At 42.7% G+C, this 142,809-nt stretch overlaps 7 protein-coding genes and 1 long non-coding RNA gene across 19 annotated transcripts; 4 read left to right on the top strand and 4 right to left on the bottom strand.

The window, feature by feature from the left end:
- Positions 1–26,632: 26,632 nt before the first annotated feature.
- On the top strand, positions 26,633–56,852 carry dmxl2 (Dmx-like 2). Of its 6 annotated transcripts, none has more exons than XM_053864943.1 (56): positions 26,633–27,025; positions 33,545–33,670; positions 33,882–33,953; positions 34,050–34,125; positions 34,251–34,395; positions 34,707–34,773; positions 34,857–35,029; positions 35,197–35,377; positions 35,471–35,651; positions 35,745–35,963; positions 36,038–36,309; positions 36,840–37,109; positions 37,176–37,405; positions 37,486–37,688; positions 37,808–37,929; positions 38,072–38,161; positions 38,265–38,373; positions 38,461–38,580; positions 38,664–38,891; positions 39,030–39,316; positions 39,813–39,979; positions 40,054–40,693; positions 40,771–41,100; positions 41,204–41,323; positions 41,566–41,701; positions 42,103–42,213; positions 42,341–42,510; positions 43,137–43,234; positions 43,292–43,457; positions 43,553–43,817; positions 43,903–44,105; positions 44,200–44,577; positions 44,676–44,858; positions 44,937–45,233; positions 45,306–45,497; positions 45,643–45,719; positions 45,896–46,026; positions 46,351–46,596; positions 47,278–47,346; positions 47,911–47,937; positions 48,229–48,419; positions 48,502–48,635; positions 48,712–48,797; positions 48,871–49,072; positions 49,499–49,616; positions 50,426–50,476; positions 51,091–51,177; positions 51,253–51,374; positions 51,446–51,584; positions 52,252–52,312; positions 52,395–52,522; positions 52,593–52,670; positions 52,745–52,836; positions 52,914–52,966; positions 53,164–53,381; positions 54,826–56,852. In XM_053864943.1, the coding sequence occupies exons 1-56, from the start codon at positions 26,939–26,941 to the stop codon at positions 55,033–55,035; spliced, it is 9,234 nt and encodes a 3,077-aa protein (XP_053720918.1). In that variant the 5' UTR covers positions 26,633–26,938; the 3' UTR covers positions 55,036–56,852. The 6 variants fall into 6 exon arrangements, with proteins under 6 accessions (XP_053720918.1, XP_053720917.1, XP_053720922.1 ...); XM_053864942.1 differs by having other exon boundaries at positions 34,047–34,125; positions 54,826–56,851; XM_053864947.1 differs by lacking the exons at positions 47,278–47,346; positions 47,911–47,937 and adding an exon at positions 46,816–46,989 and having other exon boundaries at positions 34,047–34,125.
- Positions 56,361–60,015, bottom strand: gldn (gliomedin). Its single transcript, XM_053864949.1, has 10 exons — positions 59,391–60,015; positions 59,267–59,318; positions 59,174–59,191; positions 58,974–59,072; positions 58,814–58,894; positions 58,636–58,752; positions 58,474–58,548; positions 58,273–58,398; positions 58,067–58,217; positions 56,361–57,999 (listed from the first exon to the last, which is right to left on the bottom strand). Exons 1-10 carry the CDS (start codon positions 59,922–59,924, stop codon positions 57,534–57,536), a joined length of 1,719 nt encoding a protein of 572 aa, XP_053720924.1. The 5' UTR covers positions 59,925–60,015; the 3' UTR covers positions 56,361–57,533.
- Positions 60,016–61,027: 1,012 nt separating this feature from the next.
- On the bottom strand, positions 61,028–91,863 carry LOC128758709 (uncharacterized). Of its 5 annotated transcripts, XR_008414540.1 has the most exons (6): positions 91,814–91,863; positions 90,874–90,933; positions 66,632–76,403; positions 66,402–66,552; positions 65,210–65,333; positions 61,028–62,239 (listed from the first exon to the last, which is right to left on the bottom strand). It is a non-coding gene; the product is annotated as an uncharacterized LOC128758709 (long non-coding RNA). The 5 variants fall into 5 exon arrangements; XR_008414539.1 differs by having other exon boundaries at positions 61,028–65,333; XR_008414537.1 differs by lacking the exons at positions 61,028–62,239; positions 65,210–65,333 and having other exon boundaries at positions 65,344–66,552; positions 66,632–66,782; positions 66,934–76,403.
- On the top strand, positions 72,882–90,809 carry tnfaip8l3 (tumor necrosis factor, alpha-induced protein 8-like 3). Its single transcript, XM_053864950.1, has 2 exons — positions 72,882–73,295; positions 89,787–90,809. The coding sequence occupies exons 1-2, from the start codon at positions 73,250–73,252 to the stop codon at positions 90,347–90,349; spliced, it is 609 nt and encodes a 202-aa protein (XP_053720925.1). The 5' UTR covers positions 72,882–73,249; the 3' UTR covers positions 90,350–90,809.
- A 2,841-nt stretch (positions 91,864–94,704) lies between the features above and the next one.
- Positions 94,705–109,691, top strand: scg3 (secretogranin III). Of its 2 annotated transcripts, none has more exons than XM_053865152.1 (12): positions 94,705–95,078; positions 96,927–96,979; positions 97,062–97,104; positions 97,283–97,504; positions 98,885–99,027; positions 99,236–99,382; positions 99,450–99,684; positions 100,026–100,142; positions 102,633–102,716; positions 103,496–103,606; positions 104,375–104,464; positions 108,447–109,691. In XM_053865152.1, exons 1-12 carry the CDS (start codon positions 94,976–94,978, stop codon positions 108,563–108,565), a joined length of 1,467 nt encoding a protein of 488 aa, XP_053721127.1. In that variant the 5' UTR covers positions 94,705–94,975; the 3' UTR covers positions 108,566–109,691. The 2 variants fall into 2 exon arrangements, with proteins under 2 accessions (XP_053721127.1, XP_053721126.1); XM_053865151.1 differs by having other exon boundaries at positions 94,706–95,078; positions 97,283–97,516.
- On the bottom strand, positions 109,290–114,313 carry lysmd2 (LysM, putative peptidoglycan-binding, domain containing 2). Its single transcript, XM_053865153.1, has 3 exons — positions 113,862–114,313; positions 112,638–112,978; positions 109,290–109,868 (listed from the first exon to the last, which is right to left on the bottom strand). Exons 1-3 carry the CDS (start codon positions 114,105–114,107, stop codon positions 109,820–109,822), a joined length of 636 nt encoding a protein of 211 aa, XP_053721128.1. The 5' UTR covers positions 114,108–114,313; the 3' UTR covers positions 109,290–109,819.
- A 4,366-nt stretch (positions 114,314–118,679) lies between these two features.
- tmod2 (tropomodulin 2) lies at positions 118,680–129,986 on the bottom strand. 2 transcript variants are annotated; one of them, XM_053866380.1, is made up of 11 exons: positions 129,854–129,899; positions 129,070–129,161; positions 125,388–125,589; positions 124,623–124,779; positions 122,882–123,004; positions 122,695–122,769; positions 122,494–122,624; positions 122,277–122,384; positions 122,045–122,188; positions 120,895–121,039; positions 118,680–120,454 (listed from the first exon to the last, which is right to left on the bottom strand). In XM_053866380.1, exons 3-11 carry the CDS (start codon positions 125,508–125,510, stop codon positions 120,423–120,425), a joined length of 1,038 nt encoding a protein of 345 aa, XP_053722355.1. In that variant the 5' UTR covers positions 125,511–125,589; positions 129,070–129,161; positions 129,854–129,899; the 3' UTR covers positions 118,680–120,422. The 2 variants fall into 2 exon arrangements, with proteins under 2 accessions (XP_053722355.1, XP_053722354.1); XM_053866379.1 differs by lacking the exon at positions 129,070–129,161 and having other exon boundaries at positions 129,854–129,986.
- Positions 129,987–131,547: 1,561 nt separating this feature from the next.
- On the top strand, positions 131,548–136,866 carry leo1 (LEO1 homolog, Paf1/RNA polymerase II complex component). The gene is made up of 14 exons (XM_053865566.1): positions 131,548–131,640; positions 132,279–132,451; positions 132,793–133,076; positions 133,177–133,385; positions 133,501–133,605; positions 133,680–133,774; positions 133,905–134,053; positions 134,268–134,352; positions 134,414–134,508; positions 134,582–134,716; positions 135,262–135,397; positions 135,904–136,096; positions 136,178–136,275; positions 136,548–136,866. Exons 1-14 carry the CDS (start codon positions 131,583–131,585, stop codon positions 136,710–136,712), a joined length of 1,980 nt encoding a protein of 659 aa, XP_053721541.1. The 5' UTR covers positions 131,548–131,582; the 3' UTR covers positions 136,713–136,866.
- The last annotated feature ends 5,943 nt before the right edge of the window (positions 136,867–142,809 follow it).

Below are 142,809 nucleotides of genomic sequence, written 5' to 3'. Positions count from 1 at the left end.
GCCTGTTACCCTCCAATGATCAAAAGAAGCTTCTCACATCCATCTGGCAATCTCTAAAGATATTCTAATCCATATCAAATACTCTGTAAAAAATGTTTGATTCTCACTCTCTGGATCACATGTTACACAACGTGATTGAAGAAGCAAGAAAGTGTCGGGACGATTAAAGCACGGGTCAGAGCGGAAACACAGTTACAAAACGATGTGCATGCATTTGTTACATGATTCCACGAATCCAAGAATATGCATGAACGGGATGTTTAATAACTGTTTAGAAATAACAATAAAAGTGCTGCTTGCTAGAAGGTTATTTCAATACACAAGGCGATATGTTCTTGCTGTAAAATACAACGCTCTGAACCTGACCAACCCTATGATAAGTTCATTTTTCACAGATCAGTCTGATTCCTAAGAAAAAGAAAGGTGAACCATCCAGCAAGACCAAAGAGAGATCAGCAGCTTTTGAGAGATCTGTGCTTTTCCACATGATGTCTTCCACCTGTCATACAAATAAAGGATGTTGTCTTCAGTCTTGTGGTACTCAAGACTGGACTCATTCTTAAGACCACATGGTCAAGTCTTTTGTCTGCTCTTAGACTCTGTTTCTTCTTGTTCTACACGTGGGCTAGTGGGCACTGAAGGCCCCTGCAAAGATCTCTTTCACTCATCATGTGGCCTCTATGAGTGAAAAATGAAAATTAAAATGTTTTACATATACACTTAGATCGTCGATAAAATCACTTGGACAGACCAAGTGAGGCGACACATTATATAAGTGTTTTGTGTTTAACACTGGATAAATAAAAGCAAAAGCCACACAGTTACATGAGCAGGAGAAAACGTTTAATCCACATTCATTCTGATTTACAGCAGATCCACAATATGTTTACATCTGGTCATGCACAGTGAGAGTTGATGTGGGTGATGCTGCAGACTGGAGCGTCTCTCCCAACGATGAATAATACATAACACAAGTTTAGTTTAGATCAGTACAACGTAAAACGCAGAGCGAACTCATTTTAAATTGTGTAGATCGTGGATCTAATGATGATCCAAGTCTGCCTCTCATACATATTGTTTATGTTTCAAAGTTAAACGTGATTCAAAATCTTCGAACAATATTTCGAAATTTCTGTGGTGATCTGCTTTTATTTTGGCACCTGCACTTCCGCTCTCCACTCTTCTGTTTTCTTGAGCTTCACATATGGCACACAGATGGGACTAATCTCGAATCACCTGTGGAGGCGAAGGCCCTTATATTCCACCAAGTTCTCGTCTCACGCGCAAGGTCGTCAAGTTTTCTCACTGGTAAAGAACGCACTTGTACTCTCTTGCTGTTTTGGATTCTTGGATGTTTTTGCGTTTGTATTTTTCTGCCTTGGTGACTGAGCCTTTTAGTTGGATTTTTGATTTCCACATTTCTACTCCCTTGGCTGCTTGTTTGTTTTCTCCCTGGTTTGGTTGGACAACTGAGACATCTGGATTATATCAGACTATTGTTGGACTCCTATGAATAATTGTGTTTTTGTTTGTATTAAATTCTTGAATTGTCATGCCTCGTCGTTGGTCCTTCAATATTTTGCTCTTGGGTTCCACCCTGCTCAGAAACCCTCACAATTTCTTTTACTCTTTCGACACATTTCCTGTATGAACGATCACCTCAACTGCAAAAAATAGAACTAAATCGGTTCGGTCGCGCCACAGCTCAATATGTGTCAGTTGTTTGCATTTTGCATTCATTGTATTTGTAAAACGCGCTTGGTTTGAGTTTACAGACAGGATTGGAATCGGAATTAGCGACACAAAGAGTCTGGCAGAGGGGCGCACTGGAGTCAACCTATCCGACACTTCCGTTATTGAAGTCAAGCAATCCAAAGCTAAATTTTGAGTGCACGTGCAGACAGGTCATTACGGTAGCAGCCAACCTAAACCTTGGCCCCTGCAGTAGAATTTGTTCAGTACCGTGTTGGAGCATTTCAATGGACAGATATGCACAGTTCTTGTTATCCACTCACCATACTGCCTTCCTCTCCAATGAGAAGAGAGCCAGAGGGTGAAGCTACTCACAAGTGAGGCGCGTTGTAGTGAAGAAAGTTAAGGAGTCGGATGGTTCAGTTTGTGTCTATGCGGAGGTGAAGTCCTCACCTGAAAGTCCTTCTGACACTACTTGATGCGATTGGAAGAAAGACCTTCTAATGGCTTTGTCTGAAACTATTCATGGGCTGTTTAATCAAGCTATTTATGGGGGATAATATATTCTTTCCTACAGGCAGGTTCTGGATTATTCTTTGATGTTCACATGCAAAATACCTGGTTGTTCTGGGAAATACAGCGAGCCACAATCAACCATCAGCCGGTGACAACGGCGTGAGTGCTGGGTAATTCAGTGGCCCAGAGGATCAGGCCAGCTGTCTCCACAATATCACTGCAGGCGAAATGATGATGAAAAAAGTCCAGATTAGAAGCACCACTTCTCCCTGTGGATCTTATAGCCTTGTGTTCGAAAAACAATGTGCTGCCGAATCGCATTAAAATGCAAGTCAAATGTTGGGATTGAAATATGATTTCCGACTCATATTCCTCCGCCGCAGTTAAACTGACATAATAGATGAGTTGGGGAAACAATCCGGATGTGTGGTTGATTTTCATTCCACTTTTAAAAGCTTAAATTGAAGCAAACAAATCAGCAACGCAAAAGAAAGAATGGGAACTTAAATAATGTCAGCGATCTCGCTTTTGATTTGAGTTGCGCAGGTTTCCATATTCCTTTTGATCCATCATTATCATTCCACTGAAGCAGGTTTGTACAAGTTCCTTTTGATTACTTGTTTTTTTCTCCAAGAGTAATTTCAACCAGGGAATAGAAACCTCTGCAAACAGATCCTCCCACATGTCTCTCGGAAGAAAAAGAGACAACACAGATGAAGGTATTTCTTAACACTTAAGACTGATCTCTTTTATTATGAAGGCAGAACACAGTAAAAAAGTTTGGTTCGACACATGCTTCAATTTTATCAAACTTACGGGATATCTTTGAACAATTTAAAAGTTACAGTTAAGTTCTTCAGAAAATAAAGAACAATTTTTATTTTCTCTTGACTTCCTAAACCAGATGGGTGCAATGTAAAAGTATAGTAAGTGTGAGTTCACCAGAAGTCCAGCAGAACATTAACCAGCTTTCAATCTATTTTCCTGCAATACATAATCATAAAAACTCTATTGACAAATACACAAAAAATATACAAATCATTGAATTTTCCTGTAGATGTACACATGCTCAATCAATAAGCAATTTGTAATTCATTCTGCATAGGGCTGTCAATAGATTAAAAATGTTAATCTCATTCACAATAAAGCTGAGTTAGCTCATGATAAACGCTCCATTAACCACACATTTTCCGTCCAAGAATGCCCAATACTTCATTCCTCATGCAAACGTTTGTGTACTACAACAACGCAGCATAACAGATACTGTCAGGAACATTCTTCAGAATAACTTCAGAGACACTAGAAAAGCTAAAAACATGCTAAAGGCATAACATTGTAAATATTAAAGGTCAATCTTATGTTGATAAAATCCTTTACAGTGCATCACTTCTTCCTCCATTAATGAAACGGGTACGATGTTTTTCCAAAGCAAGGAGGAGTGTGGCATTTATAACTGCGTGTTTCCATCATGATCGCAGTTTAACAGACGGACTTCAACAAACAAGAGCAGGCGACTTTACAATGGCCTACAATGCATTAGTTTTTCCACTGGGACATCACCCTTCCAACCCGTATTGCTACCTGGGTGAAATGATGTGGATGGCATCTTGGCTTCTGGAAACATGAAGAGTATCGTAGCTGTTACACGCTCTTTGAACTGCGTGGTACACAAGAGTTGATGGCAATATATGCCCTCATCACCACACAGAAGAACAATTGCTCTTCACTTATGTCATTTTATTAATGTTCATGCACTTCAACTTGTCCAGCTTGGTCAACGTTTCTTTGAGCTCAATTTCTTTGAACATTGTTCATTGAATAAATCCATTATTGTAGAGGTTTTACTTTTCAGGGATATTTTTTCTGTTTCAGTCAGATATTGTATTGTTGATGACATTTCTTGAAATCTATCAGAAAACGCAGATATGGTGATGTTATTGTTATTCTGGGCCAGTTATTGCCGCAGTATCAAATCGTGAGCTACCCATATTGTACTAACTGACAGCCCTAAGCTCCATCATATCTCCATGCAGAGAAGCAGCTACTCTGTGCGTCTCCTGGATGCCTGAGCCTCTCTCCATCTCTGAGAGAGAGTCCTGACACCTCATTGAGAAAACTCTTGCTAGCCACTTCTGGAATCTGCAATCTCGTTCTTTCAGTCACGGTCTAAAGTTTATGAGCTTTTATTGTTGTTGTTGTTCAGCTCCCGACTGAGTCCTCCTGACTCATGACTGCACACAAAAGGAAGAACAGCATCTGCGAGCCTGAGTGATCCACAGATGCTCATCATGATGGCTGCGAAAAGCTACGGACCCCAAAAGTCCCTTTGTATTTCGTTTTTCTCTACAGCATTGTTCACTCTCTGACCAATATGTTGAATCAAAACTTCATATGTATTTTTGTCTTTAACGTTTTGCCCTTGTGTTATTTATTTTCCCAACAGGCGAGCATTGATTTTACACAACAAAGACACATTTTCTGTGTGGAACCAGACTGTTGATATGTTAAGTGAAAGCATTATCATACACCCCTCACCAAGGTGCAACAAATTGCAAAATGTATTTCAATGCAGCACATATTGGACAATGTATTTCACTTAGACGAACGGAGTCCAATTATCCTCAAACCAGGTGCAGCATCTTTGGCAAGAGAATGCTCAGATCCCAAACATGAATTATTGACTCACACTGTTGTCTGATTCAGCCAGACAGGTGTAGTTTGTCTTCAGGCAACAGCACCATGCATCTCAAGCTTTTTTAGAATGCCGAACCAAACAGTATCAGGTTTAAGTGGGTACAGATGTGCAACAAAGCCCTCGTACATTTGCCAACAGAGAGAGAGGGCATTTCAGCGGCGCAGGGCACTGACACCTACGTCAGAAACCACTGCAGAGTGCAAGGAGTGTCTTCTTGAAAGAGTGGGCACATCCTGGCTACAGGCCTGACTTAAGTTATCTGTAATAGTACACAATAATCTACAGCAGTGTTTCACTTGAATTTTCATCATTAAGCAAGAGGCAGGTGACTTTGATAGTTGGGTTACTCTTATACCACATAGTTCAGTTGTCCAAACACCTTTTATGTATGAAATTGTACCCATTGGTTTGTTACAGTCTGATCACATGCCTCCACACATTCTGTACGTTGGTTTTGTTGTTTACCAATATCTCCACCAGGGGAGCAGCCCACAGTCAAAAGTGTATGACAAAGGAAACGAAACAGAGGCAGCGTTGTAGGAGGTCGGCTAAATATATCGCAAGTGGAAGATGAACTATTTCGGCCATTGTTATGTCTTCTTTCTGTATCATTAGAGCTACATTACAGGTAGTAACAGCAACACTGTTTCCGGTGGTACTGCTCCGTCCATACTCATAAGCTTTGTGGAAACGTGCAGAAAGACGGATGAAATTAGCGCAGAGCCCGGACACAGAGCTCCGTCCGTATCCGGATCTGTACATACAGTAACGTTGAGCATAAATGAGCCTTAAGACTTAGTAGCCTTGTACCTGTAATGTTTGGAATGCTTTCACAAATAGCTGAACCTTGTGAATGAATCCTGAAAGATATATTCAGGCTGCCGCTTGTTAATAACATCATGCTGTTCATCATGCTGATCCTCATGATGCAATGACAATATAGTGTATTTTCCTGGACTTAGCTGAGCAGATTGATATCAAAAGTGGAGCAACAGTCACCATGCCGAAAGACGAACGACAAAAAGTGAGTATCGGCACCACTGGGTTCAGATTGTGTAAGTCGTTTTACTGCCTACTTCTATACTTACTTGGCATAAACTCATAAGCAGATTGCAATAATAAAGCGACCCCACTAGACCACTGGCTCACACCAGGTCAGCCTATGATCCGCTTTTCCTTGTTCTCAGCACTGAAGCAGTTAAGCACTGAAAAGACGCCGGCATCTCCTCCTTTTTCTCACTGTCCATGTTTTGTGAGGTCTGGAAACTGTCAACATGTAGCTGTTTTCATCAGCTTTTCCCATTTCCAGTTTCCCTGCTGATAAAACAATAAAAATGCCACAAAATGTTAAGTGCAATTTATACAGTGAGCGTACATCAAAATGTTTTTATTTTTTTGTTGTTTGTTGTTGTTGTTGTTGTTTTTGTTTGTTTTTAGTATCCTATCCATCTTACAGACCGTACCGCAGCACTCTTGCGTATGCCCTAAAGTGTGGCACTGCAGGGCCCTTATATTCTGGGATCTGTATTTATTGGTTCTGCTGTTTTCTTTTATATGAGTTTAGAGTAGAAATGGGAATCGATTCTGATTCTAAACCTAAAAAGTCAGTTTTGTTTTTGTTTTTTTAAATCACCTTCATTACATTTCTCAGGCAGAAACAGCAGACCACAAATCTGCACTATCAATCCTCCCTGTCACTCTTCTTTCTTGTCTCCCTGTAGCACCACAGAATTTGAGGAATAGGCCCCACTACTTTCTAAGTATCGCCAATATTCATCACCATTTTCCTTGAAGTGCCTGTTACACACCGCGTGTTCCGAGATGCAAAACCTCTTTATGAACTGAACGGCCAGTGTCTTACTGTACAGCAGCTTATTTAAGATGTACAACTGTAATGTGACCTTTTCTTACATGCTTTCAACAGGAAAAGGCTTCCAAGAAAAAGATGGATTCTCATTTCACTTCACTCTCAATGGCCCCTATTAATGTTTTGTAGCAGCAGGTACTGCAGTAAAAGTATAAAATAGCACAATTTGATGGCTCCCTTGATTGCAATCTTTCCCCGCCGTGTGTCATGATGGTGTTTCCTAATGATGTTTGGCTGTTTGGAAACCTCCCATTTAGCCTGCAAATAATGGAGAGCTAAAATTAAACCACTCCCTCGTCGGCCCCATTTTCAAGACATTCTCTTTGATAAATAATTCAGTTTGCTGCTCACTCTGTGACATTTGTTATTTATGATATAAAATGAGGGTCTTAATAGTGTTCCATCCACTTGACAGGTTTGCGCAACTTTTTGATCCTGATTTAAAGTGCAATTGGATTATTAAGGTTAATAAAATAAAATAAAAAACATCAACAAAGTGGGTTTGTTTTCAGCTAAAAGAAATATGGAGTTGCTCATTTGTGTCACTTTCAGCACCATTGTCTGCGTGAAAATGGCTGACCCAAGTAGAGTGCATGAGAGATACAGTACATGAATATTTCACATCGATGACTCTTATTTTCCACATGGCCAGCTGTATGGAGACGAGGCGGAGAATAAAGTGTAATTTGCTGCTCTCATGTAGGCGCACTTGGTGCATCTGGAGGGAAAATGTCTTAAAGCTTTTGACTTTGCATTTGTTCTGTCGCACGCCGAGCGAGTCGCTGCAGAAGCAGGGATAATCTGCCCGACAGACAGAAGATTCAGTAAACTGTAACAGATTAAAAGCAATTAATAAAAGCAGCAATGCAAAACAGTATGTGCTACTGAGAATAATTACATAGTAGAGTGCTGAGGCAAATACAGCTTTTAAACCGTGATAAGGGTTTTTAGTTCCGGCAACATTGGCACCAGAAAGAGGTCTTCAGACAAGTCTTCCCCGGTATGAATCCCACTAAAGATGACTGTCCCACCGCTGTTGGTAAGTGGCCACTTTTTATTTGGCGGCTCCTAACTGTGACTTTCCTGTCCTCGTATGCTCTCAGTGTATCAGATTAAAAATATCTGCCGGGCTGTTTGTTGATTCATCAGCAGAAAGGAAATGGGTTCAGGGAGCAAACGAGAATGGAGGTTTTAAAAGGGTTGGCTGGCGGGTGTGTGCAGGAAGGTAAAATGGACCTCTGTTTTCAGTGCTAATAATAAACAGCAATTCATTTCAGCGCCTCTGTTTAAATGGCAGAGATGGTTTGAGATTAGCTGTTCAGATGGAGGATCAGAGGCTGTGTTTCGACCACTTCTTATTCACAGAGGAGGACAGAGCCTAGAGTCAAACCTCTGTTTGTTTCAGCTGCACCCTGGTACCCATTTTGGGTAATACGGTGAACCCATTGACAGGGCTGCCTTTCGTCATTGGTTCTGTCCATGCTTTTTTTATGGATGAATTACAAGATTCTGTCAGGGTGGAGGGGGTTATAGGTATGGTTTCCTCCAACACATTTTCTTCTTGATCTTGCAGTCACTTTTTCAGATGATGTTGTCAGTGGAGCAAGTGTGATGCACCAGATCGAGGATCAAGTATCTTGGAGTGAGTTTACAGGTTACTGTACTATCGTGTTGAAGAGAGAGCTAAGTCAAAAGCAGGAAACATCTGGGCCTCTGTGCTCATACTGCTGCCCCCTCAATCCAACATAAACTTCAACAAAGTGCTAGATTCGATGTTTGTTTCTGAGAGGGAGAAGATCCAGTCCCACTCAGCGTTGTTTAAAAAACAATAATGCAGATGAATACAGAGTCATTTATTTAGCTAATGCACACTCTACTCTGTGAGTCTGTGTAAGTGTTCACTCATATGGAGAGTTCATTTTCCACTCTATTAAAAGCGCCATAAGATAAGCTTTCAAATATGATGGCACAGCCCGGCGGAAATTAATAGAAGAACGCTTGACGAGCAAATTTGACCCTCGCTTTCTGACTCCTGCTTTCAAACGTATGGAGTGCAACTTTTGATTGCAAAAAGTTATTTTATCCCCAACTATGAAAGTGCCTCCCCTGAGATAATCCATGTGCATTTGGAGAATGTTCGGCTTCTTGACTATGGACTCACGGTTTAGCAGGAACTAGTGTTATATACAGTTTTATATATATATATATATATATATATATATATATATATATATATATATATATATATATATATATATATATATATATTTTTTTTTTTTTTTTTTTTTTTTTTTTTTTTTTTTTGGATCAAGGTTTAGTTCTACACTGAGTGACAACCGATGTTTGACATTATTTTGCACCTGCTATGAATGCAAGCAGGCTATTAATGCTAGAATGAGTCTATCCTGTGCTGCACACACAAAAAGCCAAGACCTCATAACAACATGAGAGGCTGAAAAACTTGGAGTTTAACATAAATGAAACTACTGATGTGATGTAGATTATTTATTTTTATTTTTTTGTTTTTAAATCATCCTCTTACAGCGGTCAACTACAGGACTATCTTCCTCAGTCTAAGTGTCTAACCGGTCCTCAAAGGGCCACAATGGGTGCTGGTTTTTGTTCCAACCGATCACGAGGACACCTTCTCACCAGTCAGCTTCGCATCAAATCGGCTGTTTGTTTCAGCTGACATCTCATTGGGTCACCTATACGTGCTTGCAGGGTTGGAAGGAAAACCCACGGCTCTTTTGTGGATCATTCTGACAGCCCTGGTCTAAGGGATTATGTAAATAGGTTCCTGATTCCAGCACCTCAGTACAGACACATGCTGTGTTTACAATGGAAGCCTGTTACTGTCCAGTAGACAGAGGTGTGAATAAGTAACTGACAATGTCTATAGTGGGTGTGAGAGCTTCCTCATAAAGTTTTTGGAGTAGTCAAGATTTTATCTGTCCTGGTTCTGAATGCAAATGAGGCTGGACGTCCTCCATTCCAAAGATGGCCTGTCACCAGCTCCTTGTTCTTCCTGATGTTTTTCTCCTCACATGACTTGGCTGACCTCCCCTCTCCTCCTCTGTACCTCAATTTGTCCTGAGCAACCATGCGTTCAAGAATGAATAGTTAGCGGTCAGACGTCTGTCCACATCACTGTTGTAAGTCAAAGGATCTAGTATTGAACTCTAATTAAGTTTGTGTTCAAAAAGAATTCAGATTTATTTCAGCTGGCAACTTTAATTTCCTTTGCTTCTGTTTGATGCAATGAGGTTTCACTGAGTACGAAGAGTTTAAGACAAATAAAAGATGAAAGCTCAATAGCAAACTGGAATGTGATTTATGAATAAATGAGACAAAATGTATGTATCATTTATACAAACAGGAAAACAGAAGCTGGAGCCACTTTGAAGTTGGATATGTCAAAATTCAATTCACTGTGCCAAAAAGGGGCAAAGAGGAATAAACCCTTATTAGTCTCATTGGTGAGATTTATTTTTCTAAATGTTGAAAGAGAAGTGATGAAAGAAGATTCTGCAGCTATTCATCAAAGCGTCCAGTCATCAACATGGGAAAATAAATGGAAGTTGGAGCACATCGAAAATAATTCGCACAGGTGTCAGTCTTGGTAAAAGTTTAGTACATCAACAAAAGAGGCTGAAAACTTGATAATGTACATAAATGAATGTGCCAATTCTTTTTATCCATTTCATTTATCTTTTGCTCGAACAAGATGGAAGAGGCTGGAGCCTATCCCAGCTACCTGGGGCGTGACCAAGGGGATACCCTAGACTGACAGCCACAGACTCACACCTGCTCACATCTGCTCCATTACTATAATAAACATATCGTTAAAAAAAATGAACACAGAGGAGCATGTCCTTTCCTGCAACTACACTCTCCTTATAAGTGTCCAACACTGTTTCTTGGAACAAAGAAAAATTTAACTCCCCTATTTATTAGCTGAGATTGCTAAAACATCAATGTTATTACTATATAATATAAGCACATATTTCCAGCCTGATTATTGATGCAGAAAAAAAGACCAAAAGAGGAACGTAAGTGCTTCAGGGTCAAACACAAAACTCTTAAGATTTGTTTCTCTACAATAACTCAGGAAACCTGCGGGCTTAATATGCTGGATATTGAACCCTAAATCTGCATTTCATGTATAATTTAAAGCTGTACAAATGTGTGTATGTGTGTGCGCATGGGAGTGTATGAAAGGTGGGGAAAATGCTTGACAGAGTAGTGCACCAAACAAAATGTAATTTATGTTTTGATTTGTACGATCTGTCGGCTGTGCAGATGAAAAATGCAAATTATTCCAGGTTTGCATCCATCACTTCATTTTTGCCAAAAGGGCAGCCCTTGGAATCGATTTGAAAGAGAAGGAGAAGCTCCAAGAGGGCAGTCGACTATTCTCTTGATCACACACTCCCCCTCTTTCTTCCACAGTATCTGCTGCCAATTTTTTTAAATCTAAAGTGAAGGAATGAACAAACAAGCATCTTTGAAAGCAAAATAAAGAAGGGTCAGTGTGAAGTGTTTCGGAAAGATCCTGTTGAGGCGGCATGTCAGGCCCCCACGAGTCGCCTTGTTACGCAATCCCAATTAGCTCGACAATTCTCCTGTTTTTCTCCGCTTACATCATCTACAAAAATGTCTGTCGTAACCGCGGCTCTCAAAATACTGTTTAACATCTTCAAATGAAAGTACATCAAAGACATGGCTGTGATAGAAGCAGAGTAGAACCCACAATCTGTGGACCCCATGGCCTTTATTCAGATGTAACTTTCATTTAAACACAATGTGCTTGGAGCAGCGGGCCTGTTGGCTGACACACACTCGGGACTGCTGCGCTATGCCATTAATTCAACAGTGCCTCTGCAGCATTCCTTTAATCTAAGCTGGATTGCAAAAGCATCAAATTGATAGCCCATTTGAAAGAGCTGTTCGTAAACAGCTGGTGTGAAATTTTGACACCGGGGAGAGAATAAAATCATGTGGCTCTGGTCTAACTAAACATGAAGAACTTCTGTCCGCCATGACTGCTCTGCTCTGTTTTATGCCACTTTATCTTCACCATAAAGGGTCAGATGTTTTTCACACCAGCATCTTCAACTGCAATTGATATTGCAGTCCTCCTGTTTGGTCCAAAGAATCCCTTCCTTCATCCAAAGTGCTTGCAGAGTCACAGGTTTAGTCGGTGCTGGAGGAAAACTGCTCGCAGTGTTTGCATTGAGAGAGTATTTTGGTTGCCAGGTCTAATCTGTGGGAGAGTTGATGTGAGGAATCACAATACCATCCACTGTGATTTGTATTTCAGACGCCTGTCTCAGCCAAAATGCGAGGAGGATTTATTTCTTCTTCTTTTTTTTTTTTTGCATGAGACATTTTAACTGTTTGGTCGATGGCATTGTGCACTAACAAAGAAAACAGGTGTCTGACCGATTGGTTTCCCCTAGTGCTGTACCTTTTGAGTTCCTGTGCTGAGTCTGCTTATCCCACACAGTAACACGTCTCAGTGAGGCTTGTTGGGTTTCTTTCTGAAACTTTAATCACGTGTATTATTAATTAATCCTGCTCAGTTTTCAACCGTTATCGATTTGTCCGTGTTTGTCTTTACGCAGGATGAAAAGCCAAATGGCTCTGTCATGTTCCTTTTCCACAGAGAAATACAACACAAACTCAGCAGTGAGAGCGGATGTTTGACGATGGATTAATTTGTAATGCCCTTGTTCAGAGGCATATTTTCTCAGAAATGCTTTCAAGCTCTAAACCAAACGTTTGAGTTTCATTAACAGAAATTGCTTCTGTGAAGAGCCTTTTACGTTCATCAGAATCACAGGATGTGCTGGCTATATTTAGCATCTCCTGTAGTTGAGTGGACAGATATCAACTAGCTTCCTGACCATCGAATGTAGCCACCTCTTCCAAATATACAGAGTAGTGATTTTACTGCATTTAGCCCACAGTTGTTCCCATTTAATTGTGTCGATCGACATTATCAGACCGCTTTTGTTGTGTGGCTGGAGAGACAACAAAGTCACCTTCAACTCTGAAACATAATGACTGGCTTTTTTTTTGTTTGTTGAAAGTGGTTCTGGTCGGGTTGTGGGCGCAGTAACATATTTCAGGAGCAGCAGATAACTGGATTGGGAGGACCCTGCGGAGCATTTCACATGGGAAGAGAAAGAGCTAAGAGGCTTTTATTTTAATTTAAACTGCAAGTGCAGCACTACTGTAGCTATCAGGGCTGCAGGTTTAACTGTGATTAAGTGAAAGTGCGCTACGGAAATACAGAAAGGAGTTTAGAGCCTGGATTTGGGTTGTTTAAAACTTGACCGGGTAACTTTAAGTAACTATTTAAAATATGTTTGAAGAGAAATTAATATATTATATTCATATTCCACTACAATATAAATATATTATATGAATATTTGTTCAGCAATGCATTTCAGATATCATAAGAGAAACTTGAAACGCAAAACAAATGAGCATTTCTCACTGGTCAGTTTCATAGCACTGCACTTGGCAAGCTGCTGTATGAGAGAGGAGAGTCAGAATTGAAGGACCACCATGTCAAGTAAGTAGTCAGTCAACTTCAGAGAAAGGAGCTGAGCAAGAGAGGGATTCGTTCATTCATGTACATTTCCTGCCCTCAATAGTTGCCTCCATCCATGTGGGAGAGATTGGTGGTCTGGCCGCCACAACACAAATGGGATGTTGAACAGTCTTGTAAAACAACACTATCGATCACCGTTTGACTCCTAGATTCAGATGAAGTAGACATAGCATAAGGCAGCATGTTGAGCTGTGTGAGTTGAAAAATATTTTTGAAATTGACGCTGCTACACCCATGCCAGCAGGAGGAGCGAGAAGGAGGATCTTGGCACGTCACCTGCTGAATTTATAGCCTGACACCACCCACCCTTTGGTGCTGCCAGACAACAGCAGCCCCCTTGGGGATGGGAGAGGAAGTCTTTCATAGGAATATCTGACTCAATACTGAATATAGAGCCTGGTGTGGGGGAGAAGAAAATTGCTCTGTTGTAAAAGAGTTTCTACTTATAAAGGATGCAAGTGAGAGCTTTTACAATATCCATGCCTTGATGGGCATTTAGTCTTTCAATCCAAGTACCTACCGTTCCACTAAAACAGAGTTGCACTCGCCACCTGGAAAATGACCATGGTCATTGCTTGTCTATTGAGTGATGGAGGGGGATTCTCGGTGCTCTAGTGATGTGGGTCTGACTGGTCTTACCCTTCACCAGCTGTTGCAACACATCCTCACTCCCATGGGGTCATCTATTGACGTCGAAAAAGTTGCCTTTAAGGCGTCCTATACTGACGAAAAAGGCAGACTTCAGCGTCACATATTGTGGCATTGCTGTCAATATGCGACGCTACAGAAGGGAACCATTATTTCAGTCCAATGAAACACCTAGGTGTAACTTTTTACACTGAAGGCTTCCTTTTTCACGCAAAAGTCCACTTTTCCACCTTCACTATATTACGCCATGGGAGTCAGGATGGATTGTCCAAACAATCTACAGTACATTCAAGATGGTGTGTCTGCCTCCTACAGACACAGTGGGATATTGCCTCTTGCCAAGGTCGGCCTGTGGACAGACTGGTCTCATGTGCAGCCCAATCCATGTGATCGAACTACAGCTATGCACCTTTGGCCATGTGTATTCAGGGGCAACAATGTGGCCTTTCTTGCCTTCAACATGGCGTTTCAGTGTAGGTTCATGATTCGCCAGATGGTGGGGTGGAGACTCATTGCTGTCGAGCCCCAGTCGCAGGACGACACTGAGGTGTTTCAGGTCATGGAGGACACGTGATAGCCATTGTTTTGCGGTCTAAGGAACATATTCATGTCACGTACAAAGCAAATCGTCCGAAACAAGCATCGCCTGCAAGCCTTCTCCGGGTGGTGGTGTTTTTCAATTCTGACACACCATAAGTCTAGATTACTTTCATTAACCCATTTGCATGCTAATTACTGCAGATGAATTCAGGCATGTGGAGAGATGAATGTTTAACCCCAGCAGGCCTTTTCCACAGCAACTCATGTGTTTTGATAACTTGAGAGTCATTTTCATGGCTCATCCCTCATGCTGACACATTACGGGGGAAAAGTCCAAGTATCTGCTGAAAAATGGAGCTGTCAGTGTAATGAGAGCGTTGCGTTAAGCAGTCCTGACTCTACTGTTTGCAAACACGCAAGCAAAGCACATTTGTGATCAAAACCTATAGAAGAAAGAGGAGGTGTCACCAGGAAAGATGGCGGATTCATGTCTCTGTGTGGACATTTGGATATTTTTGATGACATCACAGCCCTTTCTGCCTCAGCTGTTTCCTTGAAAGTCACTACCTCACAACAATGCCAGTGGACTAGAGAGTAGTGGACAATAACAGTATTAATGTAATGGTTCAAGCGGAGCGGGACCCAAATGTCAACAAAAGAACGAAGAAAGTCCAAAAACTGAAGGCGTCACTGAACTGGGAGATGTACATGTAACCAATGAGAAGAATTTTCATTCGGGTCGGATAGCAGTATACTACCAATTTCACATTTTGAACTGAAATCAGAAGACATCCATCACATCACACCAAAATACCATATTTATTGATATACAAAACAAACAAAAGTAATGCCATCACAATAACACAAAATGCTGCGCCTTAGAAAAGAATTTCTCAAACAAAACAAATCCTTAACCAATTGTTCAATGTGAAAGAGATGAATATTGATGTTTGAACAAAAGTGTTAAAAAAAAAAAGAATTCCTTTGTTTATGAACAGAGTATCAAGCAAAATACTCCCATTCAGGGAGGTGAGAAATGAAGAGTTGTCCTCCGAGAACTTCTGGAACATCTGCACATGTCCTTCTTAGATGCAGTCCGAAGTACAACGCACATCTACAAGGGAGATGTGACAAAGTTTGAACAGCCGTTGAATGCCAACTAAAGTTTGGAGCACCAGCGACACGTGTCTCCCTTCTCGTTGCAGCGGCGTCCACCTCCCCAGTAGAACATCGGCGACGACAATGGCTGTCTTTACGCAACGGTAACATAATAATCTACATTTTATTCATACAATAATGAACTTAACAATGAAACAAAATTGTTAAATTGACAGCTGGGTTACATACACAAAAGAAAATAAGTCCAAACAAAAGCGTCACCGAACCGGGAGATCATGAACGAGGAATCTGAAAATACAAGACACGAAGATCAGGAGAAAAAAAAATCACAAACGCAGTCCTCCAAACAAACTAACAAGGGACTAAACAAGAATCAGAGGAAACACGAAACACGCAGAAATCGGAAGTAAACAAACAATAGAGACAACACTAATTCACCGGGGGAAAAAAAACCAAAAGATGTAAAAACAAAGAGAGCGAGCGAACGAGGAGAAGGATACGCTGAAGTCAATTACCTAGAAATGAGTTGATTCGATCTGGTACCCACTGCTGGAACCAAGGTGCTTAAGAAGGGGCGGAATGATGATCTGTAGATCAGTTCCAGCTGTGGGCCAAATCCAAGGGGAAGCGCGAACAAAACAGGGTAGTGGAAAGAGGTGAAAACGGAAGTGGTGCAAAACAAAAGCGAATCATGACAATTAACACACTGTTTATAATGGTAATATTTACACAATGATATAGGTATTGTCCCACAGATATTTTACTATATTTTACTTTTACTCCATCTATTAAGGCATTCCGATGCAAGCTGAAGTGGTATTTATGATCAAGCCTGTCGTGTTCAAGATACACGCTCATACTGGCGTTGATTTAAATTACAGCCAAGTGATTCTTCACCACAGCTCAGGAAGCATAGGGCACTTAAGTAGAGCGCTCAAGCTTGTCCAAGTGTGAGTGGAAACTAGGTGTCAAAACAACTTATAAAAGGTATGAATGGCCTCGTGTGAAAGCACCCTGAGACCCGAGACATTACTGATTAATAGGCCTGGATGGTTTTTGTTTTCGGTGTCCATTACTTCCGTCCAACAACGCAAAATACATTTCCTCAGGATAACTCCGTCTCGGCTTCCATAAAACAAATGAAGGCAACAAGCCGTGAAGAAATAGCAATGACGTCTGTGGCTGCGGAGGTGACCAGCAGCCTCCAGGTCACCAGTTTCCCTTTAAGACTAACATGACGGACTCAGTTTCTGGTCAGCGGCAGAGTCCCGTATAGAATTGTGTACGTGCGAATGATTCTGTGTGTCGCTGCGAGCTGGAGACAGAAAGACAAAGAGGGGGAGTTTAATGGAGTGTCCCCGGGCGAGGCTCCGTTGTTCCCCCTCATCAAGCACGCTGGCAGTGCTTTAGCCTCATAATGGCTACCGTGTGCCCTCAGCTACGACATGCTCGGTTGTTTCCTCTCACTCATTGCTCATTCTTACAGGTCAAACTCAGCAACATGTCCCGCACTCAGGGACAGGAGGTGGAGGGGATGCACTACATTAAGAGACAAGTGGCTTGTATGTTCTCCGCTGGGGAATCAGAGATGCACAGACCAAACAAGAGGGAGCGAGAAGCACCATGGAGTGGAGCAAGGGGAGCCAATAAGGGCGCGATGGTTTATGAGGTGATTATGGGGGAATCACATAACAGCGCAATCTAATCACACTAACAAATGGTTCCCAGTCTAGGAGAGGGCAATGTCTGCTCCTGTTAGCATGCTCGCACTGGAAAACACAGTGAAATGGAGCTCTTTCCACCGAGATAACAAAGATGGAAACATTTACTTGAGGGTCGTCCCACGTCGCTTGCACAGAATATTGTGCACAATGATGGAGCATCAGATCCAAGCTGCCCACATTCTCACTTTCCATACCTTCAAACTTCCGTCAGTGGTCGATGAATTAAATCTCCTCTTCTGTCAAGACTTATTAATTCTGAGTGAATGCAATGTAATTATCAGAGAAATCCACATTCATACCAGTGATTTCTTGAAAATCTGTGCGTCATTCTGTGCAGCTTCAGCTAGTCTACACTGCCACCTACAGGTCACATATATATTGCACGTTTTTAAACAAGACGGACTGTATACGGCTCCTGTGATGCCGCATTACTGTCGAACCTGAAGTTAAATTTTCATTATTCAGCTTGTATATTGACTTGGAGAACGTGTTTTTAGGCGATGTCCTATGGCTATTAAATCTAGCATTTTGACCCCTGCCCCCAGGAGCTGGGGTGAACTACAGCCCCAGACTTCCTCGAAGCAGAAATAAGGAAAATACATTATTCCTCATTAGAATGTCCTTGTGCTGCTCTTGAGCCTCCCACTGCCCAAAAAACATGCATTAAGTTTAATTGGTGAATTAAATTACTTGTGAACAAGTGTTCATCGAGGGAACTGCAGGGAACTGTGTTGGGGCTGATTATCTCTCGTCCACACAAACGTTTACTGGACTAAAAGCTGTACAATTCGATGTTATATATACCATCAGGTGACTTTTACTGACTCATTTTGAACACTGTTTTGAGCCAAGTTCCATTGATACAGGCTCGACTGATGCATCTTGAAATTTTAGCTTTAAAATGCATGTGTCTCAAGGATTTTGGGGTGGAGAATATCAGACGTCTAATACAGACTGGACAAGGTGCGGTGGTGAAGGAGACGGTGCAGCACCTTCAGGTCAGACTTGTCTCTCCCATTTCTTCACCTCATCAACTTATTCCCTTTTATTCGCTTCGTCATCTTCACAGACGTCTTTGTCTCCACAGCTCAGATAAGAGGTCTATTATAAACCTCCTTTGAAAGTTACACACGGCGACCATTATCAAACTCAAGGTCTCCTCAACTATCGCAGCTTCCTTTCTCAGACTTTCTGACTTTGGTCTTCCTTCGTCTTTTCAGACCAATCTTATCACCCCTGATGCTGCAGATTAATGATCAGCCAAAACACAAAGACACAGCCAGACAGAGCCATTTACAACGGCCCAGTCTCTCAGCAGACACTATTTAAAACCACCGTTAACATCTATACCATTGTCTGTAATGCATGCCTTTCTTGAAGCACGTTTCCAGCATTCAAATAAGTTCTCTGTTAACACTGACGTTCTCCAAAAGGAGGAATAATTGCTTCATCAGGCATGTGAAAGACCTAATTTCAGGCATTTAATTCAATGGAAGCTGGGTTAGAATAATGGAATAAGGACAAGTTGCAACGCCAGAACATCCATCGATCCACTGTCAAGGTCACTAGGAGTTAGCCTGAAGCACATACGAGCAGTTCAAGCCGGGGACAGAAGACTTTGTGGAAAATATAAAGTCAAGAGAAACGAAATGTCAGCGCTATCAGATATACTCCGTCAAGCTCCAAGAAGAATCCATTCATGTGAGTTCTTCTTCCACCGACCACATACAACAGTGCACTTGGAAAGGTGGACATTTTGAAACATCTATCAAGGTAAGGCAGACAAATAAAGTCCTGGGAGGATGAGCAGAGTCCAGTGAAGGTTCAGAAGAGGCCTGCGTCTAATGGATCATCACGTCAAAAGCAGTTTGCATTGCACTGTATATTCAGATGAAGTGAACGCACTCGATGACAAGTGCATCAAACCAGACACTACTCACGAAATAAAACATCTAAAGAGCCGAACTTTGCTTTAATGCATGCAAACCAGCAGGAAAGCTGTGAAGCTGAGGAACAAGCATTTGCTCAAAAGTAGACAGCTTGTAGCTGTGAGCAACATTCGTTGTCGTCAGACGAGCTCACCATGGTGCTTGGTAAGTGTCTTCAGAACAAAGTTATAGCATGCAATGAAGCAAAACGTCCCACTGAATCAGGGTTTGATGCTTGTATTTATGTTCCTGACTGAATAAACCTTCAGTGAATCCAAGACTGATATGTTGAGGCCAATACAAACCTGCTGCAGCAAGTGATATGCAGAGTATAAATGTGTGTGCACTTTGGAGTTGCTCTTTATTGTGTCGCCCATTACTGGACCTTCCCTCAACTCTTTATGGTCACTTATCTTTGCAGCCGTTTGGATCTATATGTTACGTGAAAACTTCAAATACATCATAGTTTAAACACTTGAAGCCACATTCCACCCACGATGTTGTAGAAATCACCGTAAATTCTCAGGACTGCACTGTACTACTCCCATAATGACACTTAGCAAGCTTAACAATCTGCTTAGCTCAATATCTTGCTTGAGTTACCTGCAAGTTTTAGAAGAACAATTACCAGCCAAAAGAGTACAAGCGTTTTGAGTTGAGTAAATATGATGACTCAGCATATTTTCTCCTTCCCGTTCCAACACCATGGTAAGCAAACCTTTTCTTATTATTTCAAATACTTAAAGCAACTATCAAACTTTGCCTGTGATGCTCAGTTATTCAACATTTTCCCTCTGATTCTTGTCCCGGCTCTTCAGGTGGTGGTCCATTAGATGAATTGGGATTCAGAAGATCATTTGCTAAAAGCCTTCCACTTTCACGAAAAGATGTTGTATCTGAACAAAAACACAGTTAATGCACTTTTTATTCAGTACCAAAGTGTCCTCTTTTGATTCGTCAAGTCAACCGATATCCAGGATTTATGTTTTTGTCTGTGGAGTCCTCCAAAGACATCAAGAACAAATGAAAATAATGAAGTTACCAGCGGTAGACAAGAACCAGACTAAACAGTGAATTAAAGAACAACAGGAACAACAGCACTCAAATCATCTTTTCTTTGAAAGCACTTGGCATTTGAACTGTCTCAATAGGTGTCGCAGATGAGCACGAAGTGAGTGAGAGACACAGTAAAGTCCCGGTCTCTTTCATCCCTTCTGTCTCTTTAAGGTTTTACTAGCAAACACTGACGTTCACACAAACAAAGGCTACGGTTGCAAAGCACACACCAAACTGAGGCCTGCTTTGGAGGCAGCATTTTGTTGGGTCCATTAAGAAGACAGAGGATTTAAAATATCTTCTTCAGAGGGCCATGTCTCGGTGCTATGGGCATGAAAAGAACTATAGTCTGAGCTTTCAACCCCAGGCTCTTCCTCCCGCGCCATAGGCCACAGGCCTCATGCAGCTCACCATCTGGAGGTGCCACCCACACGGGCAACTTCAAATTAATACGCTAAACCATACGTTTAAGCAGGACCAGTGGAATTGTTACGACATCAACCCAGGCCGCACAATACAAGATTATATTGGCAGACTACAGGAGACAGTGTTAACGCCTTTGGTAATTACTAATGAATGCTAAATATAAATATAAATATAAATATAAATATAAATGAAGAGGAAGAGAAAAGCTTGAGCAAATATTCAACATGGCGTGTCATGCTGTCGCTGCTGTCTCACAGACCGCTACTGACCTCCTCTGGATTCTTAACGGCACTACATGTAAAGGCAACAAAAAGGACCACACGCGGATCACAGGGATACACGCATAACCACTGTTCGGGAAGGTGCGAGTAAAGGAGATGTGTTATAAGAACTGTTCTACTCTTTGATCCTTTTCAATCTATGTCAAAAGTAATGTTGACTGCATTGACTGTAGTGTATCAGAAGCAATTTTATGTAATGTGAGGAAGTGCATGTCATGTAAATGCCAAATATAATTACATAAACATTCGGTAAATTTCAATTTCTTTTTTTTTTTTTTAAGTGTGCTGGGGTCAGTGCACTCAATAGTGCTTTTACCAATTTGCATTTAATTTACATTCCCCAAAAAAGAGTGAATGCAAATATCGCATTCACTCTGGCTTGAGTTTATTTGAAATATTTTTATATGAGCAGGTTCCACCCGACTATATAAACTTTAATAAGTGGACAACGCGGAGGTTAACATCAACTGCATCATAGCGTCAGCCACAGTTGTGTGTCACCTGCTCATCACCATTTGGTACTCTGCTGCAACTTGGCTTTACCATAACTAAACCAAAACCATAACATAACCAAAGCTTGTCGGACACAGACAAACTCTCCTGCAGTGTCGGCATATTCTCACGATTTTAAGTTATTTTAATTCACTTACCGCTCTTCCCTACCTGTTTATTGTGTTGATTGTATGACAGGCATCAGAACAATTATTAAAAACATGTCAACTACTTTAGGCATTGGAGCAAATCTCAGCTTTTCCAGGACACAGATTAAAGGACTGTATTGAAACAAAACTCACTCACATAGAAAAAAAAATCAATTAGCAGACACTGGTGCAAACATTTCACACATCAGCAGCAGCAATAAGTCATCCTTGGTTGTTTGAGATCCCAAAGGCTCGTCCGACAGGAGAGAGAGAAGACGGATGGACTAGTTTAACCACTGTAAGAGCGGTTGACCTTCTCCGCAGTGGTTAGAGGAAGGGAAGCCAAGATAGTGTAAGGAGGAGAGGAATAGAAAGGAGGTTGTCAAAGGCACTGATGACGCTGTGGAATAGCTGCCATCAATCTTCTGTATCTCTGCAGACACAGAAATCCTTTAAAGCCTGGCTTCTATGAGACTAAGATAGAGGAGGAGCCGCAGCAGAGCGTTCTGGGACACAGTCGCACTGGCTAATGCTGCAGACACCCGCAAGACTCTCGCTGACTGAAGTCCCTTATGTATGTCGTCTGGGCATTACATGAACAGTAACATTTAAATTGAGTGTGTTCATGTGTGTCCTTGTGATGGGCCAGTGACACATGGCTGCGCCTAAAGCTTCTTAAGGCTGGGATTGGCTTCAAACATGCCGTGACTGTGGAGTGCTGAGGCTCCAGTGAAGAAAAATGGAGAGCAGTCAGAGCATTCCAGTAAAGACTCTCACGTGTTTTTTTACTTTGTTTGTTTGTCAAAATGATGATTATATAAGATGAAAGTATCCTTAATTTAGCATTCAGGAGTGAATTGACTTGAATGAACCAAAAGTTTCATCCTCACCCGCTTATCCGTCCGACCCCTCGGTCTCCTCCCAGCTGACCGCGCCTGAAACACCTCCAAAGAGAGGCGTCCAGGGGGCATCCTCATGAGATGTCTGACCCACCTCAACTGACTCCTCTCAATGCGGAGAAGCAGCAGCTCTACTCAAAGTCTTTCCCTAGTTACAGAACCCCCAACCCCATCTCTAAGGGAGACACCTTGACGCCAGAATCTCATTCTTTCGGTCAGGACCCAAAGCTCATGATCATAGGTGAGGTGATTGATCGGTAAATACAGAGCTTTGCCTTTTGGCTCAGCTCTCTCCTACACACAACAGTGCAGTAGAGCCCCTGCAGCACCACGCCTGCTGCACCGATACGCCTACCAATCTCCAACTCCCTTACCCCCTCACTCGAGAACAGTTCCCCAAGATACTTAAGTATTTTTAACCAAATGTTAAATTATGCAATTGCCAAAAGTTGGATGGATACATTGCTGGGAAAGTGGGTAATTACTGAAAGACCGCAAGGATCTGGAAGCGATGACTCTCGGTTGAGAGAGGGATGAAGACATCTGTCGGCTCCACAACAGTGACTGGTCACATAAAATAAATGAAGATCAAAATCAACCAGTTGCTGTACTGTCTGCAGTAGAGTCAACAGTATAAAATATATAATGTGTGCGTAAACAATGGAACAGACCCTTCTCCAAGTGATTGACTCCAGTGCTTTGACATGTAGTTTGTTTACGTTTGAGAACCGTGGGTATTGCAGTAGGTTTCAGAACACGTTTGTAGCAAACTTTCAGGCCAAAAGGTACCATAGCATGATTAGAATATCCAGCCACGACACGGCTGTTTACTCTCTCTTCTCTGATACCGAAGCTGAACCGCTTGTTTACCTGCACCTAATGCGTCAACAGGAGCTGTGACGTCATCGAGCCATGTTTCTGATTCTCACTTGGTGCAACACTGTTCTGAATTTGAATTCAGTTTTACACTTATTTAGCATTTAAATTCAACAGAACCAACTTAGTCAATGAATGATCATTTCGTACTGCAAATGTAGGTCTTTGTCTGTGACTCGCTAGGTTCCTCTATGATCAACTTTTTCATCTTAAGTCACAAGTTAGAAATTGAAAAACTTGTTCAAGGTTATCTGCAATACCCCGTTTGTTTACTGTGTCCTTTATGTAATATCCACAGTGCAAGTCTTCTCTTTCTCTTTTTTGCACACTGGCACTTTCCTCAACACAAACTAATAAAAGAATGGCAGATTCATCTGAAATACCTTGCACCTTGACCTTGCACCTCACAAACTTTCAGTCTTGTTTTATAAGTTGTAAAGTATTTACAGGTCCTGAAAAGGTCTGACTTTTCATCATTCTGTTGTTGATGTTATTTTGAACACCACGTGGGGACACAGATGTTTTAAATTAAAGAACACAATGCCTCTGCCCTTCATTTCAAGAGATAGTTTCTAAATTATTACTTATTTTTGACATTAATATTATTGACATGACAACAACGGAATGAAAAACACATCCCCTAGTGTTTCCTTAATGTCTCTGTGCACAATCTGTCTCGTGATTCGTATGTGTGAATCTATGAACATACATTGGTCTTTGAATACACAAGTGGTGATGTGAATTTCACCCTTGCTACTAATCCGCTGCAGAGCAGACCAATAAATAGAAAATGTTCGTTGCAATATTAGGGAAGAGGCTGAGACAAAAAGACCAGATGCAGCGCTGGACCGGAGGCTTATTCAAGCATCTGTTCACAAATGGGCCGGATGGTTGAACACTTCACTTGCCTTTATCATCTCTACACCAGACTTGCACTCTGTATAGGTTCCTGCAATAGAGATGACTCATATCTAACTAAACTACATTGGTTTGATATGCAGTATCATCGCCTCTCTCTCGCCCCCAAAATAATAGGATATATTTAGAATGTCAATTAAAAGTTCATATTTCTGAATGATGAACATTGATTACAGATCTTAACATTAACAGTTGATGTCAAGACAACAAAAAAGTGACTGAAAAGATTGACCCTATCTGATCTGTGGTGAACTTACTATTGTGACGTTGTTTTTTTAATCTTTAATTATTTCCACATTATTACAAACTACAGTAACACAAATCCTTTATTGGCACTTTTCTTCATGATTTTTTGGCACCATCTACTTATTTAATATCCAGTTATGGGCATATTTCTTCTAAACAGACCAAAGATTCATATAAATGTATTACTACTTTCACATTCACTTGTTTTTTTGTTTTTTTTTTCTTTTTACCAGACAGTGGAACATGTTTTCAACATGATTTAGCTTCATATTAGCATTCATGTTTGTGGATTAATCATCACTGTTTGTTTATTTAGTGCATTTGTTGCAGTGTTCTATTACAGTTTTGTCCTGGGGAGGTGTAGCCCGCTTCGCACCTCAGGGCCAGAATGCTCCTGCTAGCAGCCATCCATGAAATGAGAAAATCTATAATGCATTTAATTCTGTTCTCTGTAGATCAAGGCTTTGTCTTCCAATGGCACCAAGGAGACGACAATCACTGCATCAACCTCTGCAGTACATACAGAAGTTAATCCCACCAGTCCACATGCTCCTGTTAATCAGATTGACACATACACAAGCACACGTGGTAATTAGAGATTTGTTTTTCCATGAATATTTTAGGGCTCTCGATTGATATTTTGACTCTGCAATTTTATATGGAAGATTACGATCATTCATTGTGCACCATTCCGGGGAAATGAATAAATAAACTGCATTACTTTAGTAGATGAATATACTGGTGACTCTTTTAACATTTAGAGTAGAGCAAAATAATGAGACCAAATCAGATGAGATTAGGCGCAATTCAACATTACACAATATTAGTTAGTGAAATGAAAGAGTCAAATGTAGTTATTTTTTTTACATCAAAAAGAGAAGTAAGCCGTATTTATATATAAAATTAAATGATATGTATTTGATAGTATTTGTTGTAAATAATTGTAAAAAAAAAAAAAAACTTTCATGCCGAGGTGTGTGACAGGATCTGGGACACGTTAGTGGCAGCTGTGCAACACAATGGCTGTTGAACATGATGTCATGATCTCAGGTCTGCTGTCAGGCCAGATTCCTCGCTGTCGTTCTGGGTGTCACGCTCCCTGGCAGACTGTGCTTCCTGATGATATCAGTGCTGTTTAATTATCCAAGCCACATCTGTGATAGCTGACTGTCTACGTCCATGTGCCATTGTTCTCAAATTATTCATCTGTAAACAAAGCTGAAAGGAGAATGTGAGAAAGGATGAGTGGGAGTCATCACGCCATGGAAAAAGGATGAAACGGCTTGTTGTGATTTGCTCCAATTAGTCTTATCAACGTGACTCGAGCAAATAACAGAAGATGATAAATTAATTCTGTGTCCCTTCAACCACTCTCATAAATGTTAAATGGGCAGCTGGCAAGAGCAAGACGTGTGTCACAATTGTATGAACATTAGAAAAGGCGTACATTCATGAGAATATTAACATGAAATTTCCAATAATGAAAGATTCCGTGCATTTTAGGGTAAAAGAGAATTTATAAAAATGACATGGTTTGTATTTATGAGTAGTTGTGTTGTGTGTTAACGATATTATTGTGAAATATTAAACAACGCATTTTTGTCATGTTTCATACTTGTCACTGGCGGAGAGTCGCACAAACAGTTTAGGATTGACTCTACGTTCATGATCAATGAACTCAAATAGTTGACAGGAGGTAGCTGGCGCGCCACCGACATAGATCTCTTGGACACAGAGCGGCTTATAACAAATCAGTCCTATATTAGACGACTTATTCACATGAATGACGAATGTCTTTTGGATGCAAATACAATGCGTTGTCTTTGGAACGCTAATCTCGCCATCTGCGCCAAGATTGCGAACAGTGCAGTCTTGCTTTTCCAGTCTATGTGGTGTATATCTGTGAAGATTCAGTCGTGCCTGGACAACGTCGTGAACGCGCATGTCAGGTTCGCTGCAGAGATCCTGCTGCCTCGGCTCTCACGACCAACCGAGGGGATGGTGTTGACAGAGGAGACGACAAGTGGCCCAGTTTACGGGGTTCTATAGATGACAGGAGCGGGCGAACCTACCTCCAGACGGCTCGCAAACACATCCGCCTGACGCCTCCCTATGCGAAGGAAGACGAGCTTCCAAGGACAGCATTCCTGATGGAATTCCCAGCCAGTGCTAGATGGAGAAACGGAAAGGGTGGACTCGTTATAAATAATTAAAAAAGCCATCTGCTGCTAAAATAGACGGAAAATGCATCTGCATCAGGTGTTGACGGGAGCGGTGAACCCTGGCGATTGCTGCTACTCGGTGGGAAGCGTGAACGATGTGCCGTTCACGGTGAGTTCTTGTTTTATATTCCGTGTTCTTCCACACTCAGGAGAACCGCCGACTTAGGAGCTAGCCGCTGTTAGCCACCTAGCATTAGGTTAGCTCGAGCTAGCCGAACTGCCGCACCGCGAGAATCATAAACGCGTCGCGTCCGGTGTGCTGGAAGCATCACCGAGCCCGAACCTTCTCCGACATCCCGTCTGACACCGACCAGCTACATGCCTCTAGAAAGTGTGCTACGCTCGCTCTTTGGCCCGGACGTAATGTCTTATTTATTACTGGAAGATAGTTACCGTAGCCACTCGAATGACCTTTGCTGCAAGGGAATCCCTTTGCAATGTTTGACTGGCCAATTCACGCCACATTTTACGGTAAAAAACGACGCAGAGCACTTTGGACCCGATGTGGTATTGACACTTCAACCCGTGTAGCACGGTACTTAAGACTGCAACGCATTTTAGTGGTTGCAGAACTGGCTCGCGACCATTTGGCATTAAATCCTCCTCACAGATCATTAGCCTGCTGTCATCCCAGCATCATCTGCGCCAGCCGTGACGTAGAGAGCCTTATATGGATACATGAGGAGAGAGCTGCTCGTCTCTGTCGTCAGAATAGTCATATTGCACGCTTTTTTTGGTTGGGGTCATGAGCCATGTGAACACGTTAAGTACATGAAAGCAACAGCAGCTGCGTGATAAGATGGATGTGTTGACCTCTTTGTTCTAAGGTCATCATGGCCTGTGCATTTATAATTTTCAACTTATTGTAATGGTTTGAAAAGACATGTTTGCTGTCAACCGTGGGGAGTGGTTGTGAGAGCTTTCCGATATGGGGCCAAAAAGTGTTTTAACAAGAACAGCATCAATTGTCTTTCTTTTTATTCTGGTCATTCTGAAGAGAATTGTCAGATACACTGTCATGATATCTCCTTCACAGCCGGCCATGGCTTGTGCATCTATGTCTCTCTCCATTTTGTGTTTATGTTCGATAGTCTGTTAATTCAGTGAAGTGGAAACTGCGGGCAGTAGGCTGTCACTTGTGGGTCACCAGACGGTGATGGAAATGTGGGGTTAGAATTAGTCTCGAATTTGACCTCATGCTTAGAGTATGCAATTGACACACGTGCAGCTTTAGTGTAGCTCTGTTCTCCAAAAATGCGAGCCATGCTTGTTTGCTGACCCCAAAAAAATGGAGCTTCTTGTGCAGCGACGAGATACGCAGATCAAATGATATGTGCTTCAGCTATGTTCTCTGTGTTAAGCATTGATCCCTGTGCTATAAATACATCTTCCTCAGTCTGAGGTTTGGCAACATCCCAGCATTTCTCTTTGTGCTTCAAGTTGACAGGAGTGATAAGCTTAGTCAATATCCCATTTAGTCTAGCAAAGCATGGACATGGGCTCTAATATCACGGCCTCCTGCCCAACAGTAAATAACCCTGACAAATGACGCAGCAAACTTATTTCTCATGTTAGAAACTTCATCTTTATAGAGCTTATAGTTTCATTAGATGGCTTTCATTAGTCCCACACTATGGGATGTTTATCCGTCTGCTTGGTGGGTTTTCGTTTTCATAAACGAAAACGCTTCATCTTTTCGTTTATGAGCTGTAAAATGTCTGCTATTTGATTACACAGTAAATAACAGGAAATGCTTATTGACCAGAGAATGGCCTTCTTGTTTTTCCCACTCACAACTATGCAATAGTGGGAACTCCCTGCTACCCTGATGTTCCCGTACAACTGTTGCCCTGCATTACTATTTTCAAAAAAATATAATTTCTCTCCTATTACCCTTTACATGAATAAGGAATAATTACCTCTTCTATACTCAACATTGTATGTCTAAAAAATAATTTTTGATTTTTGCTGCATCAAAGAAATGTTGCATGCATGGACTACTGTACGTACTCATGAAGGTTCAGGAATTTAAAGTGGTGCAATGTATTCACTTGTCTATCTGTCCAACTGACAAGACAAGGTTTTTAAGTACTGTAGGAATATACACCATATACATGAGGAAGAAAATAGCTATTGTTAATTTGGTATCACGAAAAAAATATAATCGTGTTCGTCCATGCAGTGTTTGAATTTTGTTTTGCCTAAACTCATTGTCCACTTGGATCTGTCAGACAGAGTGCGCTCCAAAATCCTGTCATGTGATCCCTGGCAGAATGTGATTTACTGTTTCATTGCTGCAAAGCCTTTAGACTAATGACTTGTATAGATTTACCCGTCTTATTGTTGTCAATTCTACAGATGCATATGTGATAAATATTTGTCAAATGTTAATTTTTTTGGAGCTCAAAAATGTATTCTATCACTTTTTGTTTTCTGCACCCCGTATTTTTTTATTTCTGTATAATTTTGTGATGGAGAAATGCACCTTTCTAAATATAGTCATCTCAGAAACCGACAGAATTCGGGTTTCTGGAGTTATACAGTGTGTGTTGATTGTGGTTGAATTCCAGTCCGAGGCACTTGGCCTGCTTTCTGCGACCCTTTTTTACAAGGCTTTCTCAATGTGAACTGTAAGGCTTTGTACCTAAGGTCACATTTGGCATTGCTTTTGAGGCCCATTTCCTTTGCCTGTTGTGGGCATTTGAAGAACTCTAGAGATGGTGTCCAAAGCATTTACACTCACACCAATCCTCAAGGCCAGATTGTGACACAAACACACACAGCCTCATAGACAGACCCACGTGGACACACAGTTTAAAAAAGTCAGTGCATCAATGTCACTGTCCAAGCTACAGGCTACACCCAAAGTTTTCTTGCATTTTCCTGTTTGACCACAGTAATGCCAGCCAACAGTTTACTGGCTATGTGGCACTTTATTTGACAGCGTGTTTTGTCAGAACTCAATGTTGAACAACAGAACTTGTCAAGTCAGCTTTCCAAGATAGATGATTGTTGAAATGGCTTGTGTTGCAACTTCGAAAGGTATTGGGTCCATATTCGAACACATGCTGCCAGATCCTCTCTATTGTTGCTGATGTTTTTAGTGTTTAATCTGAGAGTCTTATCTTTTTGCTCTCTCATATTATTTTATTTGCTAATTCTTGGTTTGCTGTATATTTCAATGTCACTGTCACGGTGTGCCTTGAAAATGGACCAGCTTCTTGACTGTCCTTGTAGTAGGATCAAACCGTGCTGGGATTGGCAGTTCATACTTAGTTTATAGTGTCACTGCATGGACTCATTTCCCATAACTACACAGTTTTAAGTCAAGCTTTGGAGGGTAGCAGCTGTGACAGTGCATGCTCTGATGATTGCATTAGCCTGGTCAGTCATCACATTCAAATATAGAAGGCAGAAGTGATCTGTTTGTTCCTCTAAATCACTTTCTGCATTGCAAACATGTCTGCAATCCTACTTGATCATTATTCTTACTTCTCTACTCTCTTTGTTAATGTGAAAAAAACATGTTGGTTGTTGATATCAATATTCTTGTTGGAACTGAATAAAATTAAAGACACATCCTTTGGTCTTCTACAAGAGGGGAAAGTTGATTCCACCAGCCTGAAGCAAAACTTTAGGGCACTTTTGTTACTCTACCAATGCAGCTGCAAAATAGCTCTTCACAACAGGCGTGGCCACCAGTTGGTGATGTCAGAGATGTCAGCCACAGCTCAAAATGAAATTAGGCTTTTGACAAACGGTGAGCAAACTCTCAAATCTCAAAATAATATATGCATGTTATTGAGGATGAATGATGTTTAAAAAAAAGAGTTATGATTTTAGCTTCTCTTTATGAATTAAGAACCTTTGTTGCCTAACTTTTGCAGTACTCAGATGTTCAGGTCATTGCTTCTCTGGTCTGTGATGCCAGTGCTTTGTCAATGTGTCACAGACAAGAATGTTTGTTTTAAAGCTGCAATGTTTGCGGCTCACTTGACTACCAGGAAGGAAACGACGTCTCTCCTTTGTAGCGATCATGAAGTCAGCATATTTTAAAGCCACTGATTCAGCACATCCTCATTCTGTCGGTCATTGGATTTATTCATTGTCTGGCAGTAATGAACTACAGTTTTAAGCCCTTGCCCTTTCAATACCAACAGGTCAGAAAACCAGTTATCAATCGAAAACAATGCTGTACTGCTCATCAAATTTTCAAGATTCATTCTGTTTCCCACCTTGGGATCCTATCATATCCCCCATTTGAAATTGATCGTGCTTAATGTACGCTTCATTATTTTTAGCGCTTACTGCATACTTTAATCTACGTCCCCCAGAGGTTTATGTGTTTCGAAAATTCGTTTTATTTGTGTCTATTCAGTCCAGACACCACATTTGTCTCAATGTTTTAATTCCTTTTTCGACTGGCATCTATTGAGCAGGAATAGATCGATGATGTTGTTTAAAAGCAGCTGAGCTTCGTTTCATAATCTTCGGACTGCTTCATCTGAATATGACAGTCTGTCAATATTTAACATGAGCTGCACATCTCCATGCTTTAATAACAAATGAAACCTTCACAGCCTGTTACTGTCCCCGCAGCATCGTCTGTCGGCGTGTGCACATGTGAATCATGATGGTGACAGATATAGGCACACACAAAGACTGAGAACAAAACCTGAGGAGAGGTTCGTTTTTTTATAGACACGACCATGTGTGCCCTGACTCAAGGCCTTGTCACGTTCTAATGCCTTGTCGAACTGAAAAAATTAGATTGGACTCTTGACGCTGGTGTCACGTGTGCATTTGGGTGTAAATGAGACTAGGGTGCTGAGCAGGCCTAGACAGTGCGTGACGGTGACCGCCTTCTGATTCCAGCTCTCCTGTGCAGCAGCAAACGCTGCAGTGATGGCTGTCCCGCAGAATAAGCTTCCCTCTGGTTCCACATCACACGTACAGTAGACTAAATGTTGCCGCTCTTTAACAGTGTCTTTAACCTCAGCCCATTATCATCCCTTTAAATGCCAGACATGGCAATAGTGCACTCTTGTTGTGTGGCCTAGTGGTTCCCAACCTCTCCTCCTGTTCTCCTGAATAATGAAAGACGCAAGCTGCTGTTGGGAGTCTGATGTTTGTTTGAGGCCCAGTTTCCTGTCTCTCCACTTACAATAAGCTCAGCTTTTGTGTTTGTTTTGTTATGTTTGTTCATTTAAGATCATCAGAAGTTGAACTGTTTGCAACAAGCTGATCTCAGAGATTTTTTTTAAAGCGAGATTTGGGTGGTTTACGTTCTTAAAGCAAAAAGGAGAAATGTGAGTTTCACATACCTAAACTGTGGTAACTTGGGGATGATCACAAGACAGAACAAAGGAACAAAATGTTCAAACTGATTTTTAGCTACATCCAATTCACTGCACACTTGATGTGGATGCAAAGGTAGTGTTGGTAGTTGGCATGGAATAAAAAAATATATATCTGAGCAACGTTTCTGCTATTATATTTGTCCATGAGATATGATTCATGTCTGGTAGTAATCGTATTGCCACTCAGTTCTGCTTATCAAACATGGAAATAATTCATTGTAAACGCTGACACATTTCAGCATGTGCTCAACAGCAAAGTCAGTTACGGTGAGTTGAAATGAACCGAACAGTTGGAGTCTATGGCCCAAGATATTGAGCCTCGTCACATCAGATGACGTTACAGGCGATCAATGCACGTTTTTTGTGTTCCTGTAGCTCCACCCCCACTGCTCATTTCAGTGGCAGTGCTGAGCACTAGAAGCTCATGTATGAAAACAGCGGAATTAGTGTTTTATTGTCTATAAAACGCCACGCAGTATTCACTGACCTTTCTACGGCGTAGACTGCACCGTTGCGCTTGCTGCTTCTAAGACCAGTAAACAGATCGTCGTGTAACATGGATTCCAACATGCAACATCGTGTAACATGGATTCCTGCAGTTGTGCAACTACAGCCCCGCAACTTGCTGTTTCTTGAGAATGTTCTTTGAAGTCATAGCCCTCTTTGCTTCGCCTATTTGTAAATTGTAGCCTCTTTTCCTAAACGCGCTAGAAAGAATAACAAACAAGAAAAATAAAGAACACTCAATTTATTTATAAATAAATATGTGTTCTGCATTTTTGTGGTTTGTAGATGAATATGACTTGGTAATTGTGAAGTTGCTTGCCAACTGGGGAAGTGTCTTAAACCATGGATTACCATTCATGCTCCCTTTTAACTTCATCACATTTTCCTTTTTTTCTTTTGTTGCAATTTCCTACCACCACTTTCCTGAGGAAAATGACGCAATAATGTTATCACATTTGCAAGATGACTGTCCTGTATTTCCAGTGACGGTTTAATGATCATGGTGAATTTACACCCAATTTTATTTGTAATAATCCCCATCTCAATATTATCTTGGCTGATAAATAGACCTCCTGTAGTGTTAAGCTGGCGCCATCATTATCACACTTCACAGAAGGCATGCTTGCTTTTATATCTTTCTTTTTCCTAAAAGGAGTGTGACCTACGTTGATATTGAAACTGCATTTGCTCGTGTCGGATTTCTAGTTGTTTACTGTTGCTGAATCTGATTAGATTTCTTTTTGCCCACTTCTTTTTTGTAGGCCTACGGCTCAGGCTGTGATGTAGTCATCTTGGCCAGTGACTTTGAGTGCGTGCAGATTATCCCTGGAGCTCAGAATGGGAACATACAGGTGGGCTGTGTGGAGTGCTCCCACCAGCTTGGCAGGGTAAGTGTCGACTACACAGTCCCATGTGCTGCTCTGTGCTCAGTGTTAGTACAATATCACTTTCATTAAAACGGCATTTATGCAGTGTTAATACTTGTTATGCCCTGCCTCTGTTTTTGTGCCGCTGCCCATTCTCCTGTGTAAATGACTCTGCACAAACACTGATGCAGTGAGTAATGTCGGGATGATGAACACAGCCTTTTATTTTTAGATTGCTGCCTCCTATGGAAACACAGTCTGCATCTTTGAGCCACTCTCTACCAACCCAAACAAACGCCACAAAGTGAGAATCCATGCAAGCAGTTTCTGCACAATTGTTTAACAGTGGTTTCTTATTTGTCGATATAAAATATATCCCCCCTTTATGTCACTATAGCAGCTCAACTGTCAGTGGCAGAAAACTGGACAGTTCTTTCTTGATGCCATCACCTACAACTTGGCATGGGATCCACAAGGTGTGTACCAAATAGCCTGAGTTTTTTGTTTTCATCACAACTGGCTCTTACGTAAGAGCAACGTAAGGTCCCTGCTTCGCAGTAGTGGATGTCATGAGGTGAGTGAAATGCTACTGTGTCCCCAGGGAACCGTATTCTAGCAGCAACTGAGAGGCTCCAGCTGTGGGCTCCGCCATTGGCCGACGCTTTAATAGAGGAGGAGGATGGGCAGATGACAGATGACAAGCCTCACCCTGTGCTGAACGACTGGAATTGTGTTTGGCAGTGCAAGTATGTGTAGCACACATGTTTTTTTTCTTTGTCTGAATGTATTCTACCTAAATCCCAGTACACAATCTACAACAAGATACTATTGACTCTAAAATTAGCATAATAATTCAGCGAGAAACACTCATGAGTCAGAGAATATGATATATTATTGACACATTGTTTTGTCACCACAAGAAATCTTAAAATGCTGACATTCATCGAACGTGATTATTTTTCTCCCTTGGAAAAAAAAAATCCAAATGCCAAGATGATGAGTTTTGCCCGTTAATTAAGGATGTGCTTTCGTGTGTCTCCGTCTGTCTGCCCCTCAGGACTGCTGCATCAGTTCACATTGCCAAGTGGTCACCTGATGGGGAGTACTTCGCCACAGTTGGGAAAGTATGTAGGTCATGAAACCATAATCTTGGTCCGTAATCCTGTTGAATAACTCCAAATTCATGTCGTTCGTCTTGTGTACGCAGGATGACTGTTTGCTTAAGGTGTGGTATCCTACCACGGGCTGGCGGTCTGCTGTTGTTGTTCAGGACCCCGCCGACAAAAAACATATTCCTGTTCATTTTTCTTTTGTTTACTTGGCACATCCTCGATCAGTCACTGGCATGTCATGGAGGAAGACAAGCAAGTACATGCCTAAGTAAGACATCCAGAGAGCACACGTTGTTTTGGTTTGTTTTCGTTTAATCGCCTCTTTCACAGCTATGGAAATCACTAATAATTGCGTGGACTTGGTTGTTTTAATCTCCACAACATGAGATGTTAACTAACAGTTTCAACACGGTAATCATTCCTCTGTGTCCACAGGGGTTCTGTCTGCAATGTGCTGCTGACCTCTTGCGAGGATGGTGTATGTAGGTTGTGGTCTGAGACCCTTCTACCTGAAGACAGCTTACTGGGTGGACAAATATCCGAGAACACTCATTCTTTCAGTTCAAGTTTACCAGGATTGGGAGGAAATAAGGACAAGATTCAACACGCTTTGGAGGTACTTCAACAGCTTGAGAAACCTGATCACATTGAGTCGCTTGTATAGAGTTCTGATATAAACTCAGCCATTATTACGTGTTCTGCCTAACAGTCCATTCATCATCTGAAGCATCTTCGCCGAGGCCGTCGACGATCGTCTGCCCTCGTGGCACACAGTGACATTCTTCCCTCTCAACTTGGCACCCAGGACACGCACACCCACCGTCACATCGCTCATCACGCTAATGCCCTCTGTCACTTTCATATATCAGCTAGTATTAATCCAAACACAGGTAATTGAAATGAATGTGTCAGGTTCATTACCTCTGATGGAATCCTACTAAATATGTTAACATTGTCTGACTTCCTGTCTTATTATCCATTAGACATCCCATCAGTGCTGGCTGATTCAGCACTGTTCAATCCTGATGATGGCACTGGTGGAGGAGGGTTTGTCGTCCATTGGCTTAACAATAAGGACCTCAGCTTCACTTCCTCAATGGACCTATTTATGTTACAACTCCGTAAGTTTACTGAACAGCAGCTGTACCAAACTACTGAAGACCCGCTGGACCCAGAAGGATCCCCGATGAAGTTCGACTTTGGTATTAACTATAAGCTCAATTTCAAATAATGTTTGACTTCAGATTTCAAAATGGTTCTGTCATGTTTCCATCAGATCTGGATGAGATGTCTGACAAGGCCTCCTCAGAGGTCGGTGAGGATGGTGAGCCAGGGGAACAAGGCAGCACGAAGGCGTCCTCACCAGGGTCCAGTTCCAGCATGCCTCTGCCCTCAATGCTGCTGGAGAGGAAGATGGAGACACTGACCACTGAGTGGAACAAGAGTCCAGACATGCTGTTCACCATCCATCCTGCAGATGGCTCTTTCCTTGTGTGGCATGTGAAATACTTGGATGAATTCAACCAAGGCATTTTCAGACAGGTTCAGGTGAGTGTAGACACAGAAACACATAAGCTTGAAAACAATTCAGCACTCTATTATGCAATGCTTTCCAAAGTGAGATAAACTCAGCTGCGTGTCTCTAATGCCTTTTGATGACCTTTGAACCCTGTCAATAGGATGCATGTGACCAAAAGATAGCAGAGGTTAGCATTAGGGGAGGTTGCAGTAAAGAACAAAATCATGTTTTGTTTTTGTCACTTCAGTTTTACGACATCAAACTTGAAGTAGAACTTCTCATACTGAAACACTCGACAACATAGCTAGAAATATCTCCTTCTGCCTTCCTGCTTTTGTGGTTATTTGTCTTTGGATGTGTGAATGTACATTTAAACAGGCAGTAAATCAATGTAATAGATGAAGAATATATGATTTTCTGTAGATTATTGACAAAAAACATATACATGGTAATGTTTGCTTTGGGCTGGGAATTGATATGTAAATTGAGCCTGTAATCATGATTGAATATGTTCACTTGCATGGGTTGACTAACCCAGCTATGACTTGTTTCCTTGCAGGTGTCCTTCTCCTCCCGCATTCCAGTGGCATTTCCCACAGGAGACGCGAACTCACTGAGTAAAAATATCCTGATGTACGCCTGCACTTTAACCGACGTGGAGACTTCGGTGGCAGGGGACAAAGACAGGTCCACTCAGCGCATGTCCCGCTCTGCTTCAACCTCAGCTGGTCTGGGTTCACCAGCCCTGGCTGCCTCTTCCATCCTCCATTCTGGCATTAGTCCTGATGTTATGATGATTTCCAAGCATGTTGATGGTTCTCTAAACCAGGTACTTTATTTCTTGCTAATTTCCTATTCGAGTCCATGTTTACATTTTCTGGCTCTCCATTTCCAGTGGGCAGTGACTTTTGCAGAGCGCTCTGCATTCTCCAATGTACTGACTGTTTCACACAAGTTCCGCTACTGTGGCCACCGGTTCCATCTGAATGATCAATCCTGCCACACGGTGCTGCCACTGCTGCTTACCTCGTCACATCATAATTCCTTGCTCACACCCCCGTCGGCCCCTGGGAGCCTGGAAGGGGAGCAGCCTCCCACTTTCCCACTTCCAAAGGGACTTCCTAGGTATGAAGCCTTGCTATGTACAGTATTGGGCCAATAAAAAATGTTATTCACTCATGAAATAAATGCTGATTTTCTCGCAGGAAACAACTTCGTAATGCAGCTACCAGGACCTTTCATGATCCCAACGCCATCTACAGCGAGCTGATTTTGTGGAGAGTTGATCATATCGGACCACTGTCCTGCACTGGAGGGGTGTCTGAGCTGGCCCGCATCAACTCTCTACACACCTCTGCCTTCAGCAATGTTGCTTGGCTACCTTCACTTGTACCCAGCTCTGTACTCGGTAACTATCACCGGCACACACAACCCAATGCACTAAAAGGCCACCTACAGTAGTCAGTGTCAGTTTTGCATCTGTATCTGTTTTCAGTTGTATTTTGATTACATTTCCATTCTTTACAGGAACTTACTGTAACAGTGCCAGTGCCTGCTTTGTGGCATCAGACGGTAGAAACCTGCGTCTATATCAAGCTGTGGTGGATGCCCGAAAACTGCTTGATGAGCTGTCGGATCCAGAAACATCTGTGAGTTGTACAGAACATTCCCGTACATAAAATCAGGGATATTGTTGCAGCTTGAGAAGGTCTTTTATCAGCAATATCTTCTGAACACATTTTTTTTTGTAACCAGTTACTGAGAGATCTTTTTTTTCATGAAATTCTTTAGAAACTGGTGGGCGAAGTGTTCAACATCGTGAGCCAACAGTCCACTGCCAGACCGGGATGTATCATTGAGTTGGACAGTATTACAAATCAGGTTTGAACTGTTGCGTTTTTCCTCTTCTTTATACAGACATTTGTCCAGTTTCACTTGGTCTTTTAAAATTACAAGCAGTAATATATTTCTAAAATATGTCCAGTGTGGCACCAACACACAACTGCTGCATGTCTTCCAAGAGGACTTCATTCTCGGTTACAAGCCTCAAAACGATCCAGAGACAATCATACCTCCTTTTCCATCAAATGAAGGTACAGTTTGATCATAAATAATTTATTATTTCTCTCCTCAAGTTAGTGAAATAAATTTTTAATAAACTTTTTTTTTCCTCAATCCAGACTACCAACCTGCACCATTTTCGGAGAAATTCTTTTTGGTTGTGATTGAAAAAGATCTAAACAGGAACTCTGTCCTTCAAATGTGGCATTTGCATCTGAAGTCTGTGCAAGCGTGTGTTGGTAAGTGGTGTTTTCGCCTTGAAAATGTATGTGAATCGTCATCTCTGGTGATCATGCTCCTTTAAAATTCTCTTTCCTCTCAGATGATCTAACACCCAACTATAGCTCCCAAGGGCAGCTCCTGGTTCCTAACCAAGCTGTCAATCCTGACTCATCTCCTGAGACTTCCCCCATCAGACCACTGCCACGTTCTGCCTCCACAGCCAACTTACAGTCAGCCAGCAAACTTATCCTCAACTCAAAGCTGGTGTACAGCAAACGGCTGGACCTCCCCCATGGAGTGGAAGTTACCAGAGCAACGCCGTCTGCTGGTTAGAATGTGATCATTCTCATTTAGTTCTCTCACAAGAAGACACTGTGCTATGTTTGAGTCACGCATGGTGTTGGAATTCAAGGAACAAAAAGGAAAAAAGGACCAATCTAATCTAAGCATTTCATTCATGTTACAGGCCATCTGAGTTCCTCCTCAATCTATCCCGTGTGTCTGGCACCTTACCTGATAGTCACTACATGTTCGGACTCCCGCGTCCGTTTCTGGCGCTGTGCTGTGGATGGAGATGATAAATGTAACGAGGACAACCAAGACAACCGGACATATCGCTGGGAGCCCTGGGCTCTAATGAATGAAGAGGAAGACAACAACAGTGCTGTGTGCGTGTCAGGCCGCCCTGTTGCTGTGTCGTGCTCCTACATCGGCAGGCTAGCCGTCGCTTTTAAACAGCCGCGACAAGCACAGGTAATATTTACCAATGAATTTGGTCAGGATGGGTTATAAGGGACATTTTTGAAGAAGTGAAGAAAAACAAACACAACAAGAGTAGCTCAAGCAGTGAAAGTAAACAATGACTGATTGAAAATAACGCCTGATTTTGTCTTGCCAGTTTGACAGTAGTTTTGTAAACATCATTGACATGCATCAATGCAGACAAAGACGGATAAAGATAAATGTCTTTCTCTTCAAAGATGAAAAAATCCCATTTGTATTTTCTCAGTAAACACGTTGAAAGCAGTAAACCATTGTACACATGTGGCAGTCACACACACTGTGGGATTAACCCAGATATAATAATTCTGGCAACACATTTGTAGGAAGTAAATGGTGAAATTCTTTTACTTTGCCACAAGTCAGCTGTCATCAATATTGATTTCAAAACCAGCCCAAAAACGTGTACTATCATTTTTAACAGATAGCGCTGCATCATAATTTAAGGCATATTCTTCTTATTTTACAGATCTGTGGAAATGATTTTTCCATGCACGTGTCAATCTACGAGTGTGAGTCGACAGGCGGCTCAGAATGGGTACTGGAGCAAACGCTTCATCTTGATGACTTCACCAGGCCGTCATCAACCCTGGACCCCAGAGTTAGTGTGGACTCCAATCTGTTTGTGTATAGCAGGTGAGTCCCCTCATCTACCATCTTCCACCAGGTTCTTCTGACTGATTTAGTAATTACGTTCTCTCAAATTTTAGATCAGACGTGTTCATGAGCAGAGATCACAGCTCCCCCAACATCAAGCACTACGTCCATCTCGACTGGCTGTCAAAAGAGGATGGCTCTCATATTCTAACTGTGGGGGTGGGATCTAACATCCTCATGTATGGGCGTATTTCTGGAGTGGTGAATGAGCAGACAAGCAACAAGGAGGGGATGGCTGTCATAACCCTGCCTCTAGGAGGCAGCATTAAGCAAGGAATCCGCTCCCGCTGGATCCTTTTGCGCTCAGTGGACCTTCTTTCTTCAGTGGATGGCACCCCTTCTTTGCCCGTCTCGCTATCCTGGGTCAGAGATGGAATTCTGGTTGTCGGCATGGATTGTGAAATGCACGTCTATGCACAGTGGCATCAAGACAAGAAGCTTGGTGAAGGAGAAGAGGGCAACATGTCTTCTGCAGATATTGCTGCTGGACAAAACACTGTCTTTGAGGGGAGAGCTCGGTCTAAAAGTGTGTTTGAGGGGAGTGCAGCTGCTGAGGAGGCTCTGCGTGCACCTGCTGGTCTCCAGGAAGGGGGCCTTTTTGAGGCAGCTCACTCACTGTCCCCAACTTTACCCCAATATCATCCAACCCAGCTGCTAGAATTAATGGACTTGGGCAAGGTTCGCCGTGCCAAGGTGGGTCTTTTGTTGCTTTTGTTCATCATCGGTTGTGCCAGAACATACAATATCACAACTGTTTTCAATGATTTCAGGCCATTCTTGCACATCTCGTGAAGTGTATCGCTGGAGAGGTGGCTGTTGTTCGAGATGTGGAGGCTGGTGAGGGCGGATCCAGGAGACATCTGTCCCGAACCATCAGTGTGACAGGCAGCACAGCCAAAGACACAATCGCGTCTGGTCGTGATGGAGGCAGAGATTACACAGAGATCAATGCAATCCCGCCATTGCCTCTGTACTCCCTGATGTTGGCTGACTTGGATACATCATACAAGGGAGCAGAAGAAACTGTGAAGGGTCCCAAAACGTCGAACGGGGATGGGAGCCACAAGTCTTCTGAAGACCAATATGCAGACCTGTTTCAGGTTGGAATTTTGGTCTCAGACGAATGAAGACCAATGCTTCACGCATGTGTTTATGTTTTCATACATGTTCATGTACAAATGAAATTCCTTTTTGTATGAGCAGGTGCCCACAGTCACCACTGATGACTTTGTTAACTTTGCCACGGACAAGCCAGAGAAGAAATCCAGAGTCATCAATCTCTCTCAGTATGGTCCTACATACTTCGGCCCAGAACACGCTCAGGTGTGGGGACATATTTTGAAACAGTTTCATTCAAGAGTTGGTTCCTACAAGGAGCCATGTGTCAAACATGTTGTACCACTTGTGCATTAGTCCACGAGGTGATGCATAACCAATTATGTTTTTGGAGAAATCTTCAATTTTTCTGTCTGTGCACTTCGCAGTGAACATTTCACAATAGTGTAAAATGTGACTTGCTTCTCTCATACTGATATTTCTCTGTCGCTCCTCTTGTATGTTTACAGGTGTTATCCAGTCATCTCATGCACTCCAGCCTTCCAGGACTAACCAGACTAGAACAGATGTTCTTAGTTGCCCTCGCTGACACAGTTGCAACCACCAGTGCTGAAGTGGCCAGTTCATCTGACAAACAGTACACAGGTCAGTCTCCTTAATGTATTTTAATTTACCAAATCTTTGTCCCATTTAAAGCCTTCTATTGAGTTGTATTTAATGGAAAAGTAATGTCTGTACATTATCATTCATTTGGAAGGCTTTGTAATGGCATTCATACATTTGTATATTCATCTATTTGTCAAGTTTTATCAAGTTTGCGTAGTATTTTGGAACAAAGATGTTAGCGGTTTGTTTCTCTGCTTGCTAAGCCAAGCACAAGAACAACAAACTTCTGCAGACATCATCATGGAGCTCTTTTTACTGACATGTTGAAACAGAAATCATTTTTAGTCCGTTAGAAATGTGGGTTAAAGCTATGCCACGTATATAAGTGATGAGTCATATACTGTATAGAATTTAGAAGAGACTGCCTGATGTGTTTACAGGTGGTGAGGCTCTTGATGAGTGCGGACTGAGATACCTCCTCGCAATGCGTCTTCACACCTGTTTGCTCACTTCTCTGCCCCCTCTGTACCGAATGCAGCTTCTACATCAGGGTAATCAAACATTGTATCGCACGTCCGCCAACTAAAAGCTATTTTACCTCTCCACCTATTGAGTTTATTATTGTAGCTATTATATGATACATTTATCTACATCTTGGTTATGTCTTAACACTTGCAGGTCTTTCAACATGTCACTTTGCGTGGGCTTTCCACTCCGAGGCTGAAGAGGAGTTGCTGAACATGATCCCAGCTATGCAGAGAGGGGACCCACAGTGGTCTGAGCTTAGAGCCGTCGGAGTCGGTTGGTGGATCCGAAACATCAATACCTTGCGGAAGATGGTTGAAAAGGTATCTTAAGGAGTAATTGATAATAAGAAACGCAATCTGACCAAAACATCTTTAAAACATACCTACAAAACAAACTTGCCCATTATGCTCAATTGACAGGTGTAACTGCGTTTCTAATGCTTTTTTATTCATTTATATGTAGTTTCTTATGTATAATTTATTTTTGTCTTTTAAACAAGTTAAAATACTAGTGCATCAAATAAAGCAAACAACATTGTAATGTTCTGTTTGGAAGTGCCCTCTAGGTCATAGTCCCTCGGCCCTGCAAGCACTTACAAAGCAAATACACAGGCTCCTCCTGTTCAGTCTCCTGTCCTATTCCGTGTCATATAGACAGCCTTTGAAAAAGTATGATATTTGCATTCATTCTTCCTGTTGAAGACATGTAGAACTTTTAAATGAAGCCTTGGGATGCTTCAGTACCTAGATGATTTTAAAACCATTGACTTGTCCAGAATAATATGCTGCTAGCAACATGGGTCTAAATGTTTGATTTCGTTTTAAGCAAATAATATACATAATGCCGTGAATTTAATGAGAGTCATGCAATGAGTATGAAAAGGTTTACATCAATGATTAAGTTTCATCACTTAAATTGTCATGAATGTCCATTTTTCTATCCACAGTTGGGCAAAGCTGCATTTCAGAGAAACAATGATCCACTGGATGCTGCTCTTTTTTACTTGGCCATGAAGAAAAAGGCTGTTCTCTGGGGTCTATTCAGGTGAGACACAAGCAAGAAAATGTCCCGGACGAACACTTCACGAGCTTCTCCCTGCAGGTCTCAGCATGACGAGAAGATGACTACTTTCTTCAAAAATAACTTCAGTGAAGACAGATGGCGAAAGGCAGCGTTAAAAAATGCATTCTCCTTGCTTGGAAAACAACGGTTTGAACAGTCTGCAGCATTCTTCCTGCTGGCAGGATCGCTCAAGGACGCAATCGAGGTATGAGTGAGAAACATTTTCACTCTATTGACCTCCAGCAGTTGGGCAGGATTGTTCTCCAGTTCGCCACAAACTAAAAATTGTTGTCACTTCAGGTGTTGATGGAGAAGATGGAAGACCTGCAGTTAGCCATGATTGTAGCAAGGCTGTATGAGGCCGACTTTGAGAACTCCTCCACCTGCCAAGGCCTCCTAAATGAGAAGGTGCTCGGGTGTAACAGGGACGGAAATGGTTACCACTGCTCCCGACTTCACCCGGACCCCTTCCTGCGCAGCATAGCGTACTGGATCATGAAGGATTACACGCGAGCCTTGGACACCCTGTTAGAGCGAATCCCTAAAGAGGATGACAACAACCCCGGTCAGTCGACTCTAAACTGTCAGATATTCATCTTGAATTTGGATTTTGTTACTAATTTCTGTCGCATTCATGTCCTCCATTCCAGATGTCATGGTGAAATCTTGCAACCCTGTGGTGTTCAGTTTCTATAACTACCTCAGGACTCACCCATTAATCATCCGCCGGCACTTTGCTAATCCTGAGGGGAAAGTTACGACTGTAGGTCTGACCTCAGAGAAGAGCAGTGCAGATGAGATCAACCTCATAGAGCGCAAACTGTTCTTCACCACTGCAAATGCCCATTTCAAGGTAGAATTGCCCATCTGACTGTTGAGAGGAGAATTACCTGTTATTTAGTCAATGTTATTTCTCTTGAACATCTGCTCATTTCTTTTCCCAACAGGTTGGATGTCCAGTTCTGGCCCTGGAGGTCCTCTCAAAGATCCCCAAAATTACCAAGAAAGCCGGTTCATCGCCTCTAAGCAAGGCTTCCTCCGAGGTCAACGTGAACTCCAACCAACCAATTGAAAATGGCACCTTAGATTGGGCCTCACCTGCAGCCCCTGCCAACGCCTGGGGGGCGAACGAGAGCACATTGGATTGGAGTCAGCCAATGGTGAAGGCAGAAGACGACGAGCTTAAATTGGACTGGGGAGATGATAAAGACGACGATGAAGATGAGGAAGATGACTATCTGACTATGAAGAAGCCAGAGGCCGAGACCAAAGCAGACGACAATTCTGATCCCACTGATCCCAAATTACAACGAGAAAACTCACAGGTGCAAACAAGGCTTCCAGAACAATACTATTGACTGTATATGGACATTTGCAAAAAATAATAATTCTTATATTTGTTTTTGTTTTTTTTCTAAACTAGGGTGAGTCTGAGGTGGACGTAATAGCTGAGCAGCTCAAGTTCCGGGCCTGTCTGAAAATTCTGATGACAGAACTGCGGACACTTGCCACAGGCTTTGAAGTGGACGGAGGGAAGCTTCGCTTTCAGCTTTATAGCTGGCTTGAGAAAGAAATTGCTGCAATGCACAAGATCTGCAATTACAAGGTCACATCTGACAACAAGTGATTTTCTGGTACGTTAAAAAGTCACCGGGTTAGTAAATGAGCTTGCTTGTTTCTGCAGGTGGAGGGTAAGGAAGAGGACTCGGATGCAGACCAGCGAGGAGAGCGAACACAGTCCTTTGATATATCAGATGACGTCTTCGAGCGGTCAGATGCTGGTGCATATGAGCGCCACCAGATGGAGCGGAGACGTCTTCAGGCCAAACAGCAGCACTCTGAGAGGCGTAAGGCATGGCTGAGGAAGAACCAGGCTCTCCTCAGGGTCTTTCTCTCCTACTGTAGCCTTCATGGCGCTAAAGGGGGAGGGGTTACATCTGTGCGGATGGAGCTCCTTTTCCTTCTCCAAGAGAGCCAGCAGGTACACAAATCGACAGAGCTAAGTCCAATTTGTTGTATACTTTGCCAACCCATTGCGTCTGTCCTTGTACAGGAAACTACTGTGAAGCAGCTGCAGTCTCCTCTGCCTCTCCCCACAACACTGCCTCTGCTCTCAGCCTGCATTGCAGTCACCAAGACGGTCATAGCCAATCCAGTTCTGCACCTCAGCAATCACATCCATGATATCTTGCACACCATCACCCTAATGGAGACTCCGCCACATCCAGAAGTGACCGAGGATCAGGTCAGAATGAAAACTTTTAGATCATTCAACAAGTATGCAGACCTCAATATATTTGATTGTGTGTGCATGTTAACAGTGCAGCACATTGGTATTAGAATGAAAGGAATTATGTGTTTTGATCAGATGCTGTCTTCTTGCTTTACAGGTCAATTCTCTGCACACTCTGGCAGCATCTCTCTCAGCTTGTGTTTATCAAGCTCTGTGCGACAGCCATAGTTACAGGTAATTGCTCTCTGCTCTATTTTAAGCAACAGAAGGTGTGTATTGTAACATGTAGTCCAGGGGAATCTGTTTTTTCAGCCCATTTTTGTAAGCGTTTTTTAATGCCAATTAATGTTGCCTTAATGCTTTAAGCGATGACTTCAACTGCTGAAACATTTGTTTAACTGACTTTGCAGCAGCCAGACAGAAGCCAACCAGTTCACAGGGATGGTTTACCAGGGCCTGCTGCTCAGTGAGAGGAAGCGTCTGCGCACTGAAAGCATCGAGGAACACATCACTCCCAACTCTGCTCCAGCTCAGTGGCCAGGTACAGTGACGCTTATACAGTTAGTGTTTGTTGCATTCTACTGTGTGCAACAAACATTGTTTTGTCTTGGTACGCGGTCTTAACAAGACTGATGAAAATAACATACATGTCAGTCGTGTGATTGAGAGAAGATTCACAATCAGATGGAAGAGTTGGTGAGCGCACCAGTGGCAGACTATGTTTATGCAGAGAGACAGATGGTGTTCTGCTGTCGAACTCAGCGGCCTTCAGGAATGAATTAAAGAGACACTCATCAAATATTAATGGTAATTCATTTGAACCGCTCTTTGCTGCTCTGACGCTCTGTGTCCTAATCCTCTCCAGGTGTGTCGTCTCTGATTTCACTGCTGACATCTGCCAGGGAAGGGGACCAGCCCAAGCTCAACGTCCTGCTGTGTGAAGCGGTCGTGGCCGTTTATCTTGCACTACTCATCCACGGCATGGGCACGCACAGCAGCAATGAGCTGTTTCGCCTGGCAGCCCATCCACTGAACAACCGCATGTGGGCTGCAGTCTTTGGAGGCGGAGCCAAAGTTGTTATTAAGCCAAAGAGGCCCGAGGCTCCTCCAGGTAACATTTATAAATGTACTTTCTTCATGACACTCCTCTCACGCCTTTACTGCCCAGTTATTGCCTCTTTTTTATTTTTTTCACCTATCTCTGATCTGACCGGCGATACTTCGGTGTTCATGGTTAAATATCCACTCAGATGTGTCTGGTGACACTCCAAAGATGCTGCTGCTGGTGTGGAGTGTCTTGTGTGAGTGTTCCCTCTTCCCTGTGTCTCAGTGCCAGCTGATTTTGAGGCAGCAAGGCCTGAGGAGTTTCAAGAGACAGGAAGACCTCAACACACCTTAAACCCCCAACCCGTCCCTACTGATACCCAGCGCCCAAAACGACCCCCTCCTCCCATTTCAGTGGGAGAAGTGCAGGGCAATGTGGCACCAGCAACTCAGACCAGCTGTGAGTAACTGGGCTGGTGGATTGCAGTGCTGGTTTGCAGATTTGCAGTGCATGGTAATTGTGGCAGAAATGCAGTTGCTTGATCCCCCTTTTTTCTTGTGTAGCTGCTGCTGAATGTTAATGACAAACAATGAAACTCTTAATGCTATGAAGTGGACTCATGATAAACCAACATCTCTGTATCAGGTTGAGTGTGTGTTTGTGTGCACACAGCACTGCATGTACATGTTGTTCTGTCCTTTATGTTCACCTCATTGTGCTGCTGCTGCTGTCACGATTAACCCACAGCTGGGCCTAACAAGGAATGTTCAGATGCCAAGGCTGGGCAGAATAGATCACGGTCTGAGACTAAACCAGGTACACCGTCATGTGCTAGCTGCTTTTACAAACCTGTATGTCACCATAGCAACTTAAAATCATATTTCATCAAATCCAATTTCTGCTTTGATGAGTGCATTTCGTGAAGTCCTAAGCACTGAGTAGTAGACCTCCAAGGGAAATTATTATGTTTGACATTTGAATTGGGAGGAAGCTTCGTCCATAGTTTTAAATTCGCCTGGCATTTCTTGGTGGAGCAGAGCTCCATTTAGAACCGGGTCAGAAAAGGGGATTCATAAATGTCAGACAAATGATAGGACTCCCTTCTGTAAATATTGGAATTGCCTCTTGAGCTTTGCCAACCCTGTTCCATGGGTGATGCTGTTATTATTTTTAATAATATAACATGTCTTCTGCAATACAATAAATATTGAGGTAGTGTTTAGTTTCGTCACCCATCTTTGTTCTTCGTTACTGTTCGGTGTCATGCACTTCATCATCATTTTGATTGATGGAATGATGTGTGTAGTATCCATGTGTTAACTGCACTGTCTTTTCTGGTTTGTTTGTGTCTTGTCTTGTTTTCGTCTGGTGTGACGTCAGATGTCAATATCCAGGATAAAAGTGCAGGTTTGTGAATGACCAAGTGTCGTGTGTTCAATCCCACTTTGAATGTGTCTGCCGGTTGAGTGTAGCAACCTTCCCTGACGTTATGCTGCTGACCTGGTTGTTATTCTCGTGTTGGGACCAAAGATTTGATGCTCTCTATCTCTCGCTCACTGTGTGTTGTGTTCTTGGGTGTAGATGAATCCTTCGGAGCAGTTTCATAACATTCTTCTCTTCATTGCTGTTCCATTTCGTCTCAAACAAATCCGACCGCTAACCAAGAAGTTTAATTCTGTCCTGACTGTCATTCTGCAGCTGCTCCACCTCAACAGCCGGCAGAGGACGTGGACCGATACAGACGCAGGTTCACCATGAGAATGCTGGTTCCGGGGCGCCCTGTCAAGGAAACCCCCGCCACACCGCCGCCTGTCCCCACAGAAAGACCCACCTACAGGGAGAAGTTCATTCCTCCGGAGCTCAGCATGTGGGACTACTTTGTAGCCAAGGTGACTTTAGCAGATCTCAAGTCAACACATTTTTATCAGCTTCACACCCTCAATTCCTTCTCTATTGTTTTGCTCCGCTCAGCCATTTCTGCCGCTGTCAGAAAGCAATGCTCTATACGACTCAGACGAAAGCGGTGCAGAGGACGATGAAGACGATGACGATGCCTTCCTCTCAGACACGCAGATAAATGAACACTCTGACCCAAACTCCTACAGGTGAGGACCTGCGATTGCCCAAACCACTGGCAGTGCTGCTCTGGATTCTGTAACCCACCGTTTCGATGTGTTTCAGCTGGGCTTTGATCCGTCTGGTTATGGTGAAACTGGCTCATCACAATGTGAAAAACTTTCTGCCTCTTGCTGGTCTTGATTTCACAGGTACATGCATGATTGATGTGGCAGGTTTCCTCTTAAACCCACTGCTCCTAATCAGCCTGTATGTCCTCCTCAGACTTGCCTGTGACTTCCCCGCTTTGCAATGCTGTCTTGAAAACCTTGGAGAACTGGGAGCAGCTGCTTCTGGACCGGATGAACAAATTCGATGGGCCACCTCCCAACTATATCAATACTTATCCAACTGACCTCAGCGCAGGCGGCGGGCCTGCTATACTGCGGCACAAGGCCATGCTGGAGCCCGACAACACTCCTTTCAAGTGAGAATGATGTGTATGGTTGAAAACATAGTGGCCAGATACATCAAATGTGAAATGTTGAGTGGTTTATGGTGGCTACAACAACTGCCTAATGACTGCAATGAAAATGAATGCCAGCATCAAGTGGTAGTTTTCTTGTGACCTGAGAGGGTGCAACACTTCCTGGTTGTCAGGGGTCCAGGTGTCTGCTTTGACAAAGTGGAATCACACTTTTGAACCTGGCTGGCTGTGGATTTGCACGATCATAATGTGATTTAGAAGTCATGTTTGAGTTCAGATTTCTTCGACTCATTCTATAATCCAGCCTCATCTCTGAGGCTGCCTAGAGTAAAAGAATGATAATTATTACACTGAAACATGAGGGTTTAAATAATGACAAAGGCCTATATAGGGATGTAAGCATGGTGTTTTGGTTTACACTCTCAGGACCAAGAATCACCAGTCCTTCCCCGCCCGACGTCTGTGGCATTTCCTGGTCAAACAGGAAATTCTCCAGGAAACTCTCATCCGTTACATCTTCACCAAAAAAAGGAAGCAGAGTGAGGTCAGTACCAGAGGACCTGGCCTGTTCTCATGTGATTCTGCGTGCCTCTTGTACAATGTATGTTTTTGTTTTTAAACTGCCAAGCTCACTCTAAAATATTTTCGTCATGATTCCAAAATGTGAGAGTTTGAAGGAGAAATAATTGAAATGTGGGTGGGCTTCTTGTTATGGTTGTCTGGGTGGATGCAGAGTTCGACATGAGGGACTTCTTACATGACAGCTGAAGGTTCTATCCTGGTTGTTTTGACTGCTGCTGTGAGAAGATTCAGGTTAGCATTGATGTAGCTTAAAACCATAGATATGTCTCGATATAGCACAGACTCAATCTCAGCTACAATTATAATTGATCCAGTACAGGCATCAGTAACTCTGGGGTGTTTTTCAAAGCCATCCGAGCACGACGCAGGCAGAAGGAGCCGGAGCTTATCTCTACTGTTATTCTTATTATCGTGATGGTAACACGACTGCAGTCGTCTCTCATCAAGTACATGCAGAGCAGTTTCTTTGCCCTCTGTGGTGTCTGCCTCTCCCCTATCTTATCCGCTCCCTTCAAAACAGTCTGCTCTTGTGGATGTTGTGTAAAGCCCTCATTATTGTTCCCAAATGGAGCTGAGCGATCATGCGTCTAGTGCAGACTGAGATGGGTTTACAGCAATATCAAGTAGAACCAAGTGCGTTATTAAAACCGTTTCGGCAGTTTTCATTTTGTTTTCATTCCATGTTTTATTTTTTCTGTGTTTGTGCATGTGTTCCCTGTTGTGTTGTGTGCTGGTGTGTTTTGTCTGTATTGCCTTTCGTGTGTTGTGTAGTCTATAGACAACCAAACGGACCATGTAAGCCCAAACAGCAGTCTCAATAAGGTAGTATCATACACCGCACCAGCCTCCACCCCAGCTATGTCTTTTCACGCCTGTGTCCCCGGAAGAGTCACTGTCGAGCCAGGTTTGGAGGAGCGTGTGAAAAAGGTTGGGAAACTTCAGTCTCAAGGTTGTAGTCTGGATGGAAGAGAAAAGAGTGTCCTCGTGAGCCTGGCCCGTCAGTGACTGCTCCTCTTTTTTTTTCAAAAACTTTAAATCACACATCGGTGGCTAAACCTGACGAATAATCCTGACTCCTTCTGTGTCTCACTCCTTTCTCCTCTTGCAAAGACTACGTAGCGCCTTTAACTAACCTGCATGCTCATCCCGGGCCTTGGTGAGACTTGATCGACTTGCAGGGTGTCCCCACTCACGGTGCCGGGTCAAACAAGAGTTCGTACAATTGAATCTCTTCACGTACAATGCTGAAACGCATCATCTTGTTCACGTGTGATGGGCATCGCTGCGATTAGGGAAATGCTTCTAACAGTCTTCACCGACATCTGTCTTTATTTGAATGAGTGACTCTATTCTCAATGACTGCATTCTATTCTGCTCAGCCTCAGTTTGTCCAGTGTTTCCTCTCAGCTTCATTGTGTTCTCACATTCTGGTCCAGGTGGAGGCAGATCTGGGTTACCCGGGGGGAAAGGCTAAAATCATTCACAAGGAGTCCGATATCATCATGGCTTTTGCCATCAACAAGGCAAGTGGCCTTAGCTTCAACTGAATGCGATGAGCCTCAGCTGCACTTTTATCTAAATGTTCTTACCTGTTGCAGGCCAATCCCAATGAAATAGTTCTGGCCTCCACTCATGACGTGCAGGAGGTGGACGTGTCCACCCTGGTGTCCGTCCAGCCCTACACCTGGATCGGGGAGGACTTTGATAAGGAGTCACGCAGGTTAGCTTGTCAAGGTGTCGCTCGCACGTCACTGGTGGGATCGGTGTTCACTTGCATGTGTTGCTCTGCAGCTCTGATGACGTCGACTACCGCTCCTCGCACACCAACATCGCCCAGGCCAGCTCGGTCCCTTTTGCTCCTCCGCAGATGCCGGTCTCCGCGTCCATGCCTTGGCTGGGCAGTGGGCAGACCAGCATGGGGGCCAGTGTGGTAAGAGCTAAAAGTGGAAGAACAGTAGCTGATAACAACCAACAGGGGGCGCACTGACCCTGTCATCAAACCAGACTGTGTTCTCTCATCAATAATCCTAATCCTGAATTTTACAGCTACACAGAACCTTCACAACTGCCATCGTGTTCAAACTTTTTTCTTTCGTGACATATTTTGCTTGTACTCTTCTTTGAATTTTAACTCCCTTTTCGGATTTTTTTATTTTTACATTTATGCTCGTCCTGTGTCGTACCTAGGTTTAAAGCCAAACGTGTTCCTGAGTTTGTGTTTCCGAGTTTGTGTTTCCAGCTCTTATCGGCGTCAGCAGGACTCTGCGACTAAACACCGTCACTGCTGAGTCTATATCGGCTGATACAGTCCAGCAGCATTTTTTTTTTTTTTTATGAACACATGAACTTGATAGCACCAGCCGGAGACCCAAGGTACAGATTTGCGTCACGGTTACATGCAGCCAGTGTTCTGGTTGTCCCAGTCGGGAAGATAAATTTGGTGTGAGATAATCACAGAGAGTGAGGACACAGGGTTTCATCTGCTCCCTCATCCAAGTCACTGACAACAGAAATGACTTTTTCCAATGGTGTCTGAAGAGGACTAGTCTCATTATTACATTATTGTTTGACACTTGCGGATGTCTCCTTTGGTCCAGATCATGAAGAGGAACCTCAATAATGTGAAGAGAATGACGTCACACCCCATATATCAATACTGTAAGCCTCCTCACTTGCCCTCACTCTTACACACAGAAGGCTTTTCTTGGTTCCACCGTGTGTTTGTGTGTCTGGGTTTCAGACATGACAGGGGCTCAGGATGGGAGCGTGAGGATGTTCGAGTGGAACCGACCTCAACAGCTCATCTGCTTCAGACAGGCCGGCAACGCCAGAGTCACCCGCCTGTATTTTAACTCCCAGGGCAACAAGGTAACCGCGCACCTTCCCAGCCAGCCCTCTGTCTGTGTTTGATGTTCACTGTTGTGTTTTGGTCCTCCAGTGTGGCGTCGCTGACGGCGAGGGTTTCCTGAGTCTCTGGCAGGTCAATCAGACGTCCTCTAACCCCAAGCCCTACCTGGTGAGGTCACGACCCTGAGACAAATCCTGAAAGTCCCAACAGAACCTAACATGTGCTCACGCTCCTGGCTGCAGAGTTGGCAGTGCCACACCAAGACCTGTGGAGACTTCGCCTTCATCACATCCTCCAGTCTCATCGCCACAGCCGGGCAGTCCAACGATAACAGGTCAGAGTCATGCCAGTGATGAACAGGCACATGGTTTCCTGCACCAGATGAACAGCAACACGTTGTGTCCTCCACAGAAACGTTTGCCTGTGGGACACGCTGATTTCTCCAAGCAATACTATGGTCCACGGTAGGAAAGCCACCACTGAAGTCTTGTATGACCTCAGTAGGCCTCCCAAATGGTGTCATTTAGATGCAACTACTAGTTTTTGACTTCAAGTTGACTTGAATTTTGCATTTCTCTAACTAGTATTAGCTGAATACCTTGTTGAGAACACAGTAGCTCGTATTACACAGAGTTTTCACTTCTACATGTGCTCCTCGCAGCGTTCCCCTGCCACGAGAATGGAGCCACAGTGCTGCAGTACGCTCCCAAACAGCAGCTCCTCATCACCGGAGGCCGGAAAGGCTTCGTGTGTGTGTTCGACATCCGTCAGAGGCAGCTGCTCCACACCTTCCAGGCCCACGACTCGGCCATCAAGGCTCTGGCACTGGATGCCTTCGAGGACTTCTTCGTCACTGGCTCCGCCGAGGGCAACATGAAGGTGAGACACACACACACACACACACACACAACTCCCTTACACTCTCAGTGACTCAGCAAAACATCCCCTGGAAGCTATAAAAAGCTTTTGTCATTCGCAGCTCAGAACTAAAACCAGTCAATATCTGAAGGAGGATCACACTCTGGTGATTGTTAAATGTCCCTCAGATTTGGGCTCTACTACGATGATAAAAGCCAGACCCTCCATGATCAGATTCTGCGAGTCATTGCTTCGAGAATGACATGGTTTAAATAAAAAAACGTTGGACATTCTGCATTATTCAGTATTCGGCCAAGCATTTTAACTTTTTTCAACTTTCAAATTTTGAATTCAGACTACTATCCCTGCTCTTTGTCCTCAAGAACTATTGACTATACAAGTAAACACGGAATGATGTCGGGGTCCTTTATAGCTAGTATGGAAAGTTACTTACAAATCAATGTTCACTTCTCGCTGTAAAAATGCTCCTGGTGAGACACATTATTCAGAAACTGGTTGAATAATGAAATGAAAAATCTATATAGTCTGTGTGAATGAGAGGGAGCCAAGTGCACAGGTGAAGTTACAGGATGCAGAGATAAAAAAGGTGGAGGATTTTAAGTACTTAGGCTCAACCGTCCAGGGCCATGGAGAGTGTGACAAAAAGGTGAAGACACGGGTGCAGGCAAGATGGAATAATTGGAGAAAAGTGTCAGGTGTGATGTGTGACAAAAGGGTGTCGGAAGGGACAAAAGGGAAGATGTACACAACTGTGGTGAGGCCAGCAATGTTGTATGGTTTGGAAACAGTGGCACTGAGGAAAAGACAGGAGGCAGAGCTGGAGGTAGCAGAGATGAAGATGCTGAGCTTCTCTCTGGGAGTGAGCAGGATGGATAGGATCAGGAAGCAGTAGATCAGAGGGACAGCACATGTCAGGTGTTTAGGAGACAAAGTCAGAGAGGCTAGACTGAGATGGTTTGGACATGTACAGAGGAGAGAGAGAGACAGTACATTGGTAGGAAGATGTTGAGGTTGGAACTGCCAGGCAGAAGGTGGAGAGGAAGGCCAAAGAGGAGATTGATGGAGGTGGTGAAGGAGGACATGAGGTTTGTAGGTTTGAGAGAAGAGGAAGCAGAGGACAGGGTGAGATGGAGAAAGATGATCAGCTGTGGCCACCCCTGAAGGGAGAAGCCGAAAGGACAAGAAGAAGAAGAAAAAAAATCTATACAGTCTGACTTGATCTTTAATTCAAAAGGAAAGTTTTTCATTACAAATCTTATAAAGAATAATTAGAAGGACAACTGTGTTCAAAAAATACAAAAAAAGTTTTGGGGAAAGTGTGACATACATGTGAGAAAAGAAGATGTATTGCATGACCTGAAGTCCAAACAAAGAAATGCCTGGACCGGAGGCGCACGTCACGCTCAACACACGCACAATCCAAAGTGGTTCTCTCGCCCTGCAGGTGTGGAAGTTGGCGGGTCACGGGCTCATGCACTCGTTCAGCACCGAACACGCCAAGCAGTCCATCTTCCGCAACATCGGCGCCGGGGTGATGCAGGTGGAGACCCGGCCGGGCAACCGCATCTTTACCTGCGGCGCGGACGGCACCCTGAAGATGAGGGTCCTGCCCGACCGGTACAACATCCCCTGCAGCCTGGCGGACATCCTGTAACCACGACCCCCGGGAGGACAGGCTTCCGTCACACTTGCGCTTGGTTGATATGGGCGGCGGAGCGGCTCGGCTGTTGACCGGCGCCCTCCCAGTGTTGCTAGGTTGGCTGTCGGGCCCGGCGTGAAACAGAGCTGCAAATCCTTCTCATTTCCGGAGGCTGAGGGCGAAGCCGCAGGCCGCATACTTGATTTCAAAGCTAGATTTGTCGTCCTTTTCTTGAAGAATCTCAGCTCTTAGAGTGTGTCCATAGGGAAGCTATGCATGTCCTGTTCTCGTTACGCGGTGCAACCACAGGTCTGTTGATAGTGCTCTGTACAAGTGCTCAAGCAAATTTTTCAAGTGTGTAACTGTCGTCATTTTGTGCCCACGGCTGAAACTCTCTTAGCATCTACTGTAACCAGCACTGTGGTTTGTTCTCCAGTCAGTGGTTTCCAGTGTGAATCGAGTTGTTGGAATTTGTTTCAATGGTCCCGCCCCCCTGCCCCCGCGTCTCTGCCCTAATGGAAGCGTGGCCCCTGTAGTGAAACCCCTCACTGGCTCATACGCTCTGGCCCTGAGCCCCGGCAGGTCCGTGTCCACCTGTGCTGCTGTGTCTGCCGTCCGTGCGCCTGCCTGCCTGCCCCCCTTCCTCCCTCCCACCCAGCCACCCACCCAATGCCTGTTTGTGCGGCAGATTGCTAGAACATTCCTGTTTGGAAGACGACGTGTTAAGCTCTCGTGACTGTGATTTCAGTGTTTCCATCCGTCTGTTCCCGACATCAAAACTCCCTGAGCAGAAACACAAAAGTCCATTTCCTGGTTTTGCACATGATATCATTCTGTCTGTTTTTTTTTTTTTTTGTTTTTTTTTAATTCGACCATTCCATCGTGAAACTGTTTAACTTATTGCCTTTTTATTTTAGGAATGTAAAGGGGGTTTTAACTGTTTCTGACGTGAAAAGAGCAGCACAGTCTGGTCTGTTTTACCTCGCTAGTTGTTTTTAACCGTTTCATTCCGAGGACAGTGATATTTGCACTCAAATTCTGGAGACACTAACCTTTATTTAAGACGAGTATCGATGAAGAACCTGTTAAATACAAATGAATGTGTGGCTGCGTCCGGCCTCGTGGTGAAATGTTTGAGATAGTTTTAATATATAAATGATATAAATAGATATTTATATATATATATATATACAGATAGATATATGAAATATCACGAGAGCTTGTACAAACATAAAGGTATTTCTTTATTTAGGTTTTTATCATACCAGCTGGATTAGTTGTGCGTTCTCTGTGTATGTATGGTATTTATTCAAGAGGTTTGTGTTTCTCTTCCCTCGCTGTGCCCTCCATGTGTACTGTATGTGTATCTAGTGTATCCTCAGAGGTCCTGCTGGTGTCTGGTGTGTGAGCGTGCGCATGTTTGGCACCAGGGGCCAATATCACGGGTCGACTCTTACCAGGGCACTTGAGCCTGAAGATGTGCAAGAACAGAACAGGTCATGGCCAGTTTTACCTTTGTAAAGTGAATAAATTGTTTTTATTTCATCAGGTGCTCGGACACTGCTTTTGAGTTCTTGTTGCTGTCAATAAAGTTCCATGCTGCTTCTCTACAGGACTATGAGTGTAGACAAAGACACATTCCATGGCCATGCAAGTACATCAGAGGTTCACAGGTGCCTGGAGCAGGAGGTACAGCAGCAACACACACATATCACTCTGTCGGAAACGCTCTTGCAAAGTTGTGTAGTTCCATCTCTAATACACAACACAATAAAGCTTTCGCTCACATCGGGAAAAACAACAAATTCTTTCCCTAAAGTTTTGCCCACATCAACCCGGCGTCTCCTCAGCTTCTATTGTCCACGAAGAACTAGTTGCAGGAGACTGTCTCAGTCCCTCACACCTACGGACAGTTTCCAGTCATGAAATTACGTGGGTATGTTTTGGGACGGAGGGAAGAAACCCTTAATAAGAAAGAGCCAGACTTGCTCTAAGTCTTTGGTGCTAGCTGTGTTGCCCCAAGCTGTTTTGCTGTGAACTGTTATTGGACAGAGTGACATTTATTTTCAGACAAATACGAACACACAGTCTGTTTCCTTTAAAGCAAACCGGTTTTATATACCCAGCAGTAACAAAGAACGTCTGAATACTTTTTCATCTTTAGGTATTTTTCCACATAACTCAGTCATGGAAAACGCAGCCCCAGTCTGACATGCAGCCCAGTCGGCTTGAACTGAGCCTCATATTTCTGAAGCCAGAATATGCATCACAATGTATCTGACTGTTGAAAGACAGTCAGATCGGGGAGGACATTAGTCGCATCACAAGTTTGACTTGTTAAGTTACAGATGTCTATTGCCATGTGAAAGTTGGAGGCCAGACTCAGAATCTTTGTTAAATACATACTTATATGTGACATAAAGATCAGACTGAATACAAATAAATAAATGAAAAAGAGGAGTTCATCAGACAGTGATGGTCCAGGTCGGCGGCGGCGGTGAGCTAGCGTGGTCTCACTCGTCAGAGATGAAGTGGACCTCGTGGACCCGGACCTTCCCCTGGTCCCACACGTACAGCTGTCGGTCCTTGGGACTGTAGGACAGCATGGCCAGCACTCCGCCGGGAGACCTGACGTCGAACGTCATGTTGACCGGCTTCCCCTTCAGAAGGTCGAACGCGAAGGTCACCCTGGTGTCTCTGGTGTCGGTGACGTAGAGAACCCCGCAGGCGATGAAGGCGTTGCCCGCCTTGGTGCGAGGGTAGGTGGTGTTGATGTAGGAGGTGATGGAGAAGCTCTTCTGGTCCAGCTGGGCCACGGTGATGCTCTGGTCCAGGCTGGAGGCAAAGATCAGCCACAGGCCGCTCTCGTCCGCCGCCACCTTGAAGTAGGTCTTGGAGTTTTGGAGCAGGTAATCCAGGTTGTGGTGCAGGGCGTAGTCCACCGCCAGAGTCTGGAGCTTCTTAGTGGCAAAGTCAAACCTGCGTAAGAAGAACAACTGTTTTAACAACCGTGGAGAAACCCCTCGTGCTTCAGCTGAGGCTTCACTTGGCGAGCAGAGAAGTTCCAGCGATGTGGTAGTAGAAGGAGCCGTTGTGGACGACGTGTCCGCAGCCGTGGTAGAACTTCCTCACGTCCACAGTGTGGCTGCTGCTGTTCAGGAAGGAGGCGACGCTCCGGTACTCCTTCACCACCCGACCTGGGGGGGGGGGCTGGTGAGCTGATGTCAGTGCTGAGCTTTCTCGCAAACCTACCGGAGAAGTGTTCCGCCACCCAGACTGTCTGGTCACTGCTCAGCGCCGTGTCCTTCATCCAGGCTCCGTAAGTGCTCTCCATCTTCACCACATCTCTGGGGTCGGTGAGAGACTTGATCAGGCACTCTGAGGGCCCACAGCGATACACAACATCAGCCTCAGCTCAGTCTGGTGGTCTTCAGCTAGCGTCTGGGAACGCACCGTTTTTCTTCAGCGGCTTTTCGCTCGGCCTGCCGGTGTCCTTCAAGGTGTCGTCGTTCGGTATGCCGTGAAGAGCTTTGAGAAAGAGTCACCCTGAATATCGTCGACTCTTGGCTCCTGACTACTCAAAATCCCCTCATGGAAACCAACTGAAAACCTCACCAAGAGACTCTGCTGCCTGCAGGTGTGCTCTGCTGTGCCTTAACCTGGGAGGCCCCTGAGGCCCTGGAGGACCCATGGCACCAGGAGGACCAGGGGGTCCAGGAGGTCCCGGTGGACCTGTGACACGCAAAGTAGCGCAAGTGAAACAAGTCTGAGGGGCGTCATGGTTTAGCCTTACCCTCGACGATGACATCATTGGACTGCGAACTCTCCCCCGGGGGGCCCGGCTCCCCCTGGACACCTGGCTCTCCCTTCTCTCCTGGAGGTGGGAATCCAAATGAAAGGCGTCAAACCCTGAACATACACTCATGAAGTGACCACAACAACCTCTCTCCTACCTCTTCTCCCTCTCTTGCCGTCGGCCCCCGGCACTCCATTCAGCCCAGGGAGACCATCGGTCCCATTGTAGCCCGGCAGGCCGTCCGCTCCGGGCAGACCTACAAAAACACATCAGCCAGATTTGAATGGACTCCGTCTAAAGAGGACATGGGTCAGTAAACCACAAAAGGAGCTTCACAGTGAAGAGGTATTTGCTCACCAGGGGGTCCCGGGGGTCCTGAGACAGAGAGGATGGAGACGTTTTAAAGCGGTGCCGTGCTTGGAAAAGAGTTTTAAGAGTGTAGCCACCTACCAGCGATGCAGACGCCCTTGGAGCTGTTGCAGATGTCAATCAAGAGTTTGATCTGAGGAGAGAAGCGTCTTTGAAGCTGAGTGGAATCAGACACAACAGCTGGGAAGTTCATGATCCAACTGACCGGCACCATAGAGTACGTCATCATCATCATCATGTCCTCCTGAGTGTGGATCTTCTGGACGCCCTGCTTGTGCAGATGCTTGTGCTTCATCTTCCTCGGCTTCTCCTCCACCACCTCCTTGCTGACCTCCTGCTGGTACAGCTCCTCTGGGTCCACCTCCCTCGTCTGCTGCCCTCGATCCATCTCCATCTCCAGCTCCATCTCCTGGCTCCTCTTGTTCCTGGAGTACTGGTACTGGGATTGTCCCGGTTCCTCTGCCCTGGCCCTCAGGCCTGCCTGCCTGGGGACCTCCTGGAGAAACTCTACCACCGAGCTCTGCTCCACCTGGCTCAGTCTGGTGTCTGTCTGCTGCAGGCTCAGCTGCTGCTGCTTCTGCTGGACCAGCAGAACCAGCAGACCCATAGAGTTGGCCAGGGCCAGCAGGCATGTCCCGTACAGAACCAAGCGCTGGGGGAGAGTCATGCTGGGGGTCGGGACCCACATGGTCAAGACTTCCCCTCCTCCCTTCTGAGGGTCCAGAGCAGACTTCAGCATTCACGCGGAGACCAGCGGCCCAAAGGTAGAAACAGCAGACAGGGTCCGGTCCGGCTCAGCGGGGTGCCGCTCCTGACAGCACAGTGGCTGTTGTCTGTTGCTCTTCCAACTGAAGGATTGGCCCAGTGAGTGTGTGTGTCCGGGACACAACGCACTGTAGGAGTGGGCTCGTCTGGGAAGAAGCCCCGGCCTGTCCAGTCACCTGATTTATATTCAGCTCGACCCATTCTGGAGCAGCGCCGTGGGCAGCGTGACATCAGACAGCACGCACGCACACACACACACACACACACTCGTATCTCTATCCTTGTGAGGACCTCTCATTGGCGTAACCCTTTCCTCTTAACCATCCAAAACAAATGTATCACCTCAACCTGGGCTCAGAACCAAACTTAAACCCAATTATAATGTTATAAATTATAAATATTTCATATTTTCACCCTCAAAACTCCATGTGTTTTTTCCCCCATCGTGTCACTTTTTTATGTAGAAATGAAAAAAAGCTTTTTATTTTTTAATCGTTTTATTTATTTGATCTTTGAATTTTCCGCCAAATTATTTTAATGTGCATTTTAACCCATTTCTACACGTCATACTGTGATCTTTTTATCCAATTTCCCATCAACTTTTATCATTTTCCTTCCCTCTGTCATTTTGATTTCATGGTCCAACAATGCCAGAGAAGATATTGTGTCTTTTTTTTTTTTTTTGCATTTAAAAATGTGTCTTTTTTCTTTCTTTCTTTATTATTCCCCCCCAAATAAATCTAGCCATTAATGTCCTCCAAAACATTTTGTGCATTTTAGTCAGTTAGTTCTTCGCAAATCGTGTTATGTAATTTTAACAATTGGGAATTTTGGATATGGGCAGGGTGCGATAAACATGTTAATGTTACAGTCCTGTAATTCCATAGTTGCTCTTTTTTTCACTCCTGACACTAAACGATGTCAAATATTATCGTGAAAATTGGTAGTAAAATGTTTTTCAAAGCTGTGGATACATTATGAAGACACAAATAGAAATTTTGTTTTTGTTTGTTTATTGTTTTCAGGAAAAAACTAAACTAAATTCTTGACTGTTTCAATAAGTCAGTTCACAACGTTGTCAGTATAAAGGTCAACAAATAACAGAAGATGTGTTCAAAACTGAACCAAAAATAAATAAACCATCAGATTAAAAAAAAAAAAAAGCACAGTGCGAGGGGCGTCCGAACACCTTTCTCCACCACTGTAGGTCAGCAGGACTCCTGCTCTACTCCAGCAACAGTCTGTGTGTCTCTGCAGCACTGACCAGTGAAATCCTCACTGCAGTCCATGTCCCGGCTGAAGCGCTGCAGTTATCGCGGCTCCTATTTCACCAGAACTCCACCTCAGGCACTGAAGCTAATCACATTCTTCCACCAGTGATAACAACAATGACCTGTTTCTGCGTCGCTTGAACAAATGAGGCTTCATTTTCAGTAATGACCGAGAGCCTTGAGGCAGCACATGTTGGTGATGATCAGAGAGAGGTGCAACGGTGAATCGTCTCTCCTCCACAAGTCATCGTCTTCACTTCATTCAGGATCTTTCTGTTCTGTCCCACTCCCATGATGCCTCTCTGTGATGGTACATTGACCCCTGCACGTCCCTCTTTCTTCTGCAGCCAACATCGAACAGGAGAAATGCAGTTTTATCGAGCGACACAAGTGCAAGAGCTGTGCTGCCTGGAGCTGTGGGTCATGGCCATTTGTGGGGGAACTGAAAAGGCTGCGGCAGATGTGAACCTACTTCCACCCTGAGGAGCACTTCCTTTACTCTGCTGCTGTCCTCGGCTCAACTCTCAGTCCTAGAGAGAGTCGCTGAAGACCAACCGAAACCACAAACAACCTGTAAAACCGTCTCATTCATGAACTGGAAACAGAACTGGGAGACGCTTTACTGTGATAAACTTTTGGTTACGAAGAGGAGGAACCGAAAATGAAAGAGAATTTTATGTGTCGCACAGAGGTTCCACACTTTTTCATGCCATAAAAATGAAAAACACATTTTAGAGACATGGCCTTTTTTTGCATTGGAATAAGTGTCTTTTGTCTCTCTCTTTATTATTATCCCTTAAAAAATCTAGCCATTCATTTCCTCCAAAAATATTTTTGTACATTTTTATCCACAGATCATGTTATGTGTTTACATTTGAAAAATGCCATTTCTTCAACAAGACATTTTTAATTGAAAAACACATTTATTCATGAATATCAAGTGTTTTTCATTGTTCTTGTTCAGCATTCCGTCTCTCGCCGCAGTCGCTGACACGATACGCTCAGCGTCTTCAAACCACTGAAAATATCAGACAAATAACATTTAGTGATTTAATGAAGACAAACACTTTTGTCTGATCATAAGACAAAAGGGATATGACTTGACATTTCTTCACATAACTCTTTCAAAACGTGAAGTAGCAGAGTTGCAATTGCAAAAACCTACATTACACGATACAAATCTGTTCACTGGCGGAATGTGACGCAGCTCAGTCACAGTCAGAGCTGAACTGAAGAAACTGAAGCAATTCATCACAAACATCTTTTTCCTTCTTCACCTCGTCATCATGGTCATGATGCTAATGGCCTGTTTCATGACCACAGACAGAGATGCGGCTGACCACAACAGTGAGCTCAGAGACAAGGTTACATTAACCTCTGAGCTCAGCAGGAACATTGTTGAAGGGCCCGGGTCACGGCTTAATCATGCGGAACAATCTCCCTCTCAGACATCATCCATGACAGCGGCTCCTCCGCCACACAGACCAGCGTTTCAGCAGCTCGCATTCTTTGGCGTGGAGGCGGAGGCGCGCTCTCTGACACTGAGCCACTTCAGCAAACACTCCTTCCCTGTAAACAGCTGCGGCGTTTCACAAACACATTCAAAATGAAAGGAAAAGACGAGAGCCAACTGGTGCTGGGTAGTTTTGTTTTTTCACTGTTAGGAAACACTTCCAACGATGAACTCACTGAACCATGTTTCTGAGCAAAGTCACAGTCACAAAAGAACGTTAATCCCTGGATGCGAATCAAAAAAGAGAAACTTTATTTTTCAGATCAGTTGATCACTGTCGATAAGTACACGAGGCACATGACAAGAATAAAGAACACGTGTTCACTCTGAGCTTTGAACCTTTGCCCCGCAGATTGTGAGGATAAACCCGAGGCATCATCTTCACAATCTCAGGACCCCCACAATATGGCTCCCATGTTATCATCCCACTTCTGACGCCAGGGTGGAGAACATCAGTGCACTCAAACTCTCTACCTATATCAGACCTCTACTCCAACAAATGTGTCGTAACGTGTCTGTTTTTCTTCTCTCATAGTTATTAGACATGCTAACAAAATTACATCATTTTATATTAATAGTATTTCTTCCTCCTCAAAATAAAAACGAACTACAGTGGAAAAAAATACCTTGCAATAAAATGCCTTTAAATTATGTTCACATTTCTGCTTGAGTAGTTGAAGATTTTATATACAGTATCTATATAAATGTGTTTTAGAAAATTTGGCATCTTGAATTCCAAGAAAGTTATTTATTAAAAAAAGGCTAAATTTCTATAATGCCAATGGTAAATGTAGCATTATATATAGGAACATTATCTTCCATTTGTCCAACCGATTACCTTCAACTTCTGAAAAAAAAAAAACATACAACTTGATGAAAAGGATTTTTATGATGAGGAGAGACGTTGCAACCATAAACAGCGGTGAGCCACAGAAAAGGCTGATCCCAAGTGCAGTAGAAGCCTCGTGGTCCACACGAACGTCTGACACGAGACATTCACTCGTCAATATCAGATGAAAGCGAAGACCTTCAACCTTCTGTGAAGGAGTGGGCCGCGCTGGAAATTAAGGATATTGATAATAAGAGCACAAAATGATAAATGATGCGGCACAGAGCGTGCTCCTGCTCAGACGTGCTGATAAATCACAGAGAACTGGGCAAAAGATGAAAAGATCATTAGACCAAATAGAAATGTTGCTGAGTAATAACAAGGTTCGGTGCGACAGTCCTCCAGACGCGTGTCAGATATGGAATAAGCAGCTGGGAATCATGGGGTTCACTTGATAAACTGCTCACGTGTGGATTGGTGTTTCAGTCAAATGGTGTGAGGAAATGATCACAGTGGTCTGTGAGCACCAATTCATTTTCCTGTGAAAACGCAAGAATGTAAATGCGAGATAATCCTTGTCATAATATCAATATCCGATCTTCACGAGTCCACCGTCCAAACTTTGATGTTCAAAGCCAAACGTCTTCTTCTCCTCACCATCTGTCAAATACGGCACTGTAAACCCAAGGACTCTGGCACGGGAACAACCCTCAAGGTCATTGGTGTGTTATTGACAGTTGGCTCTCATGTTGTGGCTCTGTGCCTCGCCCTGACCCAACCGGTCCCAAGCCAGGACTGCATAAAGAGCCGCGTCCCCCCCGAAGGCTGGCCATCACTTGAAGGAGTCCGGTCCTGCTTGGTGAGCTGGAATCTGCTTTCTAAATGGATGTGGCGTCAGGTTGTGAGTGGGAGATGACTCCTGTGGGTTTGGACTCCCTGGTGCTGGATCTGGTCTCCGTGTCCCACAATTCAACGGCCGGGGGATCACCTTGCGTTTTCAGGGCCTCATGGCTTCTGCTCTCCCTGCTGTTCCTCATCTTGATGCTTCGGAATCATGGCGAGAAGCAAGCAGTTCCAGGTAGGTGCTGTTTACTTCCTCTGTCGCAGCGGAGCTGTTTTTACTGAACATGCTGTGTTTGAACAGGCCCTCCACACCTGCTGGGTCTGGGGCCACTCCTGTCGTACCTGCGCTTCATTTGGACTGGGATTGGCACTGCCAGCAACTACTATAACAACAGGTACGGAGATGTAGTGCGAGTCTGGATCGACGGAGAAGAGACTCTAATAATCAGCAGGTGAGTTTGAAATCACTTACGGTCTGAAGTGACTTCATCATTTCACCATGTTACTGTCCCTCACTAGCGCATCAGCGGTGCATCACGTACTCAAGCAGCAAAACTACACCTCACGTTTTGGCAGCCAGCCAGGTCTCCGCTGCCTGGGCATGCACGAGCGCGGCATCATCTTCAACAACAACGTCTCCCTGTGGAAGAAGATCCGCGCCTACTTCAGCAGAGGTGAGCCGCACCACGCACCCGGCCCGCTGTAGCTCCGGCTGACACCTGTGCGCTCTGTGTGCATCAGCTCTGACCGGACCTGGTCTGCAGCGGACGGTAGACGTCTGCAGCACGGCCACACAGACTCACCTGGACCACCTGGAGGACTTCACTCAGGAGGCGGCTCAGGTGGATGTGCTGGGGCTGCTGCGCTGCACGGTGGTGGACATCTCCAACAGACTCTTCCTGGGTGTCGCCATCAATGGTGAGTTCACTGAGAGATGATCACAATAAAATGTGTCGTCACAGGAAGAAACCTTCTAGATGTTATGAATGAAGATTGATACTGTAGATCCGGGTACTTCGGTTTCCTCCCTCCGTTTATTAATGCCTTAATAATTCACCACATCTTGACTTCAGTGGATTCAAAGCATTCAACATGTACAACTTGATCGGTTTGTGTTAAGTGTCATGTTATTCTCCTCTTGAATCAGAGTACTTTCATAACTTTCTCACAAGTTATTAAAAATTGTTTGCCACTTTCATACAGGAAAAGACAAAGGAAAACCAAGTTGTTGGTAGCGGAAAATCTGTAATACCTCATTGTTTGTTTGTTTGTTTTTTACATTGAACATTGCAGTCAAGTCTTTTAAGTCTGCTAAAACTATAGTGGTTTCATTTCAGTTTGAACCAATTTTATTTTAAAACACTTCTCTATTGACTTACGTTGTGATCTGGCAACTGAAAAACCACTTCACTTAGACATCCAAACACATGAATCTGCATTGTACTTCTAATGCAGCATGACCTCAAAGAACTAAAGTATAGCAGCACATCCATTATTCAAGTCAATTTCTCTGTGTCCAGAGAAGGAGCTGCTGCTGAAGATTCAGAAGTATTTCGACACGTGGCAAACTGTGCTCATCAAGCCGGACATCTACTTCAAGTTTGACTGGATCCACCAGAAGCACAAAGCCGCCGCGTAAGACGCTTCCGTGCCATTCTGCATCTTCACGTACAAAAGCAGGAGATAGATCATGTGTAAATATTGGCTGCTGTTGAACAGTCGGGAGCTTCATGATGCTATTGAGAGTCTGGTGGAGCAGAAGAGGAGAGAGGTGGAGCAGGCCGACAAACTGGACCGCATCAACTTCACCACAGAGCTCATCTTCGCACAGGTGGCTCACTCAGTACTGATGGATGTTGCTTTTACCATGTACTAGACAACACTTTATATTTAGACTCTCACTTTTTTTCCTTGTAGATTTGTGCGTAAGACTTAGCATTGTACTGAAATATGATACGATCAAAACTCAAGGCTGAGAATGAATGTTCCCTCTACCCTCTTCCCTCAGAACCACGGGGAGCTCTCAGCCGACGACGTGACACAGTGCGTGCTAGAGATGGTGATCGCGGCACCAGACACTCTGTCGGTCTCCCTCTTCTTCATGCTGCTGCTCCTCAAGCAGCACCCGGAGGTGGAGCTGCAGCTGCTGCAAGAGGTGGACACGGTGGTCGGTAAGCAAGCACCACGAACACAGTGATGGCCGACCAAGTGAATTCTATACTGACCTCATCTTCTCGCTGTAGTTGACGGGAAACTTCAGAATGGAGACCTGCCCAAGCTGCAGGTTCTGGAGAGCTTTATCAACGAGTGCTTGCGCTTTCACCCTGTGGTCGACTTCACCATGCGCCGGGCCCTGTCTGATGACATCATCGACGGCTACAAAGTCCCAAAAGGCACCAACATCATCCTCAACACTGCTCGCATGCATCGGACAGAATTCTTCAACAATCCAAATGAGTTCAGGCTCGAAAACTTCCAGAAGAACGTAAGACTTCTCTTCATTCTCCTCTTCATCTCTCAATCTTACCCAAGCGCTCTCATCCTCCAGGCGCCGCGGCGGTACTTCCAGCCGTTTGGATCAGGCCCTCGCTCTTGCGTTGGCAAACACGTTGCCATGACGATGATGAAAACCATCCTGGCGACGCTCCTCTCCCAGTACTCCATTTGTCCCCACCCGGGTCTGACCCTGGACACTCTACCACAGACCAACAACCTGTCACAGCAGCCGGACGAGCACCAGCAGGAGCCGCAACATCTGGCAATGACGTTCCTGCCCAGGAAGAGGGGGGCCTGTAAAACACTCTGAACTGTGGTGGTGACCCCCAGCTTTGCGCTTTAATATTTAACCAGCCGACATTTATTTAAACATGTCATTCTGCTCCTTAGTTGATCTCGAAAGCCTCGCCAATGTTCCCGACTGTAATTGTATTTATATGAAGTTTGCATTTCTGTTGTCATATCACTGTGAAACATCTGTAACATGTACATGCACAATAACAGGTTCTGTTCCCAGTGTCTTCTTTTCCATCCAACACGAAACAGATCTAAACTCCGTGATCCATCCAGCATTTTAAGCAGCACAGCTGTAGTAACACGTACAGGTCAATAGAGGGAGTCACTCGACTACTCAAGGGATATTGTCAATATTGGACTTCGTACAAACTTTAATAGCTATTCTTGTGAGGACCAAATCTTGGAAACAAGCCTCAATTTGAGGATTAAACGTCAAAATATCGGGGAGATTATAATTCCATTGAACGTTAGCCATTTGTTTGGGATGGTTAGGTTTAGGGTGAGAGGCTGGGGAAAGGGTCATGGCAATGAGCGGTCCCCACAAGGACAGACATACAAACATGTGTGTGTGTGTGTCAGGGTGCGATCAGACGTGGTCCGAAACACAGAACAGACACTAGCTTCGCTCACACTTCAGAGGTGATGGCGCTGGAGTCTGGCGGCCGTCAGACATGTTGAAACCACACTGTGTAGACTCTTGTTCTCCTTCAATGCTGTTATCAACAAGTAAACCTCGCTGGTCTTGCGTATGAGGTGGGTGACCGTGGGCAAGATTCCTGAATAGATCCTTGTGTCTCCACACAGATAAGATCACTCCAGTCTGTACCTTCTCACTGACGCGTCTACACGACTAACAATACAAATTCATTGTGACAAAAGACGCGGATACATGAAAAAACATGAGACTATTATGTTCATAGAAAGAACACATCAACAGCGTAACATTACATCACCTTAGAGGACGTTTGGAACTTTGAAGAAAGAAACGTGTTCCTCAGCTCTTAGACTAGGATGAAAGGATTTGTTGAAGTCTTTAATCCAAGATATATGCAGAACTCTTGATACCTCTTTTGTCAATCAAATTGAAATGGACAGACCATCACAGTGTTCTGAAAATAACTGACGTGAAACCTTGCAGCTGTGGGACTCTTGTTCCCCATCTGTGTCATGTTGCTAAGATGATTGACAACATTCATGCACTAATTAGACGTGTAAAAAAAATACAACATGAGCCGCTGCCGTCGGCTTCCTGTCTGTTAGGAGCTCAGCTGGATTAAGGCCTCATTAGCAGAGACCCTTTGTTGCTATGGAGACAGAGTCAGCAGCGATGACTACATGCGATCAAAAACATAAAACATTCTGTCATTTGGTTTGTATTTCCTAATGTACGAAACATTCTGGGTGCACTTGTTCATTGGATCATTGGCTGTAGGTCCGAGTTGAAATGTGAGATCCATTATCTTGATGTTCAGAACAGAGAGGCAGAAGAGTCCTGCCCTGAAGGCTGGTACATCTAAAGAAGGCCGGGTGGTTCTGGGAGGAGACGGAACAAAGGCAAACTCTCAGTTCACCGAGTTCAACTGCGCTGTTCTTTTACTTTGTCTTATGATCTCACACACACACGCACACACACATGTTTGTCTTCCTATCTTAGTGAGGCCTGTCACTGACATAACCCCATCCCCAGCATCTCCCCCTAAACCTAACCATCTACAACAAATGGCTAAACTTAACATTAACTCTCAACCAAACTAAAACCCAATTAAAATAACCAAGGTATTTTGTAGTTTTAACCCTCAAACTGAAGCTTGACAAAGTGAGCACCGGTAAAAATGTCCTCACGTTCATTAAAAACTCAGGTTCTCACAAAGATAGAAGCACAAGAACAGACACATGGGCAGCGGCTGCTCGTATAATAAGACCTTCACCTTCACTGATAGTTAAACTTACAGATGGAACATTTTAATGAGGTATTTTGAGGAGATCACATGTCACCTCTTTAAATCCAGGCGGAGGATAAAGAACGACAAAGCACATCCTACAGCACAACTGCAGCACTGTACCAGTTGCAGTGAGCCACGTCACGACTCTGTGATGTGATCCGACTACAAGATTTGAAGCAGTGACCCAGGATAACTGCCCATATCTCTGAGGATCAACGAGAGCGAGTCGGATGAGTGCAGACCAGAGGAGACTAACCAGTCACCGAACCACAAAACTAAAAATGAGATTTGCCAAAGAGGATCATTACTTATCAAGTCGTCTGTAACCAACCACATTGAGTATAGAACAAAAACCTACCACACTTCAATTGTTGCTGTACCTAATGATAAGTGAGCAGTGGGAGTGCCTCCGAACAAACACAATAAAATGTAAAAAAAAAAAAAAAATAGGCTGTCCATGACGTTTTTGCAAAGCACAAATCCCTAAAATATATCAAACTGTATATTTTTTTCTTTAAATCATGATGAGGGCAAAACCATCAAAACACAACATCCTCAACAAATGTTACCATGACGTCAAAAGGTGAGGTGAAGAGGAAAGATTTACTCGTTTAGGAGCAGAACTGAGGACATCGTTTAGTCAATTCCTAACACCGTTACTGACGGATATTCTTGAAAGTTCTGTCGCAACAAGTACCTTCAGGAATGTCTCCCTCCAGTGGCCACTGACTGAACTAAACACAACATGCAAGTTCACTGCTTTAAACACACAGCAGCCGATGCACACGTCCGTCACGTGACAATGTCAGCAAGCTCTCATCGGAACAGCAAGACAGTGATGACGCAACCTGTCTGTGAGAAACACAATTTAGAGCAACAACGACGAATCGATTACTATTACTATGCTGTGCAGAAAGTTTTGAGTTTCTAAAACGTTTGCTAGAGCGCGGCGCGAAGGCTGAGGAAACGTGGCAGCTTGGTCACTTTGTGGCGTTTCCATAACACATGTTTTACTGATTTCATGACGTTAATGCTGCGATCGAGACGGTAGCTCCAGCAGTGGTTCCCATACACAGTTGATTTAACTTAAGAATCGTCAATTGTCTTTTTGAAACACTTCCATTCTGCAAATTTCACAGAAGTTCAGACTCTGTTCCTGTGGACTTGTGATGCGGGCCACGTGTTTGAGGGAGGCGAAGGTGAATACGTCAAACAACCGTCCTGGTTTCTAGTCTTCATGCATTTCGGGTCCAAATAAACTTGCGTTACTTTGAAAGACTCAAATGAAATGGTCTTAAATCTGAGCTTAATCTTTGTCTCCAATCCAATTGTAAGATGAATGTTGCCGTCCAAATTGTACATTGACTTTTTTGGTTCAATCCCCAACAACAAACAGGCAGGGGAAACGGTGAGCCTAAACGCAGGCAATGGCAAACAATAGCTGTAAGCTGGAATTGGTTCAGAAACAATGAAAACACTGCGGCATGCCGTACATCAACATATGTGCGAGTTCAGTTACGCAGACATTCAAAGCACCTGATATGGCGTACGACTAGCTTAGTCCTCACAGTGAGAGCGAGGATGCTAAGCTTCATTCTCGGATATTTTTTAAAAGTATTGCGGCTTGCAGACACAGCTGACAGAAATATGTTCTCCACTTGAGCTATTGCAGCTATTTCACTGTTAAGATGAGCTAAGAGTCTTCAGCTGATGCTGCTCTGGTGTTTATGTTCGGAGGACTCGTCATCTGCTGAAAATGTCAGCTTTTTTCTCCAGTTTATGTTTCCTCAGACTCCTTTCCATTCCACTCCATTCCTCAGATGGATCTTTCGTTTACAGTTCGCTATTGAATTCATTTTTATGCACACTGGACCAAATCCCTGCGTTGTGCAAACATTCAACGGCAATAAACCATTGTCTGTGATCCCTCTGTAAATATTTAACATCAAAACACACACAGGGTGTAATATTTTCCATCCAGCCTCAGGCTTTGTTGTCAGACTCCTTTGACCTTTTGGGCTCATCTCCATCTTCGGCGCGGGCAGCTCACTGCAGTTCACTGACCGACTCTTTGGACTTGACGTGTTTTCATTGTGTAATTCACCGGTCAGCAGCGTGGGAGGGTTTTGAAGGAGCTGTTGCTTTCAAACTGGATCCCTGATATAGACCGTACATAGGAACTGCAGGAGCACGCCACGAACAGAAGTGTTGACAGCTGTCGCAGCATGGCGCAGATGACTTCTGTAATGAGTGGGCGCTGTCGATGGTGATGATGATGATGATGATAGCAGAGGCTACAACTGCTCCTCCGTCAAAACATGGACCACATATACCTCTCATTTCCTCCATCTAGTTTTGATTTCAGGCTGCAACAAATGTGACTTACATAAGAGCACTAATCTAATGCCTTCTGATTTGTGAGTACATACTGAGGTACATTAGCAAAACAATTTCAATAACTTTGAGTTAATGCACCGGCAAACATTTACCGTAATTTCCAGACTATAAGCCGCTACTGTTTTCTCGCGGTCTGAGCCCTGCGGCTTATACAACCCCACAGTCGATGAAATCCTTGAAATCAGAGGCTTTTCATTTACCCTTAAAGCACTCAAAATGCGCTGTTTTCGCCTGCGTGTCCACAGCTCCGTCAACAGAGTCGATCTCCTGGAGGTCTGGAATCAGGAAGAAGCCGCTGAGACCGGCAGTGGTGTTGGAACTTAGGGCACGCGGGCGAAAACAGTGGGCTTTAATGTGAATAAAAGATGTGAGACGCTGTCTCGAGACAAAGTGCTTTCGGCTCAGAAGTCCGATGTGAACACAATTGAGTCGGGTTTTGGCCACGGACTTGATCGCAGCTGGAGACCTGCACCTTGTTTATTGTGAGAGCAGCGTGGATAAATCAAGACGCTCCGTGTTACGCAGCTTGTTTCCGCTATTTCCTCACTCTCGATGATGGACCCATTTTCAAAACTAGTTTTTAAGACGGTGCACCACTGACTTGTCCACAGCGCAGACAGCACCACAGAACCTGCGGCTTATATGCCAGTGCGGCTTATGTATGAACAAGAGCTATTTTCCTTCTTAAATTTATTTGGTGCGGCTAATATTCCACTGCGCTCAATAGTTAATTTAGGGTAAATTACGGTAAATAATATTAAAACATTTTTAAGGTGTTTCACTGGAAGTCAGAGGATGAAATGTAGATAGATGTAGCGTGGCACGGGGCGCTGTTTCTTTATCGAACGTGAAGCTCTGGATAATAATGTAAAAGTTAGGACAAATTTAAATATTATACTATTATTATAATATTATATTTATTATACCCAAATTCACTCAACATTGATGTTAATTGGTCCTCTGGCGGTGTGCAGGCGAGGCCATCTGGTGACAAGTGGTCCTGCTGAGCAGCCAACAGTCAGACTAAACACCTCAGGGACTTGCCTCCAAGTGCGGTTTGACCATCAACTGCCCCCTCATCACAACTATTTCAACACTACTCCCTGAAGTCTATTGTCACATAAAGGCCTCTGGCACCTGTCATGTGACCATCATGACTGTGTTTTACTGCAGCAACAAGTGGTCACGAGATACTTCCAGTGCTTCAGATCAGTTTCAAGTTGCCAAGAATGAGCCTCCAATTGGACCTGAAAACACAGGCAGCACTCAGAGGAAGAGTTAAATGAAGAGAGAGGGAGAAACTGCTCTCACAGCATACAGAAAGAGTTGGTGAGGAGAGAGCCTGAAACGGCTGAGTGTGACAGCACCAAACCAGAGGAGGAGGAGGAGGAGGAGGATCGAAGAGTCAGAAACAAGGAAGAAAATGAGGGAAGGCGGACCGAGAGGAAGAAAGGGGTGGGAGCATCAGAAACCTGGAAAGTGGACTACAGAGGGAAGGAAATAGGAGAACTGACGGAGTCAATAAAGGAGAGGAGAGAGTCAAGTCGAGCAAAAAAGAAGCATTCCTCCAGCAGCGGCAGTGATCCAGGCTGGGAGGGGGCGAGAAGGAGATAGTGGGTTTTGTTTCCTGGGTAAGGAATCTGAAGACTCCCTGGAGAGGAAAGGGAACAAGAAGAACTTCTGCAGCCTCTGTGTGTCCTGCAGAGGAAGATGGATTCAGACTCCGGAGAGCAGAGCGATGGAGACATTTCTCCAGGTAAGTTTGATGCTTCTTTTAGCTCACTACAGCTGACTAGTCACGAATCACTGGGCAGTAACAAAAACATCCTTGTCACTCACATTTAACAAGCAAGACCCTCTTCTTGTGGCTTCATTTCCAATCCCCCAAAAAAGCAGTCCATCAGATAATTCGTCTCAGCTCCTTCACGCCAGAGTTCTGCCACAGCTGCGGTGATCTCTTAATCGCACGCACGACGCAGAGACTCGGATGAAAGCCGCTCAGTCATCACCAAGATCAGACGAGCTGCAACACGTGCTGTTCCTCAGCATATCCAAGAGGAGACAGGAGCGCAGCATCCACAAATGCTTAAAACCCTCTGACTACAGAAGGATCACAGTCAAAGTCTTTGAAATGTTCACCAGGAATTACGCCAAGGGTTTTCAGAAAACTAAGATCCGGCACTTTAGCTAATTCAGGGCAGGCTTTTCATAACAGCACACGGCAACACACGTACAAACGCTGTTTCTACACCTCATAGCCTCAAAATAAATTATTAATATTTGTTTCATATTCACTTGCTGTACAGTAGGGTATGTAGTATCACAGTATGGGAGGAACTGGATGGTGAATAAACGCAGGTCGCTCCTCAAACGACACCATGAAGCAAGAGATGTGGGTCAAACGTGTATCTTCCACTTCCCTTTCTTCTCCTCACTTCTGCAGTGAGCCCCACAGAGGGGATTGTAGTTTTTCTGAAGATAACTCAGTGTCCAGGAGTGAATTCTGCTGACCACTGTGACCACATATGAAACGCAGACCATTAACAAGGACATTTCATATCTGTGAGACCACGAGTAACAATCAGCAGCAGAAGAGATGCTTGCTTGAAATAGTAGAATTTTGGCAGATGCTCTGGTGACCCCAGCCATCTGTCAGTCCATCTGACACTGCAGCTCTTTTGGTCAAGTCATGCAGTGAACACATCACACCTGGTAATAGAATACCATTTGTGATCTCTTACTCGCTTCCTCCAGAACAAACGCTCAACAGGATTTCCACAAGTTTTCAATATGACTCAGTTGTTTGTGTCGGTAGTGCAGCTTCTGTGATTCATTCAGCGGGGAAGAGTTCAAAGGTGATCTGCCGCGAAGCCAACATGTTGCTGGGCTTGTTATGCCGATGTTAAATGGGTTTCAACAAGAGAGCTGACTAGCAGAGGAAATAAAGTGATTGTCAGGTTTCCCATGAAGAATCTTTTCAACTGCAAATTGATTTATATCATGTCTCAACCCAGCTAAACAAAGTGGCCAAACAGAGGTTACATCTATTGTCTTTAACCAGCAATATGATGAAAGAAAGCAGCATTTATTTTATGTCACCAAAATAAAATAAAACAAAATATAAAAAATAATAAATGTAATCTCAATAAAATTGCCCTTCAATGCTGCTTTCCCTGCACTTTGATGCTTGCCATGACACTGGAGTGCTATGGGAGAGATGTATATCTACTTCAAGCTGCCTCAGTCCACAGAAAACAATGACGTGGCCCAGGTTTGGCTGGCACCCCACAGCTTTCATAGGTCTTTTGGGCAAAGTTTTCCAGGGGTAAAAAATAATATATCATCATGTGATTCAAGGTCCTTATTGTGTAATTTTTTTTTTTTTTTTTACAGTCAGTAGGTTGTTTCGTAATATGCACATTGTATTCTACTCAGAGTCAGCTTTTATTTCAAAGTTTATTGACCCTTGGGGGGGAAGCTTGACCTTGGTCTGTTCAGCAGCAGGTTATTTTGCGTTCCAGTGTGAGGGTCTGTTTTCTGACTGGAATGCTGAGAGATAATACAGTTTGTATTTCAGTATCTAAACTATAAGGTGATAGTTGCTAGGAAACCAGCTGATGAATAGAGACTTCACAGCCAAATGAGAAACTACAATCTCTTTGAGATTTGAAACTTTAACTCAGAAGGAATGGAACGTTCAAACACCACAGTGGCAACATATAACACGTAAGCTCCTCCTCATGAGCGCTGATGCGGACAGAAAAGTTTCTTGACTTTTTATTGGCTTTAACTGGCACTTACATTTTAATAGTCATAATAGAACATCAGATCTAAATAACATGTTATGAAAGGAAGAATTCTGGAGGCTGGGTGGCAAATAAGACATGTTACAGGAATGTAAGAAAAAGTGTTTTGATTCTGATGATGCAAAAACGTAAACTGTCCATTCACCTACATGTGAATTATTGTTGGAATGATTCTGGTTTTCCCTCCAGTTTCCAGGCCTGCAACTGTCAATCAGACAGTTGCTTTAGGGCATTTTCCATCCACTGCTTGACTTTCCTCTTGGATGGTCACTTTTTCCTGTTGAACCTGGTGTTGTCTGAACTTAATGGAAAGGGACAAATTTCTCCACTTACTCCAGCTGAAGTTGAACATACAGCCAATCCATGGTTGATGCAGAAGAGGAAATATGTGTTTCTCTATTAGTAATGACAAGCTGTTGCAGTGCATTATGGGGCTCGTACAATGAATGAATGGATGGGGTGATCATGAACAATATACAGTATAAAAGTACATTACAGGCTGACTGTGGGCCAGAGCTCATTTTACATGAATAACACCAGGTCCTTATACAAGTGTAACTCAATCTTCCAGAAATAATATGCCCACTTTGTGATTTTTGTTGGTATTTCTGTAATGCTAACCAAGTCAGAGGTATGTGGTATCACTGAAATGACATAATTTGTTGTGCCAAATTAAGCTTTCAAAGGGAAATGAACGCCGCAGGACTCTGTGATTCATGCGACAGCCATTCATTCATTCCTGAGGGTTGAGGGAAAACTGTCTGTTTATGGGTCTGCGGGAAGGTGACTGTTGAACTTCCCAAAAGAAGCAGTGGGACAGCAAATTTTCTTCACGTTTCATCGACTTGAATTTGCTGTATTTTCATGGAAAGCAAATACTCATCAGTGTCATTGGGCTGTCTAATTATGGAGACGTTTATCACCCTCACACCATCTGCAGAGTTATTTCCAGCAGTGTGAAATGACTTCAAGTCTGGAGAGCAGACTCGTGAATCCAAAAGCTGGCTGACTGCTGAGCAGCTGCGAACGTCATACGGGCACCAGGCTTGTTGCTGAGTCTGTCAACAAAACACACACTGCAGATGTTGTTTGGTGACACAACACAGGTCAGCCAGGGCAGCTTCTTCAATAACAAAGCTCACCACTTGCAATCAGGCAAACATGAGATCGCAAATTATTATATGCCAGAAACGCAGAACCATGATGGAAAACTGTCCACACTCTCCATATGAGAGCCAGTGCAGTGCATACATCCTAACACCCAGCACCTCTCTTAAAACACGCCGACAAAAATGCCAGCTCTCACTCTCTCCTGCTCTTCAAACACATGCAGCCCATGTGTTTTTTCTCTCCCTCTCTAATCTGGTCCACAGATGGAGAGTGCTTATACACACCCACCTCGGTCAGGAGCCGGCTCTGGAAAATGTTAACATGGGCTGAAAATATGGGTTTAGAGCTCTAAGTGGAAAAGAAATGCTGCAGCAAAGGCAAATCGGCCGGGTCTCCTACCAGGGTGTGGAAAAGTTCCAAAGCCTGATTATGCTTACTGATACAATAATTCTGCATCATGTGATACTTTGTGGTTTGCTTGGACGTCATAAAAAAAGAAAAAAAATGGGCTGCAGATTTTCAACAATGCCTCACCGTGAACCAAGAACCAGCAATGTAATCCGGTACACAGGATCAAAAGCAAAGGTATCATGGATATGTAGTTTTAGGAACTTGGGATATTCGACTACAAAAATGTCGGTGTATCAAATTGTAAGTGAATTGTAAGTGATTTTCCAAATGTGAGTAATTTCATTTCTGTATTATTTTATTTCTGTCACTGCACAACAGTTCTGAATACACATTTGTTATGATTTAACAGCATTTTATATATATATATATATATATTAGTGGTGTGTGTCTTTGTTTATATATATTAGCATTCATCATAATTAACTTTAATTATGATGAATGCTATTAATGCGATTAACGCGATAAAATATTTATTATGAACAATTTAATTTAATTTAATTTAATTTAAGACTTTGCTCTCCAGACAACAGGGAACCTTTGTCAGTGCAGGAGTTCCTGGTCCACTGATCACACTGATGTACAAGACACGTGGCAGCTAGGATGATAACAACAACAACAAACATGGAGGAATCCCTGAACCAAAGCAAACAAAAGCATCTGTTTGCTTTTGTTCAGGGGTGTTTTTCACTACACAATGGGGGTTTCCACTACTCTGAATGTACTTGAAATTCTTATACAAATGTTTTCAAGACATGAAAAGAGCTTTAGTTTAAATAAGGTGATATAAAAACTTGAATATAGCCACCATCATGATTTATTGTGCTATTGTCAAACTGATGCAAAATAAACAATATTGTCTTGTTTAAATGTATTTATGGGTCCATCATTTGATTCAGTAATATACCAAATTCATGCAAACTGAAAAATGTGGATTCTTGCGGCAAATATTCTTGTACCATTTAACTGTGACTATATATATATATATATATATATATATATATATATATATATATATATATATATATATATATATATATATATATGGTGACATGACTTAATGTTGCCTATAACTAGCCTACTAGCCTGCCAGTGAAGTCCCACTCGGTACTGCAACAGTTAGCAACAGACGATTTCATCCTCCTCTTTTTTGTTTAAATATCTGGTGGCTTTTCTTGGCTCTTGTTTGTCCAGTTGGTTTCTAGTCTGAATGGGCTGAATTCCTCCGTAATCTCTCTAACAATTCATAAAAAACTCACATGATAAAAAGGAAAAGATTGTGTCTAAGGGCTGAGCATTTTGTAATTACCTGGCAATAGAATGCTCTCCCTAATTTTACATGTATAAATGGTGATGCAGTTGCACAGTAAATGCCCAGTTTCTATTTCCACCCAGGGAGGCAGCAAGTGAGCACCCGAGCAGACTGAAGTAATGAGCCAATTAAAATAGTCTGGGAAATAGAGGGCGAGGCAGAACACCAAACTGTTTTCTTTAGAGGCAGGGATAGAAAATAATTCAGAAGTGAGGCTAAGGTTCTGGCATGCAGTGAAGTGTGTGAAAGGCCCGTTAGGTCACAACAGGGCAGAAACAAATGCTGAAATGTAGACACTGGAGTGTGTTATAAGTGCGAGTGTGTGTGGACCGCAGCTATTTCCTGACCATTAGTTGGTGGGGGGCTGTCAGGCAGCACAGCAGCACTTGGCACAGTTTGAACCTTAGCATCCAAACTGCGCAACCTTCATCTTAGGATCAACGTTTCAAACCGCACTTGGTTATATTTACGTTGCAAAATCCACATCAACGACACATGAAGAACCAACATTTCAACACAATGCTTAGTGACACTTCACGAACAGCGCATCACTGAGTGAATAAATGAATACAGTGAAGTGCTATTCTGCACTGTGCTTTCCAGAATTTATTGGATGTCAGAACCAGCAAGCTAGCGAGACTGAATTAATGCAGACAGTTTAGTAGCACCACCACATGGAAGTCATTTTAATCATGTGTTTGCATGCATTGTTTTATGAAGTTATGTGGTCCTGAACACTGCGCGCCACAGCTACTCTCTTTCTCCTTCAAAAGGTTCCTGGTTCTGGTCTGACCATCCAGAGGGCCACAGAATTAACCACCTCTTCCCTCTCCCATTATCAACATTTCCTGCATATTTCATTTCAAGCTCTTCACAATCTTTTGATTAATTTTCTTGGCAAAAAAGTTGCTAAAAGACAGAAAAAAACTGTCTGTCCATAGTGCAAACTTCAGTGTCATCATTACCATGAAATAAATATTACATTTTTTGAGCCACGAGGCAGATGCTTTTAGACACTCTAAGAACCTGCACTGATCCTCTAAACATTCCTCGTGATTTAGATAAACCGGGAGAATCATTCCAGTGACTTTATCTTCCCTGCTGATCCTCAAAGGTTTCCCAGAACTTCACTTTCTGAGTAAACTTAAAGTGAGAGCGCAAGTAAACAAAGCAGGAGGCCAAAGTTATGGGGAAAGCTGGCAGAGAGTGGATGACTGTGCATGCTAGTTCTTTGAGTGTCTTTGCATGCACGTGAGAGTCTCTTCATGAGCAATGCCACAGCACACTGAGCTTCGGCTGAGAGGAGAAACTCTCTCCTGGCTGGAAAACATATACTACTACGAACACCTTGAGCTGAGTCTCCTTATATATAGATAAGAAAAAAAAACTCTGACTTTGATGTAAGGCTCCAAAAATATTATGAATCACAGGATCATAAAATCCAAACTGACTAGTGCATACAACTATATGACAGCTTAGTTGCCATCTCACACTTTGCATACCGTGCGCCAATCATGTCATTTTCATCAGACGTGCTTTTGCAGTCACGGAGGACTGAACAGTGATGAAGCTACAACATACAGTGGGAGTGCATGTAATGATTCGGTCAGGAGAGCATGCAGCGACACAATATTCATGTCCCAGATCGAAACGTTGTTAAGACTTAAATCCATGTTCCAGACACTGTATGGAAAAGCCTCAATATTTCATCCTCCCTTGGTTATCAGTCCAGCAAGGAGTCTATCATTATGGCTCATACATAAACACACACCCACATATCCAGCCAAGCATTCCAAAAATAGTGTGCCACTGTGAAAGCAATTATTCAAACCATTTCTCATCTAGGACAGATGCCTTTTTTTTTTTTTTTTTTTTCACTGGAATGAATTCCCGGTGATCACATAATAAAACTGCCTCACGTAGGCTAGGATTTCAGGTCGGTTTTCAAGTCGGTTTGTGTGAAAACAGAAACATCAGAAGCCTTTTTTATTCGCAAAACTGCCTCCAATACAAAAGAAGAATGTTTCTACGTCTACTGACGGCTTCAGTTTTTTTCAATAACCACATAACAGTTATTGCTTTTCATAAATAGCAGGCTTTTTAATCAAGTGTCATTAAGAGGCTCACGGCAGGTCACAAAAAAAAAACCCTGAATGTTTTCATTTGGTTTCAACATTGTCACTTGAACAACACAAAACAGTTGGCGGCGTATGTCATTAGCAACTGGCCTACTTTTTTCAAAGCATTTATTTCATGAATTAATGATTCAAAACACATTTCCTAGCATTTAAAAAGTACCCTCAGATAAATAAACACACACAAGATGGGTGAAAATAAAACTTTCCATTAACGTGACTAGCTATCCAAGAGGTCGTCACATCAAGAGAAGCTCCCAGAGAGGAGGGGGGGGGGGGGGGGGGGGGGGGGGGGGGGGGGGGGGCAGAGGAGACAGCCTCTGGCCAGTTCCCATGCCTTGGCTAACCAGCCAACTGTGTGGCTTGACTCTTCAACTAACTACACAATGGCCGACCTCTGAGACCCACAGCTGGTGAAGGCAAAAGCTTTACAGCAGAAGAGCAGTCAAAGGGCAGGGATCTCACAGGGTCTTGCAATCCAAACTATCCTAGCAGGATGTTGTGAATACCAAGCCTCATTCTCAGAGGACAGGCGGTTTCTCTTCACACCGAGGACACGATGGGAGACGAGGGCAGAGCTACAGGTGACCGACAAATGGCCCACATGCTCTTATTTTCTCATGACAGAAAAACATCCTGTAAATCATCAGGCTTGCTCTCCGCTGCCGCTGCTCTGCGGGGATCAGACCATTAAAATAAGAGCTGGAGACACCCACAGATGAGGGATTGAGTGTTGAACAAGGCAAGGCAGCATCCATCAGTAATCTGTTCCAGTGTCCCTTCAGAGTTCAAGAGGCTTTTAAGTGCTTCTCTCCGCACAGTTGGTCACACTGAAGCGACTTCGAACAAGCACCATCTTGTTCTCCATGTTAAACATTACATTTCTCATTTCATACAACTTGATACAGACGGTCAAGTCTGGGATGGCAAACCAAGCGTATGCCCCACTGCCATAATGTCACTGAAGGGAAGGAAAGCATGCTTCTGACATCAGTTCCATACATGCTTTCATGTGGTGACCCAATAAATGGAGGCACACTGGAGAAATGTAAACTGAAAGGACAGATAATACTGAGTAAATATGAAGCGTCCACCTCGCATCTGAGCCTGTATCAGTTAACCCAACAATTTGACATTAACTGGGCTCAACAGTATTCAAACATTTCCATTTTCTGCATCTCAATCTTGATATTAATAAAAAATAGTCTTCAATTAGTGACCCCTGCATGGACACAGCCAGCCAAACAAAGACACACAAATATGTCCATGCTTTATACGAATGTGTTGTTCATTTGCTACATCCTCCTTTACGTACAGGTAAGTCCTTTTTTGACATAAGTTGAAAGACAACACAATCAATGAAATGCTTCAGGTCCCAAAGCTGCAGAAATTGTCTTGTGAAGCTCATTACCCCACTTCACTTGAATGCTAGCAATAAAAGAATAAAACTGGGAGTCATTCATTAACCTTCATGGTCTGAATGGCCTCCGACATCCCGAGTAGCTGGTAATGACACGTTGCACGGCCTCTTTTAGAGTCAAAGTGCCCTCTACTGCTGACTCACAGTCACATTTTCACATGTTACAGCAACACCTTCTACACGTCACCCCCCTCTGAAATAGCTCCAGGTAAACCTGGCAGGAACGACAGGAATCATGATGCTGGCTGTATGTTTCGACCTAGTTTGGCCAAATTCCATTCAAATTTTCAAACACAGTTGAGGCCTGTTATGTTTATTAAGCCATCAAACAACATCCCCTAACCTGAATGGTAAAACAAGAGGTGACGTATTAAAGAAAAACATATTTCGGGGAATATTTACCACAGCCTCTATAAAGTCAAAAACAATGAGTGCTTGTTTTGTGTGTCTCGGGGACTATAAAGTTTGCTTTGCTGCGGACACTCTCCTGTGCAGAGACATTTCCATGGAATAGTAAGCACCAACAGTAACACTGCTCCAGACGGTAAGCTCGCTGGAAAGCGCAAGTTAAACAAGTTGTTAAACACTGAGGACGTGAAGGGTTGTTGATTACAAATGAATTGAAAGTCTCTTAAATCCCGACGGCTCCCAGTCTCTGCAGTTCGCTGGCTGGTAGTCTTATTTAACAGCATCCTCCTCCAGGCCATTAAAAGCCTCTTTACTGCTACTGAATGAGCCACTTCATTGCTTCCCTAAAGACTTGTGAATGTCACCAGAGTAAGCACCATAACCTCACTGCAAATGAAAAGAGCACAAGAAGAAGTCACTTTGTGTTCTGGGAGGAATATGTTGTGTGATCACTTAGAGTTATTAGGAATATCAATGGTATTAATCAGACTGTCACAAAAGGACAAGAACTGTTCCATTTGTAGAGCGTGTTTCCAGAGGAAAATATCTGGAAATGTACTTCCAGTTCAGCCAGTGGCCTGGAAACTAGCGCTGCTGATGAATGGAAAATGGGTTGCAGATAGAAATGAAATGTGCGAGTGATTAAGCAAAACTCCACCAGGGTGTTTGAGAACCTCACAGATAGATTTGTTGTTGGTTACTGACCGTAAACACTCCTGACCTATACCTCGCTGGATCTAAAACCTGGGAGTCACTAACCTGTTGTTTGTAGTGATCATGTTCAAAGTTCAAAGACAGCAGATGGCAATACCATTAATTGTTTGTGCGGATTCCACTATTCTTTTTGTGTGTGTCATATACATGAAGCAGATAACTCCGAGTGCGGTGAACCATTCGAGGATGTTATAGTTAGTGCTGTCAATAGAGTGAATTTTAAGTTGACTTGTGATTAATGGCAAATTACTCACACGTTTTGTACTTGTACTGTAAATGTAAATTAAAGGGAGATTTTATCAACACAAGAGTGGTGGCCATTAATGCTTTCCTCATTCAAACACTTCTTTACTCCAACAACCCAACACAACAGTTACTGTCAGGTATAGCCTTTAGAATAACCTCAGAGGCTCAAAAACATGCAAAAAGCATAAGATTGTGAGTATTATTGGCCACTTGGTGTTGGATAACATTTTCCCTGAAGTTACCTGATTGTAACTTATTCCTTTCATGCCTGAGCAGATGCAAAATGTGTGAATCATTTGCGAGTTAACTCAAGTTTAGCGCAACAAATTGAGAATGAAAAAAATTGAGCTGTTGACAACCCTAGTTTTAGTTACCCTGGTAGCTTATTGAGAATGACTACTGTTACTCATTGTTAGCGCAGTGCAAGGAAAAAATAGCTGCAAGGTCACGAGTGGGAGGATGTGGAAAAATAGGCCGAATAAAAAAGGAAAAATCTATAGAGGAGGCACTGTCTAATCCGTATCTTGCTATAAAGCTAATAAATATTCCCAAGAATTTATATGGACCAAAGGCTTTTGATGGTTTGGCTTGTCCCCGTATTCCACACAGCACGTATGTCCAGACGCAATGTAGCAGAAACTGTTGACTCAGCACTCTAAAAACATCATGCAGAACAGAGAGCGACTGTCTGGTCAACTTTCCCAGAGCGGCACCACCATCCATAATCCCCATGTTAAAGCAAACTTGACCAAATCCCAAAACAACTCTTACACAACCGAGCTGTGAGGCGACTGGATCCGACAAGCTCTTCATTATCTGTGTGGAACTCCGGTGCCAGTTAGGCAACACACACTTCCTCACGGTCACGGAAAAATGTCTACTTTATTCTACACTGGTTTGCTCCGTCGCAGTGGGGCAGGGTGGATAACCAGCGAGCAGAGTAAAAATAACAGGAGCTGAATGACACGCTGTCTTCAGAGATTGAACTCTTCTTTAACTTTTTCAGACATCCCTGCTCATGCGTGTCAATCATCTCCACCAGAGGGTAGAGATACAGCGTTTGATTTCCCTCCACCAACGCAGCAGCCTGCATCCCAAAATCTCTCTCCTTCCAGACACTGAATGCCCCACAGCAAAAAAAGACACACTTTGGCACATTTAAACTTGGTATTTTGGTGTGTCATATTTTGCAGATATGTTTTTTTTATGGATGGAGCTTTTGGTTTGGTGACCTGAGGAGCTTGAAGTTGAGAATGACAAAAATGAAGATTAGCGCCTCAAAAGCTGGGATTATGGTTATCAACTGAAAGTGTTCAGTCAATGATGGAAGTCCCTCCTGAAGAGGAGGATTTAAAATGAGGGCGGGTGTGTAAACAACGATCACAAACCACATAATGAGTTTCCTCTGCAGACCTCTAAACGATGAGAGAAGCCAGTTTAGCTGGTTGGAAGTTCTGAGCTTGTTTAAATGGGAGGATGCCAGTTGGCACTCCGGAGAGATTGTGTCTCTCTGTGACCTGAGAACACCAAACGGTGCTATTCTCACTAGAGAAGGTTGCACTAATAAGTAGTCCGGGCCTTTTCACTCACTCTGCTGCTCGACCTGAAATGATTGAACTACATTTCCAAGATAGAAGATGATACTATTTCGAAGGTGAACAAAAACCTTCTCAGAAAATCTCATGCAACAGTGTTGCTTATTGCACTCTCTGCCCTGAAATCTAACGTCTAATTTTAATGACACAACTGCAGATTCCAGCCAGAAACTCTGTGGTCATGGAGGGAGAACAGAACACAGCTTGTTGTACCAATGTATCCCAATGGGTGCAACCACTATTTTAATACCAACTGCTGCCAACTGTTTTCTTCATAGCGAACACACAGAACCTTCACAATTAAAGTCTGTTTTGTTTCACACAACAGGATCTAAAGAACTGCAGATGGGCAGCAACTGTGCATAACTTTTTCACCTCAAACTCTCAAAAGTGTGGATACCATTTCTATTGAGGATAATACTGTATGCGCGTCGATTGTGGAATTTTCTCTGCTGTAAAAGAAACTTAATATTGTTGGATTTCATGAAAGGATTAGGCTTGGGAAATATGGCCAAATAATTTGCACATTAAATTGCCCACTGTACCTCCTCACCACGTGTTCAAACCATCAGACTTTGTCTCCAAACTTTTCTACATGAGCTCTGACTTCCACTCCAACTGGAAGGAGGAAAACCTCTTAACTTACAAGTCACTACCATCCTTTTAAGCTCACCTTACACTCTTAGTGCAGGTGTTCTCCAACAGTAGCACCCTGTCTGCACTCTCTTCTTCACCATCTTTTTGGGGGGGGTCAGTGTCTAGGCCAGACATAAAGCAGTTTTTCCTATATGATTTACAATACTGATTTTGTTTTTGATCAAGGGGATGATGATAAAAAATACTGAACGCATAATACATATTTCACTTCATGTAATTTTCAAGACAATTTAGTGAATGTTGTCTGGTTGATGGTAGCAAATTTATGTTGAAGTTCCACTATGGATTTCAATAGTACTTCCCTCACACACCACACATACAGCTGGTCCAGCAGGCAAACCAGTTGACAACAAGCTTGGTTATGTGCATCTGGCATTACAGTTATCAAATGTCCTGCTCAGATCTATTAAAAATGGCAAAATATAAGTAAAGATTGTCAAGACTCGCACCAAAGTAAGCTGTCATCTTGAAAAAAATATATAATTAACTATTGATTTTCTTCCATTGTATTGCTGTATGTGATCCGTGAATGCAACATATGCATTTTGACATTTATATCAGAACAGCAGAAATGACTGCAAATCAATCGTCTTGGTGGTCACATTTACAAAGCCAGCTTTATCAGTGTGCCAGGGGTTGAGACAAATACCCATTTGACTTTTTGAATACATTACCCAAACAAAGAGATGCTTTCGAGAAAGAGGAACGTCAGTGTCGAAAGGGCCTGCAGAGGAAAGGCTCAGCGCTGGTTCAGGAAAATAACCCGGCTGATGTTGAGATGGATACTCTTATGCTTCCCCCAAATGAGAATCCCGCACTAATCCATATTAGATGGAATCAGTTTAACAAATTGTTTCGCTTGTTTGGGGCGCTGAAGGGCTATTATTGAGACAAGCAGCTTTATTGTTTACCAAACAGAAGCCAAAGCCCCTAGGTTTATGCCAGCTGTTTTCTTCCATCCACAATGAAAGTTCTTTACTGCATCTACGAACACTGGACTGAACCAAAACACTCCCACCACTTATTGACCGGTACCTCTTTTAGTGTGAGTGAGCTTGTCCGATAAATACAAGTCAGTCGTTGAAATAAGAGCAGCAACATTTGAAAGAAAGTTTCTCCCAAATCCTGGTGGTGTTTCAAAACAGAAGTGTTTTCGCAAATAGTTATCCGCATAACAGTGTGATCTAAAATGAATCATTTAATATTGATGTATATTTGTTTCATGCTCTAATGAGTGACATAGTCATTCCACAGTACATGGCTGAGTGGATGTGTCCTTTCACAGGGGTGCAGAGGAGTGGACTGCATTATAAGACGTAGCGAGATGCTCTGGGCAGTGAGGAAAAAGTAGGCGCTGACATTTAAAAAGGTTCATTTTTTGACATAAACCACTCTCTAAATCAGACCTGGGCAAAGCGCGAGGCCCGTTTGACGTCAGACTAAAACTATAACTAATACGTCCTCATATTTCTGCCCTTTGGTTCTTTCCCTTTTCTTGTTCTTGTTTTAAAGACTAAATTTTTCTTCTTTTCATTGCCCATTTTTGTGTTTTTCTTGTTCCTGAAATATAATCTTGAACATCTAGTCCATAGTTGTGCATATAAAATGAAATATTTCAATAGGTTTCATGGCATATTTGCACTTCTTAATATCCTTAGTTACATTTCATCTCCTGATCTTCATTTTGTCCTTGTTACTTACAAAGGATATATTTTGGATATTTTTCCGTCATGTTTTGTCGTCATCGCTGTCTTTCTTCTCATGATGGCCCCTCACAACAGTTACAGTTTCTAATGTGGACCTTTAGGAAATTTAATTGTCCACCGCTGCTCTAAATCTACAGAATGTACTTAGAAGAGACTACATATGGTGCTCAATTGTCAATTCCTAACCATCTCTAAGACACAAATGTCTCGACATGACACAAATATGCCTGCCACAATAATAAATTGAATGATCCAGCAACTTTATAACTCATTCGTTGGTTTAAGTCATTTTTTAACCATCCATTACCACAAAAATACAGTTCATCTATCACAAACACAGGCTAACAACTCTGCTCCTCGTACTAGCTCCTAGTGTGTCTCCATTGACCTTTGACGTATTGCATGTCTGAGCCTGTTTGGCTGCACATTACAGTGCAGTACCACCAAAATGTTATGGATGGGGCCCAAAGAATTCTGCGTTATTAGTTGTTAAATGTCATCGTGGCATTATTATAAGAACATGGAAATGTCATTTAGCTTCAGACCAAGAGAGGAAATGTCACCTCTCTACTTTGGTATGAAATGCCACAGATGGCAGTTCATACCATCGCAAATGTTGTGGTGGGTTCACCCCCGAGTGAATCTGTGTCACGAACATCGATACATAGTGACACTCATGAAATATTACAGGCATAGATCCAATCCATCGCCATGGCTTTTCTTTCACGCAGACACGACTCTCCTCCAACCTCAATCCACCATTCAGCTGAATGTATTTGGATTATTCACTGACGTATGTAAATAAACAAAAGAAGTTTTAATGTACCAAAGACCTGAAGGAAGGGAAACCACTCTCCGTGGCTATTTTGGCTTACAGGTTTTGAAGGGTGTAAACCCCATTTAATACCTCCCACTTCCTCTACAAATTATGACATACGGGGTCATTTTTCATCACAGTAAAAACACACACAAGTCATCTTTTTGCTGATAGCAAAAGCATGAAAATGACATGAAACTGTCACACTCTCGAATTTCATTCAGATGGGAGAATCATTTAACAGCACCAGTCTCACCACAGCCATCACTGGAGAATATGTCTCAGTGTGCTATATTTGGACAAGGGACATGTGTAGGCAATTCAAGTACATGTCTATTCACACCCTGTAATAACTGCAGAGGAGCCACTTTCATGAATGGCCTTCACTTTTTTAAAATTACGTCATCAAGATGTAACTAATCACAGAGACACATTTAAAATGAAAAGACACAAACCAAAGTTTTTTTAATTTATTTTTTTTCTATAACTTTGTTTTTTTTTTTAGCTTCTTTTACTTATTCTGCCACATTCGTTGAGAGTAATATAAGAAAATCTTCATGAAATCATGTCCTCGATATTATGGATTGTTTTTGTGTTTATTTTGAGGTTGTGTTGCAGATATTTACTACTTGTGTAATGAATTACTGTGAGGGCTCAGAGTGCGGTAGAGACCTAGGATCGGAAGTAAGCGACGGCACATTGACAAAGAAAATAGGTTTATCATTAAAGAAATATAACTATAAATACAAGTGGGATGCGCCCCAATAGAAGAGGAACAGATGTAGCTTCCAAAGTAGCAAAACTAATGTTCATATTTCCAAAGAAGAGCAAAACAATCGATAAGCAAATCCTCATGGAAATACTCACTGTGAAAGAAAACCAGGAAATTAAAGGCACAAAATACACAAAAAAAACAGTCGACACGAGGATTTGCAAAGTGAGCAAGTGACTGTCAAGTGGGAGAAAAGAACAAGGACCAGAAATAACAGAACAAAATGAAATCCTCCTTAAGAGGGTTCTTGACAAATCTTGGGCCCTTCAATCCTACTGATTCATGATAAACATAATTTTTAGGAAGATTGTGGTGCACCGTCCAAAAACAATTTACCATATAAATGTTTATTTTATCAAAAAAACAACGGCTTTAATATTGCTTATTCTTTCCATCATTCTTATCATAAATGATATCAACAATATATTTACCTAGAACTGCGAAAATGAATTGACCATTGAATTTTGTGGAGAATCCAGGGACTAAGAGGATCCTACATACACTCTCCACTCTGTATGAAATGTGTCCAAAAAGACCAAGATAGATCGCGGCTTCCGCTAGCACTGATGCATGGTTTGTCAAGGGCTTTCAAATCGGTTGACTGCAGGTGGTGGGTGGGCCGACTCACTCCTGAACTCATTTCACTTTGTACCTAACAATCGAGTAACTGACTTGAAATGGTTTGTCAGTTCAGGAAGAGCATGTAGACTTGTCAGTCAGAGGCTTTTTTTTATACAGTAGGCAAAACTAATAGTAATTTTCTGATTTCAATAATGCCTTTAATTTTGAGATGCATCCCTGCTCACTTTATAAAACTCCATTGCCAATAACCTAAGATTGAATTAGACTTCCTTATCATGAGAAATAATTATGCACAAATGAATGACTCAACAGTTAAAAGCAGGTCAATAAATTGCATTAATAAGACTTATTTGCTTTAAAATGAAAGCAACTATGCACCATCGCCATCTAGTGGCCTGTAGAACAATTGATATTCTCAAGTCAATAATGTCAAATGATCACATCCCAGTTGGGTGAAAGTGTCTTTACAAGTACAGTAAACAATGATATTCAAGTCTGTCTGCTGTTTGGAGCTAAGAAAGTAGCATCATGCTATTTTTTTCTTATCTTCTTCTTCCAGGACCAGAGAGCTTTAACTCACGCTCCTTGGCCATGCAAGCTCAGAAGAAGATCCTGAGCAAGATGGCGACTATGGTGGTGGCCAACATGCTGACGGACGACACCAGCAGTGAGATCCTGGACGAGCTCTACAAGGCCAGCCGAGAGTTCACCAAGAGCAAGAAGGAGGCTCACAAGATCATCAAAGATGTCATCAAGATTGCCCTGAAGATCGGCATTCTCTACCGAAACCACCAGTTCAGTCCAGATGAGCTGGACACAGTGGAGCGCTTCAAGAAGAAGATGAACCAGGCGGCTATGACAGCCGTTTCTTTCTACGAGGTGGAGTACACCTTTGACAGGAATATTCTGTCGGAGCTCTTGCTGGAGTGCAGGGACCTTCTTCACACCCTGGTCGAGCAGCACCTGACGGCTCGCTCGCACGCTCGCATCGATCACGTCTTCAACCATTTTGCTCACTGCGAGTTCCTGGCTGAGTTATACGGCGATGGAGAGGAATACAGAGTGTCTCTGAGAAAGATCTGCAACGGCATCAACAAACTGTTGGATGAGGGGACACTTTAACCCTCCGAATGTCTCATCTCTGCCCTCACTAGCACCTCTGTCTCACCCTCTGCCTGTGTCCGGTCTTTGCCATTGCATCACGCAGCCACCAGCCCTTATCTCTACTTCAGTGAAACTAGTTGTAACACTCTGCTGCTGTGGTTCATTGAGAGTTTCATCTTCAGACTTTCCTCTCAGAGAATCGACGCCACACACTGGGACTGTCTGCGTCACAACGTATGCATTACACCGATCCATTATTTTTGTGTGAAATGATGTACTGTACCATTGGCCAAAAACAAGCATTATATATACAGTAGAGAGAGAATGAATCAGTCATATAAATCAGTCACTGTCAGTTTTTTGTGTGTGAGATTTGCTTAAAACCTCTGATTGTACATAAGGCCGACCACGATAATGATGTGTATCTGTGCCAACATTCTCTGCAAGAGTGCAACGTGTCTTTATTAAAGATTCTTGTCCACAATAGTTGTCTTTTTTTCATTGATACACAGCATAGAAACAGATGCAGAAATGGTTCTTACCTGCCAGTGGAGATCTGCAGTCTAGGTGATGACAGGGATGAAACATTGGGAAACAAGAATCTGCCCAAAATAAAGCAAAAAGCGATCACTGGGTCTAAAGAAACCAGCCCAGATTAAAATATACATTTACATGTATATTCATGAGTCGCTAACTAGTTCCTCACTTATTTGAGGTTTGTTTTTATTGTTTTATCCAGCTTATGCATCAGAAACCACAACAATATTACAAAGACCGTATTACAAAGACACGTAAAGAATTTAAAAAAGAGTAAAGCATGAAGACTTTACATATAAAAAAAACTCAATTCTTAGAAAACAAAGCACATCGTTTAGTCAAGACACCAGGAGCAGTTGACCTCAGATGCTTGCTAAAAACATCAGAGGTTCTTGAAATTATGGAGACAAGATCAGCCAGCGTTTCTAGAAACAGCCACTGTTTATGCTTTCTCTTAAGATGAAAAACATAGAAGCCCAAAAATAAACAAAAGGTCGTTAGAAAGAAGCGACCTCGGTGAGTGAAACCGATGAGAACAGATTAGTTTGTAAACAGAAAGTGGACTGAATAAATGTTTATATGTCTTTTGTTTACAACGAGGAATGTGGGGTTCTAACAAATCGTTTATCATTCTTCTACTTTTTCCCTTCATGTGACTGACCTTCCAAGACGATGGCATGCACTCGATAAAAAAGAGAACTGTGGTGACAGCTGTGTGAAGTACAAGCATCGAAATATCGCTGACTCGTGTGGTAATTGTTGTGAAGCAAACAAACAAACTATAGTTACTCCGGGAGCAGGGCTGCTAGCAGCGACATGCTAACTTAGGTTGAGAATTTGAACTGCAATACTCGCACAAAATGACACATGAACCTGCTGTTCTTACAGACGAGGAACCTCCTTGTGCTAATTCCAATTGACGACATGGAGTCAAAACTCTAATACCTGCAAATATTCGTCACACCACGTCGCAATGCAAAGTGACATCTGCCAAACTGTTAAAGCCAGTATCACCACATGGGGGCGCCCTCGACAACAAGCACGCTCGGCGCATGCGTTTAATGCCTTAAAGTGCAAAAAACGGAACAAATGCGTGGTTAAAATGCACATTTAAAAATCTGATTTGGCATCCATTACAAGAAAATCTGTTGTAAATGTGCGCATTTGAATTCTGTTCACCGGGTGCAATGACTTTATTTTACCGCAAGATGGTAGTATTGAGTGCATTTTAAAACGGCAGTTGATAGCTTTTTTTTTACAGTAGTTTGACCTGCGCTGATCATTTGGTGGATTATTTTAGTTTATTTTTATGTTATGTCGTGCGTTCCCAGAACAGTGTTCTGTGAGAGTAAAGGTGGAAGGGATAAACCCGGCCCACACAAGATGGCAAATATCCAACCAGTGCTGAAAATAGTTCCGCTACCCTTCAGCCTATGATGGAGAGCGCCGCGTTGTTTTGGTTTTTTTTCCTTCGAAGGCGCACTGTGACACTCACATTCGTGTTTGCCAACGCAATCCAATACAAGTCCAAGTTAATTTAGTCCTCAGTGATGTCATTCGCCCACCAAATAAAACCTGTTCAAATGAGTATATGTACATCAACAGCGTGTGGCCTCAAATTAATGGACATCTGTTCTGCAGGCCAAACAAGACCAGCATCATGACGTTGACATGAACTGTGAGGACAGCTCAAAAGAGGATTTCAATAGATTCAATGTCAAAGATTTCAAGTCAGGACCCAGGGCCACTTGCAGCTCTAACCTCTTCATTTTAATGATTTAGATGAGCTGGAAGACATTTCCACCCAGATAAGCGACAAAAAATCTTTTGTTTCACTGTGGTGAAAAATGCAACTCTTGTATTGGTCAAAACAGTTTCAAGAACTATTCACTTTGAATGTCACTCTTTGGCACTTATTCAAGGCCCTGCAATCCAAATTTCAGTTTCATCGCATCTAATCTGGTTTATCATGAACAATTATGAAGATGAAAACCACGATAGTCCTATGTTACGCATTTTGAAAAGGAAATCTTTCAGCTTTCATGTTAGCAAAGCCAAGTGGCAATGCTTATTAGAGACTAGAAATATTGCTGCTCCCATACAAACAGCCCTCATGTTGGACCGTTTTCCCCTAAAGAAACAATAAAACAAGTTAATGTCTTGCTTGCTGAAACAAGAATAAACTGAAACCGCTCCTAATTTAGCCTCAACTTGACCTAAGTGCAATATAATTCCTTTGTCTCTATAGTACCAAAGTAACAAAGAAAGCAAACAGCAGATTTAGGCAAATAGTAATAGTAGTGAAAAGTACTTTGAAAAGAAACACTCTGTTTATATCACTTCTATTTGACATGGATGCCTTGCTGAGAGGTAGATCTGATCAATGACCCATTGATCCAAACCATGGTGCAAGCAAGTCGTAAACACAACAGCGGGTGGGGACCGACCTCCCCCCGGGTTCGCCATTATTTTAATCTCACACATAAGGCTCTCATAAACAGAAGATTAACTGTGACATTTCACATCAGCCAACTCATCTCTGTTAATACTAGTGACATGAGCAAGCCACCTGCTGAGAGCAGATCACCATCCTCATGCCACATTTTCACAAACTCCTCTTTGTTCTCGGGTTATTGTATGTGATTTCCTGACATGAAATAGAAGTGTTCCTTCTGTGAGTCACAGTAGGAGCTGAACAGCCCACTAATGAACTATACAGCAGACCCACGAGAACAAGCAGGCCATAAAAGCGCCCTCATATATCTCTCTTATTGTCAGCGAAGATAATTGTTTGTCCTTTGAATAGCAGTTGCTGTTGACTGAGCAATGGAAGATCTATAGCCGTGATGGAGCTTACGTCCTGAGTGACGCACGTCAGGTTCCAGTTTGGTCCATCGACACTGTAAGAAATGCTCCAAAGGTTGAAATCGGCCCTTATGTACCATTTGCCTGTGTAAATATTATAGATTTATTTTTTGAATTATGACTAAAATTAGCTCAAATAAGATGCTACATTATTAAAAGTCTATATATTTTTAAAAATACTCACTCTCTGTTACATAACAACAGTCTTTCAAAAGTGATATTAAGGAATACAACATAAAATTGAAGGCTTCATGTTTTAAAATGCTTTTGAAATATCTAATAATTACTGTTCAATTTAAACCTAGCCAAAATACATTTCGTAACAGAATAAAAAAGTCCAGACAACCAAATGTCATTAGAAATATTGGGATTTTTAATTTTTTTTTTTTTTAAATTCTAAAAATTGAGCCAATCTGCCCTACTTCAGCAAATGGCTCAACTTTACATGGCTTGGATTTCTAGATCAGGCATGCGTGACTTAATCACACGAAGCACAGAAATATAGCAGACAATAAAGGGAAATACAATGAGGTGCCCATATGTTTTGAGTTTCTATTTCAGCGTCATCATGAGAGATATGTTGACCCTGTCTTGAAATCCAAACCACCACTGAGGAGGCATAGACTCTAAAAATCAAAAGACTTCTCAGTCATCTTTCCAAGGCTTGGAGAAGAACCACTGACAACAGTTGTGCATCTGTGTCCATCATTATGGTGTTCTTCTGCCAGAGGAACTGATGAACCAGCTGTCATCTTGCCCACGAACCACACAAACCACATATGATGGGTCCAATATTTAAGGCTAGTGTCACTTCATTTTTGTTATCCAGCTCATTTCACATGTGTTGGTCCATCTGCAACTGGCCGTGCAGCACCGGTCTAGTCACTTCTTGCAGTGTCCTTCTCCTCCTCCTCCTCCATCCAGAGTGGGCCGGTCTTGTTGTGGAGCGCTGTATTAGGGCAGCGGCGGGTGATGCTGCAGCTCACTCCAGGCTCCAGCCTCGCTGCCGATCTGTCCCCCGCTATATCGAGCTGACCTGTTTTCAGCACCAGCGACAGCTCCGGTGCTCAGCGGGGATCGTCGCCGCTCCTCCCACGCGCGCACCGAGAGAGGACGGCACCCTGCCGCGGCCGCGCGCCACTCGTCGGCACCAGCGCAGGTGCGGAGCTGTCCACATATTCAGCACTTTCCTTCAGGACGACACATCGAAGACAAGACAAAGACAGGCGCTTGAAAGACAGGATGGCGTCCACACACGTCGGCCTTCTGCTGGTGTCGCTGGCGGTGGTTGGGAATGTAGTGATCCCGATTTCTGCCTTCCCCACGCCGACCGCCTCCCCGGATGGTGAGTGGCTTCTTCCGCCAATGTGCCTCAGAGAAAATGTCATATCTCACTTCTGAATATTAGCTCCATAACATGGATATTCAAACCAAAACTACTCGAACTTAAAAGTTTTGTGTCGCGTTCTTTGTTATTTCTGCCTTAAATGTCTGTTCCTTAATTCACTGTAAGTGGAATTCTTGTCTTTAAAACCGTGTTGTTTGACTTAGTTTGTGATGCGAACACGTTGTTTCACCAGCCCCCCGGTGAGTTAAATGACGCCCTTGCAGGCTGCTCGCGGTCTATTTTCGCCACGGATTTAATCTTTTGTTTGATAATCCGATTTAATTCAACTTCCTCTGCCCGCGACAATAACACACCGGAAGTCCTGCAACGTTTGGATGAACATTCATTCATTTCGATACGAAATCAATTTCGTTTGACTTTAACATAATATTTTTATGTTTTATGGCGATCAACAAAATGGTTTGAATTGCATTAAAACACAAAAGTGAAAGAGTTTATTATATAGATGTTTTTCTTTGATGATTTGATACAATATCACGTTAATATTGTTATTATTATTATTATTATTATTGTTGTTGTTGTTGTTGTTGTTGTTGTTGTTGTAGCTGTTATGTTATTTTATTGATTGAATGTATGTTAATTTGTTTAATTTTGCAATATGTTGCTGCAGTATTTATACTCTTACTCTACGTACATCTTGATATAAATACTTGGATTTCAATACCAATTAAAAGTGCCCAAACATGAGATCCCTTCAAAGAATGTCATTAACTTCTGTCATTGAACAGACCGTTTTACTACTAGATATTATAACTAATAAAGGACATCTAATCTAATCTAATACCAACAACAGATCTGGATGCTACCAAAGAGAATGAGAAGGAATAAAGGATGGAAAGAAATGAGAACAGTAAGCAACAGTAAGCAAGTACTCTTCTTCTTGAAGCGCTAGGCTTCAAGAAGAAGAGTACTTGCTATTAAAGGACAGTTAGTTATTGCCTTCTAAATAAATATACATTTTGTTTGGAAAGTTATATTTACATTTTACCATCAATATCATCCTTTACCCTGTAATAGAAATAACATTTTTGAGTGTGCATTTCCTTCTCTAATGCTAATGCTACACACTAGCTAAAACCTTATCATTTTGAAGTGCTGTACTTTGTGTCATTTTTAAGCACAAGACTACTACTACTACAGAAGCATCATCAGAACTGCGAAATTGCATTTTTTTTTTCCTGTTACATGTTATTATATTATTATGTTTCATTTAAAAGAAAAAAATGGTGGTGAGTAAAATTGAAAATAAAAATTTGCTTTTGATTGTAATTTTGATTGCAAAATAAGCATATTTTTCTCCAATTCCCCAAAATATTATATTCTGAAAGAAATTTAGCAAAATGAGTACAAGTACAGTGACTCTAGTATAGTTGGTATCGTCAGTGTTCAATGATTTAAACAATGTCTGTTCAAGGATCTAGTCAAAAGTCTTGAGAATATTCTGATATTAGAATCATAATGTAATCATAACTTAAAACAATTCACTAAAATTATTACACATATCCAGACGATCAGGTGCACCGGCTTGAGATCACTGTCCATGAAACTGTAGTTTTACATAAGTATATTTCTTAATTTATTGATATTTCACACACATGTTTGAGAAGGCTTGGGTCGGGTCCCGACCTCCCTAGAATGGATAAAGTGGTCTGCATTCTTTCTCTGCCATTTGGCTGAGCTGACGGCTCACCGTCAAAGCAAAAGTTGTCACTAGTCATGTACCATGTAAAACCAACTAAAAAGCGAGCTTTTTAATAGATGACATTGGTTGATGGGCTTTTTCAGACAAAACAGTGCACAACAGAGAGCTGACGGAAGAGAGGCCATTGGAAGAGCAGGTACGCTTTGTTGGTTTCCACAAAGGACTGTCAGTGACACAAAACATCATTAACTGCGTCTTTATTGAATAACCATCTGCAGATCGCAGAGGCGGACAGTGTGAAGGCTGCAGTTCTGTCGGCTGGTAAGTGGAAACCTTCGTCTCCAATCAATTAATGCCTCTATTTCTGCGGAGTGAGTGGGTTCACGTTGCAGTTGTTCCAGTAAAACATCTTCCATCAGCACTGTGAAAGTAATAGAAGCGTGTCATTGTGATCTGTCTGCCTGTTACCTCCGGTCTGACAGTCTTGTCTTCTCTTCAGAGAGCGGCCGTCCCTCTGCGTCCAAGGACAGTGAAACAAAGCAGGACGCGGATGACGCCACCTTACTGAAGAAGATGGCTGACGGCCAGAAAGCAAAGGAAAGCAGCGCCCCGTCGGTCAAGTCTGGTCAAGACGATCGGTTCATTCCAGATGAATCAGATTCCACCAAAAGCCGGAGGCTGGTCGAGGATTATGACTCCACCAAGACAGGGATGGACAACGGCAAGTACCAGGGTACGAACCTGCCGCTATGCTTCTAGATGTCAATCTTCCATGAAGAGATGCAAACAGAGTTTGACCCTGACCTCAAAGAGCTGACTCCCCCCAGTCCGCTTCTGTCAATCACTGGCCACTAGGCGGACATTTTGAGATGGTGTCAGCAGAGGAAGCACGTGTCTGAGCAGAGGGGATAAGCCTTGACAGAGAGAAGGACTCAGTGAAAGAACACGTGGATGTAGACAGAAAGATTATCCTGCGCTGCTCTGTCACCAAACACTGCACGCAGGTCAGGTGAAGAAACACATGCTGAAATCCTCGGGAAACAACATTAGCAACGTGACATCAATGGAGCACAGGAAAGACTACATCAGTCCAAATGAGTGCACTTCCCGCCACTTCATTCTGTCTCTCATTTCAAAGTCAAGTCACCTTGTCAATATTTGCCGTCAGTTTCATGCATCTCAATGACTCACTGAGAGTGAAAGTGACAATGGGTGCATCAGGTTAAGTCTATATTTAGGGAAACACTTTGGAGAGTGTGTTTGAAACAGAAATAGACTTGACCTGGGAGTTTGGGGTATTGAGCACAAAATAGAGTACAGAGAGAAGATAATCTCAGTTGGATTAAGGAGGTTTGGCAACGATACCACAGTAACACAAAAAAGCATCTTAAAAAATGGCCACAATACTTACATATATTGTTAGTGTCCATCATGAATCCATACATCACTTCATTTAGGTTTACTCAACGATAAAATTTTGCTATCAACTAATCCCACTTTACCATGTTTTAGTTGGTTACATAAATTATGTTTTGTTTTAGTTTTTTTTTTTCAGAAAGTCATCCTCATATTTTTGCAAATAGTTGTGTCTGTTCCTTCAGTAATTCCTCTGTGGTTAGCGAAAGAAAGATGCTGCTGGTGTTGTGGGCCCCCTGAGACATCATCTTTGTGGATCACATGGAAATGTTTCTTATGACAGTGAAAAACAAAAAAAAAGTACTGCCTATTTCTGCTCTTCATTCCAGGATTCAATGATTTAGCTCAAATGTGTTGCTGCAATGAGGAAATTATTCACCTGTAATTCAAGTATTTTCTCCTCAAACCTTATGAAGGACTAACCCAACTTAATAATTCAGGCTTTCTCCCCGCAGCAATCCTCAAGTTAAATGCATCTTAATCCTTTTTTCAAGCTTTGCCTCTTCTTTAACTGTCCTTTTGTGCTTCGGCCCATTTGATTTTGGTTATGTCTGTCTTTTGTCATGTAAAGAAAGCAAACATTGAAACAGGAACTGGACTTCCACACAGCCTAAATAAAGCCTGACAGATTCATCCTGGATGAGGCTGCATTGTGATGTAATCACGCTGTGTATTGTATTTTCAGACGACCCGGAGAGCTTCCGGCAGGTGGACGGCACCCCACTGACCGCAGAGGATATTGTTCAGAAGATCGCCAACAAAATCTACGAAGAGGACGACCGAGGCGTGTTCGACAGGATCGTCTCGAAGCTGCTGAAGCTGGGGCTGGTAGGTTGCTGACAGCAGGCTGCGTGCGTCGTGACATTCTCTCAGCAGGAGAGCTTCTGAGGCCGGAGGCAGATTTCTCCCATCAGGAAGAAGCAGTGTTAGTCAATAAGTCATTTGGATGTGCTGAGAACTGTTGCGCCTCTGTGTCAAGTGATCAATGGAGATGTAATAGAGTCTGTGTCTGATGCACTTCTGTCTGGTTTTCTAGATAACCGACAGCCAAGCCGACACGCTCGAGTACCAAGTGGCAGAAGCTCTCCAGGATCTCATCACTAAAAATGCCATGAAAAATGAAATTGCAGACACGGAAAGCAACGATGAAGAAGTAGAGCAGGACGACCAGGCTGCAGACACGGTAGGACAGCCGATATTCCTGACACTAAGGATGTCTGCGCGTTATAACAAGGAGAAATGGCCTTTAGGAAGCGTGGGAGCAGCCCAGCCGACAATACAACGAAGATGAGGAGGAGGAAGAGGACGACGGCAATGAAACGGAGGATGAAGTGGACAGGGATGTTGAAGAGGAAGGCGATGCAACGGCGGACGACACTTGGGACAAAGATGAAGAAGAGGGAAATGAAGTGAACGGAGAGGACGGGCTCCAGGATCTGCAGTACTTCCCCAACTTCTATCGGCTCCTTAGAAGCCTAAACAAAGGTACTAGGACAGAGCAGACATGCGTGTGTGATTCCTGGCATCTTTGCCAACAATAGTGTGGGGGCGTTGAGGGCAGCAGGAGAAGAGGCTAAAGGAGTGGAAGGTCAGGTCAGCTGTCAGAGAAATACTGAAATATGAGGAGAGGTGGTTGAGCTGTCAGATCTCATTAACCCTCCCCATGTCGGCTGCAGTCGAGGGAGTGACATGCTAATTGTTTATAATCGAATCACCGTGACCACCTGCAGTCAAGCATGTGGTGCCAGTAATGATACCGGAACCAATTAGCTCCGACCCAACATCGACGCCTGGTGTTTCTGAAAAATCCTGGTCTGTCGCCACAGAGCAAGACACTCAGGAGCGGGAGACGCTCATCACCATCATGAAGACGCTGATCGACTTTGTGAAGATGATGGTGAAGTACGGCACCATCACACCGGAGGAGGGAGTTTCATATCTGGGTGAGTCAGGCAAAACACCTACCTTTGTTTCATCTGTTTTTTTTTTTTTACTTTTTCTATATTCAGTTCTTCTTATGACTTCCATTAGTTTATTTGTGTCTTAATATTTGCGAGGTCAGTGGCCATCACGTCATTGGACAATGGAAAGGTCAGCCACCTGGAAAAGACATCTGCCATATTGGTGACTCAGATTTCTCAGTTGTAAAAGAGCAGTGTATGTATTCTGCAAACAGAGACTGAACAATGAGGCTAAATAACATTTGTACTGAAGTGATTTGAATGTCCAAACTGAAGCTAAATATTAACAGGCTATTTGCCCTAATACATGCTGGAATCATTTCTGCGTGTACACTAAAACACTTTTAATTAAATTTGGAAGTATAACAAAATATTGTGTACAATAAAGAAAATATAATACAGTGATGGGCGGAAGCATATTAGGCAAGAAACACAATAATGGATTACCATAAAGACTGACCACAAAAATGAAACTGAGGGATTTGAATAATGAAATGCAGCATGAGAAAGATTTAAAGCCTCCATTGAGCTTGACTGGTTTCGTTCCAACTGGTTGGAAAGAAATTGGAGATGGAGGGAGGTGTGAAAAAGAAATTGGCACTAAAAGAATGATCACATTACAATGAGAAGATTCTTCTTTGTAAAAAGCTTTGTAACAAGATAGAGACCGTAGTCCACGAGAAGGAGAAATAACAGCTAAAGAGGAATTGTTTCGACTTCAGCTGTGCGAGATTTGTTGACTGGAAGTCCGTGAATGTCAATACATGTACTTATCTTATTACAGTCAATCATGTCAAACATGGAGACAGTATCAAAAAAAAGGAGATCAACTTAATTTAAAAAAATGCTCTGGATAAAGGGTGGAAAGTCTTCCAAGAGAAGCGTGGTGACGTAGTTTTTATAGATTAGCTTGGTAGTAAATACGTCCACTGGTACTTGGTTGATGTTTTTTTCTTATATCTTCAGCTTACATTGGCATTGAAAAAAAAAATGTTGGCTGAAAAACAGAATATAGTCCTTGAAAACAAGAATATTGGCTGCGATAAAGAATATAGTTATTGAAAAATGGAATATTGGCTGAAACATTTTTGCATTGAGGTAGAAAACTACAATGTACAGACATTAAAAATAAGAATATATTTCTGTTTTTATTTTTTTCTGCCAATATTCTTGTTTTCAATGACTATATTCTGTTTTTCAGCCAATGTTTTTTCTTCAATGCCAATGTAAGCTGCCCCATTCTATCCTCATATACTCTATCATCTCTATACAACTATCATATCAAAGTTGATTTTCGAAGGGCCTCTTGCCAGAGAAAGGTTAGTCAATAATCCTTCAGATGACCTTGTCTGTGCAAAGGAAATGGCCAGTGCTGACGCCACACAGATACTATTACGGTCTTTTCTTAGCAACATCTGCTTTGAAAGTAAAGCTTGTAAGAGATAATGGCAGGGAAATTCAGCGTCACCTAGCAACATGTCAATGGCCCTTCCTCACCTCTGCCCTTCAGTGAGTCATCCTGGTACACAAGTGAGCGCAGGCAGCCGTCATGACAAGGTAATCTGGACCGGAATGATATCGGCCTCAAGACAGAGAGAGACGCAGAGGAGGAGAGGGGGGAGGAAGTGAAGGAGGGTGAGTGGGTGGATGCATTGGTGTGTGGCAGTGGAGGATGTAGGAGGGAGGAATACACACCAGTACACTGTAGGATAGCAAAGGTGGATCGAGTGAATCTGTATAAAATTCTGTGACCAGAATAACGTTTCTTTGACCAGCTGAAAGAGGTTGGTAGGGAAACAACCATTATGCAACAGTAAGGCACCAAATATCCTCAAGTCAACTGTCAAATGCAAACGCCATGGCAACTGTGGCTGACAGAATGGAATTGTTGTAATAGTTAGAGGGAAAAAAACCAAAGCAACAAAAGATGGGAAGGCATTGTTCGACTGTGTGATTCATTGGTCAGTACCATGAGCCAAGTGTTAATTTCCTCAGATGAAACTAGACGAAATACGTTGATCATATTTCATCTTGCACCATTTTTTAAATTTCATTTTGATCATGTTTCTAATAAATAATAAAACACAAAGTGCTTCATTTGTAACTGCAGTCAACAATCGAAACACTAACAGCAAAGTTGAACTGATGATTCATTCATTCAGTTTATTCAAAAGGCTTATTATTCCAGATTTTGAGTCCATACTTTACCGTGGAACATAAGTCAATTGGAATAAATAAACAAAAGTATCTCTAGAATGAAAAGAATGACTAAAATGTTTTGACTAAAACTGGACTAAAATACATTGAGTTTTCATCTGACTAAATCTAGACTAAATTGTGGTGACATTTAGTTGATTAAAACATGACTAACAAAAATGATTGACTAAATGTGACTAAGACTAAGAACTTTGGCACAAGACACAAGGCTATGAGATGAGAAATACTACTATTTCAACACCTGCCTTTCTGCAGAGAACCTGGACGCCATGATCGCCATGCAGACCAAGAAGAAGCTGGGCAAGACTCTGGGTGCTCCGGAGTTTGCAGGACCCAATGGTGAGAGCAATTCTTCCTGTGGTCATGAGCCGTTGCATCATTAGCTGATACATTTATGTATTTGGTTTTGGTGAGTGTCTCAGTCACAACTACTTCAACTGCTGCCCGTGTAGCTACTTCTGCTACTACTGCCTCTGTAACTACCACAACTGCAACCTGTAACTGCTAAAACTACCACAGCCCTGGTAACTACTGCCACATCTGCTCCTGCAAGTGTTGCATCCACCGGTATCAATAGCGAGTTGCTCCACTACTGTGACTCCAGAAGTTCTACAAAAGCTACTTCTGTTACTACTACAAACATCTGTAATTCTACTAATAATATTACTTATAATACTGCTACTGTTCAAATCACATCCACACTACTGCTATTGATGTCAGTACTAAATCAAGTACCACAACTATTTTTAAAAATACTACAAAATGTCAAATGCTTTTGCGACTACATAGAAGAATGCCTGCTCCAGTTACTGCAACTCCTTTCAAATTACTACTACTCCTGTATTTACTGAACTAACACCACTGTTTTTTTCTCAACTGAAACTACTACCACTCCTCTAGATAGTACTATTTCTACTCTCACCATTTTTCTATTGTGCCCACTAATGCTATATCGTCTACTGCTGCTAGTACTTCTACTACCACAATACCATTATAAACAACAATAAAAATTTGCGTGAGGAAGAAGCATTTGCGTTTCACAATCTTCTGCCGTTCCAGTTCCCACACTCTGCCAGTTTCATATTTTTAACTCGTCCCACGTCGCCTCTTTGCTATAGGTAAGATTCTGGACGAGGACGACAACACCAAGGCCGAGGCAGCCAAGATGCAGAAAGAGTACGAGAGCCTGAAAGACTCCACCAAGGAGGAGCAGCGGTCGACCGAGACCAGTCAGTCCACTGTCATCTCTTAGAACACCCACCAGACCAGCCTTTTTTTAAAGACATGTAGATCCATGCTTGTGTGTTGTGATGCTGTGTGAATAAATGGATTTTTATATGTGTTGAATGCGGTTTGGCCAATACAAAAACCACATTGTGCGCTTTAAATTTTCATTTTTTTCACATTTTCCTGTTGTGATTTAGCTATAAAATCTGACCATGAAGCGTTCCTCATGTCGTAAATCTGATCAGTCTGAGGCCTCACCGACTTTTTGTTGTCATGGCTCAGTAAGCTCAGCAGGAAATACACACAGTCCAGTCCAGTCACAGCTTTGTGGCTAAACTAGGCCAGTCTGGCAACAGCACTCATGCCGCCATGATGGTCTGTCACAGTTGGACGCATAGCCGGCCTCACACACACACACACACACACACACAAAACAAAAGGATCACCAAGTGGGATTATCTGTATGGACACGCAGAGACTTGACCCACAAATCCATGAAATGACTGGTGAATCCTTAAAAACAGCTCTTAAAAAAAACAGATGTTAGAAGACAGAAAGAATGATTACCTTCACATGAATCTTTGAAACGTTCATCAATCTTGCTGCAGGAAAACTTTAGTCCATGAATAATTCATAAGCTGCAGACAGCTGGGAACTTGCTTTTCACTTCATATGAGCATGAAACAGCAGAGGACGCTTCGATAAAGCAGCGGGAAAAAAGTGGGATGCTCCCATGTCGGCTAATGTGCAACTCTGCTTTTCTGCTTCAGATCAACCAGGCAAGTCCGAGACATACCTGGAGGCCATCAGGAAGAACATCGAGTGGCTGAAGAAACACAACAAAGAGGAGGGAAAGGAGGGTGAGATGAGTGAAATCACACACTATTTAAATAGGTTAAACAGGCTTTAAACCCAGGCACTGGCAACATGATCCGATCCTGTTTGGCCATATACCTGTAGGCTTTGTGTTTTGCAATGCATCATGGGCTGAGGGCACCATATTCACAGACAGCAGATTTTGCGTACATTCACCATTGCATCCGAAGGCTCGGTACCACAAAAAAATATGAAGCATGCATCAAGCAATAAGAGCATGTTAATATTTCAGATTATCAAATGAGTTTGGATTATAAAACTCATTTTGAAAGACAGGATTCTTGCACAGACACGTCTGCTTCACTGACACAAAAGTCTTAAGTCACATCCCACAACACAGCTTTGCTGGACGCTCACATGAGTCAGAAGAGAGCAAAGTGAATCCATGTTGCTGACCTCTGGTAGACACAAGTCTCCCTCCTGTTTCCCTCCCCACTGCCCACCGCTGCCAGACCAGGAAGCGGAGAGTGACACGTTAATCAGGGCGCGTGTTCACTGTCCTGACCCAACTGGGTCTGATCAATACATGACACATTCAGGTCCAGAGGGCTGGTCGTTCGACCCAGTAAATACAGGAAGGGGAACGCAGTGAAACAAGGGATGAATCCTCGCCTCATCTCTGACCTCGCTGTGCAGGGGAGGCTTCATTAGCAGGCGGCCCTGCGTCGGCGGTTGCCAGGGCGACGGGGGCCATCCTGCTGAAGAGACAGATAATGGACAAGCTCTCAGTGAACTCACTTTTAGAATGAAAGCCCTTAAAACACCCCATTTTCCCTTCCTAGAGGCACGATGTGCTAAACTCAGCTGTCATGAGTCGGCACTTATCCAGTCAAGTTTCTTTATCCTCAGGAGACCATATGAACATTGGCTCTGTCTTTTCAACCTCCGAAATGTGTCTGTGTCGCTGAAACCTCACTTGTAATTTCAATTATTACTATCATTTTTCAGTCATATGTCCTCAACTGAACGCTCCAGAGAGGAGTCCATCCATCCTCACTTCGATCTTCACCTCACATTTTATACTTTTATGCACTGCATGATGAGTAATGTTCCATTTATGTTCTGCTTTTAGTGACAGAGCTTTAGAATCTTCATCATGAATTCACATTTTAATAGACTTCTACGCTGACATAAATAGTTTTGCGTTTTTATTTGTCTGTTTTCTTCTTTTGATCACAATTTTATTACAATTTTGTTTTCCTTCACTGCAAGATAAGATCAGAAATGAATACATCACATGGAGGACTGGAGAGATAATGGTGGACTAGAAATGGTTTGGACATGTGGAGAGCATATACAGTCATGGACAAACACTGGTGATGGAGATACCAGGAATAAGAGAGAGAGGAGTCATCGAGGTCTGTGGATGTGAGAACATAAAGAGGACAGGTGTGACCAGGGAGGATGACACTAACTAGCTAAGGAAACAGATCAGAATACTGAAATATTACCTTGGTCATAGTCTGATCCCCTTTTGGGTATTTTCATCAGTAAAAACTTTTTTTTAATTGAAAACTTTACTTAAAAACTATTTTAGGGGTTTTTTTTTTGCCGATACCGATTCACGATTTTTTTAAAGGTCCCAACGGTCCGATACCGATTTTTGCCAATTATTTTTTTTCTTTTATTTTCCAAATAAATAACACACAAAAGTCTTTTTTTTATTAATTACACAAATCTAGTAATGAACAATAATACTGAACAACACTGCATAGTAAACATTGTAACTTGTAAAAAATAAATAAATACACGAAGGCAAAGTGCTTAATATTAAATAAATTTATTTCTTTTTTAATGTAAACAATGTAAACTTTACTTGTTAAATACTGGAATGTTGCCTCTGTTCCTCTTGTCATCGACTACATGTGCAGGGAATGAGCATCTGGGGCCCAGGTGCGCAATTGTTTTTACATCATAATGTAAAAATGTAATTACATACAGTTATTACATTCATATCATCTTATTAAAATAAATAAATCAGATTTGATCGGCCGATCATGATGACGTCATAAATGGCCCCCTGCTTTATCTTGCTTTAACAGCTGAGAGGACTCTGTTGTTTGAACTGTAGTGGACTGACAGAAGTGAAGAAAGATAAGATGGTATTTTCAAACATTTCAAAATGCCCGATCAAATGTAATAATGGGTGTTACACAGATGTGTACTCCATTATTTATTGCTCATAGAATATTTCATAGACTTAACTTACTTGAGAACTGAGCGCTCCAATCAACGTGGAGAATCCTAATACGCTTTTGTCACAGCAACAAAGTGCAGCTGGTGCAAACAAAAGCCTTTTCAAGCAAAAACAGCGCCATAGAAACCGTGAGCTGGTCCGTGTGTTTACTGGACCAGAAGCTTCCATTAGGACAATCTCAGTGTGTGTGTGTGTGTGTTTATTACGCACGCCTATCACTCAGATTAGCCGGAGCAGATGGACGTTACAACGCCATCCTAGTTCTGCCTCATGGCAGCCGGGATTCAAGACTGTTGTTGTAATCACATTAAATTAATCTCTCAGACGGTCGTGTGTCAGCAAACGGTGTCACAGCAACTGTATCTTGAATCAATGTCATAAAGCGCCATATCTGGAAATGTCATCAAACAGCGTGAGCTCCCGCCGCGTGTGTGTATCGAGAAGCTAATGAGGCAGGAGGGAGAGGATTTCGCTCCTCTGTCTCCACGATGGATCTCTGAATATAGCCGCGTCATGCTGTGGTCATCACGGTCAGAGAGAAGTCATGTCAGAACAACTCAACTCCTGTTGCTGGTGCTCCACCGCAGACGTGTTCGCTTTGACCTTAATCCAGCGTGAACATCAACTGTGCAACCAGATTACAGCTTGTTTGGGTTTGTGGTCTGAACTGGACTCTCTGGAGAAGATTGCAACGTCTGATCTCCTCTGTAAAGCGCAATGATCCTTCAAAATGAACCCTAAACTCATCTGTAAGCTAAAAGCTAAACATTAAAACAAAACAAATCTCAAGCATCCATTCCCTCAGAACAATAGATGACAATTCAGAGAGCGAGCATGTTTGGGGCGCGCATTTTTAGTCACCCTCAGAACTGTTGCAGTGTGGTTTGGATGACAACTGCAGTCTGATGCAATATAAATATCATGGAATCTGTTACAATTTGAGTCGATCAAAGTAGTCTAATCTTGGCTTTACCACATGACAAACTCTGCCTGAGAACCAGGCACTTTTACGCACAGTGAAAAACATCAACATCAATTTAACAGTGGCAGCATCACCAAAACATGAACACATTACAAACCACACATGGCGAATGAAAAAATGCAAATAACAACCTTTTAATCCTGCAATGCATGCTGGGAGACACAGTACACCAATCAACTTATTAATTTGTAAATTTATTTATGTTAATTACATTGAACCACATTTGTTTTGATGAGTTACTTATTTTATTAAACTAACCTTTATCTTAATGAAATAGACAATGATTTAAAATATAACTTATTATCAAAAATATATATTAAAAAATATGAATACAATTTAAAATAATGAATTTCTTTATTTTTTTCATTACATTACTGATTTGTGTTAAAATAAATCATAAATTTAAAAAAAATAATAATTAATTATATTTTCAGCCTCGAGTTTTTTCATTGTTATGATACTGGCTCTTTGAGTGAATCTAACTTTTAAATGACTGTGATATTTAATCAAAGTTGAATTTCACTTAACAGTTAGTCAAGTGCCCCATTTTGGTTATCTCCTCCATTTGTCCCACAAATGTTGGAGAAGTTGTGGTGAGAAGTGATCTGCCCTCTGAGGTCCACTCCGGTTCCTGGTACTAAGCTTGGTCACTTCACACAGCTCAACCATCTGAAAGTGTGATCTGTGAGACATTTCTGAAACAACCCTGAAGTTTTTCTCTATGAAGCATGGCGCATGAAGACTTCTAACCTGTGGTTTCTCCTCATTTCTTGTGTGTTTACTGCAGATTACGACCTCTCCAAGCTAAAGGATTTCATGGACCAACAAGTGGACTCGTACATTGAGAAGGGCATCATTGCCAAGGTCGAGGGCGACACCATTAAGAGGATCTACAGCAGCCTGTAACTGCACCCGCCAGGTCCCTCAGAGCTGAGGCTGCAATCCTTCCGACTAATTCACAGCAAAAATAAATCAACAAGATTTGTTTTCAATCATCAACAACAGACGGGAGTCCATAAACCCGGAATGCCAAATTGCAGAGCGACAAGTAAAGAGCATTAAACTAACAGCATTTCCTCCGACTGACCCGAGTGCAAAATGAATGTGATGAGATTAAGAGGCTTTTACGTCATCTATTGATTGTCGATCATTCACATAGCTGTCAGTCCAAACACGATGACAACCAGGTCTGGTATAGACTCCCATTTGCTGGGTGGCCCCTGCCAAGAATGGGGCTCTGCATCACACCGCTGCTCAGAATGTTCGGGCTGAGCCGTGTGACACCGTGTTCTCGTGTGTAACCCTGCCTTTAGCCTGGTGTGTTTATATTTCTTTCTTGTATATGTGCAAAATGTATTCCTGGATTTCCTTTAAACGCTATAGAGCGCTCTCATATGACGTCACTCCCTTTAAGTTGTTTTGCTGTAACAATTATAACCACAAGAGGGCAATGTCTGCGTCATCTTTCTCTGCATGTCATTGAGTGGATTCCATCTTTCTCACTAGACACAAGCAAGTATTTTTTCAGTGTAAATAGCTGTTTTTTTTCCTAAAACTGTCAAAGCAAATAAAGAATTTCCCTTTCTTTAACAGTGCACTCGAACGTGGAGTCATTAAAAAGGGGACATCAATTTAAATAGGGTTTTATTTTGCCCAAATAAAAGCGACAAAATATAGAAGCACAATAAAATAGCTGTTGCACAGACTGCTTCACACATAAATACATTCACACTTCAAAAATAGAGCTGCTGTCCCTTTCGTTCGCACCAAAGAGGTAAATGTTCAAAGGCTCGAGTCTGTCCTCCTCCTGCTCTCATAAACAATACACAGCAAATCCTGCTGCAGCACAACGATTGATCGGTGCCATTGTTTCATATTTAGGTAGCCTGTCCTGTAGGGGGTGCTAATGCAAGCAGATGGGGCCTCAACGGCAGCTTGTGTCAATGTGAAATGAAACCATGGGTTCTGATATGAAACTCTGCTCTGCAAAAAAAAAAAAAAAAAAAAAAAAAAGACAAAACAACAAAACATACAATAATTAATAACAAAAAGGCATTGATACGGACATGTCAGTTCAACAAAGGACTGATAAAAGCAGAAATAAATAGAGTAAAAGCAGGACGGAGCCAAGTGAGGGTGTGCGGGTCAGTTTGTGGATCGTCAGATCTCCTGGTAGGACGACGTCGCAGACGAGAACTCCTCGTTACTCCTGCAAATATACAAGACAAACACACTTGAGTTGGAACGTTCCACCCCAGCTGGCAGAGGTTTAAATAATGGATGAAGCGCATCAGTCACTTCTCCTCAACACGACAGCAGCCGAAGAAAACTCTTGGTGGAAATGTTTTAAGCAAGACATGGATGTACATTTGGAACCAATGGACAAGATGATGCACGACTATTGCAAATAAAAAAAGGGTGAAAGATCACCTTAATGTACACTGGTCTTGAAAATAAGAAGGGATGTCCTGATACCGATACCAGTATTGGTACTCGCTCCAATACTGGCCTATCTAGCTATACGCTTCTATTATTATTATTATTCGACAGCACCTGGAACAGTGTTCCCTCACTATATTCCATGGTAATTATACGCTGCAAGGGAAAACACTCAATAAGTTATCTTTCCATCCAATGACATTAGTAGTTCCAGAGATTTGATCTTGTGTTCTGAGCTACCCTGCGGTTACACTATGGTGCCGCTACTTCCTTCCGTTGTGGTGTGCCGTCCTGGAGCGTGACCCCCATGAAAACCAAGGGTACACTGTATATGTAAAGCAGCAGGCAGTACCAGCATCTTAGATAGTTTATATCAGTGGAAACTAAATTGCCGAGGCTTAACTTTGAAATGTTCAAAGTCAGATCTGTGGCAGTGGTTTGTACAGGGAACTGGTGCAGAAAAAAAGCATCATTTAAAAAGTCAGTACTCATACTCGGTCGGCTAAAAATTGGTATCAGGACATGCCTAAAGATATGCATAAAGATATTAAGCTAATTCGATATGTTACGTTTCCCCAGATTCATTCAGGGGTCAGCACTGTTGATTGGCGTCAATGAATGAATGATATATAACTGCCTTCCCTCAATAGAGTTTGTTTTTTCAAGCTGCAGCCAGGTGGGACCAAACATTGGCACTGGAGCAAACACTTCCTTGTGGGTAGTTTCATAGACATGACCAGCCGCTGCAGCGTTTGCAGACCGCCCCTCATGCTCAGTCACATTTCTACAGAAGCTCAGTGCTCCTCAGATCAGCATCTCAGACGGTAGCTGTAGTGAGTCAGTCAAGTCATGTGGTTTGGAGTTTTGTGTTTATTAACAAACAGGTACCTCAAAGCTCCTCTGAATGCTTCAGTATTAATATTTTTGATCAGTTAAAACTGGAATGGAGTCGATGGCAAGGCACTGCGCTTTGTGACAGACATTTTTGTAGTACTCTTTCTGCAGTATGTAAAACAGAGCATTTCAAGTAAAGAGGCCATCATGTCATTAAAACTACATATACGTTGGTACATCTTAAAAATGTACAATTTTGCTTTTATGCACGGCTACTCTGAGTATGTAAAATTCATTTAGTGAATAAAATGGAATACACAATAGCTCCTAAGTCACTATCGACCACTCCCAACACTTCAAATGAAATAAATACATTAGCTAGGAAAGCACAAACCTCTCATATTGATACACGATTAAGTGGTTGTATATTTGCAGTTGTTGACATTCTGATGAGGCTTAGTGGTAACATGGACCTGATCACGTGTGGCTAATCCTCAGTGAGAAGGTGAGTACATATTTTACAGGCCCCAAAAGGGTAGTTTGGGTTCCAACCGATTCTCTCTGTCTGAGAGGTGGAGCAGGAAAACCACTGTTCAGTGTTCAGTTGATCAAAAGCCAAGTGACCTTGTGAAGCTATACTACTGACGACAATGCTTGCATGTAAATATTAAAAGCTCTAAAAACATCTAGTTTTTAGTATTTCCCATCAATGGTTGCCACAGCAAGTCCTTCGCCTCCATCCTCATCCATCCTCCCTGGTCACAACTCTCCCCTCCCTGTCCTCTTTTTCCATTCCCATGAACCTCAGGTTGTTGTCTTCCTCTGCAACAAATATTTCAGTGCAAAAAAAACAACATTCGGCTTTGGTGGAGAGTCACCGTAGCCAAAAAGCAGCGTGTGACGCGATAAAACGCCGTGCAGCGCAGCCAGAACGATGACTTTAGCTTCAAATATGGTATGGGCATTTATCTATCTAAATAGACAACGTGATGTAAAAGAACGCGTTTTATTAACACAAACATCCACCACGCTGATGAAAATCTGCCAACCCACTCCCCCTATTTTCAAAGCGCGAAAAATCTGGCAACACAATCCTCCACTTTCAGATGTGATGGCTGACCCAGATGTAACACATTTCCTCTTTATTTGATCATTTCTTTGTTGTCCATGTTGTCAAGTATTTATCACGGCCAGTTCCGACCATCGCCATGGTGACGCTTCTGTAAAACTGTGTTGAAGTTTTTGGCTCTTTTAAAGGAGCGAGAATAGAATTTCGACGTCTGTTTACATTATCAGGTCTATTATGAAATGGAAATGTTCTGTTATTTTTCTTATTTTAATATTTTTTCTTATATTAATATTATTTTTCTTAATTTTTATTTGAAAAGAAAAGTCTGAAATATAATAAAATGTCAAAATTATTTTCTTCCTTTGACAAACATATATGTAAATGTGTACTATTATTGCAACACATAGTCTATAAAAAAAAACCTTATCAGAATCGCAATGTACAGTATTTTATGGTAGTATGTAGAAACAGAATTTCATTAAATTTTTTTGTATACATGGAATAAAGACCCTGTATTCTCATCTTTCTCATCACGTATTGGTTGAGGTAGATGTGGGTGACACTTAAAGTCTGAACCAAGCTGAACATAAAAAGACTTGTAATAACGGTATGCAAGTGCAGTGGAAAGGAACTTACCTGTTGTCCTCCTCTTTCAGTCTACGTGCAGCCTGCTTCGACTGTTTTATTTGCAAGTCCAGTCTGTGTAAAAAGTCTTTGGCTGACAGCTCTTCTGGTTGTGTCTGAGAAGGTTTGGTGTTCTCTGGAGGAGGAGAAGGGGGCGGTGACGGGCCCTCGATATTCTGTAACATAACAGAGGGCGCATCCTGGGAAGGTGGCTCACTGTCCCCATCGGGTGACTCAAGAGACAGTCCATTAAATACGAAGCGCTTCTCTGACAAGACTGGGATGTTGAGGCTGCTCTTCAGAAAGATGCAGTCGTTGCTGAACAGCTTGTTTGCTCTCTTGATTTGCTCCATCTGCCACACCAGGGTGAGAAGAAAAGAGTTAAGGGCAGCACTTTTGACAACTAGAGGCTGCAGCTGTCAGCAGAGACCTGGAAGCAGGAAATAATGGTAATGGATCAAATATGTCTGGAGGAACCAGCACGGTTGCCTTCTACTCCTCTGCAACATTAACATACAAACAACAGCTCTCCCATACTGTATTACTTTGGTCTCACAAACACTACTGAGCAAGTTTAATGTGTATGAGCCGCTTGTGTGTCAGCAATTATATAACACATTGATAAAGACAGTCCCATCGTAAATGGATGTCGCCATCAAAAAACCGTGACACTTGACTCTTTCAATATCACTCAGAAGCTTGACGCAAGAGCAGAGCAGAGCAGATCACAAAGCAGATAGGCTGATGGTGAGAACATGTTGCGTGTGATGGTCACATTATTTAACCCTGATCCCACAGTGCAGACGTCCATCGTTGGTGCCCCAGAGATCTGTCGAATATTTTGCTAAATATTTCACTCCACACCACCCTCAGGCTACGTGGTTGAAGAGTCCACATCTTACTGTTGTTACACCTGGTAACAATTGGAAGTCCACATGGTTTGGCTACTTTATTATCAAGAATGGAAGCGAGGAACATTTGGACCAGACTTCACTTTGTCAGGTCTTGAACTAAAACGCAATAGAAGCATTAGAAAGCCACCACAAACATGTTGGCTTGAGTTCTAAACTGGCAGTTTTGACAGGTTTATGTTTGGCAATAAAAGAGTTGGCAAATGTATTGTTGTTATTCATGAAACTACCACGAGACTGACTGGCAGAAGGCTGGTGATGTCGGTTATCTTTCACAGATCATGTTGTCTTTGCCTTGAACTCTGCTCTGACAGCAGTAACTCACCGTCACACCATATTTGAGGGCGATACCTTGCAGGGTATCACTGTCGGTAACCCGATGCTCAACGAATTTCTCCCCCAGAGAAGCAGTGACGCTGGCCGTGCTTCCGTACGAGCGGATTTTGGTTCGAGCCAGGCTCTGGGAGAGTTCGCTGTCTGACTCGGAACCAGACCTGGACCGGGGAAAGATGGGCTGGCACAGACGTCCGCCACCATCCCGGATCGGTAGCACTGGCGAGAACTCCGCCATCTTCTTCGAGGAGAAAAATAAAAGGCTCGTGCGTGGCTTACGCCGCAGCTCCAACTACTTGGCTTGTCGTGCGCGGCGGACTCGGTGCATCAGGCCGCAGGGAGGCTCCCATCCCCGGTCACGTTCAGAAGTCCGCCCTGCGAACGAGGGTGCATGTTTGGATCCACCTCAGTCCGCTTTTGTCATAGACAGCTTACGTTGACGTGATGGCGTCACTCAGATATACTTCCGGTAAGTAAGTCGAATTTCCGCCTTTGCTTTCGAAATAAAATTAAAAGGCCAACTGGCTTTCAAAAAAATGTAACTGCCTTGAAAGTTGAGGCGTTTAACCACTTTATATATGTGACGATTAATGCCCTAACAGAACGTGTGACACGAGGAGGGAGGCCAAACAGAACAATATCCACAAATAACGGTTTAGCAATAATAGCATCATCATGAGTTGAGCTTGACTGATGCTCACACTTCCTCTTTCCGAACACCTTTCTTAGTTGAACAGTGTCTCCAGTGTGTCCCTGTCTGGCCCCGGGCCCCTCCCCTCAGATCATGTGCGTCTTGACCAGATGCCAGTGTTAATCCATTTTGCTTCCCCACGGCTTGTGATCTTACAGTCTGTTAGCTGGAATCTGACTTCCTGCAGAGAAAAACCTGAAGCTGGTGACCAGGGACAAGAGAACCATGGGACAGATTTGGTTTGCCAACAGGACCATGTCAGTAGCTATTCAAACACTACATAATATTTAAATATATTCCAATAATGATAATAAAAAAAAAAATCCTAGTAATAATAATAACTTCAAATGATCGTGTGTCATATCTTCATGGCTGAACCTTCTTAAAAGGCCGTTGACTGTCAAGCCTGTTCTTCTATAAGGCTGATATTAGACTAAAAAAGAGCTACAGTTTGCTGAGGATTTCACATTGTGTCCCAAAATTCTGCAGTTGTTTGTTAACACTGCGCACCTCTCGTGACACTTGACATAGAAATTCTGTTAGTGCGTTCGATCGGTAAAGTTTCACTTGGTTTCAACATGATTTAAGGGTTGAACATTGTTGATCTCTCAGCGTCAATATGTATATTTAATTTAGGGAACTGTCTCATGGCAGATGGTGCGACTGTTAGTGTTTGTGGTTAATGAAGTACCACAATGCAAGTTAAAAAGCCTTTGAAAGGTACAGCGACAGCAGAGCTCAGGCCCAGCCTTAATGACACGCTGTAATAGCGTCACCAGACATGTGTCCAGCTGATCTTTATTGCACTGCTCCGTTTCTCCCCTTTACCCTGACATTGATAAGCAACATTCATTTAAGAGATAAACCCTGGTCGGGCGAAGGAACCTGATTTCCTCTGAATAAGTAATAAAGGTTCACATTCATTTCCTTCCATCAGGCGGTTGTTTTTGATGTCATGGAAACGGTAAGTGCCTTCTGTTCCTTTCAGTGGAGCTCATGAATATTTTGAAGTAATTTTTGTGGACTACTGAGTGACCCTCATCAATAACCAGACCAGCACATCTTTATCGTAGTATTTCAAAGGTGGCTTACATGTTATTGTGGAGACAATATTCACTGGAAATCAGATTAAGAGCGCACACAAAGCTTGAGTGACATGACTCATTTTCACATGAGGATCCTAATGAGACTGGTGCTGGTGTTCTTGCAGTACTGTACGTCAAATTTCAAATGAAAATTTTATTTACTGCAGTATATCCTCGCCTTCTAAGACGCTCAAAATGTAACTATGATCTGAATCTAGGCATAGTGACCCTTAGAATACCGAAAGTTTATATTGAACCAAGCTATGCATTCTAGGTATATTATCCTAGTCAGCATCTTAGTTCATTGAAGATTGGTTTATCGTGTCTGTTATCTTAGTTGTGTATTTCAATTTGAAGCATTTAGGCGAAACACTTTACTGAACCAAAATATAATCTCATCAACCACTTACCACACACTCAAACTCCAACCTCAAATATCTAGATTTGTAATGGGGCTAAAATGTCGACGCAAATGTCAACTGCACTTTCTGGATCAACAAATACTTTATATTACCACTTTGAGGAAGAAGCAATAAGTAAACTTAAGTGCAGTCTCGTTTCTCAACAGCCCTTTTTTTGTCTCTTCTGAGCAATGGTAGGTGATTCGCCCTGCGTTTTTGTAGTCCGCGTGCTTAACACCTGATAAACGGCTTCCGTTGTAAGTACATAGTAATGTTGCATGCGCGATACATCATCATTCACTTGGTGGTTTACTGCCACCTGCTGTATGAACGGGGGAACTGCATAAAGGCGAAATCAAATACATTTGACCGCTAGATGGTGCAAGCGAAGCACCAAAGAAGGATAACTTTCCCATTTAGTTCGACATAACCATCTCTCGAGGCAGGATTATTTTTAACCCGGGCGAAAGAAAACTTCCACAGGCTCTGACATTAAATACGTGTCAGCGGTTGGGAGCGGTTACTCCATGGGATCCTGCTATAACATACTATGAGTGGAACATTATTGGAAACAGATTTTCAGTGTTAAGTTAAACTTTATTTAAAAGTAAAAGTTATATCTGTATTTACGTGGTTTGTTGACCATGGACTCGGCTTCTGCTGGAGCATGTAGACCTCTGAGTTTTTTTCCAAATCATCAACATGATCTCACCCCAAACCTGCCGCCTGTTTTTCTTCAGCCTCTTGGATCAAACACAGTCACATATGCAGCGTCTTCTCTCCTGCTTCCAATTGGTATGGTTATATAATCCCGCCAGGAATGAGACAGTTGGATCTCGCTGGTTCTGGGTTACACGTGGGTCGCCCATCTCTCAACAGGAACAGCAAAAGCACTTACATATCATTTAACTTCTATTCTTTGTCAGAATTCAGGAGTGTTTATTTCATGTGCAATGGTGAAGGGGAAAAGGAAAGGAAAGGAAATATATATATATATATATATATATATATATATATATATATATATATATATATATATATATATATATATATATATATATATACGTGATTTACTTCCGCGGTATTATTGCACCAAATTATCTGGTAATCTGGATTAATCCCCATCAGCATCACCGCCCGCGACAACTATAATTCCATCTCCAGACCAGAAGCTGATTTAGCATCACATGTTATCACTCTGTCTCGATGTGAGGGATTATTTCACTTTTTTTTCCTCCTGCGACTGTTTCCCCGCGGGATCCTCGCATCTCGGACGGAATTCGAAGCGCATCGCACGTCAGATTTAACCGTGCTTCCAAACTAGAAATGGAAACTACGGTGAACAGAGAACAAAAGCCCGGGATACAAACATGCGCTGACGAATCTGCCAAGTGTGGAGACAAGTCGTGAGTCGTTATTTATTTGGAAGTTTTCAATGGCAATGTCTACCAGGACTCACGCTGTCCAAGGGAGAGGCCAGCCATAAAACAATTTTACGTTATTATAAATACAAAGTCCACGCGGCCTCCTGCGGTGACAGACTGAAATGTGTGTCATCCTGTCACCAGAGAGCACAGGTGGATAAAGTCCGGCTCGGGGGCCACATGCGGACCTAATAAGGTCAAAGCAAAACTACAAGTAATTGTACTTTTCTAAAAATTAATTTATCAAGATTTGAATTCTTAATACAACTCATTATTTTAGTCTTTGTTTTCTTTTCTGCCTTCTTTTTTATTTTTAAGTTACATGATGTTAATGAGTACATACTGGTTACTTGCACGTAACTAAGTTCTATGAGTACATGTGTAGCCCTCTTGCGGACTTGGATATTGGTCAGTTCAACAGTACGTCCCCCAAACTAGATGAATAAAATTTAAAAAATGCAAAAATGCTGTGTTTTCCTGACAGCTCTGCCACAAAGGTATTTCAATATTTGCTTTATATTTACAATATTGAATTAAGTTATAGATAATGGAAAAAATACTGGAGGCATATAATGACAAGGGGTAACTAGGCTTCTCCCAATTTTTATAAAGGTTTAGTAATAAGATTTAAGATGATTTTTCTTCTGTTAGTTGGCTCGACGGCCCCTTATGTAATTTAATATCCCACTCATACTATAGAAGTTGAAGCCATCCAATGTGTAAGTGGCTGGTGGTAATAGGTTGTAACACGAAGGTCAAGAGAATCTGATGCTTTTCTTCTAAATAAATATGGAGATATGATTCCAGTACCAAAACAGGGCAGTGTCTTTTTTACATTCTTGCCAAGCAGGATGTTGTGTAAGTGATACTGTCTGTGCATTTCTTCGGTGAAGTGATTCACTCACGGTGCCAGCAACTGCGTTTCAACAGAACTACACTCACACACAACAGCGCAGCCACAGAAGGCCGCACGGCGATGGAGTCATAGCATTACATCACCTCTGAGGCATGTGCAAACAATCAGACACTGGATCTACTTAAAGGAAGAGTTTTGGGCGACTCCCAGAGCAAAAGGGCAATTTGTTTCTGGAGGAAAAGACATAGCACAATGAGCTGCTTCACGCAGTCACCAATCTCAATGGTTACTACTTTGTTTTTGCAGCCTGTTAGCCACCTTATAAGTATCGCAATAATCATGAGAGGGATGAGAAAGGTTATGTAAAAACATTTATTGTTGTGGTTCTCTCACATCCAGCAGTGCCTTCAACCAGTCTTGAGCATCCATGAGAGTCCCTATACTGGAAGTTCATACACAGAATCAAAGCAGTTTATGAGTAGCTTTATGTAACACACACATCTGTGTGAATGCAATTTTGAGATGTGCATTTAGAACTTACAGAATATACACAGCACAGATCAGCGTGAGCACAGTCTGCTGACAGGAAAGCGGAGTTGAGGTCAACACCAACAGATATTTGATCGGAGGTGAAAATGATGGAATGTAGCTGAGTTGAAATGAAGCGATATTCTTTTGGTCAAGTGACAGATGTGAGCACGGCAGTGCTGTCTCCATTCAGAATGAAGAGTGTATATATACAAGTTCAAGTAAGTCCTGAAATAGTCACCTGTTAGAACCACATCGACCAGGTCAGTGTACCGTCGGGAGTGTAGTTGGAGGCACACATGATATTATGGCGTCAGAGGGTTCGACATGCTACTGTTGAGCTCTTGCAGTGTGTGGAAGCGGCTCCAGTCAAGTGTGTGTGTGTGTATAACCCCAAGCAGCTACAACCAGAAAAGAGAACTGTGTGGATGCTACCGTCTCACTCATTCATCCACTCACTTGCTTTCATGCAACCAACAGCTACTCTTTTACATAGTAATGTGAATCTACAAGCACAAGCCCAGGTGAGTCCACAGAACCGAATGGATTGAGCTTAGAACCTTAACAGCAAAGGCCACACGCTCAGTAGATGCTGACACTAGCACAGAACACAGAGGGGCTGACATCAGATCTGATGTGTGGAATGTTGAAAGCAATTACTCGTGACTGAACCTTTCATAAATGTTCCAGAACCACCAAAAGCAACACCCAAGAGAAACATCCAGTCTATGTAGTAACAGAAATAAAGTGAGCGCCCAAAGAAAGCCGGGTTAGAAAAGAAGCGCCGCTCGTGTTGGTCTTTGGCATGTGACGTTTAAGCATTCATGCATTGTGACACCAATATGTTACACATCATTTGTCTATGTTAAAAATTAAATACAGATCAACCCTTTGTGAAGTAGCTTTCATTAAGAAGTGATGATGCAAGTCATTCAAATGACTGGACATGATGTTCTCAGTCTGATATCCAGGATACACTCGGGACATTTCCCCAAAACAACCATGGCAGCAGTGGATAAACACAGCTACAGAGTGGCTCAAAAATCCAAGCTGGTCTATACGAAGAGATGACGCCGAACACTGGCTGCTGTGTCTGGGTCAGGTGAGTGTCTAAGTTGAGACCTCGCAAGAAATCATTACAGAGCTGTCAGAAAGAGGAGGATCAAGTTTGCGGAATGTTAGACTTAAGTTCCTAAGCGTTACATGGTGTTGGTGTTTATTTCATACCATTTTAGTACAAAAGAAAAAGGTTAAAAATGACTGACTGATCGTTAAAGGCTCAAAAAAAAGAGGAGCAGTTGACATGAAATGGCTAAAATCGAATTAGATGTGCACTTTCAATAACATCATGAGAATAACAAACACAAGTATCAATGATTGAGCGGCAAATTCCAGTTATTTTCCTCCGTCTCAGTTAAAATGTTCTTGTTAAATGCGCCTTGCCCGCACAGTTTGGCACAAGACTTGGAGTTCCACACAGTGAGATGAGACTTGGGCACTGGTAGAAGTTATTCCACGTGGTGAGATGAAGCAAAAGGAGGAAGAGTTGGAGGGGGAGATGGACTCTTCTACAGGTCTCCTTCCACTCGCCTCCTGCGAACTGGAGAGGAGCAACGTGAACATGTGATCTTTCTTAAGCCCAAAACATGCATCTCAACCATCAACTGTTAGTCAGCACTGAACCTGGGAGTGAGCCTGTACAGTAAAACATCTAGAGAAAAGAGGGGTGTCACATTTAGAACAGGATGCTGTCACTCTCACACAACAGTTGTTAGTTCTGTGGCGAATTCACTCAAAATCTGTGGGAGTAAATCACATTCTTCAGTAGAGAATTTGGGCCACACTCATGCATCACACCTGAGCTACCGACGTTCTGACCGGGCGAGGCGCTAAAAGAAAGAAATACCAAAGACACAAATAAACACAAGGTATGGGAGAGAGGGAGGAGAATGTAGTCCGCCTGGTGTGAACATGACAAAGGCAATGAGAGGAGCTCCTCACAAGTCCAAACAGAGTGATGCAAGAGCGAGTGAGTCATACCCAGGTCGTTGTTCTTGGTGATGGCAGCAGCAGCTCTGGAGCGAGGCCCTTGCTGAGTGAAGTGATACCCAAACTTCACGATGCTGTTGTTTTCCTCCAACATTTTAGCAATCTCCATCTCTACAGTGGTGCCCAGCTGCTGCCTCTGAAGTCATGAAAGGCAAACAAAGCAGCTTTGTCACTCACGAGCAGGTGTGTGGCGGGCTAAATCATCGTCTTTGCAGTAACCATATACAGTATGACCCCATCATCACTATTATTCTGTTGAGATGAATCACGTTTTCACTTGAGATGTTTGTCATTTGAATTGTTGTTTTCTGTTCTCATTATTGGTTTTATGTTTCATAAGTGTTGTTGACTCCATTGGTATTGTTTCCTATGAATCTGAAAATGACACAATACTATTCCCATTCGGGAGTTTCCAACCTGATTCTCAGCCCCTAAGGCTGCCTCCTTAGTCTCACTCCTTCAGCGCGATGAGGAACGAGAAATGATTCTAATAGCAACAGAAAAGTCTCCTTCGTGGCCCCTAATTTTGCTGTGCGTGTGTGTGCACTGTGAGTCGCCTTGACAGGAGACGATCACAAGTATACACATGCTAATGAAATGATAATTATGAGACGTCATCTTGCTGTGTTCAAATGGAAATAAGTGGAGGCTACACAGACACGGTTTGTTTCAACATATATTTGACTGTCTAAATGACACCAATGTTGCCTTTGAGAAGTTAAACTTCAGAATGAAGCTGAGCTGCCGGAGACACGTGCCCCACTGGATCGACTCAGTCAGACATGGTAAACACTCGCCTGGAGAAAAGCACGGCTCTAACTAATATAACAAACTCACAATCTGTCATGTAAACACAACAAGCACGTACGACATCAACATCTAGGATGCTGAAAGTGGCGAGCGTTCACACGATGAAGCGGCATCAATAAACACCCAGGCCAACTGGATGGTTATTAGACCCATGTCCAGATGGCAGGACGGCGCTTTCAAACAGCAAAAAAAATGACCCACTTATCCTTCATTCAGTGTGAAGCTATTTTACATACTATTGCTCAGTTATTGCATAAATAGAGTCAGTCAGTCATTTGTGTGACTACAGAGATGAAAAAATAAACTGTGTAAACTTGTGTCCTTGGGTTACCTGGTTGTCTATCTTGATCTCTGTGAGTGTCTCGTTGTCTCGCAACGCTTCAACCAGGGCCTGCACTCCCACTCCAGTGATGAAGTTGGACTCTAAATTCAAACTCTGAAGTGTCTTGTTCTCCCGCAGCATGTCACCAAAGACCTGGAGAGACGCAATGAAGTTGTGATTTATCTACAAAATATACTTCTGCTCTCAGTGGAGTCATTGCAGCCTGTTAAATCTCCCTCACCACTGCGATGGGGTCATTACTCCGTGTTGCTGCCAGGCTAAACTTCTTCACATGTGTGTTCCTTTCCATAGCTTTGGCGTAGTCCTTTAGTGTGGGAATTGGGATGTTCTGAAAGCGGAAAAACAAATGTTTTATCCTGGAAATAACCCACTCGTTGCATTAAATCATCTGTGTTCATGCATTTCTGTTTGTTTGTTTGTTTGTCGTTTGATCGCACCTTGATGTTGTTCAGGTTGACCTCTGTTAAAGAGCTGTCATTATTCTTTATCCGCTGCAGAGTCTCTTCTACGTTGGTGGGATTTGGAGGCTCATCAAAAACCGGGTTCATCTTCTCCCCTTTAATAACATCTGGAAACAACACAGATGTCTTTTCTGTACCTTCTATAAAAGGCAGCTCAAACTACACAAAATTGCTTACTGTTGTAACCATCTTTGCTTCTAGTTCCATCATACGTCTGAGTGCTGGTGACCAGTGTGTGAACACCCAAGATGGCTGTGGGTCCAAAACAAAAACACAATTATTTACTTGTAAATAAAGATAATCTATGTTTTCCACATCCAGCAAACAATCTCAAAGCACTAGTGAGCACAGTTGATTATTTCACCTGCAAGATCACACAGTTCTGTATCAGTGGCGCTGGACAGGGCCTCTTCTAACTCTGGGTCGAGGGTTGTGACCTCCTCTTTTCGCGACTCCAGTGGTTTCGTCTTTGGGACAAATACTTTACCTGGAGGAGAATGAAGAGAGTATAAAGATTGAAGTGATAAAGGTTTAGAGGACAATAAAACCACAGCAGTTAATAACACTGAGGAGTACGTGCGCCAAAGTGTCAGTGTTAATGTATAGCAGTTGTTGGACTGGCAGAAAAAAAGCCCTGGATGAAATCATGTTTATAAAAATATATATTGAAATAGAGAAAATATTGATGTTGCTGGGACATGCAGTAATAATCTGGCCAACAGTGCGGATGTCACCAGAACGTGGAAGGAAGTTACTGAAGAATGGCTGGATTATAATCTTCACCTACTGCAGAGCACAAACCCCACACCGAACAAAACAACTGTCTGATCAACTTTCCGGACTTCTTACACAACAAAGCCCTGCTCTCTCTCCTCATTCTAGGTCTGACAGCCAAGTCAACGTGCTCCCACTGGTCCCTGATGGGGGGTTCTGGCACTTCCTGTCAGCCAACCAACAGCAAAACACTCAGAGCAACATGTAACTCATGCAGATGAAGAGCCCCATGTTTGGAAAGAAAGCTGTTTGCTCGTGTTTTGGGGGTCGACACCAGCTGAGGAGAGAAGCATGTGTGACGCAAGTATTGTCATGAAGTTGTTCAGTAACAATGGTGACAGAGTGTAAACTATTTTACAGGCCTGACAACATCACATTGTAAATAATGAAATTTAGATTTAGTGTTTATTCCACTGTTCTGACAACAGAACCTGTTCATGAGTTTTCTTACACCTCCAACACTTTTTTTCTTTTAAACCCTGGATCTGAGCTGGGTGTTCCGCTCCAATTTACTGTGTGTAAATCTCCCGCACACACCCTTTTTATCAGCAGGGGGTGAGAATAACAAGGAGACAGGAATCTACATTCCACAGACCCACAATGATCCAACTTTTCCATGTTGTCAGAGGAAAGGAACACACAAGCTCACAGAGAAACGCATTGCTTACAGACTCTTAAAAAACAGGTTACAAATTGGCTCAATATTTTTTCTACAGGGGGTTAGTTTTCCTATTTCAGATTCTCATCGGGAACATAATCATGATCATGATGATAGTAGACATACTGTCTCTGTTTTGTGTCCACTGAAAGTATTCCAGAGAGATTTGTGATGACCAAAGCAGATGAGCAGTCGAAACTGCTCTGTCGACCCAGTACTGACAACAAACATCAGACTTTCAACGACAAGTCCAGTCAGGAATTTGACACGACGGCTTTCCCTAGATTTGCCTGCAGCCATTGTCTTGACACAACAAACACATCCGGGCATTTTACAAATACTTAAACAGCACTAACATAAAGGTCAGAGCAGCAAAAATGCATAGCTGAGTGAAGTCAAACACTAACTGAAACTGGAGTTGTAAATAATGACAGGGCCAAAACCATTATCTCGACTGAAGATGTCCCAGAACACCTTGTGCCTAACAACCTTAGAGGAAAGACATAATACATATATAATGTACTATTAATAACCGCATTGACAGGACAGATGTTTCTTAATTAATGTGTGCACGTGTCACAAGCCACAGCCCCACAGAATTCGAGGTTAAAAAAAACAAACAACTCAAGGTTTAGAAGAAAGCAACAACTCTACATTTAATATAAGGACACACCTTTCTTTTCTCCAGTGAAAGGCACAACATCCTCTCTGTCCTTGTACTCCATCGCTTCCTTCTCTAAGTACTTCAAGAGCCTCTCTCTGTCAAACGTTCCGGTGGCCTTTTTTGACGTCTGGTCCTTCTGACGCATTCCGGCAGGAAGAAGCGCATTCTGAGGGAGACAGACAAGATTTAGCAGACTTGTAAGGCCATAAATAAAACACAGACACCTGCCCTGCAGAAGAATATTGGACTGAGTTAGACAGAAGTTTCACATTATGGATAGTATTTTCCATTCCCACATCGTACTGTAATAAAAATGGTGGCTTTCGACAGCTGGATTTTCACCGCCAGGAAGCAGGATGTTTAATTAAAAAGTCACCTAACATCGCGTTTTAATAAAAAATAACTTAATAATTTAATAAAAATACATGGAGAAATGGAGAGAAGCAGATCCACTGCCCAACAAATCACACATGATGCATAACAAAGAGAGCTAGTACAGCTAAATCTTACCAAGAAGTAGTTAATAGAAAATTTACTTCCCTAAGCATTACAAAGGGAGGAATCGAATGTGAAGAAAATATACCTGCAGCCGACAATTTTGTCAGGCATAACAGTTGGAAGGTGTAGAATTTGAATTTGCCCATGAATACAAAACAGTATGATTCAGATTATCCTGCTAATCTTTTTATATTCCAAAAAAGTCTACTCTAGAGCCAAACTACAGTCTTCCTGCTCCCAGGACTTCCCTCCTCCAAATCTCTTCCTACTTCTAACCTCTGGGTCAATCTCTTCCAGCGCCGTCTCCAGCTGTTTCAGTTCCTCTGCCGACAGTTTGTTAAGGATTTCATCTTCGTCCAGGTCCTTGTACTTGTCCAAGTCCTTTTTAAATAACGCCATGATACCCGCAACAGCTTTCTAGAATCTGACCACAGCGTTTCCTCGTCAGCTCACTGTGTCAGACCAGGAAGAGTGCCTCCTAAAAACAAGAGCAGAAGGGGAATCAAATGAATACATTAAATATTCCATGGTTTCGTGTTGACAGTGTAAGAAATGTATTTCAAATGACCAGAGTAAACAATCATAAATATTTGGTAGTGCAGCTTTGTCGGGTCGATACAAAGAAAAGAAATCTGACAGAACTAAAGGTAGTTCTAAAAAGCAGCATGCAAAATACACTAGTTGCATGCACAATTCTTTTCTCACACACAGGAAGTTGAGGGAGTCATACTGCCTATTAAACTGATAACAGGGAACAGCAGGAAGTGTACACAACAGTAGATGCAGCGATGGACCAACATTGTGCCATTCACTGGTCCAGTTAGAAGCTTGGCAAGTCACATACGGAATCTGTATGTTTTAAGTCCTAGCTGACTTCATTCAGAGCAGAGTGCATGTCAGCATTTACGTTTTCATTTGGGCCGCTTAATTGGACTAACAAGAGCCAACGTGTCTAAATGGAGCTTTTACCAGACATTTGCGTCATACGCTCCGAGAATGTGACTCCTATTCTGGCTAAACTGATCCAAACAATGTGTTCCCCCTGTAAAACAATACCCGAACTCAGCTGCAATGATGTTAAACCCTGATCCGGGACAAAGGAAGAACTCTCCCTGTCATGTCATCTGACCGCTCCCATGAGGATCACTAGGAACTTCCTGTAACCAAGGCTCAAACATGAGCAACAAACAGTTCAAGGTGATAGAGTAGGTCAATAAAACGAAGAGATGACGGAGCGTAGTTGTCTTGCGTCAAGACAAATGAAGTGAGCCTTCAACTTCTGCTCCCACGCCACAGCCTGTACGCTATATGACCTCATTGCTTCCAGATTCCCCGCTGACCTCTACAGATGGTTCCAGTTCCGTTAGTCACACAAACAAACATGTGATTGCTGATATTTACACATAAAGGAAGATATAACAAATAAAGCAATCACATCTATGTCAACAGAACATTGCTTAATGCTTCACTTCTTGGTAGAGTACAGGAAAATCTCATGGTGCTGCTATCAGGCCCGTTTCTAAAACCCGCTGACAAAGCAGAATACAGTTTGGGAAAATCCTGTTTGCTACCAGATTCTTTCCACTCTTTTTCCAGGAGCATCCAGACTCTTGGTTCTGTTCCGATGTTGCCTGTGATGCAGGGTACTCAGTTTACGTTTCCCATCAACCACATTAGATTACGGCTGCAAGCACATTCGAGCTTCATGGTTGAATGACGGTCGTAGTGGGGACACTCTCAAGCTTGACTGTGTCCCTGGGCGGCTACTTTGGGCTAAATGTCAACGCTTAACAGCCTTCGCTAATGTTTACTGAGGAACGCTTCATGGTTTCCCATTATTGTTATTACACAATGTCATGTTGACTGTGATGACAACGGTCACTACTCCAAGTATAAGGAAGCTCTAATTGAAAAATATGGATTTGTTAAAGAAACTGAAGAAAGAAACGCACAGAGACTGCAACACAGCTGTGTTTGAAAATGTATATACATACTGCATGGATGTATAATACAGGGATACTGTATAAAACATGTATGTTTAAAATATTGACATACAAGAAGTGGGTATGATATATGCTATTTGATGATTTTGGATTTAAATTTAAGATTTGAGCGCCATGCCTTCCCCAACTAAATCTCCAATTGAGCAGTTCTCATTCTTGGTTGGCTTCTTCAGCCTGTCAGTCAATGGACCTGACAGATTCTTTGTCTATGTAGTTATTGCTGGACTGATACAAATGTTTTCAGCTCAGATCACATTCCAGGACATCACTGCTTTTACAAGCTAAGTGGCTCGATGTGAAAAGGCAAAAAAAAAAGAACCATGACGGCAAGACAGATATGGAGGAATACACAATTATGTTATTTACGAATGTTAGTGGGTCATTTGTCACACGTTAACTTTACAGAGATATCAAAAAGGCGACGCGAAGAGCAATCCCTAAATGTTGAAAAGCTTTGGGAAGCTAAAAATGTTCTGCTTATATCATTATAAGCCTGCTCTTGTGTTACTGCAGCCCTGGGATGGTTCATATTTCATGATCAATGTAACCGTCACCCCAATTAAAAACATCTGGAGGCTCAGCACACTGACAATGTTTTACCACCACCACATTTTTCAGAACTCAGTTACGTGTTAAAATAATGGGGAGTATTTATAAAAGCTAAGAGACAGACGGACGGACAGATAGGTAGAAGACAGATAGATGCTAGACAACTGGAAAACAGCAGCTGTCAACACACGAATAATGCTCTTATGATCGGATGAGCCCAAAATAACGCCTTTACCATATTATCCCACTTCCTGGACGCCCTGCTGCACTTAGAACTAATGGAAGACATTTTAAGACCTTGTCCAAGCGAGAATACTTTCGTGAGTCCAGACAGAAAGTGATGGTTGCAGACTGATACTAAGGCAGAGCCCAAGTCAGGAGGGAGGCTGAGAGAGGATCCATTAGTGCAGTCTAATTGATTGCTTTCTCCTTCTCTTCACTGGTAATCCTCCAAGACAACAACAGATGGCTCAAAGCCAATGGTAAGCCAAACCGGTCTGTACACTTCACTCACCTTGGACTTTACTACACTGACCTCTACACAGGGGTTACAGGACACCCTTGTTGAGGACACAACAAAGACACAGAAATGAACTTTGTCAAGATGCAGTTAAAGTTGCAAGACTGTGCATGATCAAGTAAACAATCCTTTCACATGTCACAGTGTGAAGAAACTACTTGTTGTGCCTGAATCCAACAGCTTGGCTCAGTTTTAACCCAGTGAATCTGGTGAATGTACATGTGAGGCTTCCTTAAGTAAGACGATGGCTGGATGAATGAGCAGGAAGCGCAGGATTGTTATTAAATTATTATAGCACACCGCCTCTTCGACACACAGAGGAAGGCTATAGTTAGATCAACCCAGCTCTGCTACGCTAGAGAAATGAATACACACTCCCTCCTACAACTACTACCCAGTTTCAGTCTCCACAGTTTCACGTCAGCACCGTGCTATAAATTGAGTGTCACAGTTATCACAACTATGTGTTTAATATTTTCATGGTCACAAGATGGAGATGTCGCACACATGGCAAATTGTTCGAAAGCTTTCAGGACATGTTAAGAAGCTGTACCTCCCTTCAAAATGTAAAAAACTGGTACATGCTAAACAGGAAGCTGTGTGTGGAGTGTTTTCAAAACAAACATAAATGTGCACACACTGTTATATTACCATGAAACACAAGCACACTAAACGTACTTGTGGGTTTTCAGCTTGACAAGGACAAGAAAGTTAAAAAAAAAACAAAAGAGGATCGAGGTGGTCTTTTGATTATGATCAATAGTGAGAGCTGGAGGTTGTGAGACACTGTAGTCAAAATCAAGAGTCAAAGATAAAAGATGCCATGTCAGCACTAATCCACTCTCAGAAAACAGATACAGACACACATTCCTCTTGGTTACAATACCTGATTCACAGCTTTCACACAAGTTTCGCCAACGTCCTGAGTAAGAGTTCTCCTTCAGACCGCACCCTTCATTCAGCATTGAGGCCTGCCACCTTAGTGACCACACAGTTACACAGTACTTCAACATTACTTACGTGTACAACCTCACGTGACAGATATAACAAGTCGCCAGTTACGACTAATACACTCGTTCGTTTCCACATATGGTATATGAGTCATGCCAGCAAAATAATTTCTTCGGAACAGTTGAAGTATTTTTGTTAAATGCTGTTGATCCAAATGTCAGGGATGGGCTGCTGAGATTATATCGCAGAACCAGATGAGACGCCTAAATCGCAGGACAATAATCCTGTCTGCTACACTGCGAGAATATGAACAGGCAACCGAAATTGCTCAACAGAGGAATTGGTCGATGTTTGGTGGAATCTTACTCAAACAGAGGAAAAAAACAGCGGAACAGTTGACATGTTTATGATGATGCTGCAGCTGACAGTCAACACTTCGAACACACGGAACTAAAACATGTTCCACATTGGTGTATAGCAGTACAAGAAGACAAAAGTCACTTTAATAAGCATGCATTACCAAACGCATGTGTGTATTACACCGGCACGGTAAATAGATTTCCGAGTATATGGACCAGCTAACACGCTAACAGATCCAGTTGACTCAAGCTACTAGCAGTCAAGCTAAACTCACGAGCACACACGTTGAGTGAAAGTGTACAAAAATAACAAAGGCAGACAGTTGTACCGAATGGTCTAAACACGACAGGAGTCCTTACCAATTAAAGCCCAGTTGAATAAACACCTTATAAACGCCCGATCTTCCCGGTGTCAACGGCGCTTCCAACACTTGATTTCAGTATCGACCCAAAGGGTGGGAACACGGAAAGAGCGGAGCGCAGTCTGTGACGGACGTAAGCGCCAACCAATCAGCGAGGAGTCTTCCCTATATCAGCCAATAAGCGGAAGTAGACTCACCCTATTTACAGTCGCCCAAAGAACAGGGGGAAAGGGAAGCAGAAGTTTGTGTTTTCTTTCACTTGTTCTGAGGTTCACACTAAACCTCAGACCAAATGCAGCCCGAGGGCTACGTCTGACCCTTTGGTTACGAGTGTTATGGCCTTTCAAGTTTGTGATTTGAACATTTTAATTTCGTGAAGTTTTATATTCATATATTGTTGGAATTTGCCTGAGTGTATGAAATTGTATCTCGTTGCCCGTTTTCTTCTGTTATTTTTCTTTTACGACAGACCAGAAATTACTACGCCACGGGCTGTCTATCAAAGGACACTTTTACGGACAACCAACCGCACTTATACTTATAATTCATCTTTATATGTTTAAGGATCATTATAGGAAATGCTGAACGACTGTTTAGTTGATTAAATTATTTACTGTTGACATGCATTACATTTAACATTTTAGATTTTTACATTTCATTTTATTATATTACTTCTCGTACTTTTAGGTTTTTCATGTCAGTGAATTACACATTTTCAGTTTGACTATTGGAGTGTATATATGTTTTAGTGTGGTTCAAGCAAATGATTTGTAGACGTTCTCTTTCCTTCTCTGCTCCTCTTTATTAGGAGTTAGGTTAAACAGTTTTTATAGGTGATGTGGTGGCAGTCCACATTGGCTCTAAACATGACCAACAGTGTTTGTCTCTCTACTAGGTCTGGTCATTGTAGTACTACTAGTTTGGCAAACAGTCTATTGGTGTGTGCGCTGTCATAGAAACTGGCAATCAATAAGCCGAGCAGACGCAGTGAGACTTTTATTATATCTACCTCTCGTTTCATGCTTTAGTTTCATTCATTATGTTTCAAATCATTTGTACTACTGATATTCTACACCGTTGTTTATTATTTCCTTGGTAATTTTTCAAATAGTTCCCTTTGAAATACATTTTACAGTTTTTTAAATTCATTTTTGCTGCTTTCAAATCATTATATGGAAACAGTCTGTAGCTTTTTCATTGACATTACTATGTTTAGTCTATAAGTAAAGTATGATGCAGGTCACACCCAAATGAGTCATTTGTTCCGTATCCAATTTCACACATTTCCAGAAAATTTCATTCAAATCCGCCAAAACTTTTGTTTGTTAAAGTGTATATATTTTGTACTAACTTAAAAATAAATATTGTGTTTTAATGAAAGGATTTGAGGCATCAAGTAAATACCATTGTGATAGTTTAATAGCGACCATCTTTTACCCATCTCAAGGTACACACGTTTTTTCTATTAGAAACTGGGTATTACGGAGAAACAAATTATAGGATTCGGATATCTTTTCACTCGTCTAACAGTTCATTATATCACGCTATAAATGGTTACGAGTTCCGAACATATGGTGAAAACATGCTTAACGTTTACTGCACCCTGGTGGAAATTGTTAGGTACTACATAAATTCGTCACCTAAATCCTTCGGGTTGACCGCGGAAGTAAACAGTCTGCTCTCAGTATCTGCTTCCGGTAGGTCACGGTTTTTCCTGTTTGGAAGAAATGGCGGACATGGATGAATTGTTCGGTAGTGATGGGGACAGCGACAATGATCAGCGAGGTACTGATGTTTCTGCCCTCAGCGCTACTTCAACATTTAATTCACTTGCTTTGCGATTGATTTGTCTGCAGCCTGATGTGTGCCGCCTCTTTAAACAGCGCAGTTCAACATTCACCGCTACAGCATGCAACTTTTACCGGAACGTCGCACCATATTTTGTAGATTTTAAGCAATTGTTCTCCTGCCCGATTTAGTATATAATTACACTGGTTGAAACCGTTCTAATTAACTTTTACCTGTATCCATAAGTTGATTTACAATATAAGTCAATATAATATTGCCATCGTTATTGCCAACGAAACGAAAATGCAGTTTTATGAATCCCATATTCAGAAACAACGATTCAAAGGGCGAAACAAATTAGTGAAAGAGAATTAATGAATAAAGTAATATTATAACTGCAAGGGTTTTGTTGGTGATTATTCAGATTTTACGACGTGCTGTATAGTGGGTTGGTGCGGCTACTGATCAGTACTGTTGATGGGCTGTTGAGGGTGTCCATCTGTGCTCAACTTTTTTATTTAATTCCTCCCTGTACGGTGGCCTGTCATTGACAATAAGATTCCATATCAAAATTCAAGGCTACATGGGTAAAACAAGTCAGTCGGTCTGCTGAATCAACCACCTGTCTTTGTCAGGATCTGGCTCCGGGTCTGGCTCTGGATCAGGATCGGGTTCAGATTCGGAACAGGAGAGACCCCGGTCGGCAAGCAATGTGTCTGGAAGTGGCAGCGGCAGTGACAGTGACAGAGAAAGAGATGATGAGGATGAAGAGGGAGGTCATGGGGAAGGAAAACCAAGTATGAATAAGGTAAATGACAGTATTACACTGTAGGTCTGTTTTGAAGTACTGGACTTTTGAAGTATCTGTTTCAAAATGTTTTATTATTTATTATTAATAATTATATTAGATTACATCATTTGTTCAGTAGAGATGGATTGATGCTTGCTACATTAAATTATACAGTAGCAACAGTATGCTATTCTGAGTACTGAGTACATTTATTACATTATACTTATCTGCATTGGTAAGAATATTCACCCATTTTTTTATTTTACACAAATGTAAAACCATGCATTCCATACCCTTAATTCAAATCTTCCTTTGTGACAAGTGATTTAGAAAAAGTGGAATTTGTGTCAACTGTGTAGGAGTTGTTTGGTGACGACAGCGACGATGAGCAACAAAGTCAGCGCAGCGGCAGCGACAACCAGTCAGATCGTTCAGATGCCAGCGTACACTCAGACCAAGGGGAGAATGACCATTCGGATGCCGAACAACATAGCAGCCCAAAACACAGCCATCAAGATGACGATGAAGACGAAGATGATGAAGATAGAGGCCGTCATTCAGATGGAGGCAGCCCTGCTGGAAGTGGCATGTCTGGGGCAGGGAGCCCTCGCTCTGACAGGGGTAGCGCCCATTCAGATAGGAGGTAATACAGCCTGGCATGTTTTTTATTCATATCTGAAAATGACTGTTTTGACTTTCAATTCGTTTTTGCTTCACCCTTGCTTGACTTCTCTCTCAACCAGTGCTCACAGTGATCCCGGGACTCCTCAGTCAGGACCGGGAACACCTCATTCTGATGCAGAGGGTTCTGGTCGAGAGAACCAATCTGACGATGAGAAATGGGGTGGAGGGGCAAAGAGTGACCAGTCGGACGAGGAGGAAGAAAAAAGACGTTACTCAGATGAAGAAAGAGACAACTCTGATGACGATGAGCCAAGGAACCGAAAGTCAGGTACAAACTTGTTTCTAGACATCTAGACTGTCCTGGATTCATTGTTTTGTTCCAACCTAGATTTACTAGTTTGTATTTCTGGTCTTATGCAAGGTTAATGCTGTTGTTCTTGTAGCCTCTGCGAAGGGAAGCGACAGTGAGGATGATTTCCTCCGACAGAAAAGCAAAGCAAAAGTGGATTCTGACTCTGATTCAGACAGTGATGTTGGAAGAAAGAAGTGTAAGCAAGAATGACAACTTATCCAAAGTACTTGCAATAGAGACTTTATATTCTTCTTCAATAATATCCCACAGCAAAAAAACCTGCAGCCGACGACCTGTTTGGAGAGGCAGACGACATTTCCTCTGACAGTGATGCAGAGAAGCCCCCAACTCCTGGGCAACCCATGGTGCGTATTCTTATCTCACACCTAACATTCACATTTTGTCTGTGAAATCCAACTGGCTGCTCTCTGATATTCACTCTTCATAAAAATGTGTTTTTGCCACTCTGATATTGTAACCTGTTTGTGTGTACAGGACAGGGAGGATGGGATGGAGGGCGAGCAGGCGGAGGAGGAGCCAGCACCAGAGACTCGTATAGAAGTAGAGATCCCTAAAGTCAGCACTGACCTTGGTTCTGACCTCTACTTCGTGAAGCTGCCAAACTTTCTGTCCGTGGAGCCGAGGTAAGAGCCATAAATCCAATATTGTATTTTTAACGTGGCTCCTCAGTTGCCACACACTCGTACACCGAAAATAGATCGAAGCAAGATAACATAAACTATGGTTCCACTCTTGTGTGTTAGGATTTGTTGCCGCCTCCAGTGTTGAGTGTGAATTACCTCATTCATTCTGTTCATTGGAATCATTTTAAAATAAATGTATTTTTTCTGTAATTAGACCCTTTGATCCCCAATACTATGAGGATGAATTTGAAGATGAGGAGATGCTGGATGAAGAAGGACGCACCAGGCTCAAACTGAAGGTTTGTTGCATTTGAGATGTGCAATCTTAAAACATGCATGAATCTTGTTTTCCTCTCACAGGTGGAAAATACCATCCGATGGAGGGTCAAGAGAGATGAAGAGGGAATCGAGACCAGGGAGAGCAACGCTCGAATTGTCAAGTGGTCTGACGGAAGGTGGCTAACACTGAAAACAAGGGTGTGTCAAGACGACTGTGACAACATTTCTTTGACATTATGCCTCTTGCAGCATGTCTCTCCACTTGGGCAATGAAGTGTTCGATGTTTACAAAGCTCCGCTCCAGGGCGACCACAATCACTTGTTCATCCGCCAGGGAACTGGACTACAGGGACAGGCTGTCTTCAAAACCAAGCTTACATTCAGGTACTGCGTTCATGGCTTTTGTGGATCAATTCAATGATAGACAAACTGTTACAAGTGTGAAACATCACAGACACCCTTAAAAATTAGAACACTTTTTTTTTTTTTTTGCATAAAGCACCATTGAGAAATATTGTGTTCTGAGTCCTTGGTTGACCTTGTGCTCGCTGCCCAGGTCTCTCACAATAGAAACTGTGTAAGCCTCTTAGCACCCCAAAGTCCACCTGGATGTTCTGTAGTCTGAGACAAGTTCAACTCCAGCCAAAGTCTGCTGTGCGGTACATCATGTTTCCCAGACAGGACAATAGCATTTGTTCTGAGTAGGTATTACCTTGAGATTAGACCTGAGTTTTGATACGGATCACTGCGAAAGCAGCTCACAGAGCTAATGCTCTGCTCTCTTTCACTGCAGTGTCATTCAACCACAAACAAAAATGTACTACATGAATCTAATGGATTCTAAATATTCTGCCAAAACAAGTCGAGCTAATATTCATATTCAAAGTCCTTTTGGATTGATGTAATTCCAACAGATGATTTCTCCTCAGGCCACACTCCACAGACAGCGCCACACACAGGAAAATGACCTTGTCTTTAGCCGACCGTTGTTCAAAGACCCAGAAGATCAGAATCCTTCCAATGGCTGGCCGAGATCCAGAATCCCAGCGTAACGAAATGATCAAGGTCAGTTTCTGCCTCGCACTTCTCTTAAAGCTCCACATTACCTGTCAAACCTGTGCGGTGAAGCTCATCCAAACACGAATCTCACCACAGTTATGTAACCGCGTCTCTGTCATCACTGAAAATAAAAGTGTCGGGATGTTCCAGTGGCTGGTTTTGTATTGTCAAGCCAAACGTATTTTGGTCGATAGCATCATTTACCAAATGGCTGCCGAGAGAATTTCCAGCGAGAACTAAAGAGAGAACAAGTGGTGTGTGGGAATGAATGTGTAAGCCGACAGCAATTTATTATAAATAAAAATATTTCATGTTTGTTGCATGTTTTGCTCATTTTGTTTCATGTCCGATGGTTTAGCTGTGAAGATAAACCTGAACAAGCCCAAAATTGTGGAAAATGAAAAGTGATGCCAATGTTGAGAGCGTCTTCGGCTCCATTTTTAGGAACGTCGCCCTCATTTTGTACAGTAATGTTCATTGGACTTGACAGAGTGAGTGTTTTGCTCCATCAGAAAGAGGAAGAACGCCTGCGTGCCTCCATCCGCCGAGAGTCCCAGCAGAGGAGAATGAGGGAGAAGCAGCACCAGCGAGGCCTGAGCAGTAATTACCTGGAGCCGGACCGCTACGACGATGATGAGGAGGGAGACGAAGCCATCAGTCTTGCAGCCATCAAGGGCAAATTCAAAGGAGGAGGCGGACTGAGAGGTGATGGGGCAAATCACCTGCCCGCTCTCTCAGGGGTGGGGTGTCAGTCAGCTCCAGTTAAACCTTTTCTTGTCTGTTCAGAGGAGCGAGCCAGGATCTACTCCTCAGACAGTGATGAAGGCTCAGATGACGACAGGGCCCAGCGGCTGATGAAAGCCAAAAAACTGGACAGCGACGAGGTAGGTGTAGTACACAGTCCGACAGACAGGGGGCAGTGTGACACTGACACGTTCAGAGTGCTCTCCCCAGAGTCCAGTAAACGCAGGTGTTTAATAATAGTCTTGATAATAATAATAGAGCAATGAAGTGGTCACTGCCTGTACCTACAAAGAAGCGACTGCAGCAGAGGAACATAACACGCTGTTCTCAAGTGCTGGACAAGATGTCTGCTGCTGTCAGCAACACTGACTCTTCACATTTTATCCCTGCGTCATCTCTCCTGATCCTGCAGGAGGGAGAGGGTTCCAGCAAACGAAAGGCCGACGACGACGATGATGATGATGAAGACGATATGGCCCCAAAGAAAGCAAAGAAGTATGTCATTAGTGACGAAGAGGATGATGAGCAGCAGCAAGAGGAGGAAGATGATGATGACGATGATGATGATGATGAATAGTCTCTTTCTCTTTTTTAACTATTCCACTGTATAAAAGTGTATTTTGTATATGTTTTTTTTTGTCAAGAACTGTGTGGGCAAGCGCGAGCGGTGAGTGCCTGTTTATGTTGTGTGAAGTCCAGGCGAGAAATAAAGACGTGGTTGTCTTATGTAACAAGGATTCCCAGGCTCTGATCATTGATTTTATCCATCGTGATTCATACACATTCTGTGTTACGAAACTATTGTGTGCTTGCCAGCCGCTACGAACTTCTCTCAGCAGTCCGTCTATGTTCAGTGACATAGGCAAGATATGTCAATAAAGAGGCCTGTTTATCATAACAGGTAGAAGAGGTTCTGCAGGTAATCGCAGAGCTGGTGCCGGGAAACTGACGGAACTGAAACTACACAGCAGGTGGATGAAAATTGCGTCATTTTAGTTTTGACAAATGCTAGCATCAGGAATTTCTACCCATCACATGTTAGAACCACACATGCACACTCCAAAAACAACATGCGGAAAGGATAAAAAAAATCACGTGAAGATGTCTGAAAATGTGTGACACAGGAGGTGAGTGAAGGCTTTAAAGATCAGGATCAGGAACTGAGCTAGTCACACTGAACATGAAGTACACTACTACACAGACACACGGAAACAACAGGTGTCGACATCTAAAAGAAAAGCAGCACTGACTAAACGAAAGGTGATACACGTTAACATATATCCACCGCTGGGGGAAATTATGTCTTTTATGTCCATGTCATATTGAGACTGAAATTACTGTACAGTATTACATTTTCATCCACTCTATAAATTATACATTAAAAAGTAGAATACACAGTGCTTTAACAGTACATAAACCGCAAGTGGACTTGCTGACTAAGTTCCTGTGGCTGAAGGCTAAAGAACCATGCAGGTGGTTTTGAGTCGCTTGTTCATCAAAGCCAATCTGGGGTTGATGCCACTCATAACAACAAACAGAGCAGGACTTCTCAGAATGTCCTCTTCTCTGCCAGCAATTATGCTTTTACATAACCAGATTACCATCAGTCTGGTTTCAGCGGTTTGTCCACGACCAGTCAAGAGTCACGTAACTGGATATGCTTTTCTGACAAGCATGTTTGCATGTAAACACAGCTTTATAATACAAGTTTGAGTGAAGTCTTTTTCTCTTTGTCTGTTGCAATGATTTCAAGGGACTTCTAAACCTCCTTATCTCAAGACACTTCAGTGATCTCTGATCAGGGGCTTGGTCACAGGTGGAATTGTGGCTGTAACAATATTACCTGTTGAAGAGTGCCAACTGCTGCGATGCATTGTGGGACTTAGTTTGAGCAGTGGGATGATATTTACTGACTGTTCAATGTTTTTTAAAAAAATCCTTCCATCCATCGCCTTCTATCTGGGTCTTGCACAGGAAATGCAGTAATAAGGCCCAAACATCCTTCTTCCTTCTTCAACCAAGAGGCATGGCTTCTCTGGCACTTTAAGAGATGCCTTCACCAACACAACTGACTTGTTCTTGTAGCTACCCAGAGATGAAACCGTACATGACCAGCAGGTGACTGTGGATCATAGCAATCTGTCCCTTGCTCCGTCCATCCCTCACTAGTGAGCAAGACGGCAGTATTCTCTTTCTCTTTAGGAAGGATCTCGTCTCCGACCTGCACAGGACATTTCAGAGAACCATGGTATCAGACTTGGAGCAGCTGACCCTGACTGTGATGCGTCACTGAGAATCAACTTGATGGACCCAACATCGACACATCATCTTTAGATGCTCAGGACACCAAAGCAAAGTCACCACCTGTTAAATTCTGAGCATTAAAATCTAAGCAGAACCAGTTACATCGAGCAAAAACATTATTTGTAGTGAGAGGACAGACCAACCCCAGGTACGTTTGGAAGTCTGTGTCCCAGAGAGAAACACACGTAACACGATGCTATGATTAGATCACATGTATGTTTAACATAGTAACGTGTACCGAATTCCTTGTAAGAGGATTAATGGTGTTATCTGTGAGGTATTACAGCCAACAACTTAAGTAGTCTCATATCACTCATGAAAATACCCTCCAGTCACTGGATCTCTGACTCGCAATTAAATGTCCCTTTTCTTCTAAATACCTCGCATTCTGACCCTAGTGCCGAAGCGCATCGGATTCTAAGCAAGTGACAATGAAGAGGAGATGGGAGGCCGTTCCTTGCAAACTCCCTGGGCATTTTCCAAACTGACCTGAGGTGCATGGAGGTTGTCACAGTTGAGGCTAATCATACGAAGAGAGGAGACCTTTTTAAAAAGTAACTTGCGATCGGTTGCTTTGTTTCATAACAACCCCACCACCGTGCCGAGCCGCCTCCTCTGGACTGAACCGGTTGCAGCCACCCGGAATCTAAAATGAGTTAAAGTAGGTAGCAGTTAAGTCAGTTACATAAATTCTCTGCGTTCTGGGTGTCGACAACGGCTTCTCTGTGCTGCACAACTGCGCACACATGCTGCATCTATGTGTGCTCAGGGCTCCTGACAGACCCCGGGAAAGTATTAAAAAGACAGCTTGCGTTCTCTCCTGCAACTTCCAGACTTGTAAACAAGTTGGTCACTCTGAGCCTGTGGGCTTCTCCCTTTGCTGACTCATGCATGCTGAAGCAAGTCAGATGCAGGAAATTGTTCCCCTCGCATTTGTCTCTAGGTGCAGGACACATCTGTAGTGGGGACCATAAATCTTTAAGGGTCTTTTATGTAAGTGTGGCGTCTCCTTGAAAGCGAAGGTGTCGTCGGTGTAGCTGCTGCACTGTCTCAGACTGCAGTGGGTTATGTAAGGCCCGCTGCTGACAGTGAGGAGGGAGGAGAGGAGACGCTGCTACACTTAAGGAGCAGACAGTCTGCAGAGCTGCAGTCTTTCACTCTCCATTTCATTTTACACGCTGCTATTGTGGCTTTCTTTTTTCAGCCATACACCCAGACTCAAAAGCTGCGACCGCTGGGAGCAGATCAAAGTTTTGGTTTTCTCACTGGAAACCAGACGCATCTGAGTCGCTTGGATCCCGTCTGGTGACTTTCAGGGCTGATTCATGATCAGCTAAGCTCATTAAATGTGATCGGAGGCAGCAGATGACTCTCAAGTGAACAGGACGTTCGCATTTTGGCTCCTCAAGTGGGTCCCAGTGGGAACCTCACAACATACATCCTCAGCTCAGACGTGCTGACCATTAAACAAGTCAAACTCAAGACTGACCGGCAACCTGTAGTCTCTGAATTAAGTCATATATTAAGTCCCATAAGGTGAGCCTATAGAGAGCATCTGTGCCCAGTTCCCATAGTGTACTGCAACAGATGAACTCACAGTTCTAGGAACCAAAGCTTTATATTTTCCCATTTTTAAGTAAATGAACAATTCCTAAAGTGACATTTTTTCCTGTCATTTTTTTCTATAGATTGAGTTGCTGGCATCCAGGTTTACTTCGGCAAATGTTTAAAGTTCACACTGGAGAAACATGCAACAATAGCAGAGAAACCTAAAACATGAATTGAGAACATTGAAATGAAAATGAAGAAAATTAGAATAGCATACTTGATGCTATAAGTATAACAATATGTCTGCCTCAGGGAATATTATTGATTTCAAAACTGATCCGACAGAAAAGAAAAAAAAAATCATGTTCATACTTCATACTTTCTCCTGAAGTTAGAATCGCCTCATGGGAGATCACAGTTTTAAAAAATGCACCTTGTTTTAGCAGACCCCATAGCTGCTGCCCACAGCCCATGACAGGTGACCCTGACCTGTGCTGCCCAAGCAGAAGAGCAAGTTATGAGAAATGTACTCCTTTCATCGTCTAAAAACTTCTGAGGAAGCATTGTATTCCTATTGTTAATATATGTACAGTCTAACTAAGAGCGTGTTTTACACCTAACATGTGCTTTGACTTTTTGGCCTTTATCCTTGTCCCAGCATGCCCCCTCCCCTGCTGATGCTTATGTAACCAGCTAATAAATAAATTAGAAACACAATACTCCACTCTCGCCACGGGATCCTCCGACGCTCAACTGTGACGCTGCTCCGAACACTGTGGCCGGATCACTTTCCCTTACGCACATGCACTTGAATTTAAAACCATCCTGGAGACAACAATGTTGGTGTGACTTTTTGTCTGACCTTCAAATTTGGGTCAGAACGTTCTTCTGCTGGGATTATTTGTAGACAATAGGTGGCCTGAGGGAAAGTGGAATGACCTTTTCGAGAAACGGCATGTTCAGGTCATGAATCTTGAATTATCTGGATGGGGTTGTGTGACAAAACTTGGCCCACATTGAAGACTTGAGTCATGGATGACAGCCAGGTGTGCAATTCTTTGCTCTTCACCAGGCAATGTGGCAACTGGTTGGGGGGCGGGGGGTCTGCTGAGAAATAATACATACACTAGGTACTGAAAATGGGACAAGAGTGTAGAAGTTTGTGTCGCCACATTAGCTTACAGGTGTCACTCAATCAGACCCAATACAGCAGAGACCTCTGACTATAACAGGACCTGAGATAAGGATCAGCTCCTCTCAGTCAAAGAGATTGATCTCCGAATTGAGGGTCATGTCAGGGGAGCAGTTTGAATATTTCGGGGTCTCACCCCACTATGATAGGAGCAAGAATGTGAATACTAAAGAGCGTAGAGGTGGATTTATTTTCAAGTATCTCTGTCTTTGAGGGAGAAGCCCTTTGATCTGTGAAAGTCTGCTTCTATTAAGCATCTAAGACTTTGCAAATGCAGGGCACGTTTGGTGCTCAGGGAAGACTTTAATATTACTTTGGAACAGCTGGAGCAAGTGCCAGGCTAGAGATACATATGAGCCTCTGAATCGAGCTGTTGGGCTAGACCTGGTGATATAGTAGCGCTAAAATAGATTTTGGTGATGCAAAATACTGCGTTTTCATATTGTTTGAGTCATTGACAGGAGAATGTCAGTCTATATATCTTGGAAATCTAATCTTGGAAATCAGTTTGCCCAAGCAACATTTTCAATAGAAAGGTTCAACCACCTTTCTTCAGATGCTTCCCTGAAGATAAGATCCATCATTGGTCCCATTAGGGGAGATTCCAAAAAGAAGAAAAACACTATTTAAAAAGATATTACAAACAGAATATAATAGAAAGTGCTGTAAAATAAAATGACATTTTATTTTAGGGATAGGACAAATGGCATGTTAATGCTAATTCATTTTGTCTAACAGCATTTCAGTCACTGGTTGCAGAATTTGAAGGGGAATTGAGGTGATATTGCAAAAACTACTCAGGAAAAAAGCATCTCCTACTCTACCTTTAAGTGTGTGAGGCAAGCGTTTCATTCAGTTTAATCTCAACACTGTCAGAGTGGACAGATGCTGGAGCCAATCCTGGCATCAGAGGTCAAGTGGAGACTCAGTGCTGGTCCATTTAGAATCACATCGTAACCCGACTATGTTTTTTGGACAGTGAGATGGAACACTTTTCGCCACCTTGGGAACATACACAGTCGAGATAGAGAGGGCGGGGAATGCACCTCACTGAGGCAAAGATGTCAGAAGTGATAGATGTAAAGCTTGACTTTAAAGTCCATGTCATTCATGCTCACCTCAACAAATGGCCTCTGTGGCGTCTCAGAAGCCGAGTTCACACTCTGTCCCAACGCTTCTTAAAAAGTGTGTGACCTCCGACCTTTAGACATTTAAGTCCACTCCAGTGGTTTGCTTTTTGTGTGGTTGCAGGAATACTGGGTGATGGACGTCTGAAGGCTCCGGTTGTTAATCGTTAAAAGTATCCTGTGATTGACTTGGACCGGTGTATGTGGGTCAGAGATGTGCCTCGTAGATAAACAACTGTTTCTGACCCATGTCAAGTGAGTCACGGGTTTATCACTGTGCTTTGAAATGCATCAGATGCATGCAAAGACATGAGATATTAAAGCATACGGCAGAATTCAGGGTACAACTCAAACATGAAAAAGTGAATTATGTCTTGCCGCTCACAAACTTACTTTCTAGTTGACATTAAATGCAATGTCACAAAATACAATGTGGATGTACTTTGGTGTACATGCTGTGTTTGTGAGCCAGAGGCAAAGGTCCCAGGGTCAGTGTTGGGCTG

Source organism: Synchiropus splendidus, chromosome 5 (genome assembly GCF_027744825.2).
Source record: "Synchiropus splendidus isolate RoL2022-P1 chromosome 5, RoL_Sspl_1.0, whole genome shotgun sequence".
NCBI lineage: Eukaryota > Metazoa > Chordata > Actinopteri > Syngnathiformes > Callionymidae > Synchiropus > Synchiropus splendidus.
Note: the sequence above shows the minus strand (reverse complement) of the source record. Positions and strands in the feature narration are given on the sequence as shown.

Excerpts from the sequence above, each read along its gene's own strand:
- dmxl2 (XM_053864947.1), top strand. The coding sequence starts at position 26,939 with ATGCATCTGCATCAGGTGTTGACGGGAGCGGTGAACCCTGGCGATTGC. Across the intron at positions 34,396-34,706 it reads AATTGTGTTTGGCAGTGCAA|GACTGCTGCATCAGTTCACA; the intron begins GTATGTGTAGCA and ends TCTGCCCCTCAG. Across the intron at positions 52,967-53,163 it reads AAGCAATACTATGGTCCACG|CGTTCCCCTGCCACGAGAAT; the intron begins GTAGGAAAGCCA and ends TGCTCCTCGCAG.
- gldn (XM_053864949.1), bottom strand. The coding sequence starts at position 59,924 with ATGCTGAAGTCTGCTCTGGACCCTCAGAAGGGAGGAGGGGAAGTCTTG. Across the intron at positions 58,895-58,973 it reads CGGCAAGAGAGGGAGAAGAG|GAGAGAAGGGAGAGCCAGGT; the intron begins GTAGGAGAGAGG and ends TCCCACCTCCAG. Across the intron at positions 58,753-58,813 it reads CAATGATGTCATCGTCGAGG|GTCCACCGGGACCTCCTGGA; the intron begins GTAAGGCTAAAC and ends TGCGTGTCACAG.
- tnfaip8l3 (XM_053864950.1), top strand. The coding sequence starts at position 73,250 with ATGGATTCAGACTCCGGAGAGCAGAGCGATGGAGACATTTCTCCAG. Across the intron at positions 73,296-89,786 it reads CGATGGAGACATTTCTCCAG|GACCAGAGAGCTTTAACTCA; the intron begins GTAAGTTTGATG and ends TTCTTCTTCCAG.
- scg3 (XM_053865151.1), top strand. The coding sequence starts at position 94,976 with ATGGCGTCCACACACGTCGGCCTTCTGCTGGTGTCGCTGGCGGTGGTT. Across the intron at positions 99,028-99,235 it reads AGCTGCTGAAGCTGGGGCTG|ATAACCGACAGCCAAGCCGA; the intron begins GTAGGTTGCTGA and ends CTGGTTTTCTAG. Across the intron at positions 99,383-99,449 it reads ACGACCAGGCTGCAGACACG|GAAGCGTGGGAGCAGCCCAG; the intron begins GTAGGACAGCCG and ends AATGGCCTTTAG.
- lysmd2 (XM_053865153.1), bottom strand. The coding sequence starts at position 114,107 with ATGGCGGAGTTCTCGCCAGTGCTACCGATCCGGGATGGTGGCGGACGT. Across the intron at positions 112,979-113,861 it reads CCCTCAAATATGGTGTGACG|ATGGAGCAAATCAAGAGAGC; the intron begins GTGAGTTACTGC and ends CTGGTGTGGCAG. Across the intron at positions 109,869-112,637 it reads CTGAAAGAGGAGGACAACAG|GAGTAACGAGGAGTTCTCGT; the intron begins GTAAGTTCCTTT and ends GTATATTTGCAG.
- tmod2 (XM_053866379.1), bottom strand. The coding sequence starts at position 125,510 with ATGGCGTTATTTAAAAAGGACTTGGACAAGTACAAGGACCTGGACGAA. Across the intron at positions 122,625-122,694 it reads AAGCAAAGATGGTTACAACA|ATGTTATTAAAGGGGAGAAG; the intron begins GTAAGCAATTTT and ends TGTTGTTTCCAG. Across the intron at positions 122,385-122,493 it reads TCAACCTGAACAACATCAAG|AACATCCCAATTCCCACACT; the intron begins GTGCGATCAAAC and ends TTCCGCTTTCAG.
- leo1 (XM_053865566.1), top strand. The coding sequence starts at position 131,583 with ATGGCGGACATGGATGAATTGTTCGGTAGTGATGGGGACAGCGACAAT. Across the intron at positions 134,054-134,267 it reads TTTCTGTCCGTGGAGCCGAG|ACCCTTTGATCCCCAATACT; the intron begins GTAAGAGCCATA and ends TTCTGTAATTAG. Across the intron at positions 134,509-134,581 it reads GTCAAGTGGTCTGACGGAAG|CATGTCTCTCCACTTGGGCA; the intron begins GTGGCTAACACT and ends TGCCTCTTGCAG.